The following is a 133,180-nucleotide window of genomic DNA, read 5'->3' as shown; positions in this document are numbered from 1 at the left end:
TTATGCAGGCCAAAAATCTACCAGTTATGAATAGCCGTGCCATCAAGTTTGGATTGGGATTCTATGTACTGGAATTTGTGCAGTGACCGAGAAGTCAATTAATCTTGATCGTGCTTTTTATCTAACGGATGGGAGAAGAGAGAGAAAAATGCATAATTTTTCAGGAAAAGGACAATAAAATCTCACTTAAATATATAAATGATAATTTAATTTTTTAAAATGTTATAATTTTTTTAAAAGTTTTTAGAGACTTTTCTGTCATTAATGAATTTATATAAATTATTAAATTACTCTTGTTGAAAATAAATGATTCACAAATTTTGTTTAAATATTCACAAATTTCCTTTTTATATTCCCAACAATATAATACCAAATAAAAAATTCGTTGTATTGTTGCGAATATAAAAAAAAGTTATAAATATTTAAATAAAACTTATAAATTATTTATTTTTAATAAAGATAATTTGATAATTTATGTAAATTCATTAATTACAAAAAAATTTTAAAAGATTTCAAAAAAATTATTATATTTTGAGATATTAAATTATCATTTTTATAAATAAGAAAAATTTTATTATCATTTTTCCTAATTAATTTCTCAGGTGCGAAACACTCAAACATTAAGATGTTAAAATTTATTTTTTCTTGCCTCTTGGTCGTTCTTTTTTATATATTTCTATTTACAACTTGACAGAGCATCCAGAAATGGGACTGTGGTGAGACAACCAATTTCAATGATAATAATTAAAAAAAATCTAGACTTCGTAGTGATGAATCGAGCAAGCTTGTGTGGGTAAGAAGAACTACAAGTTTCTATGCATGGCTAATTAGGGATCCTATGCCCAAAAAAAAAATCTTAGGGTGGTGACGCTGGGCGTGTCAAGAGGAGATGAAAAATGTGACTACTTGGAAAGTGCATTGTGTTCGGAGAAGGGTGCTACAATGGAGAGCCATTCTTCATAGTGGGAAATCCAATCTAAAGGATGCCGACACAAAGGAAGACAACAGATATGTGCCGATGTCGGTGCATGATGAGATAAGGAAGAGTCAAAGTTCTTGGTGATGGATGAGAAGTCGCTGGAGCTTGATGTCACGGCAGCAACGAGACTATCACAAAATACTCCCTTCACTTAAAAAATGTAAGATATTTTTTAAAAAATAAAATATTTAAAAGTATAAAATATTTTTAATTTTTTAAAATATAATTATAATCTATTTTTTAAAAGTATCTATTTTAATAATAACTTTACAATTATTGTAGAGTGTTTAATAGAAGTAAATATAAAAAGATATGATTAGTTAAAAAGCAAGTAATTATTTTATTGAGAGGTAAAATTTGATTAAAAATATTTTATATTTTTAAATGAAGAAAGTAGATTTTAAAATTTTAATGTTTGCGTGCTTTTCAAATGAGAATAAATTAAGCACCTCTCCTCTTTCCTAGCCTTTAGATAAAAAGCACGGTCAAGATTAACGCACTTCTCAAACACTACACAGATTCCACTGCATTGGATCCAAATCCTACAATAAATCCTCCCGTCATCTCTCTCCTGCTTGTGTTGGTAGATCATCATCCATTAAGAAACTTTAGAAATACAGAAATAGGGATATAAACTTGTTTATTAAAAAAAATTAGTTTGCAAGTTTTTATAATATTTTTCAATTTCAAATTAAGTTCTTGTTCTTTAATTTATTTTAATTCACTTTTTTATCTATTAAATATTAATCCCCCGAATGTTTAAATTAGTAATAAATAATTAATTCTTTCAAACTAAAAATAATTTTAAAGTTTATAAAAAATAAAATTTAATACATTTGCCAAAAAAGGAAAAATCGATGTGATCCAATGTTAAATTTTGCAATTTTATTGTTTTCATGAAAATTTTGTATGTATAAAAATTATTTAAAAGTCATGATTTAATTATATAAATATTGAGTTATGAAAATTGTAATAAAAATATTAAATTTATTGATCTATTTTTAAAAAAAGAATCAAGGAGTTTAATATTCAAGAATTAAGGAATCCAATGGATCAAACTATAAAGATTTGATTGAAGTAAAATAAATTATAAAAAATTAATTTAAAATTGAGAAAAATTATAAAAACTTACTTCCTCTTTTAAAAAATATAAGGTATTTTTAACCGAACCCCATCTCCAATAAAATAGATATTTACTTTTCAACTAACCTTATCTTTCTTTATTTATCTTTATTAAATACTCCCTCCGGTCCTATTTATAAGTCACTTCTACCAACCTCACCAATACCAATACAATAAAAGTATAAAGAATAATTATCAATAAAATTCCAAATTTACCCTTACAAATGAAAAAGGCAAAAGTACAATCAATGAATAAATTATTATTTTCAGAATTTCTCTCTCATGCTTTATCAAGCATGAGACTTTTACAGTGACAGTACAAGACTTTTACAGTGACAGTATGAGGCTTCTGGAGTGACAGTATGAGGCTTCTAGCGGGAATAAAGCCTTTTATAGTGAAAATGAGACATTTACAGTGAAAAATTGAGCCTTCACGCGGGAATGAAAAATTAGAGGCAGTGTTTCACATTTTGAGAAACTTATATCCCACTAAAAGGGAATCAGACAGCATTGAAAACAACAGAAAAGAAAGGCACAAAAACTGTACTTTTCCACCATGGAAAAGTGCTCCTTCTCCTTTGATTTAAATGCTCCAGCCAATGAGGAAGATGGTGGGGACAACAACACCATTTCTTTAGACTTAAATGCTCCTCCCATGTGTGAGAATGTCCACCTGAACAGCAATCAAAATGAAGAGCAACATGTTACAATCAATGAAGGAAATGGTAAGAATCTCTCTCTTTATGAAGCCCATGAATATCCCCATCTTTTGTTATTTCTTCTTTCAATGATCTAAATTATTTATGTTCAGCTGATGAGTTAGAGAACATGATTAAACAAAAACGTACAGTAAAATGGCATTAAATGGCTTCAATGATAAAAATCAACCTTTCTAGCACATGAAAGATAGCTCTCTCCCTACCCACCATCTTCATTTTGTATTGTGCAAAGAAAATTATAATGCATTATTGACTAATAAATTCATAGATTTAATTCAGTTTATAAAATGTGAAGTGATAATATTATATTGACAGAATCGTATAATCTCTCAAGTTCTACATTTTCACCCACAATCTCCAATGACAGTTTTGATAGAAGAAGACAACACTAAAACAACCAATAACACCATATGGTAATACAACACATATATGAAATATGAAGTTGAACACTAGGATGACATAACCATAAGTAGAAATCAAATGATGCTCTAATGTTGTCTCCCTTGTCGCTACTAAAACAATTTAAACATTTCTCAATATCATTTTGAATTGTTAAAGATTTAGAATAATTATCATGATACCAGATGCCAAAAACTTATAGGATTTTTGAAGCATATAAATCAGGCTTAGTCACACTAATCCCATCAATGTCTTTGTTAAAAGCACCAGATGCAGTATCATAGCCTGCTTCAGCGCCACACACAATGGTTGGAGTACCAATGGTGGCAGAAGAATCAATGATAGGTAACTATTTCAATGCAATGACTATTGTTACAGTAGTATGGTCATAAAAGTATTGAACCTTTAACTGCCAAAGCCAACATGAACATATTTTTCAAAATAAATGTGAGGGTAAATTTCCTTGCTCATAGATACAAACTTCTAGATATGAGAACTCTCATGAGCTCTTAAAATACATTAGGGCGAGAGTCTAGCACTTTTGGATTACCAAATAAAACAAAAGCAGCCATTCTCATATGAGAGTGTATATTCTTCAAGAAAAATTGAGTTGAGATAAAGAAAGTAAAAAAATTTGTCACAAGCATAAAAACAAAGTCTTGCCGTGAAACATATGCACATAAAGCTTACGTCTAAACATCACAAATAAAGAAAAATGACATAATAGAGTTATCCAATATTTACCTCAAATTAGGCATGATGCTCATTCCACAGATATCACAGCTATTGAAAAAGAATCAACTAATAATGAAGAAATGTCTCACACTAGTACCATTCATCGTGTTTTAGATTGAAAACCAGGAAAAAATAAATCAATGACCAAGATAAAAAATGTACATGAAGAAATCAAAACCTTACCTTTGCCTCATCTCTGTTGAGATAACTTCATCGGTGACAACAATGGTATCCTCATCTTTGATGGTATCCTCACAGTTTTAAAAGCTCACCCACAGCAACTTGTATAAATTCTCATTTTTTCTGCAAAAAAGGAAAAAAAAAATTTTATTAGATTATATGGTCTATCAAGAAATCTAACATTTGTAAACTTTTGAAACAAAGACAGATATGGGACGCAACACAATTGAATCACCAAGGCAGCCACCATGTAAAAGAAGAAGTTTCTTATCAAATGAAAAACGTGTCTCTATTTACAAGATCTTATTAAACTCAAGCTATCAAGGTAAATTGAACAGTATTACAACAAGAGAGATAGCTTCAGCATATTCAGTTTCAATCAGAGTCATTCAACGCATTTGGCATCAAGTTAAGGAAACAGGGGATGCAAGCTATAGAAAGACAAACAAGTGTGGAAGAAAGGGACCTAACGTGAACATGGAACAAGTCATGGCAATTCCGGTACATTGACGGGCTACTATGGTTGACTTTATGAAAGACAAAGGTTCAAATAAGTACAAGCCAAGCCATTTGAAGAAGGATGTGATGGAAAGAAGGGGTGAATTGCCTAATCAACTCAAGTATGATCCCTACCTAGTCCAAGAAGTGTTAGAACACTTAAAAGAAGTGGATGGATAGCTTAGATTAAGGGGTGAATATTTTTGTGAAGCCTCAATGTTTTGGTCATTAATATTTTGTGTTACAATTTTTCATGTAAATTGCAACACATAATATTAACAGTCAATATTTTATAGTAAATGAAGCAATTTGTGTATGAAGTGGGTAGTTTATAATTTGCCAACAATTTCTATATTGACAATGCATATTGATGCTACATATCAAATTAAAGAAGAAAAAATTCTTTAGGAATTCAAATTAACTCCATAATTACGAAAGAGCTAAATATTCAGCACTGCATATTGACACTGCATATCCATTTGTAATTTCCTAGCTACATGTAATCCCTACCATAACAGAGACGCAAAAGCTTACTAAAAAAAAAGCTTGCTAATTCAAAAACAAAACAAAACAGCTCGCTAATTCAAAACATTTGCCATTAGTTTAAATATCATCATCTATCATTCTAATATAATAGAGATGCAGAAGTGGCTAAAATGTCAATACATTCATCCATTAGACTAACCAAAAAAGAATATCATTGACATGCAACTTTAGCCTAACCAAAATAAACTAAACTATTATGCATCAGAATAAGCTTAAAGTCTGGACTAATTATATAGAACTACAGAAGGCCCAAAAATTCAATGCTAGTCAGAGCATATAATGCAAAGTGTCGTACACAAATCGCTTATGGGCTTTCTCTTCTTCAGTCAGATGCGCATAATCTTCATCTGGAAATGGAAATTTGTTCAGATCGAATGGGTGGACAATCTTCCTCTTTTTTCTTTCTCTTCCCCGGTCAGATGTGCCGTTGCCGTTGCCACTGCTCACTTCTTCACTGTCCTTCATTGCCTCTTCGTTCAAATCAAACGATTGGACTTGCTTTTGCTGCACCACCACAACGTCGGAAAAATCGGAAGACCCAAGCGAAGAATCCTTCGGACCAGGTGCCCACGAAATCTTCCGATTCAGAGACGTCACCTCTCCAGAGAAGTTGACTCGGGGTATATCTTCTTCCCCATCAAGAGAATCGTCAACTGTACAGCCGATTAGCTCATCCCATGACAGATCTTCAAATCCCTTTTTTGTTGAGCTTGAACGGCGAAGATCCATCGACATTTCGAACCACTCCTTTCACGGTGAGTCTGAGGCAGACCACGATGGAAGAGGAAAGATAGAAATGAAATCCGATCGCCGATGAGGCGAGAGCTAACAGGAAGAATGAGAGAAGCGATCGACGGCAGAGACTGAACACGGTGAGAGAGAAGCTCGACTTTAGGAGAAAGAGAGAGTGATCTACAGACACAGGCAGGCGTGAGAAATGTCATACCACTAAGGGTATTTTCAAAACTTCAATCTAAAATGTATAGTCATTATTAATAAGGACACTTTTAGAGAAAAAAATAATTACATCTCAAGAGATTACAAATATATTATATTTTTAAATGCGGAGAGTGTATATTAATCTTTTTAGTAAGAGGAAAAAGAGAAAGAGATAGATATAAATGGGCGTGTTTGTCTTTAAATATATTATTTTTAGATTTGAGAGGGAAGTAAACACCCGAAAACAATTGTATGGAGTTGTTTTCTTCTTTCTTCCTATTCAATAATTTATTCCTTTTCAAATTTTATGTTGACGATTTTTAAGAGCCAGCTTTGTTGAGGAAATTTATTATTGTGGAGTTAACTGGAAATCGATTCACTGAGGTTAAAAAAGTAGGGTTGAATATTGACATCTGTCTATATAAATTCTGAGGCATAAAAATTAAATAAAAATATGCACGTCCCGGATTTATTCTTTATTATATTTTTATTCTTTACAAGTATTTTTTTATTGGAGATTTTAACTTGTTTTAAAAAATTATCAAGATGCAAACTCTCAACTAATTTGGTTAGAAAAGCAACGGGAACATGAAATTGTAGACGGAGGATCACACAAGAACTGGAAGTAGCACAAGTTCATATTTTAAAGGTTGGATGGTTTGAAATTAAATTAATATACTTTAAATATTATATATTAAAAATTATAGTTAAACTGGTAAACTCAAGAAAAATTATTACTAATAAAGTAATAGTCAAAACTTACAAAATCACATTCAGCACCCAGAAGGTCAACATTAAGTTATTATTACCATAAGCTTATGAAAACAAAGGTTTTGAGTATTTTTGTACCTTCCTTTTTTTAATAGACATTAGTCAATTTTAACTACATAAAGATTATTGCACTCATTATGATAAGTTCATAAGTATTCTTGTACCTTTATTCACTTAAGAACAATATTGGATGTTTCCTAAAAAATAAAGTTGCATGATATTTTTGCTCTCCAATCCCTTATAATTTTATAAGATGAGACTTGGGTACAATATATGAGACTCAATTTGAGATGATTTTTTTTTTGAAATTTACATTTACACCAACTTAAATTTCAATTATTGTATTTAATTAAGAAGTCATACAATCCCTTTCTGTAGGATTGCAAGCGCACATGTATTTTATATTTTTATTATATTAGAATAAAAGGGCGTTAAATAAATAAAAAAAGTGAACAAAAAAAAAACTCAGTGATAAATAAGCTAGGCGATGAGAAAACAAAGCTAGCTCACTTGCTCTATAATTCCTCCAAGAATTGAATCGGGAAGAGCAGATATTGTCACTTCTGATGTCTGCAAATTTCTCTTCACATGGAGGATTCGACTAACCAACTTCTCTCCCCTACTGAATGCTTACTTATTCACTACTTGCTTTCGCTAATTTCATTAAAGAACATACGAATTTAAATTCGAGCATTAACATTTTTGCCATCCCATGTGTGCATGGCAATATCAACGAAGTTAGCCTTTAGAGTTCAACCATTTTAGAAAGTTAGAATTTAAAAGATTTATGTAGATAACAATTTTCTGAAATAACAATTTTCTGAAATGGATTAATCATTCACTTTTAGAGACATTCCTTGCTTACAAGAATTTCATTTTTCTACAGGAACAATTTGATTCTCAAATTAGTCAAAATATTACTATTGGACTTCGTTTGTATAAATTATCTTATATTAAGTTTATAGCTGAACTTAGTAAGATACCATGGCTTTTACAATCTTTGCAAGAAGACATAGGTGTCTTAATAGGAATATAGGATAGTTTGGTTTTATTATTCAATTTGAAGTTATTTTCATCAAAAAATATATATATGCACGGGAAATTTCTTTTTTCTGCTCATGCTTTAACTCTTTTTCGTTATACTTCTCGTGACATCAGAAAGGTTTAATTATATAAGTATCAATGACTCACTTTAAAGTTTAAAGTTTAAACACTCCATGATGCCGCAATAGCTTATTTGTTTTTTTTTTCGATTTTCTTCAAAAAATTACTATGGCTTCACTTTATTCTTATATTCTCTTTCAAACAAATCTCAGCAATATATTTAGAATTTCAACCTTGTAATATGTTTTTTCCCCCTTCACAGTTGAATTAGTAGTCGAACTCAAATCTTTAAATGTGTCTTCTTATCAATTAAATAACCCTTTAATTTGAAGCAGCAGTTGTTAATAATTATGTTCAAGTCAACCATCTATTATCTAAAATGAGTTTGCATTTGACACGTTTCAAACACTCCTTTGAATCAAAGTCAATAATCACATCATATATATATTAAAGGAAGGGAATCAATAAATAAATCACATCAACATCGATCGGTTTCAACTTGCTCAATTTCGGGTCTACCCATTTTTAATTTCTCTTTTAGCTGTCGCATGCATGCATTTGCATGGAACTCGTCAGTTTTATCACACAAAGATTGAATTTTTGTAACGATCATTTCCTTCACGTGATCATCCCATATTTTTCATGGTCAAATAATACACCTATTTTTTTGTGAACGATATTAAAAGCCAAACTTCTCACGTTTCTGCTTGAAATTAAACTTCATTATATTATTTCAAATAAAATATGACTTCCACCTTGGTCTTGGAACTTCATTTTATTTATTCGTGTATGACAAATCGGTATATATATATATATATATATTACATAAAAGTAGGATGCCAAACACATATTTGTGTGATTATTGATTTATTTTATTTTCCAAATTGATTATTTGTTTTTTTGGCCACATTGATTATTCGTGTTGTTTTAAAACTAGAGTGACAAACACATCTATGTGGTTTTAAAAATAATATTCCTGATCCTTCGTGTATTCTGTGCAATATTAATGCACGACTGCGAGTTTTCTGCAAATTAATTTTATGTAATCTCCGTATATAATTTTCATGTGATTTTATGCAACTTCTTTTTTTTTTTTTTGGCCAGAGATTTTATGCAACTTTATGTAAACGAGGCTGGTGGTAGATAACGTATATGGAATGCATCTAACGCACACGTTCTATAATGTAAAAACATACTTTCACCAATTTATTTTATTGATCATCTTTTAAAGAATGAAGTGGTTTAATTTATAAGTTATTAGATTGATAATAATATTTTATTTTAAATAAAATGTTTAAATCATCTTTAAAAAGTAAGAGAAAAAGATAAAAAAATAATATTATATTTTTTACTTTTTAAGAGTTATGCTTAAAATTTTATTATTTTTTATTATATTAATATTCATCAGGTTAATAAAAATTATTTATAAATATAACTGGGAAGGAATGCGAGTTCAGTGTGTGAGGGAAAGTGGGAGAGAGAGGGAGAACGCACCAATTGAATACCGGTTGGGTTGTCGATGTGTCCAATCAAATTTTTATTAAAAAAAATGAAGAAGCAAAAACTACAATCTCTATTCAGCAGGCGAAGGGAAAGACCGGGGTTTTTAATTATATTCCTGATTTTTTGAAAAGATTAGATTGTATGTTTTTTAAATAAATTTCGTTGAATATACACGTATTTCTGTTCTATTAATACATTATGCAATTAATTTTATTTTTTATTGAAATCACCGATTTTTTTAAATTGAGTACATTTTAGAAAATAGATAAGTTTATGTATGTGTAACTTCAATAAAAATGTTAAATAAATTTTTATTCTTGGTTCAAACTCGCTCAGAACGGTATGCACATTTAGTGTTCAAACTGTGCTTTAAATAATATTGGTTTTAATAGGAGGATATTTATTAACAATAAAAATGATGAAATTTTATATAATGTAATATTAATATTCTATTCTTGGTTTTTCTGTAAGGATCATAAAAGTCAATAAATAAAACGTATATGATCTTGTGTGGTTGATTAGTTTTCAATATATGAACTATTTAGGACTGGAATTCAATTTGTTCCTCGGTCAACTACGAAGCTAACTACGAAGATGTCATGGAAAATTATCAGTCTGCTAACATTTTTTATTTGTGTTCCTATTTTATTATTTATTGGGTGAAAAAACACATTAGATGCAGAAAAAAGACAACAAGACGAGGAAGACGGAAGAGTAGGTGGCATGCCATTCCACTAACCGATGCCTTGAAAAGAGAAAATCGCACCTAGTGCCCCCAAACTAGAGAAATTTACAATAAGACTCAATACATTTTGAATTTATTTTGCAAACCCAAGAACTTTTGATGCTGTTACGTTTTAGCGAGAAAATATGCCTATACCCTTAATGATGGAGAAAGAGAATAAGCTAGAATTGACAAAGACGGAGATGTGCAGAGAAGGAAAATTATGGCCAGCTCCATGGATTGAAGTTATTTCAGCTTTGATTCTAATGAGACTAACTTGCGAGGTGGATAAAAGTCAAAATGTGTCCATTCTAACTAGTGTTTGCATGCAAAATTTTCTATGTATTATGGTCTGACGTGACTAATGCTGTGGTCATTCATTTTGCTGCCAAAATACGAAAAAGCTGGAGTTAGATGAAGGAGCTTGGCAAGGTAATCTAAACTCTATGGTCTGCACATGCTTGGTGAGGTAAGTTGAAATGACCAATTTAAATGGGATGGTTTTTTTGCATGTCAATTTCTTGCTAAATGTTGACAAGGATTTAGCCTTTTGATTCTTATATAATGCAAAGTAGTTGCATTTAATAGGGGTCTTATATAGAGTAGAATGGTACATGTGCGATGGATTGTTTATTGTACAAAATGCACATGGTGTTCAAATCAGAGATTCTAATATAATTTGATTGTTGATATAATCTGACTTAATTGCTAAACTATAAGGTGAAAATGGAAGTGTTGAATTTGAATATGTGTTACAACATCATGATTGTTGGCTTATTCATATTGGATTTTTGTATGAGAATGGAGGGATCTAAGACTTGTTCAATATGATGAAAATGCCTTATGAAAACATTGGTTTTTGTGTTGTGAAAATAGGAATGTTAACTTATTTTATATTGAATGTTTCGTTATATAAAATAATAGTTGAGTTTCTATATGTGAATATTTTCTTAGATTAATTTGTTCATTTTAGGTTAATACAATAAATGGCAAGTAGTTTTGCAAATAAATTGTTTTTTTCTTCCATTGTGGGGGTTATTTTGTAAGGATTGTTGAGAGTTGTATGAAGTATGAGGGTGAATATGTAATTGCAATGACTATAATAGAAGGAATGATGTATGTAGGGCTTAGATTATTTATATCATTAGAAGTTTCCCATGGAGATAATGAAAGTGACATGAAGATTGCAATTGACATTGATTCAAGCACATCGATAGATTTTATAGATGATGTTGGAGTACAACAATTGCTTAAGTTCAATGACAAAACTAGTCATGTATATATTAGTAGACAGACTGCACCTATAAATGATCCGTAAGAGTAAGTGTGCACATTTTTGTGAATTGAGAAATTCATGAATTATCCAATATCATAAAAATGTCATATCCAAAAACACTGGATTGTGTGATATGAAAATATGAACATTAACTTGTTTATATTTAATGTTAAGATATATAATATAGAGCATTAATTATGTGGCAATAATTTAATAATGCAAGATAGATTATTTACTGGCATTTTCATATGGAATTTTTCTATCTTCACAGTACGGAGATATCGATTTGGAAGATTTTAGCTTACCTTACTCTAGAGAAAGCATGCAACCACTGAAGAAGATAATTTAGCCGTCCAATGCCTTTCTGCCCCTATTCTAGAGATGAATGGATATAGACAAGTAACCCTTATATGTTTTGGATATAGCTACTCTCTTTTTGTATATATTATACATGACATGTGATGTAAAATTTTACGTCAATGCTTATTTTAGTATAAAAGCTAATACTAACATGAAATTATATAGACTAGATGTAATTGTTCTTCTCATTTCAATGAAAAGATATTGTTATTTGTGGAGTTTATGTCATACAACTATTGCAATTGTGTATATGTTTAGGTGTGCCATATAAATAGACATTGTGTTGTTAATTAATAAATGGACCTTATCATATTATATATAAATTTTCTATTGCTCATAAACTTGTAAAACTTATACAAATATTCAACTTAACTATAAGGACCATGTAAAATAAATAGATATTATGTTTTTAATAAGCGAACCCTGTCATATTATATACAGACTTTATGTTATGCATAAAGTAGGAAAACTTGTACATTTCATTGCAAATAATTCTATTTACACTATGCTAAGTGTTCTCCAAACAAATACCATAATATTTGCCATATATCCATTTGTAAAAAAAAAATCAATTCCATATACAAAAAAATAAATTTAAGATAGCAAAGACACAATCCTGGCTAAAGTAATACTAATTACATTCTGATGCTTTATCTTATCATTTTTGTTTTCCTCTGGTTCTTATTGGGATGCTTCACTATTCAAGATAAAATGTCACATCTAGTACTTACTAGTTCTTAGGTCATGTATTTAAGGATGGTAAATAGAGAATGGTCAACATTCAAAGTATTGTTCTAGCTTTTAAGGCATGTAATGACATGAATACTACAATCATCAAAGTCATGCATAAATTATCAAAGTTCATAAATTTATAAGTAAAAATTCTAATATTCATAGGTTTATATTTAGCTATTCGCAAATTAAACTTCTTACAACTTTATATATTCATAACTAAGGTTCAGTGATAGCAAATTCAATTTTTAAAACTATATGTTCACATCTGCACGACTTTAGATTCCAATAATAAAAATTAATTCTTCGTTTTTGTTTCTAACTCCCTATAAATCCAAAGAAATAGAGTATAATTTCACTCTCATCCAATCCTTTATTATTCTTTAAGAATTCTTTCTTAAACTCATGTCATCCCGTACAAAGATATGTCTTTTATGGCTGTTTCTCCTTAACCACTTTATATACCTCCACAAGTTATCAATGCAATTAATGTAGACAATTATTAAATCATGTAAGGTAATTACTCACATTTTGTCAATTGCAAGTTCTTGTATTAATAACAAAAGGTTCACATAGTGACAAGTCCAAGTTTGAATATTTACAAGTAAAAATTTATATACTCACAAGAATATGTTCAAAATTGACAAGTTCATGTTCACAGAGTTCAAACTAGGGAAACAATGATCAAAATAATCCATCTCTTGTGTGAACCTGCAACAAATAAATTAACATGAGAAAATGTCCACATAGAAACCCAATTTTTATTTTTCACAATATAAACAATACAATATTAATGTTTTTACAATACATAATCTAGTGTTTTTGATAGGACATTTTCATAACAATGGTTAGGTCATGAATTTCCTAATATATATATGAACACTCAATATGAACAAGTAAATTATCATAATTTCATAACAAATAATCCACTCTAAAACATCTATTACTAACCTAGTTTAGGAAACAAGTCAGATTATTTCAGCAACCAAGTTAGATTATATTAGCAACCAAATCACACTTAAAGTCTTGAGGACAATTTCACCATTATATATATTTAATACAGTTGGACACTTACATTAACAAGATAACATTCATATTTCTACAACACTACATTATGGTTTTCTCACATCACAAAATCCATTTGGGCTCATAGGTAATTTCAAATCCAAAGAGTTCAACTTTTACCTTATGTAAAATGCAAATAGCATATTCACCATTCTTCACCTAAGAAACCTTAAAAACTCACACAATTTTAATATAACCCTCTCTCTACACACATGTGCAATCTTCAAAATGAAAGAGAGAGAGAGATGGGGAAGTAAGTTTAAATCACTTACCACTTCAGTGCTTGCAACCATATATCCCTGAGTACTAAAGCAAAGTCCTGCCAAGACACTCCTACTTCATCATCTTCACAAATTCTAGGCTGAATAATCCTTTCTCTTGTGATTGAATACAAGGTCTGGGGCAAGAGAAGAAAGAGTAAGGAAGAAGGATGGGGACATGAACACACATGTCCTTGCTTCTGCCACCATAGGCCCCCTTTGTGATCAACACAAAACAGGAAGAGAGAGAAGAGTGAGAAAGAAGAGATTCACACAAACATAAACTAATTATAGGAGGGGCAAATGGATAATCCTACTAAAAAATATAATTGCAAATAAGGTCTTTAAACTCTTAGAATAATTTTATATTCCTTTGGACCTTGTTTGCAAATTTCTTGGTTCTAGGGGCTTTGAATGCAATTCTCCCTTTTAAAAATCAAACCAGGACCACAGTTTTCATTATTTAACTAATTAGACTAGTAGTTAAATCAATAACTTGATAATTTAGAAAAAATAATATTTACACACACACACACGTATATGTAAATAAAACATTAAAAATATTGACAATATCATTCCATGTTTAGAGTTTGTCCAATTATAACATATTAAATTTTAATTTTCTCATTTTTTCATACATACATACAAATATACATATATTATTTACCTTGTTTGTTTTTTTAAGGTAAATGAGTTTTTAATTTTTTCTACAGTTTCATTCATATAATGCCGATATACAAATCATTTGCTCAATATTTTACTATGATAATCTAGCAGTAAGTTGACATTAATATTTTTAAATTGAATAAAAAATTGTATTACTAAATAAGGGTAAAAGGTTTGCTTAAAAAAAAGGTAAAAGGAAAAAAATAGTTCAAAACAATTTAACTATTTTGAATTTTGGGTTTTTACTGAGTTTTCAAAACTTGTTTGGATCACAGCGAGTTGACATAACGAAACTATCAAAATGAGTTAAATGCTTGAACCAAATCACTTTTTTTTAATTGTGTGATGGTTTGACTAGTCTAACCATTTAAGTCCCAAAACATTGCTATTAACTCATAAATGGGCCTCATGACATTTTATATTAGACTATTAGGGAACAAAGGATTTGAAGCTAGTAAATGGTATGAATCTACTCATTCAATGAATATCTTATGCATGTAGTATGACAACAACTATTTGATTTTATCAAATGGCTTGTATAACCAAATTTTAAATTTTTAGGAGGGATAATATATGTAAGAAGTGTTCTAATTGTGAGGGTTGTTTAGAAATTTTTGAAGAAAAATATATCTCAATAATTTTTAAGTATTAATTAAATCTAACGGTTGCAATTAAGAAACTTATTGAATGCATAATCCAAATTTGAAAAAACACCTACCGAAAACCGAAAACCCCTTTTTTAAGGAACAAAAATTCATTATATTGCCAAAATTTGACATTTAGACCTCGGCTCAACTAGCTAGTACGTGGCAATATAGTTAAATGGGTAAATATTGTATAATAAGGGTTTTTTAATGATAAAAAAATTAAGGTTGGGAGGGGGGGGGGATTGTTGATCACGCATATAATGGAAACGATGTGGAAAGGGTATTAAATGATGAAGGATTGGGACCTAGAGGATTTGTTGGTGAAGAACATAATAGCGAGTGCTAATAATGAAGTGTATTGAGTAAAGGCCAAAAATCATAATAACAATGAATAATAAGGGTATTGAGTGTATGTGGTTACAAAGTCCAGATCCTTGGATGAGGGGTCTCTTCTGCGAATACTGCGATTTTGTTAATGACGCGGAAATCATAACCAAGGCAACTAACCGTATGTATGTATATATTTTATAATTTCATCCCCCGGGATTGGTTGCTACGCTATGTCCCTTACGCTTTTTCCTACACGCTAATTTACAACGCAAGTGACACCCGATTACGACTTAATTAATCAATTAATTAGTGAATAATAATCATGCACTGCGTTTGTTTATTGGCAACGCCTTCCCCTTACTCGCCCTCTTGACTCAGTTGATGGGAACTGTTCAGTGTAAGAAAATATTGCACCTGTCCCTCTTAATTCTAAGGTTCAGGTCAGAGACCGTTAGTTTCTCTATTTTTGTTTTTGTTTTTGTTTTTATTTTAAAAAAAAACTTAATGTTGTTTTTATCCGTTTTAACATGAAGATAGCTATGGGACATCGAGCATGCCACGACAAAATTGTGGTACCTGCATGAGATCAAAATTAATTATTAAATACGGTCACATCTCGTTTTCATTGTCCGCAGCGACATGGAATGCTGAACAACTAACATGAGACTGCAATTCAAAGTCCAAAGTTCAAACACTTCAGTGTATACTTCATTACTAGCACTTTTCAATTTTTTTTAAATATAAATAAATGTCATGTCGACTTTTTTATTCTATTGTTTTTAGTATAAAATAAATATTTTAGAATGAGAAAATACAGACACCACTTTTTTTTTTTTTAGTGTGAACATAACATATAGATGTAAAGTTGGTACACATCATGTAATTTATTCAATTCAAATAATAATATCAAACATTGCCAAACTTGCTATTATTTTTTTCTTGCCAGGAGCAACAAATTTCCGTTTAAGATTCCAAGCTGGGTTCAACACCTATTTGATTAGATACATATGGTTAATTAAATCGGACTATTTGCCACTAATCCCTATATATCGTTACATAATACATTTATTCAACAAATAAAGGGTTGGGTTAGCATACGAGATCGAAAGTGACCTTAAAAAGGAAAAAAATGGTTTGGCTAAAAGAAAAGCTTCAAATTTTGATGAAAGAACATCTAAAGACCTTTATGAATATATAATATAAAAATTATTTGAGAATAATTATCAATTTGACTCTTTACAACTTTTATAATTATGTTGATGATATTGACGGTGATATTGATATTGGTAATATTAATTTTAGGTAAAAAATAATACTAATTTTTAAATTTTTATTATTAAATTTAATATTAAATTTTAAAAATTATTATTACTATTAATGAGTCATAAAGAGACATATTTTTTAAATATATATTATGTCAGGATTTGGTAATAACATCATCAATCAAAATAATATTTATTATAGGCTATAAAGTATAAACACGACTTACCTTTAAAAATAAATTTATTTTGTATGATTTTAAAATTTTGAATTTATAAAAAAGTAAAATCACAGGTCCAAAGATGTAATTTTAGGTTGTGAACTTGACAATGTTCTGATTTCTGAAAGAGCGGTCCGGTGTTGGGTGGTCCTGGCTTGAATTGAAACGACACAAATTTCACGTTACGTGACGAAATTCACGTGCCGTATCAAAGGGAAGACCACAGACAGAAGCCGAGACGTCTCTGACCAAAGAAGCTGCCCTGCCCGGATAAAGCCATCTTCGCCACCTCTTCAGTCTTCTTCTACATTCCAAATTATTAATCATTTCTCTCACTTTTCTGCTTTTCTTATTTCTCACGTCCATCCATGTTAATCTTCAATCATATCTCCACCCCCTACACAACAAAACTCTTTTTTCCTTTTTATTTCTTATTTTAATATTGTGACTCTAATTTATTCAAAAGCCCTGTGTTCCTTGTTTGTTGAAGCGGAAAGGCTAAGTAAGCAGCCTCAGCCTGTGATGTCCGTATCTCCCCTCTCAAGTGTCTCTGAGCCATTTCTATACGCAAAACTATCTATTTTCCTCTGTCCTCTGTTCTTGTCTCCCTGAATCTCCTTCAGCGTTTCCGTTCTAGCCAGTTTTACTCTGTATTGTGATACTTTGTCTAGAATCCTCTGTGCCGTGTCCTCTGTTTTCTTGTTCAGTAAACTTTCAGAACGTTTCTTAGTTTTAGCTATTTCCTGTGGTTATCTATATTGTCAAACAAAGTCTTATGTTGTGTCTTCTGGGTTGCTTTTAATACCTCGTCATGTTGCATAAATAATTCTCATAAATTTGGAAGAAGAACCCGAACAAATTTTTCCATTTCTCTTTGTGAAAGAAGGTAGAGAGTTGGGTGGTTTTGGGTTTGAGGCCTGAAGAAATGAAGGAGAAAGCAGATTCCCCTGTTGGGGTTCTTGAGGACTACTTTCGAAGCTCAGAATCCGACACAAGTTCTTCCAAAGAACCCACCGTAGATTCTGAGGCTCAAGATAAGTCAAAATTTGCTTCTAAATGGCGTGGATTTCTGCAACATCTGACGACCAGGTCTAAAAAATCCTCACCTACCACCATGCATCCTCCTCTCAGTGTCCTCAAGCTGTCTAAGAGAATGAGCAGAAGCATGAGAGAGACTATTTTTCCAAGTTCCCGCTTAGGTGCAGATTCGTCTCTCCACAATTCACCATGGAAGATCTTTACACACAGGGAAATTCTACTCGCAACCAGTTCCTTCAGTCAAGGTATGCACTAACGTGTTCTCAAAATTGGCTTCTCTCACTGAGAAATGCTCATCTTATTGCGTCCTTTTTTTTTTTTTTTGCCCCGTTGTAGAAAACCTTATCGGGAAGGGTGGGTATGCTGAAGTTTACAAAGGGTGCTTACCAGATGGTCAGCTGGTGGCTATTAAAAAGCTGACACGTGGAACCCAAGATGAGATTATAAGCGACTTCTTATCAGAACTGGGCATAATGGCGCATGTTAATCATCCCAATACTGCTAAGCTAGTTGGCTACGGCGTTGAAGGAGGCATGCACCTTGTTCTTGAATTCTCTGAAAAAGGAAGCTTAGCTTCAGTACTTCACGGTATGTGCTCAACGATTTTCCTTCCACAAATGACTTTTTTGATCAAAACTTTAAATCTCTCGCTCTCCTGCTTTATTAGGTTCCAAGGAAAATCTGCCATGGTGCATTCGGTATGACATTGCGTTAGGGACGGCCAAGGGTATATTGTATCTCCACGAGGGCTGTCAAAGAAGAATTATCCACAGAGATATAAAGGCGGCAAATATCTTACTGACAGAGGATTACGAGCCGCAGGTTTGATTTTGGCTTTTCTAGTTACGAGTTTAATACTCTAAACAATATAGTAAGGATTAGCTTGAAATGTTATGAAATTTTATTGCAGATATGTGATTATGGGCTAGCAAAATGGCTGCCAGAGAACTGGACTCACCATACCGTTTCAAAATTCGAAGGAACCTTTGGGTTTGTGTTGTGAAGACCTTAATTCGTCAAGTTTAGATGCTTCATATTTCTACCTCTCCTCACCTAATTTTTTATTTTTTATTTAAACTGGAACAGTTATCTTGCTCCTGAGTACTTGCTTCATGGCATAGTAGACGAGAAAACAGATGTATTTGCTTTTGGCGTTCTGCTGTTAGAATTGGTCACTGGTAGGCGAGCCCTTGATTATTCACAACAAAGCCTTGTTTTGTGGGTATGTTTTTACCCTTAAACACACACAAAGAAGCCTTCACAGAAGAACAGGAAAGTGTTATTTAGCGTGCTGCAAATTTTGCAGGCAAAACCATTGTTGAAAAAGAACAGGATTAGGGAGCTGATAGATCCATCACTAGGTGATGCGTTCGATACACGGCAGATGAATCTTGTGCTATTGGTGGCTTCTTTGAGCATACACCAGTCCTCAATTCGCAGACCCTCCATGAGACAGGCATGTTTTGTTCTTGGTTTATGTTTACAAGCCTTGGCATATAAGAAAGTTCACCATTTAAGGAACAGATGTTTGGATTTGTGTTGCAGATTGTGCAGCTTCTGAATGGCAATCTTAGCTGCTTTAAGAGCATGAAGAAGAGTCGGTTGCCATTTTTCCGAAAGCTCTTCCAGGAAGAGCTCCTTGATTCTGAATAGTGCAGAGGAACCAGGAAAGACAGACATCTCATGATCCTTATCTTCCCTTTTAGTTTTTCGTTTTTGGGAAAGAAATCAGACTGCGCTGAAGCAGTTGAAAACTCTGCTCAGTACGTGAAGCACAAGGAAAGCAAGCTTTAGTCTTGCTTCTTGTGAGAAATTTTTGTAGGGTTCAGAGAAAGGATGTTGGAGATATTTCTTTCACCACCTTTTTTTTGAGCCAAACAATGTTTTTTTTTAAAGACTAATCTCACATCATATGTATATAATTAGAATTTTTTTAGAAGAGATCAAATATTGAGTTATTTAATTGAAAAAAAATGCATTCTTTTTTTTGGTTCCTTCTCTGCCCTGCTTTTCTTCATACGTGTAGTTAATATAAAGGTAGAATTGGAAATGATTAAAGAAATTTGGCTTTAGTTGGCCTACAGCAAAAATTAATCTTTGCGCTTGACAGAAAGACAGCCACGAGTGCTTAACGTTTTCATGCTGCGTTTAACAACCTTCTGGATGATGACAGTTAACCGTGGCATGTTATCATGATAGATATTTTATATACATTTATGAATCTGCCTTGTAACTCCAGTTTCTTCCTTCATCCCATCATATTCACTTAGCACATTCCTGATTTTAAAATATCTACATTCAAAAATGTGTGAGGCAAGAAAATAAAAGAACTTTTATCATTCAAATTCTAATAATCACTCTTACTGGTAACGTTTGAATCTTGATTTGATAAAGAACAACAATTTGTGTTGTGTGAAATGTTATTTGAAAGATTTAAAATTTAAAAATACAAAAGAGCTTTAATTACGAATAGTCTGCTTTAAAAAGAGTTAAAGTGGACGAACCGATGAAACCTATTTTATCATTTGTGATAAAAAAAAAAAAAAAAAACTCCAGCATGTCCAGTTGCGGGGAATACATCGTTGGCCCAACGGTTCCAACTTCCAACCTTCAGGCTTTCTAATGGCATTAATGGCTCTTGACAAATACAATTTATAGTCACATATTTTAAAGAGTCCTTGACCGGGCACGAGCATTTCTTATCTTTCTAATTATTCCAAGGGGCATTCCAATAATCTAACTCTAACCACTCAAAATGCTCACTCAATAGTTAAAAAAAAAAAATAACTTTACACTTCCCTTGTTTCAAGTGATCTCACAGTCTCTCAATCAACACAATGTTGTTGTTTTATATTTTGATATTTTTATTATCAGATAATCCAATCACTCTATTATATTTACGTAGATTTTCACTTTGCTTAGTATCTTTTTAGTTTGGATCTTAAAAGAAAAATAATAAAAAGTGTGAGTAACGAAAACAACCACATTATTAAAATGTGAGTGTGTTTAGATCAATGTGAAAAGTCAAACACCTAATATGATTGAGTGCTTAATTATGAATTTTTAATGTCATCTTTTCTTATATTGGTACTAAATAAAACAAAGTTTTGATGTCACAAATAAAGAATAATAATCACTGAAAATAAGAAAGATAACAAATAGGGTGAGGAGTAACTCAAGAATATTATGTTTTAAATCAAAACCTTAAGATTCAATTGCAAGTCAAAACCTTGAAGTTTTATTGCATACAAATGCTTTTTTTTTTTATCAGGGATAATCTTATTTGAAATATGGTTGAGCATATCTTTGATTCAAACTTTAGTTCATTATATTAGAAATGACCAATCCTTTTTACTTGATTTAATCCCATTGATTATAACTTTCTTTATTTACATTCCTTTTGGCTCTTGTCATTTGTGATAGCTTTGGGCATCTAAATATAATTTGTTCACCCATTAAAAGTATTCCAGATAAATAAAATTAATTTAAGCTGAGCATTTAAAGGAACAAAGCTCTTACAGTTATTATTATTTTCTTTCATTGAATTAATCAAAATATTAATTTAATAGTATTTTAATACTATGTTTATCATTAATCAAAATATAATTAATAAATTAATATAAAAATACAACAGTTTTAATTTAATTGTATATTTGCAATTATAGCAGTACTGAAATTTGAATTAAAAATTTTGAGATTTTCCCGGTAGAAAATCAATACAAATGTTTTTGGTTAGTTACAAAATTGAAATTTCAAATAGCGAATGCAGGAGGAGGATCTGTATCTTAGTATCTAGTATCTACGGAGCCCGGTCCGTTGGTCTTATTTTATCCACGATCAAAACAAAACTGGCTGGAGAAAAAAGCGGAGGGAGAGAGGGGAGAAAAATAGAAATTACTGGCGGAGGAGGCTCACAGCAGCAGTGATGGGAGAGAAAGCGAAAGCAATTACAGTAGTAGCAAGCTTTGATATAATCTGAGCACACACAGAGTATTCCCAACTTTCTCATCTGCTTCAGGTCAAACCCAGTTAACAAGCCCGTCTTAACCACCTCCATATCTTGCTTTGATCGTCTCTCAATCGAATGAAATTTCCGTTCTTCTCTGATCGGAAATGTTTCTTGTCGGTGGAAGCGGTGACGCTGCTGGCAGCGCCCATCCTCGAGGTACCAGACCCTCGCGTCAAAATCACTAGTTTTGCCCTTTCGCTTTCGGTGGAAGTTGAGCCCGTGGAATTATCATGAAGAAAGGCAAGGGAAAGAACAACGGCTTGTTGCCCAATTCATTGAGGATTATCTCTTCCTGCCTCAAGACTGTGTCCACGAATGCTAGCACCGTTGCTTCCACTGTACGCTCTGCTGGCGCCTCTGTCGCTTCTTCCATCTCCTCTCCTTCTGAGGATCACAAGGATCAGGTACTTCTCCGTTTTCGGATTTATTATGTTAAGGTCGCTCAAACGAACGGACGAAACTACTTGCTTTATGCCGTGTGGTTCGACATCTAGTGCGCGTTTTTTTTTTTTTTTCGTGGAAACCGAGTGAGCGGGAAATATTGCCTCTTAATTTGAATAAATTCATGTAGTAGTGCTTATTCTATAATTATATTAATACGTTTTGCTTTTGCTTATTCTATAATGATTCTAGTTTTCATTAGGTTAATCACTAGGCACACGAAGGACTTGATCACGATTGTGAGTCTGATATTTTTCTTTCATCACCAAATGTCGCGGAACGAATATCAATCTCCCAATGAATTAGGCCTAATATGACGTATGGATTAGTTTACAACTGAAGATATCAATGACTATTATGCGCTCACTCAAGCTTTTGGCTAATTTAAGCGCATTTAAAAGCTCGCTGAAGTTATTTCTTCCAGTACGCACACATTAGACACTGCCAACATATGATAAGAGATGCACGGTTGAACTTTTTAGTGATTGAATACAAGAACTTTACAGGCCACTCTTCACTTCGAGGGACATATTTTTACCCATGTATTCTACTGCAGGAAAACATTTGTGAGTCTGTTTACTAACTAGCTTAGCAGGAATGTATTCAGAACCGGTGAGCTATCCTAGGGAATAATCATGTTAATTTGAATAACTTCCTTCCAACTTCCTACAAGGTAACAAATAAACTGTACCTAGGTTCCATGTTTATATTTATTTCACACGCTTTAATGTGGTCAGACTTGATAGTTCATATGCACCCAATGAGTTAACTGATTTTAGCTTCAATGTTTGTTTTACTGGCTTTGACTTGGTAAATGGAGTTATTATATACTTTTGTCATCTAGCTCATATGCAGGTTGCGTGAATTTGCTATAATCCTGTCAAGTGCTCTTGTTATGATGGACTTGCTGCTGTCCCAAATTTTACAATTTAAATTATCTGCTCCTGTATCCACTGTCTTTCCCTGTAATACAATTTCTCCTTTACGTTTTTGCCAACAGGTAACATGGGCTGGTTTTGATAGGCTGGAGCTTGAGCAGTCTATCTTTAAGCATGTTCTTTTGCTTGGTTATCTAAATGGATTTCAAGTTCTTGATGTGGAGGATGCCTCTAGCTTTAGTGAACTGGTCTCAAAGCGTGATGGTCCTGTTTCTTTCTTACAGATGCAACCTTTCCCTGTAGGCACTGATGGTCAAGAAGGGTTTAGAAAATCACATCCGATACTGCTGGTTGTTGCTGGTGATGACTCCAGCAGTAATATCCAGAATTGCACCCATTTGGGTGGTTTTGGAAGGGATGGTATTGTCGAGACTCAATCTGGGAACTGTGTCAAATCTGCAACAGCTGTTCGGTTTTACTCCCTGAAGTCTCATAGTTATGTCCATATTCTGAGATTTCGGTCCACAGTCTGTATGATCAGATGCAGTTCTCGCATAGTAGCTGTTGGTCTTGCCACACAAGTATGATGTGGCCTTTTGAAATTATTTAACTTGTTTTGCTGAAAATAAATTAATTACTCACTGTATCACATTTTTATCAAATTAAAGATGATGGGGTTTATTTGACTTAGTTTATTTGTGTTAGATATACTGTGATTGATGTCCTTTCTCTTAACTGGCAGGTTTATTGCTTTGATGCATTGACTCTTGAGAATAAATTTAGCGTGCTCACCTATCCTGTTCCTCAGCTAGCAGGACAAGGAACTGCAAGTGTTAATGTTGGTTATGGTCCACTGGCTGTGGGTCCAAGGTGGTTAGCATATGCTTCTAACAGTCCACTGCCCTTAAATGTAGGCCGCTTGAGCCCACAAAACCTGAGTCCTTCTCCAGGAGCTAGTCCATCAACATCTCCTGGCAGTGGTAGTTTGGTTGCTCGTTATGCAATGGAGTCTGGCAAACATCTGGCTTCTGGAATTATCAAATACTGTCAAGAGCTGCTTCCTGATGGTTCTAGTTCTCCAGTGCCATCAAATTCAGGTTGGAAAGTTGGTAGGGTTGCAGGAATGGATATGGATAATGCAGGAATGGTTAGTATTATTTCATGGTGGTTGAGCTAATTAAAAGCTGGAAATTTATGGGCATTTGATGAGAATTATGATCTTTTACTTGGTTCCTATTGATGATTGCAGGTTGTTGTGAAAGATTTTGTATCCAGAGCCATCATTTCACAGTTTAAGGCACACACTAGTCCTATATCTGCACTATGTTTTGACCCTAGCGGGACTCTTCTTGTCACTGCATCAGTCTATGGGAATAACATCAACATCTTCCGGATAATGCCAACATGCACACGCAAGGGATCAGGTGTTCCAAGCTATGACTGGAGCTCTTCTCATGTGCATCTTTATAAACTTCATCGTGGAATAACATCAGCTGTTAGTATATTGTAGTTTTGATATGTGCATTTGCTTATCAAGTTTGATCTTCTCCTATGACCTGTGTTGACACCCTTCTGATGTGTATATTCTTCATTTGACAGATGATCCAGGATATTTGTTTCAGCCATTTTAGCCAATGGATTGCCATTGTTTCATCCAAGGGGACTTGTCATCTTTTTGTTTTGTCTCCATTTGGAGGTGGTACTGGTTTCCGAATTATTAATTCTCAGGGTGAAGAACCCTCCTTGCTTCCAGTTTTATCACTACCTTGGTGGTCCACATCATATTCCATGTCTGATCAGCAATCTTTGCCTCCTCCAGCACCGGCTGTCCTTTCTGTAGTGTGCCGCATAAAATATAGCAGTTTTGGATGGCTTAATACGGTACATAGTTCTGCTGCTAATGCAACAGGAAAAGTTTTTGTGCCCTCTGGTGCTCTTGCTGCTGTCTTTCATAATTCGTTATCTCACTCACAGAAGCATGTCAATATGAAGTCAAAGTCCCTTGAGCATCTGTTGGTCTACACACCATCTGGTCATGTTGTTCAACATGAACTTCTGCCTTCTGTTGGCCCAGAACCTAGTGATAGTGGTTCAACCCAGTCAGCTTCACTCATGCACATGCAAGATGATGAGTTCAGAGTAAAAGTTGAACCTATTCAGTGGTGGGATGTATGTAGAAGATCAGAATGGCTAGAACGAGGGGATCCTTGCTGCAATACTTTTGATAAACAAGATGGTACTGAGATGGTTCAAGAAAAAACAAGCTCTCCTGATGGTGGTATATTGGATTATTTGGATATAGATGATGGTGCTGGGGAAAGGGTGGTAAAATGTTCTACTGGAAAGGCCCAAGAAAGATCCCAGTGGCATCTATCTAATGCTGAGGTACAAGTAAACTTTGGAAGGCTTCCCATATGGCAAAAGTCTAAGGTATCTATTTTGCAAAAGTTTTGATGCTTGTACAGATTGTTAATTTGGTCAGTTCTGGTTAACAATGTTCCTTATTTTAACAGATTTGCTTCTACACTATGAATTCTTTGAGAACTAGTACTGTTGTTAGTGGAGAGTCTGAAATTGAACAGATATCTTTTAATGAAGTTGAAATAAAAAGGAAGGAGTTGTTGCCTGTTCTTGATCATTTCCACAGCATCAGACCGAGCTGGAATGAGAGGTGATGCCCATATTGTTTATTCATTCCTTGCAGATTCTGCAATGTGGCAAATAGAGTGAATAGGTTAATAAAACTACCCATGACAGCGGCGTATAATTAAAATAACTGCATATTGCTTTCACTTGTTTAGCTACCTTGGGACCACCTAATATTTATCAATATTTTGTATGGGTATATAAATTTTATGTGATTCTGATATTATAAAGGTTGTTGGCCTTGACTACATGCTCCGTGGGTCTCTCCCTTGAGGGAGAGAAATTATCAAGTGTTTCCTCTTTTCCTACATTGAATGTTAGTATCAAAGTGTGCAATGCAATTCTGCATTCAGTCCTTAAGGATAAAATCAGTTTTATCAAATGTTGCAAGGTTTTTAAGGTCACGTGTTTTGAGCATCTGCTGCTCACAATGAGATTTGTTGGTTTGGGTTACCTTAGTCACTTCGATGCAATGTCTTGCACAATGCATATATTATCCACCGATTCTATTTATGTAACATTTTATTGTTTTCTCAGAGGTTTTACTGGGGAAAGATCTTCAAGTTCTTCATCTTCAGTTTCTCATCAGGCAGAAGACAAGACAACTGCTGATGTGACAGTCATTTGTCACTCAAAGCCAGCGTCACTCAGTTCTACTGAAAGCTCTGATGGGGGTAAGATATTATTCGACATAAAGATGCTTAGCCAACTATTTTTAGTTTCATAAATTGTGTGGAGAAAAAGGGAAACAACCATTGAGGGCCTGTCAAGAGACTCAGTGGAAGAATATCGATGCCTGTCACAAATTATTGCATTTTGGTAATGTTTTAGCATTGCTGCATGTAGAAAATCCTTCCCCAATATTATGCAAATCTGTTTTACTTCTAAATCCTGCTCTAAGTATTTTTATAGTTTTTTTATTATCTCATTGTGATGGTGTTGTACTTTTACCTTTAGGTTCATCAAGAAGAACTGAAAATTTTCTTGAACTGGATCAAGTTGCATCTAGTTGTCAGATGTTTAATGAGATCTACTTGGAACGGATGGGGGCAATCATCGTTGAGCCTTCCCTGCAGAACCATATCTTGTCAGAAAATCTGTCTTTCCTTTCTGGAGATTCGAAGCATGTTGATGTGCGTGCTGACCGTAGCATCCAAAGTGGTTTACTATTTCAGGAGAATGGGGTAACACCTGGAACGCAAGATGGTGCAGGTGTTGGGATCGATGATGATTCAATGCCAGTACCAGACCAAGATGCTCCCACTGGAAAGCTTCAGGAGGTGCCATCAATAATGCATGATACAGTAGTGGGTCAATCTTTCCAGGATGACCATTGCAAGACACTGGAGCATCATGGAAGTGACTCATTGACTGAAGTTGGAACCGATGATGTTGATAGCAGCAGCGGCCAACATGAAAGGGAGCAACCAGGGGAGGATGAAGGAGATGGAGAAATGTTTGGTGGCATATTTGCCTTTTCCGAGGAAGGTAAAAACTGGGGCTGCATCTGCAATTGCATGCATTCTATAACTCGTTATGTTGCTTTTACATTAATGGACTAATGAATTTAATCCTATTTTAGGTTGATCTTTACATTTGAGAGTAGTTGTTTATGGCATCAACGAAGTCATCATGCTCGCTCTATTATGATGGAGACTTCAATGAGGAAAATGTAAAAGCAATTTGCATGTTGTGAATAAGAAATGGCATATGGCTGCAATTAAGGTTTATTTGTTGCTCAATTCTGTGTTCTCCCTCCCTCTCTCTCTCTCCCCCCCTGTGTGTGTGTGTCTCACCCTTGTACATTCTGTAGATGGGGATTCAAATATTCATGTTTAGCTGGTTTGGTTGCTATGCTATCAGGTCCGTTTGGAAAGCTGAGTGAATGTATCTTGGGGGTGCATTCCTCAGCAGATCATTCTACCTTAGATTGCCTGTACATAGAAACGGCATGGAGTTCCCTCCACGTTGTGTAAATTTTTTTAAGATACAATTATTATTGAAATTGGCTAGGAGTTGGGGGCAACATGAAGTTGTAAGGGATCAATTATCATTGCCTTCATGGATGCCTTCTTCTCCCTATTATTCATTGCGTTGGTATGCATTTGATTAGATGCTTCAGGCAAAGCGTTGTTTTGTCAGGCAGTCAAGGAATGGAGAGACATAGATTGTAGAATTCACTCCCTCATTACAATTTACAAGTCTTAGGCCATGTTTGGAATTTCGACTAGTGGCAAGAAATATAATAGTCTATTTTGGGGTAAATTTTTTCTTGGTAATTTTTTTTGAAAGATAATATAAAATTGCAAAGGAGGGGCTCTAAGAAAAACCTTTTTTTTGTCGCTCATCCCAAAAATTTTAATTTTTTGTCCCTTCAAATTGGGAGTCTTAGGATGGAGGAACGAGGTGAAATTAAAATCCCCAGACAATACGAGAGGCGACTTGAAAGGAATTATAGTTTGTGTTTTAGCCCTTTTAATGTCTTTTCTCTTTAATTGTATTGGAGTTCAAAATGTGGAACTGGACTTGTATTCTTATTTATCAAAAAACTCTTAAAGCCACTTGAGTGTGTGCGTGTGACTATATTTTCCCCCGTGATGTAACTATTGTAAGGAAAAATAGAATGCACAGGATTGCTATTATCCTCCAACAATTGAAAAAACGTTTCTTTATACATTATAATTAGTTTAAAAAAATAGTTAACCATTTATTATCAGTGAATTATAAAATTTTGATAACTTATATATATATATATATATATATGTTATGTTAAATGAATATTGATTGTTCTGGTGAATCAGTTGCATTTTTCTCTTTTTTAACATATGCTAATTCAATGCGAATACTTTCATTACAGGAATTTAACTTATTAAATTACTTGATTTATATTTAAACAAACAGTACTTCTTCCATTAAGAAAATGTAAGGTATTTTTTTAAGGGTTTGTATATTAAAAAATGTAAGGTATTTTTAATATTTTAAAGTATAATTAATGTGGTTTTTTTTAAGTTTCTATACTAAATCAATAAATTATTTTGTATTTATTTTAAAATAAAATATTTTATTAAATAAGGTAGCCATAAAAAAATAATATTAATTTAAAAATAATTAATTATTTTATTAAAATATAATTTAATTAAAAATACTTTATATTTTGAATTGAGAGAACATTTGATTGCATTTGCGCATGAATTCTGAATGCGGTCCAGTTTCATTTCCTCGACCTATGAGAGAAAGATATAAACAAAAATGTGTACAAATGCAGACATTTCAATTGTTCAGGCAAAGTCTAGTCAACGCCCATCTTAATTGCCGTGGAGGACGTTACTTGCCACGTTTTTCAAACGATCGAGAATTCCACGAACATTACTCTATTCATGAATAGAAACTTACAATCAACGACACCATTAAGGAAATGCAATTAATTATAAATTAAGAGGGTTATGTTAGCCATTCAATGATAATGTTTAAAAAAAAAACAAACTCAAAGCTTTTCTTTCTGCATCAGACAGATCACACATCACCATGAAAATCGAAGCACGTGTCTTTCCACTAGTGAGGTTACCTCTAAACAAGAATAAACATTTTGGAACGACATGGCATAACCCTTCCGGGAAAAAAAAATTTGTTTTTGCAGCAGAAAAACCATATATTAGCATAAGGGTGATCAAAAGTCCCCGCCATATTGAAATGGGTTTGCCCTGACTCAAAAAAAATAAGACATGACTTTTGAGGATGGAACTTAAGATCATCTTTAAGATATCCTATCCTATCTCAATATATATATATATATATATATATATTATTATTTTTATTGTTTATTTGTTTATATTTTTTGTTTAATATTTTTTTTTTACTTTTATAATACTTAACCTCACTATCCAAATGCAAACCTAGATTGCTGCCACTCAAGTAAATCTAATGGGTTTATTTTTAGAGATTATGCCTGGTTGTTGTTGCCAATTATAACTTGAGTTTATAACCCAAATTTTAAATGAGATTATGACTATTCTGAGTTTATGGCTTAATTTAAGTTTATACACTTGTTTCATTTGTATATGATTGTTGTTGCCTATTTCACTAAAACTTAATTCACATTATGAAAAAAAAGGGCCACCACACACACAATTTTGAAAAAACGTTGAAGCAATATGAGATCTTGAAATTGAAATTATAGCTTCATAATCCAAAAATATAAGTAAGATTGATTAAAACAACTATCGAGACATTCTAGTCTAGGACGAGATATGGAATGAAATTTAAATCTCTATCATTTTTTGAAATAAAACACAGGATTAAGGTGTTTCAATTCTGTCCCTTAAACACCCCTCTCAAACACCCCTAATTACCAGTAAATCTGAGCATGTGTATATTTCCACTAGTGACGTAAGCACCAAAAAAGAACAAACATTTTGGAACAACATAAGCCCAAAATTCTAGGTGTCACAAAAGCGTGGAGAGAAGAGAGGATAGGAGAATGAGTAGTTTGACTAGTGGCTGTGGCCAAAAGCCGTTTGCGAGTCGACAAACACATGTGGCTCCCTAGCTGTCTCCTACGACTGGTCCCTCCAGATTTTATTCGATAATGGATCAATTAAACCGACAACTCCACCCAAATCAGTTTTTTGGACCAACAAAATCAATGCTTTACCTATATTACCCTCCTTTTTGTTTAAATTTAGATAAATGATGGTAGTACCTTAAACAGGCATCCTTCTATTAGTATTTTTTTTTTCTTTTCAAAATCTAGACACTAGACGTTCAGGAATCTGTATTTATGTTTTGGTTTTATTGGGTTTGTATACTATTATGTTGTTATCATTTATAAGGTTTCTTGAATGGGAAAAAACAGATGAGGCCTTTTTGTTTTGCAGGTAACGTCTGGTTGCATTAACGGAGAGACATAACCTGAAGCAGTAAGTCTTCAATTACGCGAGGAAATTCGTCATGTCTGGTAGCCCTTCAACCGCCTTTCCCTCTTCCCTCCATTAAATCACTAATCTCAAAAATTAAAAAAAAAAATAAAAAAGGTTCCGCCTTTTAAAGGCAAGAAGGTCTCCTCTTTCTTTACCACGCTCTCACTACTCTATCTATAAATATATATATATATATATATATATAGGGACAGAGAGACAGAGAGAGAAACGGCGTGTCAGCGGTTTTTACCAGCAGGGCAGGCTCGTTTTAGAGAGAGAGGGGGAAGGGGGGGGTTTGTTTCTGTTTAGCCACTCTCGATTTGAAGTCAAAATCCAACCTTTAAACCTTTATTTCTCCTGAGAGGCCATGAGATCTGCCATTCTGCAACGAGAGGGATTGACCATGGATGTTCGTCAGCTGCAGGGGCAGCTGCGCGAACTTCAAGCTTCAATGCATCAGGAGGTCGGTTTCTCTCTTTTCAATTTCTTGTCTTTTCAAGACTATGGTCAACTCTTGTCTTTTCAATAGAATCTCTGTAATCTTCAAGTTCTGCTCTACGTTTCTTCTTCCCTGTGCTCGACGTGAAGATTATATTGACACTGATACACTGTTCTTTTTTCTTTTCCATTCCAAAAATCTCTCTCTGTGTTGAAGGAAAAGATTCGCCGATTTATCTCCATCTGTCATAACTACTTGATTGGAGGATATTTATTTTGCCCTTTGTAATTGTGTGTTTTCAAGAAGCATCTGACCAGAATTCGATTCTTTAACTAGACCTGTAGTATATGATCCTTATTATTATTAATTCAAAAGAATTTCTTGTTAATTTTGGTTTGTTGGGCTTGATTCTGAACGTGGGTGGGTTCTCTTGTTAAATATGAGAAGGGATTCATCGACGATCAGTTCACACAGCTTCAAAGGCTGCAAGATGACAGTAGTCCTGATTTTGTGAAAGAGGTCGTGACGATGTACTTTGATGATTCTGAAAAACTCATTGACAACATGAAAAAGATTCTGTAAGAATTTTCTCTCCTTTCTTCATATAGGATCCACTTTCTGGGACTGCTTTATTCATTCCATGTAAGCAAAATATTGACTGGGTTCTGTTTCACACTTTCAATTATAGAACTCAAGCACCTGTTGATTTCAAACAAGTAGATGCTTATGTTCATCAATACAAGGGAAGTAGTGCCAGGTATACATTTGATTACCTGTTATTTCATTCACAAGAGCTGTATTGTAGTTTTCTTATGCTGGGAAAAGATTCTTTGGTTTTCAACATCAGACCTAACTATTCAATTATAGTGGCGAGCCAGTAATTAGTTCGGTCTGAAAAATGACTCCAAGTGAACAAATAAAAAACGGGTGAAAGACAGGCATAACCAGTCAAAAACCAGCAAACCAACTCAAAACAGGACCAGTGACCAGTTCTCAAAAGAAACCAATTACATATGGTAAAGCTAAGAATATTGGCTCAGGTCTTGTTAGAACCGAAGTCCAAGTCCAAGTACTCTAGTGAGAGAGCACTCGAGCTTTTTATTTTTGTTTTTAACCTCAAGTCTATGATTGTGATACTAATTAATATATATGGCCTTTAACAGTGTTGGAGCTGCAAGGATTAAAAATATCTGTATGAAGTTCAGGAATTGTTGCGAGAATCAGGACCATGAGGGGTGAGTTTGTTAATTATTTGGACTAAGCCTTTTGTTATTGCTTGGACTTCTGGAGATTAAATTCTTTTTGGTCATTGGTTGACAACAAAAGCTGCTTTGTAAGGTGCAGAAGTCACGGATAGTCTATACCTGTAACTTCTGAAACTTCAAGAGCTATTCAGAAAGCATTATGAAGACAAAATATGAAAATTTTCATTGATTTATAGAGTTCTTTACTCCTAACATTTTTCAAATAAAAGGGAGATCTTTACTCTGATTCTATGAGGATGCTGATTTTTAGCTTCAAGATCAAGATGCTATGACTAAAAGTTATGTTTTAACTTTCCTTTTTAATTAGTTTCTCTCCATATTTAGAGATTGGGTTTAGTTGATTGAAGGTAGGCATATTCTCATGTTTCTTTGCTATTAGTGTTGCATTTCAAGAAAAATAATATGATTTTGTATCATTATATTTTTATTCTTTTCTCATGAATTGTTTCCCACCTCTCACAAACAAACTCCAAAGTTTATTTAATCACGGTGATGCTAATCTCATATTTTTTTAGTCTCACCATAACAATTTTTCCCTGGGCCGCCCCTTTTTAGTGGAATTTTCAATGAAATCAATATTAGTCAGTCAAATGTGTTAGGAAAGATCGAATAGCTGGCAATACCCTTCAATAAAAGATTTGCATCCTCTGAAGTTAGAAGCTTATAAAGTCCTTTTGAAGATATAGAAAACAGAGGAAGTAGTTGGAAAAGGAAAAATGGATTCCATACTCTCCATCTGTGTCGCTTTCTTACTTACCTCGAAGACCTTTTAACTCTAGAGGATCCACATTATGCAGTTTCCAGGCTTGTGGTTATTTCAGTTTTGATGTCTCTTAATTTTTGGAAGATATAAATTGGTTGCCGGAGACTCAAGTGAATGTAAATATTCATTAATTTTTCATAAAACTCACTAGGAATCAGCCAATGCACTCAGCTAGTTGATAATTTGTTAATGGCATGCTTCTCCATCAGCACTTGTTTAATTCATATGTACATGTTATTGATCCAGAAGATTCTGTGTTTGTGCTAAAGCTTCAAAAAAAAAAATGTCGGTGCAGGTGTTGGAGATTGTTGCAACAGTTGCAAAATGAATACAATTCGCTAAAGGGCAAGCTTATGTACTTGTTCAGGGTAAGTGTAACTTGTTCAGAGCTCAGAGAAAGAGAGAGAGAGAGAGAGAGAATCTGTAATTGCTACTTTGTTTCTGAACTAATAGTTGATAGCATCGTTCATTGTATTGAATCAATGCAGCTGGAACAAGAGCTCCGTTCTGCTGGTGGTAAAATCCCCTCACTGGAGTAAGATGGAAAGTGAGAATGAGGGCTAAAGACAAAAGCTTTTGGTAGTACAGGTGATTTGTAGGAGTTTTTAAAGTGTTATAAAGTTGATCGACGTGCAGATTCTGAATGACTGTATGGAGGGGATGGTGCTGATGTGAATAAAACCCAAGTGAAACAGGATTATTTATATAGAGGTCCTAATCCTATCCTGTTGTTTACTGTTACCATATATTTCACTCATTGTGTTTATTTGCTTGAATTTTGAACCCTTGCATGAATATTTGATTGAAGCTGAGCATTGGACAATGACATGTTTGTGACTGTTAAAAATTTTAGACTGAACAAAGTTGCTGTATAACTTAAGAAACTAATGACCTAAATAGAGAGGGTCATGGGAATATATTTTTCAAGTTCCTGTATCCCCCGTCAATTTGATCAAAATTTATATGGTGAGGTTATTAATTAATGAGACGTTGTTATGCTGTTGTATGTCCCTCTAGATGCCTCCATTCCATCTATTAATTTTCTGAGAGAGAAAAGAGACGAGCGTCGAGACACATGAAGAAGCAAGAGAGAATTTGGATTTAAAAAAAATATTAGTTTACTACTCTGATTTAATTTTGATTTTTCAACTCTCTTATAGGCTCTCCCCCCACCAGACAACGTTTTTCTCACTCGAGTGCACTCACCCTTTGATGGTCTAAATGAGCAACTGCATGACTTATTTATAGGAGGAGGCTATTGGACAGGAAGGAACATCCCTCTTTCTTGGAAGCTTTTTTTTTTTTTTGGTTGAACTTGGAGACCAAGAAATGCGTTGTCTTGCTCTCCAAGTTAGCAAGTTGTTGTTTATTTTACCATAATAATAATAATAATAATAATAATAATTGGGTCTTGACTTAGTGATGATTTCTAACACCATCTTCCTAGGATCCTGTAAATGCAATCTAGCTCACATCAGAGCAAAATCTGCCCAGAATCAATCTAATCTAGTTAAACCTAAAAATAACAAGTTTCTTCATTTTCTTTTCTTTGTCCGCTGATAGTTCTGTTAAGTGATTGGGCATCTCGTCTATTAAGTGATAGGGGACTTCCTAACATATGTATGTATTTATGCATGTATGTATGTTTCTATATTTTCTTTAGCCTGTTTATAAGTTATTTTCATCATGTTTTATCAAAATAAAAAAAATTATATTTCATTAACTTTATTTAAAATTTAACAAATTTTTATCTTTATGTTTAATAAATATTCTTAAATTTTATTACTAATATTTTAATTCAAAACATTTAATAAGGGCAAAAATATAAAGAGGAGTATTAAAAATTGACAAGCGCTTTATAAATAGGATTAAATTTTTTTCTTCTCTCTGCCCTGTAAATAAAATTAATTTTTTTTTTGCCCTATAATAAGGACTAGAGGAGAGGGAGAGTGTGTGTACATTTTTTTTTTCCTATCTTTTATTCTTCTCTCCTTTGAAACAGTGTGACTGAGTCTCTTTCTTTCTACCCTTCCTTGTTTTTTACCCACTCACTTTTTTTGTTAATAAAACTTTATTTAATCACTTTTAGCGTGCTCTCCTTATATATGGTAAAACTACTGGGAAGTGGCACTCGGCTTTATATAAACTTTGAAAACTCAATAAGAGACACTGCTAGAATAAAAGATAGTTATTAGCTCTAAAGTGAAAATGGGCCGCAAATTATTGATAAGATCAAGCAGAATTATGATTATAGGTATGTGTCATCGTGTGAGGATTCATGGCAGATATTTGGATTTGAAATTCATCATAGATATCCTTCTACTGAGTAATTAAGCTTTCACCAGCCAAATGAACCTTATTTGCTTCATTGATCATATAGATTATTGTACTAGTTGAACATCCTTTGAATCCTATTGTATACATTTATAAACTACAACATTAACATTTATGCATTTGGAATTATATCTCAAATCATGATAAGTATGCAAATAGGGCTTAAAGGATGTTTAACCAATGCAAGACTCTATATGATTAATGATAACATGTAAAATGTGAATTTATATTTAAAATATGTCATTGATATGTATATGCAGTTAATGTAGAATGCAATCAATCAATTATTGTGAGAATCTATCTACAAAGATATTAAACAATATCAAGAGTAAAGGATAAGAATTTCTCAGCTTGCAGTAGAAGATTGGAATTTCTGGTTGAATTTGGCACTGATCCAAGTTTGGCATTGGCGTAGAACAGCACTCGACTCAGTATCAGGCAATTACTGGGGCCCCCATAAATGATGTTTCTTTTTAGTATATATCTGCTCGCACGTTCCCCGCCTACGCCGTGGAAAACACTAAAACTACTTCCTCCAATGTCTCATGTGGGGTCCATTCTTTGCTATTTATTTTTCCTTCTTTCTTTTCTTTTTTTTTATTTATTTTTTTTCCTTCATGCAAAAGGGAGAGAAAATATAAATACATTTTCTATCCAAATTTTATTTTTTTGTCTGACAATTAAATTCAGGGAGAAAAATATATAAAATAAATTAAATAGGTATAAAATATTTATAGATTTAATTCAATATACTTCAAAATCTACCCCTATTTAATTTTAAAAATACGTGCTAACCAAATTTACTGCGTATCCAATTATAATGTTATGGGAAATGCGTATAAATACATGAATGTCTAGGAGCAACAAAATGGGCAAAGAATTTTTGAAGTCAGTATCTCGTCCACGATGCTTATGGTATTCTTTTACCCCAAAATACATCCATCATCTTCTAGTATGAAATCTTTTAATTGGTCCAACATTTGGTTTTTGAACATTCAATCAAGGGTACAAATTTTCTTGTGAAAAATCGCCAGAATCAAGCTCCCAACTTCTGCTAATCTGAAATAGATTAATTTAAAGGAGGGTGGAAGTTTGTCGGTCTTGCTATGATAATTTTGAATCTTTAGAACATCTCTTTGTATCCTGTCCTTTTGCCCGAGCACGTTGGTTTGGTGGCTCTTTGATCATTAGAACTGATTCTCATTTAGATTGGAATTTTAATAAATAGCTAACTTTCTAGTTGAATCAATATCATAATAATGAGATTCTTGTTGTTTGTATATCTAATATACTTCATTTGATCTCTATTATAAGGCACGTTTAACTATTACCCCACCGAAATAAAAAAAAAAGGGGTTGTAAAACTTTCAATTCAATTGGAATGCAATTCAATTGCATGAATGGATTCACCAAGTTAAGACACCGATTGATAACTGTCAAAAATACATTTAAACTATATTTGAGATGTGCTTTTGTCAAATCCAACAAATAATTGGATTTTCAAATATGCTTTTGCCAGATGTAAACTAAAAAACCAAACACTCACTTCATCTTTAGTTACATAGTCTCAGGTAGAGCTGTACAAAAGTTTGGTTATCCTGTCCACCCTGAACAAGTCTCATCCTATCCAGTCCAACAAAAAAATTAATCCAAAAGATTAAAGAGACTAAAAATATCAAACTAACTTCTTGGGATGGACAAGAGAGGAGACCAAACCCTCAGACCACTTGATCCGGTTTAGTCTTATAAAATTATTTTATTATAGTTTAAATTATTTTTAATATATTTAAATAGTTTAAAGCTTGAATATAACATTTTATTCATTCACATTTCATCATTCCATTTATTATAATTTTAATTTATTTTGCTACTAAATTGTTGTTGTAATGTATATTAGATAAGTTGTTGAAGTTTGTTAAATGCTGTTGCTACTATTGCTGTCGAATATATGAATTTAAATTATGCGAATTGTAATTGAAGTTATTATCTTAATTGAGTTTATTATAATGAAATGAATTGTTACCTCTTACATAAGAAAAAAAAATAAAAGAGCCAAATGAGTGTTGGACTTTCTATGAACCAAGTCCGATTTTATTAATTTTTAGGTTACAACTAAATCAATCAAGTTTTAAGTTAGGCCAGATTTCAATTTTATCCAGTCTTTCACACAGCTTTTGTCACTAGGATTATCTCAATATGTAATTCCTGATGCCTACAGTTTCCCTTTAGGTCTTCGAGTGCTAAAAACTTTGTTACAGCATCGAATAGCACCACGGCAATGGCAAGTTTTTGCAAAATAATATGACACAGGTGTCATTCTCTCTCGTTTTATTTCTGTCATTTTCGTACATCAACGGGATAAAAGGAGTTAACAAAATGGGAATAAGGAAGACTTGAGTCATGCGAGGAATGTAGGAGATGTTGGAGAAGATAGCTTCTCTTGAGATGATGGGGTTCCATGGATACATCATTACCAGAATTGTAGGAATCAGGGGACTCACAACTCAAACCCCTAAATTCACATGGAATTAAATTTCTCAAAAAGAAAGGAAGAAATGTCGGAGTAAATGTCATAGTCACACCTCGTAGAACTTGAAAAGGACGAGAGTTGGATGGAAAGGTTGGTGTGGTTGCCTCACATGTGCATCCAATCCTTTAAGAAGAGGAGGGCCCATTTGTGTGGTTTGTGAGTTACTGCCTCGCCTTCTAAGTAATGGCATCCCCATTCTGCATGGATGTCATTTGCTTTCTGCGTGAACTAACTCAAATTACTCATTCTTCTATACATTCATGAATTTGCAGCATCCCATCAACTTAAATGGTGCCTCCCTTGTTTCATATAATGGTTTGTTGTTGCTGTTCTCTTCCCTCTGCCTGCTGTCCTCTGCCTACTTCTTAATTATCCACCTGCCCTCACAACGCTTCCTCCACTGTACACCACTCCCACTGTCTCTCTTTTTTTTTTTTTACTGTGGTAAAGCCTTTTCCACCCAAGATTTTGACAAACCACTCACCGTAGTACTGTACATTCATGATTTGGGAATAATAATGCAATCTTTTACAGAGCTTGTATGCTATATATTCATCCAGTTTTACGTGTGCTGGCTTGTTTCCCTCAAGAGACAAGGAAAAGGGCAGTGAGTATCAGTAGTAGTTACGATGGGTGCTGGATTTTAATGGGAAAACAGGGAACAGATGAAGAAGTAACTTTTTAGTAGGTGTTAGCTTCACTCGTCAGAGGCAATTACTTGTAACAATCATCATAATAACGCAACTATCATCTTCATATCATATCTTATCGATGCTCCTTTCATTAAAGACTCCATTTCATGTCAGGACCATCGGTGCCCATAATTGTTGCGTTTAGCAACTAAGCAGCCTTGTCATTCACATCGCTTTCTTTACTTCTCAGCCACCGTGTCCGTCTGTACGTGCGTGCCCCCATCCCTTTTCCCTTGTGCCAGTGCTGTCGTATCATTTCATCCCTCACACGTGTCGCTTTCGCGTGCCTTCCATTTTACAGCTGCCTCCTCTTTTCGGGTTGGGTTTGTTTTGCTGTGATGAGCACCAAATCTGGACTATTTAAATTTAAAAAATTATTATATATTTTTATTTTTATTTTTATTAAAATAAAATTTTATAAAAATTATAAAATAATTTTGATAATTTTTTATTTTTAATATGATATAAATTTAATTTAGAGGGTTTAATTTAATTTAAAAATTTTACAATTATTATATATTAACTATCTAAATATACTCAGCACAATTCAAATTTAATTTGATGTTAATCTAATTTATGAAGAGTACATCTGAATAGTCAATATATATTATTTATAAAAATTTTAATATTAAATTGAACCTTTTAAATTAAATCTACACCACATTAAAAATAAAAAATTATTCAAATTGTTTTATAATTTTTATATATTTTTAGTTTAATAAGTATAACATATCATAATGTTTTAAATCTGAACCATCAATATCAAAATCTAAATGGTCCAAATTTTATCACAATGATGAGCACCCAAACCCATTCCCCACTTTTCTGTTTCCTGGCCAGACCAATGAAAATTCAAAAAAATATTTAAATAAATCGTGTGTGCCACGTCTTTTATAATCTATCTAATTAACATATTTTAAATAATTTAAGTAAAATTTTTTGTGATATTTTTCAATTTAATTTTATTTTTATAAAAAAATATACATTTAATTTATTACATTTTATTTCTATATTATAATTAATTTATATTTAATATCACTTAAAAAAAATTTGTTACATAGATCACAAATGATCTGGTTTAATTTCTCTAAGAACCCAACGCCCGCGTGTTCTCACCTTCCACACCTCAGCCTCACCTGGTCTTCCACGTAGGCTCGGACAGCCGTTTGACCCGAACCTCAAGGGCTGCGACAATGCAGAGCAAAAGGATATTTGTTTATTAAAATAATGATGATGATAATTGCCTTGCTGATAGCATGACTTCGGCTTCTGGTTGTACTCACCGCATGGTGTGCATAGCATCATCTTCTCTGAGAAGCCAAGAATAAAGAAGGCCCCATTGAAAGCTCGGCTCAGTGCTCCCCTCTCATCATTCGCTTCTCTTCTAAGCCTCTAACTTCTCACCCTCTTCCTCCCTATAAAATCTCTGACTTTCACTGCTTGACGCCATCGCTATTCCTTCAGCCATCATAGACTTCCGCTTTCTCTTCTCACCCTCATTACCGTATTTGCCAACACTTTTAGCTTCGCCTCTCATGGCGCGGCCGAGGGAGCCGGGATGCAGCGTTGTTTCCTTTATTCTGGTTTTCATGTGTTTGGCGCAGATACATTGTCATTTCCGTGTGCTTGCCATGTTGGACCCTCTTGATTTCCTGGCCCTGCAATCGGTTCGCAAGTCTCTCAAGGATATGCCGGGATCGAATTTCTTTGCCTCCTGGGATTTCACTGCCGACCCGTGTAATTTTGCTGGTGTTTACTGTGATTCCGAGAAGGTTGTCGCCCTCAATCTCGGCGACTCCAGAGCTGGTTCTCCTGGTCTGACAGGCAGGCTCGACCCGGCGATCGGCAAGCTCTCTGCTCTTACCGAGTTCACGGTTGTGCCTGGTAGAATATACGGTTCTATGCCTCAGTCATTCTCGAATTTGAAGAACCTCAGATTCCTTGGCGTCAGCCGGAACTTCATCTCCGGCGAGATTCCAGAGCACTTGGGAAGATTGCGCAATCTCAGAACCCTCGATCTCAGCTACAATCAGCTCACAGGACGCATTCCTCCATCCGTCGGAGCCTTGCCGGAGCTAAACAACTTGATCCTCTGCCACAACCACCTCTCCGGGTCAGTCCCCTCGTTTGCCTCACCCACCCTCACTCGACTTGACCTGAAGCACAACTCTCTCACGGGTTCGCTCGCTCCCAATTCTCTCCCTCCCTCACTCCAATACCTCTCTCTGTCCTGGAACAATCTCAGTGGCCCAGTGGATCGGCTCTTGAACCGGATGAACCAATTGAACTACATGGACCTCAGCCTGAACCGGTTCACAGGCATAATTCCGGCTCGCATCTTTTCATTTCCACTTACCAATCTTCAACTAGAAAGGAACCAATTCACCGGTCCTGTACAACCGGTTAATCAAGTCACAATCCCAACCGTGGATCTCAGTCACAATGAGTTTTCGGGTCCGATATCATCCATGCTCTCGACCGTTGAAAACCTATACCTCAACAACAACCGGTTCACGGGTCGGGTTCCGAGCAACTTCGTAGACCAGCTATTGGCCGCCAGAATACAGATACTATATTTGCAGCACAATTATCTGACCGACATTGAGATCAGTCCAACGGCTGAGATTCCTGTGAGCAGCTCGTTGTGTCTTCAGTACAACTGCATGGTCCCGCCTATACAGACGCCATGCCCCTTGAGGTCTGGGAAACAGATAACGAGGCCTACTGCTCAATGCAACCAATGGAGAGGGTAAAGTTGGAAATTCCATGCCACCCACAGGCCACAGCGACGTATCGAGGATTATATATAATCACTTTGGGTGTCTTTTTGTAGTTTTCTTTTGATTCATTTAATTTAATTATGTAATAATGGATGCAGAATGATGAACAAGCGAAGTTAAATGTGAATATGGTAGAAAGTGTAGCCATTTTGTTGAAGGGTTGTAAATCGTTCAAGGGTCCTATATATTACAAATGTAATATGATTCATTAGACTCGTTGCTGTTTTAATTTTGGTGTAAAATTTAGGATTCTACTATATATCGTTGATCATGCTTTTATATGGCTTTGTGAAAGCACGAGGTGCTGCTTTCTGCAAAGCATTCATCTTCCTCAATCATCACCCACTTTGAGGACTCTTTTTGGCTCTGCATTGTGATGAACACAGAATAGGCCTTTTGGAATGACTCTTTCTGGCTGTCTCTGTGTGACAACCTAGCATATGATGATGATGGGACATGAGGCAATGGGGAAAAAAATGAACATAAAAAGGGTGAGATTAGGTAAAGCCTTGGGTAACAAGCAATTACTGTGTGGCACGTGGCATGAATGAATGGTTGTGGTCTGGTTGAAGATGAAGTTCAATAATCTATTACCTCCATCTTCGGTCCTCAATCCTCATCCAAATAAGAGCACTTAAAGTGCTCTGCTCTGCGTTTCTGTCAGCCTTGTTTCCAAATGGAATCCGCGTTTTATTTATTTAGCTATTGTTCTGTGTTTGTGTGTGGCCACTCTTTAACAAGTAACATCCTTAGCTTCCTTACCAGACAGCATGGGCCCAAACAACATGGAAAAGACACTGGAATCTTTGGAAGGTGGTCGTCCTCATAGAAGCAGCCATTGCACGCCATTAATGTCAGAATGTGATACCTTGGTACTTACTTTTCATAAAATAATACTTGCAATGGGCCTATTATCATCAAGCCTGTTCCTTTGCGCACCCCATGAAATTCATGGAATTCCACATTGATGCTTCAGCATATAGTAGCGGGAACTGATATGGGCTCCCCATAATGTGAAGAGTGCACCAATTCTTAATGTAATGGAACACATTAACTTGTTTAAGACTACGTGAGAGTGAATCAACCTCAGTCTCAAACTTATTTACCCTATCAAAATACATGACAAATTTCTGTGGTTAATAACTACTTGCATATGAAGAATGGGAAAATAGAAATTTTCTTGTCGTTTTTTACCAAAGTGGAGTTATCCCAATAATAAACCTGCAGAAGCGCCGATATAGCCAGAAAAATATGATTACAGAATAAGCCTGGCTTTGTCCTTACCTAAATGCAGAAGAGAAATAACAAGATATAAGATAGGACTCTGATCAAAGGGATGCTTCAAATTTTTTTTTTGAGGCGGGTAATCCATCTATCTGTATAAATCTTGCACAAGAATGCCTTGAAATGGCATGCAAAATCACATGGACATCGAAGAATCAGATAGAACATCAGAAATATCTCCTAACTACTCAAGCATGACCTCATAAATGAAATTAGCATCGAGGGACAGAGTCACCTGCATATTCCCTATCAGCAAGGAAACGCATCTCACACCACCACTACTATAATCAAAATTTGTGAGCATCATTTTGTCATTTTGTGTCTGTTGAATATGACTACATAAGCAGCACTTCATTGGAGATGTAGATTAAATTTATATATCAACTCAACAACTCAGAAATGTGAGCTTAATGGCATCTATATTATTTTCTTTGGTCATTTTGCAGCAGCATAGTTAACAATCCTCAACAGTGATCTTCGCGCAGTGAAGACTGTAACTGTGTAAGTAGTCTAATTTATTGCTGGTATCATAATTGAATGGCATTTTGTATATGTCTCAAACTTTGATGGTCTGATATATCTTTACCATTTGATGTGAAATAACCCATGACCATGGCAATCAATAAACGCAATGCCCTCAGAAGTGTCCCATGAGAACCGCCGCTGGACTACTTACAAGATACGGAAATTGTGTAATGAGTTGATAATGACCGAAACGAAGAACCGAAACGACTAACTTAAGTTATTTAACACATTTATCATCATTTGATAGCCATATCTACCATATAAGATTTTGATTAAGCATACATGTTGTCAATTGAGGGGGGGGGGGAATCCACTAGGTACAGTGAGCTCTCATCTACTTGAGATGAACTTATTTGAACCATTACAAGTTGCAATAGTAACAGCTAAAACAAAGTTCTACTGTGGCTTCCTAGGAATAAACCCACTCTTGTTTTCTCTATGGTCTCCCCTCTTTCTTCTCCTGAAGGATGGACCAGCAACCAATAAGAGGAAGAAAAGTAAACCAAAAAAAAAAAAAAAAAGGCTCATGCAGTAGCTAATATTGTTCCTAAATACATAAAAACTATAATAAAAAGATGAAAAACAGTATAGATATTAAATAAAGATAGAATGGAATTTTTTCTCAAGAAAAGGTGGCGTCCAAACTTCTTGTATGATCACAATTTTGTAATTCCATCAAGACATGTATTACTTAATAATTTATATATGTATAGATAAGAATAGGACTGTTGGAGAAGCAGCCATTGTATTCGGTATATATGCAAAGTTCCTCAAACTCTTGGCCACATTCTATGCAAAGACACTGATAGATAAGAATATAAAAAAGAAAAAAAAAACAATATAAGAATAATACACCCCAATATACGTTCGGAGAAAGAAACAACATCGTTAAGGGGTGTAATAAACCAATAAAAGCTTGTAATTAAAGGGGGGAAAATTGAAGTCCAGAACTTCTCATAAACAATTTAACCCAAATGCATACAAAGCAATGCCAATCCAAAACATTAGTATCAATTCAATCTATAGGGATGATGAAAAGCTCATTAGCAGAATTACTAAAATAAAGGGAGAATCTCATTTAGGCTCTCAAGGGGGAGAAAAATACACTTAGAACCCACTGTATTCTAAAATTATTCTGCAAGACAAGGGCCCATTTTGCAAATATGTTTTAAGGAAAAACGACACAATTGCCCTTGGTGAGCAAAAAAAAAAACTTTAAGTTCATTATTAATGGACAATTATTTATTAATATGTAAACTTAAAATTGTGAATTTGTGAACATCTAGATGTAGAAATCTGAATTTGCTGTCATGATACACTTTAGTTTTGAAAATATTCTTTATTTAAAATAGTTTCTGTTTTCAAAAATAGAATATTATAACTTGAAAGAAAAAAATCAAATGTAAAATATTTTTATTTTTAAAAATAGAATATTATAACTTGAAATAAATAATAATAATAATAAACGATGCATTATTACCCACCCCTATAGACGTTTGCAATTCAAATAATTTAGTAGAAATTGATGCTTCTTGCAAACCCATGTCAAGAGGAAGAGATAATTCAACGAGATGAGAGGAAGAAATGTCAGTGTTGAATCTTATATTCAAGGCTACTGAGAACCCGTTGGAGTGAGTTGAGAGAGACAAGGACAGTGGATGGCTAATAAATTTCTTTCCTAAAATCTCTCCGGAGAAAACATTTGGAGAGAAAATACGTGAGTCTCACTCCTCATTTTTCTCTTTGCTTTTCTTTCCTCCTATTTTCCCTCTACATCCAAACAAAAGAAAAATTATCTCCCCTCTCATTTTCTTTTTCACTTTTACTTTTTCCTCCCATCCAAACAGACCATTAATTTCAGATTTAGATACTACAAATTTATATAATCCCTCTAAACTTTATGTTAATCACAGATCTTCTCCTGAATAATCCCTGCTGAAGCGTGCCTTCATATACACAGACACACACAAGATCAAGGTGGTGATATGTGATTGAATTGAAACTGGGGAGTTATATATATTTTAACTAATTTTTAAATATGAAATAAATTTAAATTTTAGCAGTATCGAATCAGTTAATCCTATTTAACAAATTTACATATCTATTCGAACTAAAGTATTCATCATAATATCGATTCTCACCTAAACCATAGAATAATCAAATATACTATGCATAGCTTTTTGGATAAAATTGCAAGTTACGGTTTAGTGCAAATGCGGAAGTCTTCAAGGCACCAGCAATAGATCTCTTCTCACAAGATAACTAGGGCGATAAGCTGACTTCTTTTTAATTTATTGTTTTCGTGTTTTTAAACTCTCCATGATGTTTTTTTTTTTTTTTTTTTTGCTCGGGAAAGACAGACCACAAGTCTGAAGAAAGAAAAAGAAATTACAGAAATTTCATCCCTTTGAGAGTATCACTACTTTCCGATATTCAACCATCTTCAAAACTCTACTTGCAAGGACAAAGCATACATCAATAATTCAAATCAAAGATGCAACAGTAAGGCAAGTGATCACATCGGGTATTTAAAGTTACTTTGAAAGAGAAGAATTAATTGGTGGAAATCCAATGTAATGAGGTTTATTGCTTGGAAAATATAATAGTGAGTCCGTACTTTAGCTATGTTTTATTTTTAGTAATTCCTTTAGTTTTATTTTGTTGTTTATAGTCTCCTTAATTTAATCAATCTACAATGCTTCTTCTCATTGTTTTGAAAATATACATAAAAATCATGAGTTATATATTGATACTGATGTATTTAATTTCACTGTGACCCTACTAACTTCTTAGCTAACATGATAAAAATATGGTTATGTGAAAATAAATTGACTAGCAAGATATGACGTTAAAAAAGGAAGGAAGAAAAAAAAACTGTCTAGTATATTTAGAACAAACAAAATTAGAGAGCATGACAATGAAATTTAAAAAGATGAATTGATGATAATTAAGTCATCGACAAATTTTATTATAAAATAAATTATAAATATCAATTCAAAGAGTTATAAATAAGAATCTAAATTGTAAACTAATTGTTATATTTAGAATTTAAATATCATATTTGTAATTAAAATTTTTAAATTTACAATTAATTTTTTAAAAAAATTATTAGGACTATAATTGTAATTAATTTTTTTCTTTTGGTACTTAATTGTTATACTCCCTTAAAATTGAGAACAGATCAATAAGGGGATCAACAAAATTAAGTATATGCGCCAAAAAATGAACTTTATTGGTGTCATCTCATTGTCCATATATCCATTCTTAAGATAATGGAAACTAAACATAATGAGAGTACAGGAGCTCAAAATAATTAAGCCTATGTCTCTAATAAGCATCCTATGAAAGGCTGGCAACATTTTTAATATTAGGAGTTAACATATTCCCCTTTTTTTAAGAAAAACAAGAAAAAATCACACCTAGGTCCCCCACAACAAATGTAACTCCCACCAAGTCCTACCAAATGGCAAAAATATTTTGCAATCCCTTGGTCCTTGAATAAGTTTACAAGCAAAATGATTCATTTGCTATAATGGAATTAAAATGAAAGAATGAAGGAAAGAGAGGCATTCATGCCATGGAATAGAAGAAATAAGAAAGCAAGGGAAATGGCAGGTTAGGTTTTGGATGGCAAGGTTGTGGCCCTTTAATGGCTTTAAGGGTGTTTGGTGTAATGTTCGCCTTGGCAATATCAATATTCACCACATAATCACAATAAAATAATAATAATTAGGAGTTATAGATTACTCCTAAACTCACAATGAAATATAAAAGAGTTAAAACTAATAATCATTTAAAAATAATTTAAAATATTTGGGATCCTATAAAAAAATTTTAAATAAATAGTTTGAGCTCAAACTTAATTATTTATAAAGATATGGAAAGCATGAAAAAGTTTGAGAAGCAAAACACTTGAAAATAAGGCTAAAAATGTCATTTTTGTGCCTTCTAGCACATGCGCTGCGACATGTGGCATAGAAAAGCCAATTCGGCCTTTGCGCTGTGTGTCGCAGCTTGTGCACAACGTGCCGCAGCACAGTGTCCCTATCATGAGTTGTTATAACAGTTTTTTGAGACAAACTTCGAACGCGCGTCATTTTCGTATTCGATGTCTAATTGGAATGATTCAAATGCCCACATGAAACTTATTCAGTAAGCTAACTAATGGTAAAAGTTTCATTACAATTCAATACTGTATGATAATTTTAAAACTTGGATGCAAAATTCAGTTTTTTAAAATGATTTTCAAGCATCCAAATACTCAAAACTTATACCATTAACCCATTTTAAGGCTTGAATTAAGTCTAATGAACCAATATACGTTTGATTAAGCATTTAAACACACAAAAAATACCAAATACAAAATTTGGCTACTTAATGCCAGTTTCACCAAATATAGCCAAAAATACAAAATCACATTTATATACCATTTGGCTTTTATTGTCACATAATACACCACATATACATTATTACTACATATATACAACATTCCTTACACTTGTATTAGTATTTTAGCTTTTCACTATAAAAATTACCACATATTCACATAATATACAACATTGAGTTAAAAATACTCAATAGTATAGTATAACATAAGTACAACCAATTAAAATATCATGCATACTTAGTTGGCAACTCATGTTATCATCCATTTAAGTTTACTTACACAGATCAAAATAAAACAAGGCATTACAAGTACAAATGGAACTAAATAGCTAATCCTTACTTAAACTCGACGGTGGAACCTGTAAAGTAATAACCATAAAGTGAGATAAAAATTTTAGTAACTAAGATAATCTATAATATCGATTAACATGATAAGTTATAAACAAGTCTTAAAATATGCATAACAAAAACACCATACACAAATCACCATAATTTAAATGCATGATCACTAATCATCCAATCTTCCAATACTCCTAACTAAACTAATGGGATATTTTGCAGAACTAAATCACATGTATGGTCACCAAGCTCACAATCTATGATAAGACTACTTGGCTAAGGTGTCTTAAATTGCTTTTGGACAACAGGTTTCCTCGATTATGAGTAATTGGTGTGTCATTACTCCAACATCGCATCCTACAGATACTAAGGAACATAATCTCTAACTCTGCACCCTACTGGGTACTCAAGAGCATAACTCTCCAACACTGTTCCCTTTTCGGGTACTAAGGAGAAGTATAAGATGCACCTGAAAGTACCATTAATGCCATATGGACTTAATTTTTACTAACTTTACTAAGGTGACCTCCCACCCTCTAACATGTCATATTTCACTACATATCTCCACTTGATCATGCATAACCACTTTTTAAAACAAGCATAATGAATCTTACTCTTACTTCAAAAATCATGAAATTTCACAAATCAATATTCCACACATTTTCTAAAATACTTAACTTTTACAAAATTCATATATGTATATACAACCAATTACACAAAACAACTTGTGAATAACTTATACAAGGTAATAAATAATATAAATTATCTAGTTACCTCAACCTTTTTGTTACTAAAAGGGTTACCCATGATACTAAATATCCTATTATGTTAAAGCAATTTTTTTCACACCACAATCTACAATAATAAGTACTATATATTAATTTTTAATTAACACAAGCACTATTAGCTAGTAATATAATCCCAGTTCTCCCACTTCTCACTCATATTCTCAACAAAGAGACTTGTCAATATTACAATTTGTTCACAATCTAACTTTATCAAAACATTACATTTAATATCTCAACTTATCACACTTCAAAACCCCATAATCAAGATAGGGCTTGATCCAACTTATACCAAACAACAATTAAGCTTCATATTACCACTTATCCATGGTTAAGAAACTTAAATCAAACCTTGATAATCATTTAAAATCTTTAAAACCTAGACTCATAGCTTAATCCATTCAGAGCAAAATTTACCCACTTCACAAATCCAATGAAGATGGGATGTAGAGGTAGAAGAAAAAGGTGGGAAACTTACTTAAGAATTTGAAGGCCCAATTTAGATCGAAAATCCTCCCAAATTGAAGCCCTAGCAGTGCCTAAAATCTTCTTCTTCGAGTTCTAAGCTTTCCACAACCAAAACTGCCTTTTTATATTGATTTTTGAAATTTAGACTTGTCTAACTGTGCCGTGCGTCGCAATAAGCAAAAAGTCACTTTTACTTCCCTTAATTCGATCCAACTTTCATCCTAACTTAATTTAGAGCCAAATATGACCCAATAAGATAATTAGTAACTTGGAAACATGATTAAATTAATTAATCATTTTTAACTAATTTATCCCTTAATTATCAATTTATTCTAGATTTAAAATTTTTGGATGTTATGTTTGGGTCTTTTGGTAACATCTTCACTAGGCCTCTTGTGTTGTTTATCAATAGCCATTTGATGAATAATATCAAAGGGTTCTCATCTTAAATGGATGTATTTGCTTTGGTTCATGACTCTAATGAGGTTTCTTTCTTTTTCTCCCCCTCTCCCACTACCTTTACCCATGCCCACAAAATAGATCATAATTTGGCTTTATTGATGATGCAAATTAAAATGTAACATCTTTATTATATTTAGCCTATGAACCACTTTTAGCATGCTTCCTTAGTCAATTAATTCCACCTATTGTTGTAAAAATTCACTTTTTACTAACTTTTATCATTTCAATACGTGCAAAAGAATCTTAATTTAGTTCTCTTCACTTTTAAGGATTCAATATGTAAAGGGTTATAATTGGATGAGAATAAGAGAGAGATAAGCAACAAAAAAGAGATCTAAGTATTTTTTTTCAAGGCCATGTGCCCCATTGTCACTTCCCTTTTCCCTATTATTATTTCCCTTTCCGTAGAGATAATAATTAGTTTGGAATATTTGTATATTTTATCAATATCTTGTCACATCTAAAACCATACTAGTTGCCAATGCTCTTTGCCCCATTGTCATACCCCCTTACCCAGTTGTTATTTCCTTTTGTCTAATGGTAAATAATGGGTTTGATGTTCACGTGATCACATAGTTACAATTATGGCATAACACTTCCTTGGATAAGGATGGTTATGTGATGACAAAATAATTTCAAGTATGAATGTTTTGTGGACCTTTTGACTCTAACATGAAATCTATATTAATGCAGTGAATAATGTAACTAATCTATTGATGTAGGATGACCTCTGGAAGAAGGTTGAATGCTTGTGATGGCTTGTTAATCATCACAACAATGAGAAGGAACCCATTATCATGTCTATGTTATTAAGATCCAACCATAACAAAGAGAGAAAATAAAATGGCTATCCAAATTCTGCGATCATTTTAGGATATAACTTTTTTGCCCATTATGTGTTTACCTTGTTACAGTGTTATGAACTTTTTGAATTCAATCATTTTTTATAGTTCACTTTGTAGATGCTTATATAAAAGGTGAATATAAGTTTTAATTTCAACCACAATGGTAAGTACATGTTTTTCAACAAAATGTAATTACTAACAAGTGGCCTTTACGTTCTCCCTCCCTCCCCCCCTCATGCACACACACACATAATAAACCAATAGGTGTTAACAACTTTGTTTCATATCAACTATTTACAACTAGATGAAGGGAAATAACAATAGGACAAGAGGGAATGATAATATGGCAAAAGACATTGATGACAGATATAGTTTCAATTGTAACAAGATACTAATAAAATGCATAAGTATTATAGACTAGTTATTTACCCTTAGGCAAAGGAAAATAACAATAAGGAAATGAGGAATGAAAATGGGACAAAATCACATCGACAACTAATATAGTTTTAAGTATGATAAGTATTCATAAAATACAAAAGTGTTTCAAACTAGTTATTTACCATTAGGTAAAGGAAATAACAATGAGGCAAGGGGGAATGATAATGGGGCAAAAGATATTGACAACTGATATAGTTTCAAATGTGATAAGATACTAATTAAATGTATGTGTTACAAACTAGTTATTTACTATTAGGAAAAGGGAAGTAACAATAGCTAAAGGGGGTGACAATGGGTAAAGGAAAATTACCATGACATGTATTGATAGCAAGACAATATTTATTGACAACAAGGCATGGGAAAATTACTACTTCCTATACTAAATTGACAATAAGGTTGACATTAGAATTCACAAGTTCATGCACAAAATATAGTGCAACTTTAAAAGCAACTTCCTTGTTATTACATGATATATTCACAACCCATTCCCAAAAAAAAAAAAATTCCATGGATATTTATACAATATTTTTAAAACTAACAAGATTTAGTGGCTCTAAGAATGTTTGATTTATTATCTTGGCGTTGCTTTCAAATGCATGGATCTCATTCTCTCTCTTGTTCTCACCTAACAATAAACCTCTGCATATTGAATCCCTAAAAGTCAAGAGAAATAAATTAGTATTCTTCTACACATGTTGCAGTGATGAAAGGCAGTAAAAAGTAAACTATCACAACAACAGGTTGAGATAGCAACTAACTAAGGAAGCATGCTAAAAATAGCTTACAGATTGAATATAAAGAAGACATTGTATTTTAGATCTTAAATAAAGTCAAATTATGATATGTTTTGTGGGTGTGGGTTAAGGTAGTGAGAGAGAGGGAAAGAGAGAAACCTTATTAGACTCATGAACAAAAGCAAATATATTAATTTGAGATGAGACCCCTCCAATATTCTTCTTTAAGTGGCTATTGATAAACAATACAAAGACTCACTGAAACTATTACCAAAAGACCCCAAAACATCTAGAGCCATCAAAAACTAATATTAAGAATTGATATGCATGGAAATGGATTGAATATGCCCTTGCTTCAATTCTCCTTCTCAACTTCAGCCTAGCCATTCAAACCTCAACTTATTGTTACCTTAATTTTTTTTTTTCTTGTCCATCACACATGAACGCCTCTCTTTTCTTCATTCTTTCCTATTAATTCAATTAGGATAAATGGATCATCTTGCTTGCAAACATATTCACATATAAGAATCAAAGGAATTTTTTTTTTTTGCCAAAATAAGAATCAAAGGATTACACAATATTTTTGCCACTTGGTGGGGTTTGATAGTAGTTATATTTGTTGTGAGGAATTTAAGCTTGATTTTCTCTTCCTCTTCTTCTTCTTCTTTTTTTTTTTATGAAACCGGCGGGTTTATTTTAGGAAGGATAATATAGAGGTCCTAATGAGACATATTAACTCACATTAAAATTTGGAAATTGAAACATAAGTTATAAATTGTATCGTAATAAAATTTAAAAATTGAATGAACTCATAAATTCTCGAACCTTGAAACTTGATATGAATTAATTTATCCTTTTGAATCTATCTGTCATTGTCCCTCAACCTCTAGCACTCCATCTAACGCTCAAGCCCTCAGTCACTTAACTCGCTGTCTCAGCTACCGCCACGCTCGCTGCCGCTCAACCTCAGCGCCGTGATCGCAGTTGCATCTGATTCCTTTTCCACTCGCCGTTCTCAGCTCCGGTCTTGTGTTCGCGTTCGAAGACCATTCTCACGCTGTTCTTTACTTCTTCGAAAATCCCCAATTTCCAAAGTTCCCTCCCTTCTCAGTGAGTTCTCTCTCCTTCTGTGGTTGAAATCCTTATCCTTAATTTGATTAAAGCTCATCCACCCTCAAGTTGTTGCAGCAATTATTCTTTTCAATAATGGCAATTGTTTTGGTATACAATCCAAGAGCCCTAGTCTAGAAATAACAGTAGAAACTGACCTTGTATAAGCACTGACCATTAAGGTGACAACATTCATATTTGCATCCTCTTTATATGTTGGAGCTTTTATTATTGCTCATTCTTTTTTATTCAAAATCATGGCATTCGACGGGCCAACTCTTCTCTTACTGTTGAAAAAGATCCTCAGAAGACATAAAAGCTTCTGGTTAGTGCTAAATATTATTTAAAGAAATTCTTCTTGATTCATTTAAAATATGGTTGAAGTTATATTTCTGGTTTTCTAATTATAAATGAGTTACACCTTTTTGCTATGTTTTTCAAAACTTTTTGGTTGATGTTCCAGACCGGTTCTGTTAGTAATGTGATGTCTTTGGCTCCTTTGATTTGAGCGGGGAAGTCTTGGCGCCTTGGGTATGTTGAATTTGCTCTTTTTTTTTTTTTTTAGTGTAATGACTGTTTCACTCGTTACTATTCTTTTTCATCTCTGTATTCACCCATATTGCTTGATCCATATTGGAGTTCATGTGAAAAGAATCAACTGATAATGCATTATCTCTTAATGGTACATCTTTCATGTCACAAATTGTTATGGTATTATCTCCCATTTAAGGGGATATTCAGGGTTGCACAGTGTGTATGAGTTGGCCTGTGTGCTCTTTTATGAAAAAGCGTCTATTCAAAATTGATTATTGATTAACCAATATTTTTACACGTGAATCCACAACATATATATGCTAGTCTGCAATGATGATATGCAAGAATTTCCTTTTTGTCTTAACACATGACACATCTCTTATGTGTATAGTGTATGTCTTTTTTTTTTTTTAATCAATTCAGAAAGTTCTTTTCTTGCTCTGAGGATTAGTTTGCTAGTCTTTTAGATTGTATAATTGTGTAATTATACTTTAAATAAACTTCTACTTTGGTTATGCTTCCGTCCAAATTAAAACTTCTACTTGTATTATATATTTATCTTATTACTCTTATTCTTAATATCTAAGATGTTCATACTCATCTCTATTTTCAGGATGAGAAGCTTAATGAACAGTGTGGTGTGGTGGCTCCTTAATTTTCAAGAATTAAAGTTTAAGGTCTATTGACTTGGAGTGTAACTATTTCCAAAGATGATTTTACTTTCTTGTAAAAAAATATTATTTGTTTCCTTTTAATTGATGCCAGCTTGTATCATCGCACTTTACCGTATGTAAAATTTACTATATGTATAAATGATTTTTCAGATTTCTCACAATGTGTGTGAGAATGCTGAAAATTTGTAATTTTTTTTAATTTCAATGTAGCAACCATTGTAGCCTATTAGTGAGTCCGTATAAGATAACGGTGCTTTAACTGCTTTATACCATTGATGATCTTGCTGCGCATAATATTATTGGCCTCAGGACTGAGGAGCATAATCATCCATAGCAATAGCATTATGTTTAATCTCTGTGTCCAGCTTAGACGTATTTCTTTTGAGCAAGTCTTATTCTTGAGGCAGGCAATTGAGTTTTGAAAACAGGGGAAGGAGTTCCAGAGAACTGATGGTAATAGAGAAGCCTGTCTTAATTCTTCAAGCAGCTAAGCTGCTAGTTTGATAGTTTTTGTACTTCTTGGTGAAACAGCTGTCTCCCTTCGGCCAAAGCCCATCTGGATCCAAATCTGAGAAGCCCTTCCCTTGCCATTTGTGGCGGCCAATGCATCTCCCAGAAACCCTAAAATGGTCAGCACTGCCCTCACCAGACGATGAAGCACACATGGAAACTCTCCAACGCAGCCCAAGCAGAGTTGTTCTGCTTCCACAGAACCTCTGCAAAACCAAAACCCCTTATCCCCTTTCCTATCTTCCTCCTAAGCTCTGCAAATTACGTATGCACCACCCAAGTCAATACCTACACTCAATCCTCCGAACATTCCATGCTCCGTGAGATCGTTGGTTTATTCTCCTACAATCCCTATTTCCATAATTGGATAGCCAGAGAGGATTTCAAAAGGGAAGTTATGAACTTGGCATGTAAATTGGTTCGGGTAGCCGATGACCCTAGTGTAGTTCTTAATGTTTTGGAGAAGAATTCTCAGTTTTTGTTTTGGAGGTGTCCTGATGGGACAGCCCTTGTTGATCTTTTGGATGTGATGGAATCATGGTCTCACTTGTCTCTAATGGTATATTTGAATTTCAACAGATGCAGTTGATCTGATTTCATGTCTAATTTGATGGGTAGAATTAGTGTGTCCCACTTTTACTTCGTCTATATCTCTTGAAAGTGTGGACACACACTTGGAGTATTGTATAACATTTGTATGAGAAATACGTGTTTTCACTTGCAAATTCGTGAATGAATGCTCTTCAGCATATTTGGACACTCGAGAAGAGAAACTATAAGTTCTGAGTGGTACGTGACCATGATATGAGGCCTTGTTCGGTTCTTGTTACATGTTTTCAGTTCTGTCCACTAGTACTATTTAGATCCGCAAAATTGACTTGGATATTAGGCGAGATATTAAGGTTTTTTAAGTGTGGCAGGACATTTCAAGTTGGTGATAGGTGACAACTGACAACAACCGTATAGTGGTGTTATTTTAAACCTAATTCAAATAAAAATTTAAAATTCTTCTGCTGACTTTTTCTTCTGTTTATCCGTCTTAACGTTCAGGTTTTATATTGGACCATAAAAGTTTCTTGGCACTTCCATGGCTCCTTCCGAGTACTCTAAGGGTATCAAAGTTGCAGGTAGATCTAGAAATATTGATCTTACAGTTGACCTGTTTAATGAAGCTGCAAACAAGCAAATAAAAACAACAGGTATTTATAATTCGCTGATGGCTGCTCAGATGTTAAATGGTCTTCCTGGGAAATGCCGGTCATTATTTGTGCGGATGAAGATGGTTGAAACTTGTAGCCCTAACGTAATAACCTACAATATTCTTATTTCTGTTTTTGGCCGCTTGATGCTCATAGATCGTATGGAAGCAATATTTGAGGAGCTACATAATTCAGGCCTCTCCCCGAATATAAGCACTTATAATTATTTGATTGCTGGGTATGTTACAGCCTGGAGGTGGGATAGAATGGGAAAAACTTTTCAAGTGCTAAAGTCAAACCCTTTTATACCTGACACTCATACCTGCTGATGATACGTGGGCATGCTAATTCAGGTAATCTGAAGAAGATGGAAGAGACATATCAGTTAGTGAGGGATTATGTCAATGAGAATGAAATTCCTTTGATCAGGTGCATGATGTGTGCATATAGTAAAAGTTCCGAGCCTGATAGAGTGAAGAAGATACAGGAATTACTGGTGTTGATTCTGGAAAAGGAGTACAGGGCATGGCTAAATGTGTTGTTAATTAGGCTTTATGCACAAGAGCACTCCTTAGAGGAGCTGGAGAACTCAATGATGCATTTGAGCACAAAGTCTTAGTAAGAACAAGTGGTATAATGAGATGCATCACTGCGACTTATTTTAGGAAAAACTTAGTGGACAGGTTAGAAAATTTTTTGAGGCGTGCTGAATGTTCCAACTGGAAAATTTGCCTCTCCTTATACCGTTGTAAGATGGTCATGTATGGATCACAAAAGCGCTTTGAGGAAATTGGAAGTGTCCTGAATGAGATGGTAGGTGTCAACTTGAGTTTGACAAAGAAAACATTGTGGATTTTGTATAAAGCTTATGTAAGTTGTGATCAATGGTCCAAGGTTGGGAAAATATTGGGACTCATGTGCAAGCATGGATTTGATTTTCCAGTGAGTGCAGTCCCATGGTAAAAAACATTTTTTGGAGCATTATTGGCGACCCACAGATAGATGAATTAATTGTGTAATGAATATCTTTACATTGGTCTGCTGAATGCATCTGTGCTGCTGGACATCAATACGCAACCCCCTGCAGTATGTTTCGTGATGGGAATACATTTAATGGATATTCGTGCCAATGCTTGAGCAAAGCTCTTCATTGCTTCTAATGTACAACCATCTCTGTGGCATGGGGGTCTTAAACAGTTTATATGTGTGCCTCTTTTCTCGAAGTGTGTCACTTACGAGCTTTTATGAAGGAGCTGCGTTTTTACTTAAACCCCAATTTTTTTTAATGCTCTGGTGCATAATGCTGTGGAGATCGGACGGCTTTGTTTTCTGCCTTGGAAGAAATCTTGTCCCCCGTCTAGTTGTACTTTTTTCATTTAAAAAAAAAAAACTAATTGGTAAACTGAATGTGTTTGCCCATTACTCCCCCTTCTCCAAAACAAAACCAAAAAAAAAAAATGCTGGTTTGACTTGCAGGCATCAATTATTGTGGAGTTGCTGTATAGGTGCAGTCTTTGGCAGATGAAGGGTGTTGCCTCCAGAATCCTAAATCGGATCCCCATTCCACCTAGGCTGATATCGCTTGTCTGCCAATAATTCAATGTTCATAATCATGGAATCCTGTAAAAACTACAATTGGATGAAATAGTGCAGATGTTGCTTCGGTTCAGAGACTATGAAAAGCTTCAAGTTGTGGAACTTTTCAAGAGCATGGATGATGTTTAATAGGTCAACTACATTTGGAACGACCATGATTTGGAGTAGGGATCAACCATAATGATACTAAGTAGCATTGTGGCATCTTTGTAATAGTGCCTGGATGAGAGTTGATCGTTGGTGAATCAAAGCTAGAAAGCATATTAAGCTGCAGTCCAGCTTTAGAGCTGACATCGCTAACTTTTCATCAGTGTGTCTGGCCAAACACACACAAGCATGCGTGAATGGCAAGAGTTTGAGTTGTCTAGGGTCGTATAATTGCCCTTCGTTCAGTATGGGCTCGGGACCCTTTTAATCTCCATTTCATTATGAAACAAGTTAATTCTTTCTAATTTGAGATGGCATTGCTATACTATTGGCAGTTTAATCTTTCAATTAAGAATTCGATAATATGTTCATATATTTCAATCCCAGAACCGACAGTCCAACCCGTTGTGCTCTTGCCCGATGATAGATTAGTCTTGCATTCAATTGTTTGGGAGGGTTGTTTTGAGGGGAAAAAACAAGAAAAGGTTTAAATCATATTTGCTACGTGCTAATCCTACAAGCGTTTGGTTTTCACATTGACTCGCATTAAGCCAATGACAAGTATGCTTTTACACATAAATTTGTCAGATTTCACGAGGGCGGGGTTTAGGAATGAAATTAACAGGCATTTTAAAGTTGTTCTTATAAACATTAAAAAGGATCGAAGGGAAACATGAGCAAGTATTTTGGCGAACATGGATGTCAAAGGCAAAGGCAAACTCTTTCGTGACGTTGAAAAATGAAAGCAGACTAGAACAACCATTTTTAAGCACAGGCCAATATGCATGAAGTTTTACTGAAAATATGTATGAGTTTGGTTCAGAACGCCTTATTTGGTAAAACATAGACGAAACTTCAGGTGGGGCTTCGATCCAATTCTTAGGGGATTTGATTTCATGAATCATGGCGTGCGTGCTGGGAAGCTTGGTTGTTGCTCTTTTGTTGTTTCTTTGGGCCGAGGATATTTATAGTCATTGGGCTGAACAAGGAACTATCAAAATGGGCCCAACCTCAGGCCCACTCGGGTCATTAACTCCTTAAATCCAGTAACATAAGCTGGCGAGTTTTAAGCCATGTATTCTGTGGCAGTTAGAACAATTTTTTTTTTTTTTAATGAGAGCAGTTAAAACAATTTTATTTGTTTTTATCTTATTGTTTCTCATGTGGTTGACAAGGGGCGTGGATTCCCTTATCTGGCCGATAAAATAATTGTTACTTTGAATAAATTGTTTGTGCTGGGGGGGGTTTATTTTTTCACCAGCAAATGTCAAACTAAATTGATGAAGTTATTGTTTCCTTAAATCACATTCTCACCTCCTTTGATTGACATAAATCAGTCAACACTTCATGAATGGTTTCTTTTTCAATATTTTTCAATAATGATTATACATGTTAAGCCGTCCAAATAAAAGTGAATTTGAATCCATATAGGAATTGAATGAAACTAAACTCAATAAATAATATTAAATAAGGTAAAACAATTTATAAATTTGAGCTTTAATTTAAAATTTTAAATCAAGATGTACTGTCCGTTCTATTACTTTTCGTTCATTTGTTCTCTCCTCACATATCAAGCACAAATACGCAGGGAATTGAGATTTGAATTAAGAACGAGAAAAGAGGATGAAAAGAGTCGAGGATAGGCATGAAAGCAAAAGAGGTGAAAAAAAGCACAGCAATGCAGTGCACCGACAAAATAAGAAAAGATGGCCTTTTTATTTTCAAAGGTAACGAGTGGGAGCTACGTTTGTTTGTTTGTTGCCATGTTTTCTTGTGACCACCCTCTTCGTATTTCCTCAACATCCTCTTCCTCGTGCTTCCCTCCGTAATCATACCTACCACCATCCCACTTTTTGTATGTTCTCGTGTTCCTTCCTACAAGCCACAAATTCAGTCACTTCATATGTGGTCATGATATTTTGTATTCATACACTGCTTTGCATCTCCACCATGAACCCATCACACAAAAAGAAATATCACATTGCGTATATATTTTGCTTTCCCATTGTTAAGTTGTTTCCGAATCGATCTGCTTTTAGGAGGCCAAGTGTCACCAACAGTTTGAAAATACAGGCACATCAATGGCTTAATAACTAAGCTATTCAAAGGATAAGGCTTAGCTTCCATTTTCCAAATCACCTACTGTTGACCGCGCGGCTTAAAATAATTCCAGATTCCCGCACCAGATTTTAAAATGCCATAGGATAAGAATATAAACAACTAGAGCAGTGTCCAATATAAAATTCATATACTTGAATATGATTTAACTATTAAGACTTGAAAGAAATAAGCATGAGAAGCTTTCTGAGTTTTAAATGACAAAAAAGTAATATTTAAATTGATCAAGATACTAGTTCAAAAATTAATGATTAAAATTATAAAAATTGTAATTAAATTAATTATAAATAAAGTAATTTATTAAATCAGTCAAGACACTGATTTAAATCAGGTAAGTTAATTCAGATTTTCATAACCTACCCAGAAATAAACAAAGAGGTAAAAGAGTGTTTGAGGGAAGAAGTAAGATATGAAGATAAAGGAACAAAAAGGCATTAATGAGAGGGTGAATGGAAGAATAATGAAATCGAAATGGTGAAAACGCGCAAACAAGAAGCAAGTGACGTAGTTTAATTAATGCTTTTAAAAAAGCAAGTTACTCACTACTGACCAAACAGATGAAGCCTTTCTTTTGTCAATAAAGAGAAGCCCCCATTTATTGACAACGACCTCCCTCTCTGTCGTTTTGCGGAATAATTTCAAGACATAAACAGCTAATTTACTAAGGACACCCCATAATAAGACACGCACAACTGCAGGCATAATCTGCACAAGAAAAGTTGAAGGAAAAATCCCAAAGCTTTTCAGTGTTGCTCGCTGTCAAGGAAAAAATTATGGTTTTCTATGATGCCAGAGGAGCCCAACAAAGTCAATAAAAAGACACCGTTCCATGTCCTTTGTCCCAACCTAGGTGTGCCTACCACGTTTAGTGACCATTTAAATATCACAGTTTTAGACTTCAAAGTAATCTCAAACCTCAGTGTTATAACTGTTTTTTTCCATCTCTTGTTTTGTTTGGACGCTTGTGGGGTTTTGTGGGTTCCTAGAAGTGGTCCCCGAGAATACATCCAAGAGTCGCAACCACTACCAGAAATGGGTTTCCCCTCATCAAAACAAAGCCAAATTCCTGTTTTTGCTGTTTTCCCAGGCTCCAAACACGCCCCTCTACAATAGGGCATTGAGGAGATGACAAGAATTACTCCACTTCGATGTTGAAACTTGAAAGTGAAAGATGGCGAATTCCCATATTGATTCAATCTTTAATCTCCTACCCATCATTCTTCTTTCTCTTGACGTTATTCATGTCTTCTTCTGTTCATGGAGGGCTTTGGCTTTTCTCCCCCACCAGCCCCTTCATTACTCTTTAACAGTTCCCTAACTACGCCCAACAAACGACCTTGTTCCTCTTTACCAACATGTGTATCAACTTTTCGAGGCGACTTGACCTGACCAACGTAATTGCCCAGAGAGAGAGAGGGGGGAACCAGAGAATGAATCAAGTACTTTAACTCCAGTAATGGCTGGTAATGAATAATGCTTCGGACATGACTCATCCCGATGACAATAAGATGTAACATTAGTACAAGGAAAAGGAAAGAGCTGTGTGACAGCCGTGGAGTTGAGACAATTTAATATCGCAGGATACAGTGTAAAACAGTAAGAACAACTGCGTATAATGTTAACAGCTCGATAAAACTACAAGGTAAAGCCATATAAGATACAAGTCCATAATGATAATAATAATAATAATAATATGGGATTTGCTCCACTTTACATTAAGAAATTAGTGCTACGATAGGAACCCCGTTTCCTTAACCCAAAGTGACCGACTACCAAGCTTCATCCTCTATCTTCCTTCAGTGATTATGGTCACTAAGGATGAGCAGGGCAAGCTTGATGAACCCCCCACCTGACTGAACAGAGCTTTCTACTTCAAACTGCTGAAACTACCCTTCAGAGAGACATGGGCAGATAACAGACAAGAGTCCCGGAGTTTCAGAACTCTCAAATTGACCGCCATGGATGTTTACTATAGCAATTTTTATAACTAGTAACTACACACCATATTTATAAAGTAGCAAAGAGAAAAAGATGATACAAAAATAGAACCCATGTGAAGTGTGGCGCTTTTGTTATGTATGGCCTTGTTGTAGCAGGTAAGGTTAAGTGGTGGTTTATTAACTGTCTGAATTGACGAACTTGTTTATCTCCTCCATGAGGCAATAGAAATGATCATTATTTGGCAGGAAGTAGAAACCGATCGTAGCTTCTTTCAGGAAAAGGAGTCTGACATCTTGACCCGAATCCTTGAGACCTTCTACATATGCGAATTGCCAATCTTGGAGAAGGTCCAAACCAGCCACACAAACAAGACTTTTAGGGAACTCGAGTCCCCTGAGACTTTTTCCTCTGGGGCCAAAAGGGTTACACGCAGGGTGGTCTCTATCTTCACCTTCAGGAAGAAAAGCCCTCCAATACCAATCACGGTCTTGCAATCTCACGAAGTACCTCCCATCCAGTCTCTTCTCTGACTCCGTCCTCTTCTCTCCGCCAAACAATGGATGAAGAAGAATGTTACCCAGAATCTCAACATCCTCCTCGGCTGCCCTCTCCGCCACATGATGAACAATGTTGCCTCCAGAACTATCCCCGGCTAGGTACACATGAACCTTGGGATCTGTTCCGCTTTGAAGCCATGTTCTTGATTTCACCCATTTTAGTGCAGCCCAGCCATCTTCGTAGGCGCAGGGGTACCGGTGTTCCGGCGAACGACGGTAGTTCACGGAGACTACAACGGCCTTGCAAATGTTGACCAGGCGGCGGCAGAAAGTGTCGTAAATGGCGCTATTCGCGGAGGAATGAGAGAAGCTTCCGCCATGGAAGAAAATGATGACAGGGACAACCTTGGTGGTACTCAAGGGCTTTTCGAGCTCTATGTAGCCCCACTTAGCCTCGTTATCAGGAGCTGGTTGATAAACTCGATTGAACAGGCCAGTGTTTCGATCGACGTGATCAAAAGAGAATACTCCGTCGACTGGAATTGTGTTGGCAGGGACCTTCCGATCAAGGAACTCGGCAAGCTCGCGGTTCAATGTTCCATCTGCGCGACGAAGAAGATTGTAGGCCAGCTTGAAATTGGAGATGAGAACCCAGGTGTTGAGTGGAACAATACACTACAGCAAAAGCCAAGAATGAAGGTTTTGGTGATTAGAACGTTAATCAGAGATTTATTGAACTGCAGATTGACTATATTGATCAGACGACGATCCAGAAATGTTAATGAGAAAGATAAATGGGAAATTAATGCAGAGAAAGTAAAACAAACGGATGTATCCCTAAAGAAAACTCACAATCACCAAAAGAAAGATCAGAACTTTCAGCTAGCCGCACCAAATGAAACTCGAGTTTTCCAACTTACCGGAACAAGAAACCGTGGCCTACATAGAAGAAATGGAAAGTACAAGGGAAAAAAAAAATTCAAACCGACTCATGAATCATATCATCATCTTATTTAATAAAACCATGAAGAAAAACACCGCCAGCGATCAGAGAGAGACAGACGCATCATCAAGCCCTTGCAATTAAAGTTAAAAGATCAAAACTTTCTCCATAAACTTGAGATCATCAGGACCCGCATCACATAATTAGACAAGGAAAAGATGGGAGTAGAAAAGAAAGAAGCAGGCAAGGGACAAGCTCAACCAGAACATCTTTTTTCTGTCAAAATACCAAAATGTCATGTCCAATGATACAGATAAAAGGAAGGTAGGTACCTTGGATTCATTGAGGTTGAGTTCATTGCCACCAGCCATGTCTGTTTATCTCCCTAAGGACACAGCAGAAGATGAAGGGAAAGCACAGAAGACACCTAGACAACAAGAGCAAGCCAGGCAGGAAGAGGCACCCTTTTATGCCTCCTCATAATAATTATAGGAATTTGAAGACAACGAGAAGACGATGAAAAGGGGATTTAAGCGATGAAATGAGAGGAAGTAGAGGAGTAGGATGTGGGTCTTGTGATGGAAAGCGGGATTTAGGTGACTTGAGAAGAAGAGACACGACTATCTGGACAAAGGGAACAAAAGGAGCTGAGAAAGTTCAACGATTTCAGACACAGAGAGAGAGAGGTGGGGGGGGGGGGGAAGGATGAGAGAGCAAGAAAGTTCACAGGGAGCAGTGCAGGGAGAAACGGACAGAGAGAGGAGAGAAATAGGAAGAGGAGGGTCAAACGCAGAGGAGCGACGGGGATGGATGAACGGAGACGAGGGAGACGACAAAGCAGGCGGCCGAAATAAACTGTTTATGTGGGTCCCGCGCCCCTTATTTATTTCTCAATCCCATGCATATATTATTAAATTATCCTTTCTTCGGAAATTAAAATGTACATTGGCCAAAAATTTTGTATTATCTTAAATTGTAATATATTTTTAAATAAAATTTTATAAAATACATTTAATAATTTTATTTTTTAAAAAATATAAATATAAATTTTTAAAAATATTATTTATTTAATAATCTTAAATTTACTCTTAATTAATATTAAAGAGAGAGAAAGAGTAATATTAAAAAAAATTTATTTAATAAAATCTTAATTTTTTTAAAGTATTTTATATTTTTAAATGATAACTTTTTTAAAAGTGTGTTATAATTTATGACGGAGGGTATATTGATTTATTAATATTTTTAAAATGTAAAATTAATATAAATACATATTTAAATTATAAAAATATTTTAATTTATAATTAATTTTTTTATCATTTATATATATCCTTTTAGTAGAAGCAGTCTTGTTTAAAATACGACTGGATATTAAATGTAAACACTTTTTTTTTAATAAAAATTTATATTTTGATTCATGATATGGAATTTATAATTACTTTTTATAGAAGTAGATTATGTATTTTTAAATTATAAAAATTAACTATATTTTTTATTATTAATAAAATATATTCAAATGATGACTTGCATATATAATAAATTTAGGAAAACTTAAGTAATTTAACTAAAATTATAAACAAAATTATTTACAATTAATTTTTATGTTTACTGGATTTGAAAATTTGAAGTAAACATGTAGTATCATAGTTAAATGATTAGATAATTGATTTCCTCCAAAACATGACACACGTATCTCATTTTGTTTTTTGTTTGGGTGGCGAGAGAGAAAGCGATAAATGACCGGTGACTTGCGACCCGTGTACGAACTACAAAGCTTTTGTGGATGGCTATTGACAAGTCCGTTTTGGCTTCGTTTACAAGATGTGTTTAGGTTTTTCTTTTTTCAAAATTAAAATAGACATTCAGAACCCTTATGTTTGTCGTTACCCTAAAAGATTGCTCATATTATGATACAACATCAACGTCTCTATATTTAAAAAGAAAAAAAAACATCGCTGTCTTTAACTTTGATTTAACTTTTAATAAGTAATTATATACTCACTATTAATGTTAATAACTGAGAAAAAGGATAATGATGAATTTATGAGATTAAAGCATAGTAAGAATGATTGTGATTTGTAATCACGTGCCGATAAAATATTTGTAAAAATATAACACTCTTTCAACACTTTTAAACAAAATCAGACTTAATAATAAAATTTATTAAATATATATTTTATAACCTGTTTTTAAAAAAATAAAAAATTTTAAAAATAATTTTAATTAATATTTTATATTTTAAAGGGAGAGAATATAATGAAAATAATAATATTATAAAATATTGTTAATAAAAAAATTTTTAAAATATTTGATATTTTAATGCGTTTAATTTTTTTAAAATTATTTTATAATTTAAAATAGATGTAATATAGCTTTTGATAGTATGAAAATATAAATGAATGGTTGGAGGGGTCTCACTCTTTCAAGGAATAGTTTCGGCATTGGCTTGAACTCCACCGCCAGGCCATCAAGTGACATCTTCGTTATTTTTATGCTGCTGACATTTGTCAGCTTTCACCCCAATTAAAAACAAGATTAATTACAAGAAATGTGCAAGACATTTTAAAGTAGACAAAAGTTTAAGATTATATTTATCTTTCTAAATTTTAGATTTAAATTTTATTTAAACATTTGAGTACATGTTGATAAAAAAATAGCACAAAACTATTTTCCAACATTTTAAAACTTATGCCCTGCAGCTTAGCCTATCAATTCCAACATTCCCAGCTCCGATTAAATCAGTAAGGTGAGTAGGCAAAAAAAGGTAATATATGAATAGATTAATATGTAATTTGAACATTGAACTATATGTCGAAAAGTGATTTGAATCATATGCCCGTAATTAATACATTTGAATCTTGAACAATTAAAATAAATGCATACTTACCCTTACAGTTAATTTGAAATTTATAGCAGAGACTTTTTAAAAATAGTAGGGAACACATGGTTAAGAATTTAAGCTCGTAGCCACTCAAATTGATGGGCGTCACCGTGTCCTTTATCATAGACTAAGAAAAAGAAATCAACAATTAATCCTTCACCACTTCGGCAACATTCGTGGTCAAAGCCATTGTCTTCCCAACAAGCAAAAACATGAGAAGATTCAAAGCAAGGCCACAAAATAAATTGATCACGAAAATGACAAAGTCAGGGTGGAAATTAAAGGTTTCTTTCAAATACAAGTACCCTGTGTTCATCCATGGGATAGATAAGAAAGCCAAACAATAAGGAGCAATATAGTTGAGTGAAGTGATAGAGTTAAGAGAAATCCTTTTAGAATTCAAAAAAAATCTAGGTTGAAACCAACCGAATAGCCTTGAATGAAACCACTGTTGGAGACAGCAAATGCAGAGGTAAACAGCGAGCTACTAATTGCTCGAGTCATGTCCGGATGAACACTGTCCTTAAGAACTATTCCGGCACACTTGGACGATGGACCGGCAGTCCCCCAGGATTAAACGAGCACTTCCTGCGGCGGAGCAAGGAAACAAAACAGCAGAGACTACGAACAAAAACAGACAAACAGTAGATCAGAGGAGAGGACGAGAACGTTTTTCTATCTGTTCTGTCCGCACCAATGTCTATTTATAGGCTGAGGAATGAGACACAAACGTTGGGTTATAATTACCGGTTAATGCTTCGGTTATGCACACATTAAACAACAAACGTTCATGGATTAATGCTTCAGTTACAGGCCTTAAACAGCAGAAACGTGCACGTCCATTAATCCGAAAACGTTCAGCGTTCAACCTGGAGACGTTTGGCAGGCAAAATATTAACACACAGGATTCGGTTTTCAGAAAACTGCCCAATGCCTCAAGTTCAACTTGAAAACAGCTAAATCAGAGGTTTTTTGGGTAAGCAAAAATAATTATTTATTTAACCATTTTTTGTAAAAATAACCCGGTAAAAGGAACCCAGTGCCTCTTGAACTCGCGCGCAGGAGGGGCGAATCGGCTGATTTCAACTGCGATTGCCCTGAGTTGGCTTGTCTCATATGCGCGAGGCCACTTCTCCTCCAAGCCCATTTTACTAGCCCACTTCATTCCTTAGTATATATTCACTAGGAGATGTCTTCCTTCAGTCAATGTGGGACTTTGACACACACACACTTTTGACACACATACAACAATCCCCCACATGTGTCAAAAGGATCTATATTCATCTGCGTTATTCACACGGAGGATAATCACTTTGAATTTGATGTCTGTCGACTTGAACCAAACCTAGACTAATAAAACTTAGCACACAAAAAAATTAGTGTAACTCTGTTATTGAACCAACAGATCTTGAGCATGTGCTAGAGGTCTTATTAATCGGATTATACCCCCACAGTCTCTGCTGTTAACGACGGTTTTGCACGTTATCGGCCATGCGCTCGCCTGGTTTTAACAAATGCTCTAGAGATTTTGCCACGATCTCATAGGAGCGGCCCCACTCCACATTTGTATAGGTGTTTTCATCAAGTGTATCTGCAATGAATACACCATCCGTAAGGACTATGAAAACATTAAGAGCTTTCGCTCAGCCTCCGTTCAATGCATTCTAGCACTTTCTCAAGCCATAGGAAGGGACAAAATTCAGTGCTAGCAGAACTAACAAGTGACTTGTTCTTACCCATTGAACCTTCTTCATGGGATCTCCAATCACAAAGGTTGGGTTGCCATCACCGTTAATTTCAAATAGGCTTAAGTCCCATTCCCCTCGACATTTCAATAATAAATTTCTTCCCTAGGGGTTTAGTTAACGGATCTGCCAGATTTAACTCTGATCTCACATAATCGATTGAGATGATCCCGTCTTTAAGCAGCTGCCTTATAATATTATGTCTCAATCGAATATGTCTACTTTTACCATTGAAGGTCTTATTTTTAGCCGTTGCTATTGCAGACTGGCTATCACAATGTAAAGACACTAATGGTGTGGGCTTTTCACCTATTGGAATACTTGCTAAGAAGTTTTTCAACCACTCAGCTTCAGTCCCAGCCAGCTCCATTGCAATGAACTCAGAATCCCTTGAGGATTTTGTGTTGATTGCCTGTTTTGCTGACTTCCAGGTTATTGCACCACCACCAAGTGTGAATATATAACCACTAGTGGATTTTATCTCTTCTGAATCCGAAATCCAGTTAGCATCACTGTATCCTTCCAATACAGCGGGAAATCCACTATACAATAGACCATAATTCATGGTACCTCTCAAATATCTCAAAACTCTCACCAGAGCCTCCCAGTGTTTACTGCTTGGACAGTGAGTATATCTACTCAATCTGCCTACAGCATAAGCTATATCAGGCTTAGTAAAGTTCATCAAATGCAACAGACTCCCAATAATCTGTGCATACTCAGATTGAGCAACTGGGTCACCCTTGTGCTTTTTTAATTGCACACTCGAATCATAAGGAGTACTCAAAGGAACATCTTCAAGATGTCCAAACTTTTTGAGAATTTTCTCAACATAATGTTCTTGGGAAAGCAAGATTCCATTTCCGTTCCTTATGATTTTTACACCCAAGATTACCTTGGCTTTACCCATATCTTTCATATCAAAATTTAAAGAAAGAAAATTTTTTATTTCATTAACAACACACATATTAGAGCCAAAAATCAGGATATCATCCACATACAAGCATATAATCACACATTCACTATTCACAAACTTTGTATAAACACATCTTTCTACTTCAACAGTAGAAAATCCACCAGTTGTTAAAACTTGATCAAGTTTCTCATGCCATTGCTTAGGCGCTTGTTTTAAGCCATACAAAGACTTTACAAGTTTATAAACTTTATTTTCTTGCCCAGGAATCACACATCCCTCAGGCTGTACCATGTAAATTTTTTCTTCTAAATCACCATTTAAAAAAGCTGTTTTAACATCCATTTGATAAACAAAAAGTTTGTAAATTGAAGTCAAAGCAATAAGAACTCTTATAGAAGAGATTCTAGTCACAGGAGAAAAAGTGTCAAAATAATCTATATTTTTTTTTTGAGTAAAACCCTTGGCCACAAGCCTTACTTTATACTTATCAATTGAACCGTCTGGAAAATATTTTTTCTTAAAAATCCATTTACACCCAATAGCCTTAGCTCCTTGGGGCAAATCTGATAAAACCCAAGTTTTATTTTTCCTTAAAGAATCAATTTCAATTTCAATTGCTTCTTTCCAATATTTAGCATCAGGAGAAGAAATAGCTTCATAAAAATTTAACGGTTCATCTTGTACTAGATAAGCATAAAAGTCATCTCCAAAACTTGTTTCTTTCCTTTGCCTTTTACTTCTCCTTAAAACCAAATCCTCGTTAAAATTTTGTTCAAACTCTGAATTCTCAACAGGTTTAGAAACATGCTTAATTTTCAAAGGAAAAATATGTTCAAAGAATTCAGCATCCTTAGTTTCTATAATTGTATTTTGGTCTAAAACATCACTTTTTAAAACTAAAAAGCGATACGCTGCACTTTGTTCAGCATACCCAATAAACATATAATCAAAAGTTTTAGAGCCAATTTTCCTCTTTTTAGGATCAGGCAATAAAACTTTTGCAAGGCACCCCCACACTTTCAAATATTTTAAGTTTGGAGTAAACTCTTTCCATAACTCATAAGGTGTTTTCTTCATTTTTTTATGAGGTATCCTAGTTTGTAAAAAACATGCAAACAAAATAGCTTCTCCCCACAAGTTATCAGGGGCAGAAGAACTCACAAGCAAAGCATTCATCATTTCTTTTAATGTTCTATTTTTTCTTTTTGCAACACCATTAGACTTGGGAGAATAAGGAGGTGTTACCTCATGTATAATTCCTTCTTTTTCACAAAAATCATTTAACAAAACATATTCTCCTCCTCTATCCGATCTAACCCTTTTAATTCTTTCGTTTAACTGATTCTCAACCTCTGCTTTATATAACAGAAATTTTTCAAAAGCCTCATCTTTGTTTCTTAACAAGTATACTTTAGTATATCTTGAAAAATCATCAATAAAAGTGATATAATATTTTTTACCACCTCTAGTCATAGTTTGTTTTAAGTCACTTAAATCTGTATGAATTAAAGATAGTAATTCAGATTCTCTTTGACTAGAAAAATGAGGTTTTTTACTTTGTTTAGTTTCTGCACATACTTCACATTTTCCAAAATCTCTATTTTTAATTTCAGAAAGTAGTCCAAGTTGTCGCATCCTATTTATATAACCTTTACTAGCGTGACCTAGTCTAACATGCCACAAATCAAAGGAATCAACCATATAAACAGACATATACTCAGAAGATTCAGTCTTATTCATTTCATCAACATTTAGAACAAACAGTCCCTAATTACAATACCCTTTACCTACAAACACATTATTTTTTGTCATTACAATCTTGTCAGATTCAAATGACACTTTAACCCCAGCTGTCCCTAAAAGAGAAACTAACACTAAGTTAGCTATAACTTCAGGCACATGCAGAACATCATTCAGAGCCAGAGTCTTTCCTGATGTGAGCTTTAAGATCACTTTTCCTTTTCCTTAAACTTTAGCAGTTCGGGAATCAGCAAAGTAAACATGGTCTTCCCTTTCCTTTACAGGATTATAGGTGGTAAACATCTCTTGGCTTGCACATATGTGCCTGGTAGCCCCGGAGTCTATCACCCATTTCTTCACATCAAAAATCAAGAGAGCTTGTGACACCACTGCAGCAATGATGTCATCATCACTGTCACCATCTCGTTGTACCAAATTTACATTTGGCTTTCGAGGCTTATCACGGTTTGCTCTCTTCCTACACTGTGCTGCATAGTGTCCTGGTTTACCACAGACAAAACAGTCTCCTTTCTTTTTGAAAGAGGGGTTAGAAGCATTGGGTTTGTAATCAGTTTTCCTATTCTTCTTGTCTTTAGTTTTAGAATCATACCTCTTGTTGTGAGGCTTTGTCTCCACCAGGTTGGCTTTGGATGTCATTTCTCTGGTTCGAGCTGCACGTATTGCCCTTGCGGTTGGTATCTTTGATGATGATGTGAGTGATCAAGTCAGTCAAGGACAGCTGCTTCTGCTTGTGTTTCAACTGCTGTTTGTAGTTAGACCATGATTCTGGCAGCTTCTCAATCAGTATCCCAGCAACAAACTCGTCTGGAAGGTTGATGTTTTTAGCACGAAGCTCCTCCAGCAGCTTATGATATTCGTTGATTTGCTCCTTGACATCCTTGTTTTCGGTCATCTCCTATTTGTAGTAGTTGCCCACAACGAATTTTTGTTTGCCGGCATCCTCAGCAGTGTACTTTGTCACCAAGGACTCCCATATCTTACAAGCTTCCTTGTAGACACAGTAGACATCGAACAGATCATTAGATAAAGTGCTAATGATAATGTGTCGGCATACCTTGTTTGCATGAGTCCATGCAACTCTCTGGGCTTGATCAGTATCAGCAGGAGGCTCGGATTGAGCAAGAGCAGTGGCCACACCATGCATGTCAAGAACAGTGAAGACACGTTCCTGCCAGCGTTTGAAGTTCTGGCCATCAAAGACTTCTATCGTTGATATGTCAGGGAATGGCCTTGGCAGGGGAACGGTAACAGCAGCAGGGACGAATTGACCTCCAGCCGAACCACTAAGCACACCTTCGGGAGTGACATTCTCAGCACCGTCAGTCGCCATTGGATTGAATAGTTCTTAAGAATATTGGAGACAGCAAATGCAAAGGTGAACAGCGAGCTACTAATTGCTCGAGTCGTGTCCGGATGAACACTGTCCTTAAGAACTATTCCGGCACACCTGGACGGTGGACCGGCAGTCCCCCAGGATTAAACGAGCACTTCCTACGGTGGAGCAAGGAAACAGAACAACGGAGACTACGAACAAAAACAGACGAACAGAAGATCAGAGGAGAGGACGAGAATGTTTTTCTATCTGTTCTGTCCGCACCAATGTCTATTTATAGGCTGAGGAATGAGACACAAACGTTGGGTTATAATTACCGGTTAATGCTTCGGTTATACACACATTAAACAACAAACGTTCATGGATTAATGCTTCAGTTACACGCCTTAAACAGCAGAAACGTGCACGTCCATTAATCCGAAAATGTTCAGCATTCAACCTGGAGATGTTTGGCAGGCAAAATATTAACGCACAGGATTCAGTTTCCAGAAAACTGCCCAACGCCTCAAGTTTAACTTGAAAACAGCTAAATCAGAGGTTTTTCGGGTAAGCAAAAATAATTATTTATTTAACCATTTTTTGTAAAAATAACCCGGTAAAAGGAACCCAGTGCCTCTTGAACTCGCACGCAGGGGGGGCGAATCGGCTGATTTCAACTGCGATTGCCCTGAGTTAGCCTGTCTCATATGCGCGAGGCCACTTCTCCTCTAAGCCCATTTTACTAGCCCACTTCATTCCTTAGTATATATTCACTAGGAGATGTCTTCCTTTAGTCAATGTGAGACTTTGACACACACACACTTTTGACACACATACAACAACCACTAAAAGTTGCAGAGTCACACCCCATGCCTGGAATTTTACTTCACCATAAGATGCAATCGCAACACCCATAGAAATTGACACCATATTAGCCAAGGTTGCGCTGTTAAAACTCTCCTTCTTGAACAGAGTCCTAATCGAATAAATAGCAACAAGCACAAGGGCTTTGAGCATTTAAATGAAAGAAACAAAGTAGTAAGCATGAGTACAATTAGAGAACTAGAGAGAAAGAGAGTATGGAGCACCAGTAGGTACAGCGAATTTGATGTAAAGCTCCCATAACATTGAAATAGGCTCGACGAGCTTGAAGATAAGAGCAAGGAGGTAAGCAAGGGAGGAGTGGAAAGCTATGTGGATCATAGTGAAGGAAATCAAGCAAGGCCAATTGTGCATCTTGCGGTCAATGATGTACTTTTCCTGAACAATGATGATGAAACTGAGGAAGATCCATATGGCGACATAGGTGTATGATAGAATGACTCTCTTCATAATGCCTTCAAACACATGCATAGTTGCTAGATTTGAATATGAAGCTTAACAACCCCAATCCTCGAGATGGAAAGTCTAATGGATCTAAATAGAAGGAGGAGAAGAGAGGGATCTGAATTTGAATGAATAAATGAAGGGATGTGTTAGATGCAAAAATTGAAGTTCAAAGGTTTGGGTTTCAATTGATAGAGAAAATAAATAGAGAAGGTGGGCGAATGAAGAATGTGGGTCCCACTACTTTTAAAAAATAGCAGCTGTTAATTTCAAATTAACAATAAAAATAATGAAACACTTACTTTAATTGTTCAAGATTTAAAATGTATCAATTATGAGTTTACAATTTTTTTAATCAATACAGGTTTAAAATTCAAATTACCTTTGAATTTATAATTAATGATTCAAGTTACATGGATTAATCAAAACTTTCTCACACTTGATTGACTTTCTTTTTATGTCATGATTTAGACATGCACGTTGTGCTCCATAATAGAAAGCACACACCTTGCAACCTTCACCATTAAGAGCAGAATTGAGAACTTGCGTCCTCCAAGTGGCAGATATCATTAGACCAAGAGGCTTATTGAATATTTAAAAAAGCTATTTTATAATTATAATAAATCACTATGAATTATATGGCTTATAGTTGAGATTCAATATAATTAATACACGAAGTGCGGTGTCATGTTTCTCTGTTTTTCTAATCCCCCCTCTCCACATGATAAGACCATAAAGATGTCAAGGGTGCCCTTAAACCACAAGGTCATTGGTGCAATCTCTTGTTTGGGAGTAAATATAATAAGTCATGTAATTTCGAGGTTGTCCCTGAATAAATTTATCCACGTTATTTACATGTATAATAATATTATTAAGAGTAATTTAGTCATTAGAAAATTCATTTTCATGCCCTTTTATTTTTTTAATTTTAAATTAAATTTATTCTAAAGTTATATAATATTTGATTGAAAATATATACTTCTTTATTTTATTTGCAAAGAATGAAAAAAAATAATTTTTAGAAGTTAACATATTTAATCGATTAAACTATAAGTGGTAGATTGAAAACAAATAAATTATAAAAATTCAATTTAAAATTGATGAAAATTAAAAGGACTCAAAAATTAAATTCGCCTTTAGTTAATTGCTATTATATATTTTATATTCCTATCATTTTTTCAATCTATTGCACACGATAATGTAAAAATATTCATATCTTATTTAACCCATTTTAAACGAGATATTAAATATTCTCATTCTCATTTCTGTATAAATCGTTCTGATACATACCAAATGAATGAATTATATGTTCCAGTGCACGATAGCATTTCATTTAAACAAAGCATGTTTATATATATATATATATATATTGAATTCTTAATGTTTTTGAAACAAAAAAGTAAAAGAAGATAAAGATTGATTACTATACATGAAGAAAAGAACAAGAAAGGTAACGCGGTGGAAGGCTAGAAGCAGTTTAAAAAAAAAAAAGGTAAAGAAAAAAAGTTGGGGGGTGGCAGTGGACAAAGAGTTTCCTGCGTGCGGCCGACGCCAAGACACGTAGTGACAATAAGCCCTGCCGCTTTCCTCTGCACGCATTTTCTTGAATTTACAGCAATGCCCTCAACTGGCAAATCAAATTACCAGCGACGGCGACACATACCTTGTCTGGTAGCGAGTAGGGCGTGATGTCACCGGGTTTCTAGGTTTTTTTTTTTTTTTCCTTGATTTTCATTTAAAATTCATGTCGTTAGGGCTGAGGCGGAGGGCTCTGTCGTATTAAGGATCATAAGGGGTGTGGGGAGAGATCAACAAGTGGCACCAGTGTGGGTCCCGCGGCGTGGAGGGCGAGTTTCGATACGATGAACGTGATGAGGATGTAGAAGAAGGCGTCGTGAGTGGGTGGAGGAGCGTGCCTCTTGCCACGTGTCATGGGAGCTTTCCTTTTATGTTGTTGTGATTTGATTGATTGGATTTTTCTCGTCACGTTTGAGTGGTGGGACCCCTTTCTCCCCACCTTTGTTCTCCTTCGCTCCGTGGAAAGCCCTGAGCCCCAAACCAGCGGAGGACACATACTAGATATTAGGACTCACCGCACCAGGTCGTGACCCGCTCATCCACTCCCCCCCCTCCTTTTTGGCCCTTTCTAAAGAATGATTTCGAACAGAACCTACATCTTAATCTTTTGTTGTTGTATGGGCCCTAGGCTTGCTGGAAGGGGCCCAACTAGATTAAAAGGGGAATAAGGTGATTTGATTAGTTGGATTTGGTTGATGAACTTAAATTGGAGGGACGCCATTACTTGGGTTCAGTTAATAAAACAAGAGCAACTATTTGTGAGAGTCTCGCGCGAGACGAGGATAGGACGTTAATTGGGTTAAACTTGTGAGCACCTTGGGACGGAGTAAAGCTGCTGAATTTGAAGATTGCAGGGAACTTCATGTCTAGGGTGATTCCATCAAGGTTGTGAGGCTTATTCGATGCAACTTTCCACCTAATCACGCTTGACAACATTAAAGATCTCACCTGCATAACTGGTTTGTCAACTTTTCCCACGTGTTCAATAGAAGCTGACAAGTCGCAAGTTGATAATTGGCTTGTTTGCCAAGCTCACTGCACTCAGCCATTTACCTTGAATAAATGACTTTTGATATTCCCTCGTGGAATGTAATAATCTCGTAGAATTCAATTGAGCATTAAAAAAAAAAAGGAAATGCTGGGATTATGTGGGCGAAAATAGATGAAGCGTGGGGAGGCGTATTATGCAAGAGGTAGAATCTCAGTATAGATAGAAAGTTTATTTCAAACCAATCGGAGGATAGAAATAATTTGTAAAGGGTGAGAACTCATAATTTTTTATTTCACAAAAAACAATATAACTACCAAGACATTTTGATGCCTGTTGGATGATAATGGATGAGTTTTTTTATATTACACACCTTTTATAAATTAGTATTTATTGAAAGATTATAAAAAATATTCACTTAGTATTTTTGGTTTTTTAATTAATTTTTAATTTTTGGGGTTGTGGCATGGGTAAAAAAGGTGGGGGATGTCGTAATTAAATGGGCATGCCGCGTCCTAATGGAGAAGGGCGGCTATACGAGCACCACGCGTTCACATGGTCCCTCAACGATGATGCCAAAGCCAAACCTTGCATTTTGTACGTTGTCTGTTGACTTCACTTGCCTCTCAGTATTATAATAACAATAATAATATTGTTGTTGTTGTGTTTAATATAATATAAATGTATTCAATTTAAAACTTATTATCAAATAAAAGTTATATATTTATAATTATTAAAAAATATGTAAATTTTCAATTTTTGTTCTCTTATATTAATAACTATGTTAATTTTTTGTACAAAGGAGTCAAATTGAAAGTTAAAAGGTTAAAGAAAAAAAAATTTATTGGCACTTTTTCTTCAAAAGTATATGACATTTTAAACTTATGGATAAAAATGCTCTATTTTTAAAACTTTTAAAAGTAAAAGTATTCCAAAAATAGTTTAGAAAGCCAGGCTTTTTAGGGCCTTTTGCCATTTAATTGAAAATAAAAACTAAAAAAATTAAAACTTGTTTTATATTCAACATAGGAGACTAGAGTGGATAATCAAATTTTGTGTCAACCTGAATAAATCCAAAAAGTTTTAGGGGTGTGCTTATAATTGTTTTTTATTTTAAACTCATTTTAGCCACCTAAATAAACCTAAATAAATTCAAGCTAATCTAGACTGGAATGAGCTTAGCTTTAATATCCAATTCCTTTTTTATTATTAATAAAAATTAACATTCACTTAGCATTCATAAACTTTTTCCTAAACTTTGAGTTTAAACATTTCACACTCCTTAATGAAGCTTCAATATTCTGATAATTACTTGCTTTGAATATTTTTAAAAAATATCAAGAAAAAATAAAAACGAGATGTCATTTAATATGCTTTCGTATTTAGTCTTTCAATAGTTGGTCTTCCTTTAACAGGGACAGGAAAAAAAAAACTACACCATAATATTATGTTGCTTGAAAATTTTTATTCTTTTAAAATAAAAAGTGAAATTGACTAAAAAAAATAAAATAAAATAATATTTAATAATCTAATTTTTATGTTAGTTCTAACACTCAGGGTGTTAGAATTGGATTTGATTATATGGGGTTCTTTACGTTGGAGAATTTCAACTTGACCCAAATAAATCCAACGCAGCGGGTTGAAATCAATGGAGAATGGGCTTTGGTGTTAATGACGTGGGAGGCAGCGGCACCGTGGAGGAGGTTTATGGCGTTATGCGCGTTTGGTCAACAAGCAGGCAAGAGGTTTGGACTCTTGTGCCCGTTCTGTCACCCCACTTTACTACCTTCCTTTAAAATGCAGTATTAGGATTAGGTTATATGTATATTGTTTCAGCGCACTCCGCTGCAGGTTGGTGAATCCTGACCCCTTATCATTATGAATTATGAGCTCCTCAGCGGAATCGATTCTGTTATCCCCGCCCCGCCTCATCCAATTTTAGTTTTTCAATTTTTATTCTTCCTAAATTTTTTGTTATTCATAATTTTATCTTTATCATCCATAATTCAGCCACAAAAAATATCAATAACTGTTAAAACATTGCTCGCGTGCTAGATTGGACGAATACTGATACATGTATCTGATACAATATATATTCAATACATCAATACTTTCATTTTTTGAAATATAAAATACGATATTGATCGCTCTCACAAGTATAGAAGGTCACAGCAATATTCTATTCAAAGTATTTTAAATGTTGAACTCATAGAAAAATTACATGTTTATTATTTAAATGATTAATAGTTTGACCTTCAGGTCCTATGACCTATCTTTTAATATAAAAAATGATTAATAGTTTGAAAAAATAAATAAAATAGATAATTTGATGAAACTATAATAAAAATAAAACAATGATAATGAAAACACAATTACTTGAAGTATTAAGATTTAAAATTTACCCTATAAGTTGCTAAGTTTTACTCTTTTAGTTGAATCTTTAATCAATTATAGTGATGATTATTCCTAAAATATTCTAATATTCTTTCAAATTATTAGTCCATTTTTAATTAGTATTGAATTTGTTCCTACGATACTCAAGCAACTAATTAAACCGTGAAATTATAGTTTAAATCACCACAAGTTTCTAAAACTATCTCTAACCTAATTATTTATGTTTATTTCTATATATCTAAATTCTTTTTTCACCTCCTAGTCCATCAAGATTACCCATAGATTTGATTAAACGATGGTCAGTTATTAAATTAATATAAAGAACAAGAGAAATAAATATAATTGAAAAAAGTAAAAATATTCATAAATATAAATACAAAGAATCAAAATAAAAAGAGTAAAAAACTAGCTCCTCAATTGAGTTACATCCCTACCTTAACTGAATAATTTAAAAATACATAATAAAATTAAATAACACCGTTCTAAAATCTTCAATCATGAAACATGATTAAAAAAAAATTAAAGAGTAGAAAAGAAATAATTATGATTTATAAAATTCCTCATTGATCTCACTTTCAGCTTTCAAAATGCTTCTATTAGCTTTAAATATCTCAAAAAAATTCTTGAGATATTCAAATATCTAAAATTAATTAGATGTATTTTTTAATCCTCGTTATCAAAATAAAATATATTTAATTTAACTAGTCTTTAATTGATTGGATCTTTATTTTTATCATAAAAAATTATATTGTTTGTGTTTTCTCTTTGATTTGTTATCTATGAATATTTTCTTTATCAAATTTTTTGATTTGATTTTCCTAAATCATTATATGCATCTCTTGTATAGTATTTTCTTCATCAGAATTTTCAATCCAATTTGCCTAGATCACCATTTTTATCGTAAAGTTTTTCCCCTCTCTCCCTCTCTATTACTCCCATATATTTCGAAGAGGACATTAGACATTGAAGAGAAAACTTCATTACTAATCTGCGATGCCACATCATTGACATATGATTGTATATTAATGATAAACAAATTAGTAGGTTTTCGCTGATATGACTTACATATTAGTGATATATAATAGTATCGTAGATTAATATAACTAAACAATCAAACGTAAACGTATTTATAATTGATATATAGTTGTATATCAATGATGTAGTATTGTAGATCAGTAATACAAAAAACACACAATAATTTGCCCAAAACAAATCAAACATAGTCTATAAAAAAAAATTTAGACTTGTAGCTTATCGTAGAAAATCAAATGTTTAAACTAATAAAATAAAAGATTATGAATCTGTAGCTCTGTTTCCCTGCTAGCGTGCTCTTTTCTATCGATGTATCTTGCCTCGTATTTGTCTCTTGCCATGTGACGATGGCTCACTCACATTGCTGCTATCTCGCATTCATCTTTTTCGCATCAAGTTCCATCTTCTCTCTCGCATTTGTCTCTTCATTCAAGAGATTTCTTGCATTTTGAATCTCTTGATATTTGAAAAAAAAAAGATATTAAAAAGGGCAATTTTATAAATTAATTATAATCTAGATATTAAAAAGTTATTTTTGAAATTTAAAAAAGGATAAGTTATTTCTTTTATTTGGTCTTATAATATGGGTTATCTATGCAAAAGCCCCTATATATATTTATAAAAAATATTAAAAATAAAAGTTAAATTTAGAAAAATATTCAAATTGGCATATGGGTTATCTATGCAAAAGCCCCTATAATTTGAAGTATTCATGTTTCATATCTCGTGTGGTTCCAACTTAGCTTTACATGGTTCAAAAAATTTGTGAAAATTTTCAGCAGCCCCCTAACCTAACTTAATTTCAATGAATTTTTTAAAATTCTAAAATTCACTGTGCACTTGGAGGAATGAAATGAAATTAATGACCTGACTCAAATGTTTTTTATTATCTGTGATGATATAAACAGCTGATGTATTAAATATGAACAAGTGATATATAAAAAATTAACAACTAACATAGATAAAATTTACAACTTTTTTATTAGTATAACATCACTATAAATATAAACAAGTGAAGGTAAATGCATGAATAACTTATTTAAAGAAAATGAACAATTCTTGTTATTACACACACTCATAAATAATAAAAAAAGAAGACATGAAAATTTACTTTATCATAAAATAAAGAGGAAAAGGTCCATGGAGGGATGGGTCAATCATCTGGACTTCTATTATTTGCATTTTTCCATCTCACTGTAGCTAAGTTATGAGGCATTCTGGCAATTCTCATTGTGTAATAAATCCAGTGCCACTTCTTGTTGTTATTGTTGTTGTACAGTTGATGATTTTGAAGACAATCATGTTCGAGATACAGGCAAGCGTTGAATGTGCTACCTCTCCGATTAGCAAATCAAGAACGACTTTGATAAGCAGCAAAATAATATCAATCACAAGTTGGTCATTCCAACCATTTAAAGAATCACTCACGTTACATAGTTAACTTTTTTTTTTTATTGAGGAAAAAATTCCTGGCCAAATTATATAACAAGAGGTGGTTCACTAACTTGAGCACGTTTTTTTAATCAAGTTTGATCCCTCGATTTTTGTATTGGAGATAGGTAAGAAAGTAACAACTCAGGAATGATTGTCATGTCAAGTGGAACCATTTGCGGATGCTTTAACTTCGTGAAGCAACTCTCAATCTTGAATGTAATGGAAACACGATGTCATGAATTCCCCATGTTTTCCTTATGCCTCGGCCATTATTATATCCCAACACTCAAGATCAAGACCATGACCACACATTGCTAACTTTCATCCCCCCCGACCAGAACACCATAAATTCATCAATGGGCTCAGCCTCGATTTCATCTGTTCTCATGTTCTGAATTGAGGGAGGACTGAATCTCTTCAAGAGTTTTTCCCTTTGTTTTTGGAACCACCTTGATCACGAACAATATAGCCATAGTGCAGAATCCTGAATAAACATAGAAGGTACCTGAAAGAAAGACCATGTTATTTTATTTCTGTTTCCTCTAATTTCATGTGAAGAAGTGTAGATTGTAGATTCCCCTGCAGGACTCCATTCCATTAAAAGCTGAAACTGTAGGAGACGGCCCAAGCACTGAACCAATGCATAAGGTTGACCAAACCTCCTGCTGCTCCCTTTGTGTTGATGGCAAATATATGAAGCAATGCCATATCCTCCAGTGACTATGTCTTATCCCTTTAAGCATTAAGTAGAGGGAATATTATGCCAAGAGAGAATGATAACGGACCTCAGACATTATAACCCATGGAATCTCTCTCATTCCAATAGATCTGACGCATTATGCAAAAATGATGATGAGAATATATAACACTTGAGCTCACAAAAGTGTGTCAATATGAGGGGAATGGGATTGAGATAATGTATGTGTGTATGTTACTAGTACTCCAGCAAGAACAAGTATTGGAACCAGTCCTTGTAACATGCCATCGTTCTGTGTAAAAGGCTTAAATCAGATTATCCCAAGTGAGAGGCTCCAAAATCAAAAAATTAGTTTCACACGCGTGAGTTGTGGCAAACCATTATTTTTCTTGATGTTTAAGAAATTGATGTAATCACTAAAAAGAAAGATGTTCCTGCTGGGAAGTACCCCACGAATGTGCCTATAGCAGATACCTGAAATACAATATGAACAAGATTTCTAATTGTACACAAGTTTAGGGGGATAGGACACCGTGTAAATCTACACTTACTAGAAGAAGGGGTTTCCTGCCACAATTATCCATCAAGACAGCACCTAATGCTGTTACGGGAACCTGCAAGAAATCCTCTTTATCTCTTAGACTACTTTGATTCCGTTTGCGATTGTCAAAAAGAAAAGTACAAAATATAGAAGGATTATCAAGCCTGAATACAGCCAAATGCTATTACTCCGAGCTTGCCAGAAGTGAAACCTAGGTGGACATTTGAAGCAAACTTATTATCATAGACAATTGCAGGAAGTAGAAGCTGTTTTAGTCTCATTTATCCTTGTACCTATTCTGTTGAAATAGAAGTTTCAGTGGATTGGTAAACAGTTTTAATCATATTATATGGTGCTTATAATAACAGCATGCAAGTATCTTCTTTGGAGTAAATCCGACATTCCAACTTTTGGCATGCACGTCAGGGTTTGCAGATACTCCTGCCCAGAAATTAAGCCACCAGTTCTTGCTTTTACGTAAATATCATACTTGGCTCAAGCAACTATTTCACATAGAAGGTGAAAGACAAAACCTGGATCGTCAGCATCATCTCCTCGAAGCTTTCTTAATGTATTTGTGAACTCTTTTTAATGTCCAGCCTTTGCCTGAAAGTTGTGGTTAAGGTAACGTTATAATTTGCTTCGGCAGAAATAAAATTTCTGGTTGAATATGGCTACTACTAGCCACCTGAGCGAGTTTGGAATAAAAATAAAGGCCTAGGAGCAGTAGAGAGGGGACAATGCCTTCACAAATATTAGCTAATTAGTTTATTTGAATTTTTTAAGGGGGAAAGATTGGTTGCACTCATTCACTATATATATCATGTACCAGTAAGAGGCAGTGCTTGCCATGTTACTACAGTCCCTAGCATGAGAGAAAAATATAATCGTTAAGTTCTTTATGGTCAAATAATCTGCCTGGAGTAGTAGAATTTCATACCTGATTCAATGTAGCCAGGCCACCTCAGAGTTCTTTTGGTGCTATTTCAGCAAAATGTATAGGCATCTAACAATATTAGGATTAACATTTTTGAGAACACATACATGAGAAATAAAGAAAGATATAAAGCAAGAAATTTTGTCATCCATAACAAACCACAAAAGAGAGAACTCCAATGCCGTATCCCGTGAAGAACCTCCCAATACAAAGCAATGAAGACCCCTAATATCAAATAAACAAGTAATTTTTTAAACTACATTGGTTAATTAATTGGCATTAAACTTAGGGTTTCACAAGTTTTTGGAAGTGAAAAAAAGCTCCACACCTTTGAAAAGTATATTGCAACCCAACCAGCAAAACTCATTGCCTGCTTGAGTCAAAAATATCATCTGGGATTGAAGCGCCTGGATACAAAAACTCGAATATTGTCAGCTTCAATGCCACTTGCTTGAGTTAACCCACCAATTCTTTTGCAGTCAATTTAGAGTCTTCAGCTTCAATTTTTTCTTACCCCTTTCTTTTTGTCATGAGTCTTACATCGAGGAGCTTTACAAGAGGTGTGAGGTTTCTATGTGTGAGGGGGTTCGAAAGGGAGAGCTCATTCCAAAAACCAGCTTATTGGGTGAAAAAACCCCTCACACGTATAAAAATCACACTTCTTGTAAGGCTTTTTGATATGGGACTCGCGACAATTTCCAACCACATTGGCCTGCCATATGTCTGCTTGTGTTGGCACCGATTACTGCACCGACAGTAACCAATGAGCCAAATAATGACAACAACATATGAAACAATAACAGAACAGCATTACGTTTAAGAAGAATGTGTGCCTGACTATAATTGATTTATTGGTTTATCAGCTTGTACTTGAAGGTGGTTGGACTTGGCTAAACTGAAGAGCATAGTTTGAATTCATAATCAAAATGGCTGGAAAGGATGAAAGTGACTCACGCAAAAACCAAATTCATATGAACCAACAATTACTAAAAAGAGTGCTTATGAAAACACATGCTAGAGATTCTTCGCCCCTGATATTCCCGTGAGAGGAGTTTTGGCCTTTGATCGATCTTTTCTCTATAAGTGGTTCTCCTAACTCAGCCCTGCTTCTATTTTGCATTGCTTCTACGTCATGGTTCATTGCCATGACTGATATAACTCAGACGAAATGAAAGAACGATAGCTTTGGATGACAAAGGCAAGCTATGGGATCGGCTTGGTTTTCTCAAACCTCATCGCTCATTGTGTGTTTTAAGCTTTTTGTCACGTGCACTTTTCGTATAAATGACAAATCTTGAGATGAAACCAGAGCTAAGGGAGCTCCCATGTTCAAGTGGCACATAAGAAGTTTAATATCCTGTTTGGTGCTCGGTGTCTTAAGGTAACAAAAGACAAAACTAAGTTGATGAGGATTTGATCCAAGTTTTAAGGAATAAACTTAAACAAAAATTTCTATATATTAAAAAATAAAAAGACTAGTGAAACTGACACATGTCTACTGAGTTTCATGTCATTCATTATATTTAAAAATTGTACCCTGATGGATCATTAAGTAGACTATGACGAATATGCTGTGTAGGCAAGTAAGGGTTGTCAAATAATTAGCACTTGGGATCAAGATTCAAAATAAGATGCCTCATTTTCATAGGGTAAAACATTGTACCAATCAGAAAATTGGATTTGTGGATCCTTCTCTTCAATTTGGATTTAGGAAATAGAAGAATAAAAAAACAATATATCAAAATTTTTAAAGCATACACAAGATCCGCCTAATTATCGAATAGAAAATCATGTTTTGTAGGGCCAACTTAAAAAGATGGCGACGTGAATAATTTAAGGATTAAAGTAATACAAATAAATTTATAAATAATATAATTTTTAATAAATTATACATATACATATCTATATATTATTTCAAGTTTCTTTTGTTTTTTTCCCCCAAAAAGATATGACCGGTGACACAATTTATTTATTTATTTTAGTTGCCTAAAGTATCTCTACAGCTGAAAGTTGTGAGATTATTTTTCAAAAAAATTGAGTGCCATTTAAAAGATTATTCTCTTACGAGTAATATTTTTCATACACAAATTTAAAAATCAAATTCTGAAATGATGATAGGAGACTTAGTTTAGATTGGGGCATACTGGTAATTGGGATTGCATGATTTTAAGTAGGCAAAGCCAATAGGCCCATTGAGGAAGCTCAGTCAACTGAGAAGAGAAGCTTAAAACGGCTCTTGTTTTTGGGCCTTGGAATGCGACCCATTAAAAACATTTTGAGAATTGGGAATTTGTTTCCCGCCTCAAAGCGCAAACTCAAAACTTAAAAATCAATTAGTCTGCCACGCTGGCGATCCACGAGCACCCTTGCTCAGCTAATCACTGGGTAGCTCAGTCTCTATATAAAGCCAAGCCACTTGCTCGTACTCACAAGTCCCCATCATTTTCGTCACCAGTTCATATTTCTCTGCAAATTCAAATCTGTCATTTCCGCCATGAGTTCCGAGGCTACGGTAACGACGGCTAAGGGTGGCAGGGGCAAACCTAAGGCCAAATCGGTGTCTAAGTCTCATAAAGCCGGCCTTCAGTTTCCCGTCGGCCGCGTCGCCCGTTATCTTAAGATTGGTCGCTACGCTCAGCGCGTAGGATCTGGATCCCCTGTGTATCTCTCTGCCGTTCTTGAGTACCTCGCGGCTGAGGTTTGTAATTTTATGCCTCCTTCGTTTGCCAATGGTTTTATATTACTAGTATTTTATTCAATTTTGTATTTGTTTATAATCATTTGCTGTATCTAGGTTCTGGAACTGGCTGGGAATGCTGCCAGGGATAACAAGAAGAGCAGGATTATACCTAGGCACATTCAACTTGCTGTGAGAAACGATGAGGAATTGAGCAAGCTGCTAGGTTCTGTCACTATTGTAAGTGGGGGTGTGCTGCCGAAAATCCATCCCAATTTATTGCCCAAGAAGAATCTAAAAGACAAACCTGAAGTTGGCTCTGCGAGTCAGGAGTTTTAGACGCGATCCACAGCTTAGCTAGTTATCTATCAAAAGTTTGAAGTAAATTATCTTTTGCTTCTTTCTTCTCAACTGATAAGTAGGGTGTAGTGGCGTCTTTGTATATCCATATTTTCCAAATTAAAGAAATTTAATTTGTTCTGGTCAATGCATTTGTCTTGAATTTGCCGAAACGCAAATCGACATCGTTGATGGACTCGATATTCTTGCTTTTTATTTTTTGTCTATAAAATCTCGAGATCATCGGCTTTGAGGGAACTCTGCAAAGTTACTAATAACGTTTGTTCAGGGTCTCCTGTTTGGCGGAAAGGGCTTTTATTTTGTTCCAAAGGAAATGGAAATATAATTTCTATTAACATTCAAATCAAGGTGGTCCGAGTAATTTAAATTGTGGAGAGTGATAAACAGAATGAGTGATCACAAAATGCTTTGGCCAGGACTGATGGTATAAAGTTGGCTTAAATATATGTCGTCAAACGTTACTGTCATCGTTATTGTTAATTGGGGTATGATTAAGGTTCGCGCGAATAAGCTTTCTAATTTCTTTCGGCCTGTATTGAGAAAATAGAAAAGGAAATAAAAAGAATATGACATAAAAATTTCAAAAGTATCAATCAATTTAAATCAGATGCGTGAGGTGCTTTGCCTTGATCTTGCGTTGGTTCTAGTCTGCGGCATTCCACGATGGCAATCCGAGCCGCTTAATTGTAACCAATCAGATACTGCCATTTGTTGCAGAGTTTTGCACAATTTGTGTATTGGTCCTCTCGGCTTTAAATCTCGGAGCGCTTAACCGAGAGGGGAGAAGTCCAGACAGAGGAACACTCCGACGGAAACGAAACCGAATAGTGCCTTCATTCTCTGATTGCTAAACCCTAGTTTGACTCTTCGAAGGCCGTCTGCGCGACGATGAGTTCCACGGGATCAGCCAAAGGTGGAAGGGGTAAGCCCAAATCCTCTAAGTCTGTTTCTAGGTCTCAGAAGGCTGGTCTTCAGTTTCCCGTTGGCCGCATCGCCCGATTTCTTAAGGCCGGTAAGTACGCCGAGCGTGTTGGTGCCGGTGCTCCCGTCTATCTCGCTGCCGTATTGGAATATCTTGCCGCTGAGGTCAGTCTCCGGTCTCCCGTGCGATCTTCGATTTGTGTTATCCCATTATTGTCTGTTTGTTCGTCACGATATTTTATGTTTAGTTCTTCAAATAGATTTGATGTATTCGCATTGGATAAGTGACGACTCCATTCCGTCCAATGCAATACAGTTGTTCTGTTTTTTTGGTTTTTCCGTGAGATTCCCTGAATCCACATGCTGCTAGCTTCGTTTTTATAGAAGGGAGTTCCGAAATCTCATGCTCGGGGAATCGGGGGGTTAATCGAGAACGAAATTTTTTTAAACAATATATAAGTTTGCGAGTATGGATTTGATTTCTTGGTTTTGACTACTGAGGTAAATTACGTGGTATCATTTCTATTAAGTCCGCGGGAAACAATGCAAACAAAGCAAGACATGAATTATGATACTAAGCTATCAATTCTCATCTTGTCATTGACAGTCTATAGTATAATTTGCTTTGTCTTTTTAAGTTTTTCAGTGAAGAACTGGCTTTGGTTTGAATATTCTGGTTCAATGGCATTCGTGTTTAGAGATTGTTAATGAAGCCAAGACGGAGAAGCAGTGAGAAGGATTTTTTGTTGATTTTCTCAGTTAGGGGACTCGCATCGCATTGTCATAATGTCATCTAATCTTCAATCGTTTCTCGATATATGCATACTTTTAAGTTTAATCTATGGGAGGATTTTCCCCCATGGCAATCATGCTGATGGATGGTGTGAATTCATTATTTGTTGCATGTGCTGTTGTGTTACAGGTTCTTGAGCTTGCTGGCAACGCTGCTAGAGATAACAAGAAGAATCGCATTGTTCCAAGGCATATTCAGCTTGCAGTCCGTAATGATGAGGAGTTAAGTAAGCTCTTGGGATCCGTCACTATTGCTAATGGTGGTGTTTTGCCAAATATCCATCAAAATCTCTTGCCCAAGTCGATGGGGAAAGGAAAAGGCAATATTGGATCAGCATCCCAAGAATTCTAAGCTTCCACCACCCCGGAGTTACAGACTTGAAAGTCTGAGCTTGTTACGATGGAATCTGTTTGGCTGCATTTTACATTTTTTTATGTGATAAGAACATATTTTACATGAATCCTTTGCTCCCTTTTCATCAAAGAATACATAGCTTTTACAGTTGGGATCAGTAAAAGAGAGAAAAATATGATGTTCAACGTCTTGGGAGGTTTTGTTTCAATTGTAATCCATATGATCAGTGGAATGATATGCACCTTTTTGCCAACTTAAAGATGTCTTCACCGCTGTCGCTTTCAAGACGAGTTAAGCTTTGGAGAACCAGGCAAATTTTCGCGTTTTAAGCAATGGATAAAATTCTGTGAAGAGTTATGGTGAATGTTTTGAAGCTACAATCTGGTTGCTGCTGCTGGAGCAGTAGAAAAAGCAAATGCTGAAATCTGAATATAGGATGGCTATCGCTGTGGAAATATTTGGCACATTCTTCGTGTTCATTCCATCGAGCTAGTGAGGATCGTTGTGGGGTTATGGCTTTGGTTCCTGAGGCCGAGTCCCCATAATTATGCGAACTGTTGGATGTCATCTTAGCAAAAAAATTGAAAATTGATTTCTCAACTCATGGCTCCTGCGGTCTGTGCCAATCATCAGTAACCGCCACCCTATTTTTAAGTTGTTGCGACTGAGCAATGGCTTTCCGCCACTATATCAATGCTAGAATAATTTTGCGGAAATTGAGATGAAAATAAAAATGAACACAAATTTTAGCAGATTAATTTTATGAATTTATTTCTGATATACTCCAGGAAGAATTGAAAATGGTGTTCTCTTTCTATGTTGAGTTAGAGAAATGAATGAGACAAGGATGGATTAAAAAAAAAAAAGCAAATGACTGTAATGTTTTTAAAATATTCAATTATATATAGTTTTAAGTATTAACTTTATAATTAATCGCCATGAAATTTGTGAGATGCGGTGCAGCCTCTATTATGTGTCTAGTAAATTGAGATAAACCAGGGGATGATGTGTGGCTAGGGGATGTAGCTTAAATGGTAGAGCTCTCGCTTAAAGTGCTTGGGAGAGGTACAGGTTCGATTTCCCTGAACTTCGGCGTTCAAGTATAGTATGAACCTGGCCCCTAATCTAGCACCACATTTTGACTGCCATGTAGAAGAGCATTGCCTGTAGAGCACATATCAATTGTATCACATATTAGATGCAACTAATTCTAATGAATGACAAATGTTAGGAATCATTGTGCTGTGCTGTGCTGTGCCTGATGAATATCTATATTGTTTTACGTTCATCTAATCTAAAATTGTTTTCCCTTTATTCTGCTAGGTTGGGTATTTTTGAGTTGCAGCACGTCATCATGGTGTTGAAAACGCCTCCAAACTTTTTGGAAAATCACTCATATTGTCATTCCTTTATCTTGCTCATTTTTGAGTGACACAAAATCATTTTCCTTCGATTGATTTGCAGACAAAAACTCATTTATCGGTCATCCTCTGAAGCTTTCCCTCCCATTCCAGGCTTTTTTTTTTTCTTACCAAAGGGGGAATAATTTCATCCATGAAAATGGAAGTACAGAAGAGAAAAAGTCACAAGTCACAGTGGCAAAGACCTATAGAACAAAATACAAATCAAAATAAAGCATTAACCAATGCCCTCCCTATAATTGTTGGTCATGGGACGCAAAAAATTACTTCTATCAGGTTACTGAATCATGCAAGTGGTAACATAATAGAGGGAGTGGGGGTTGAGTAAGACAACCAAGATGGTCGACACCCTTTAAGAAAATTTCCATTGGAGTCCCGGCATATAACACCAATGCCTGCTTTGTGCTAATTGGTTGAGAAAGATCCATCAAAATTTATCTTGACACTACCTTGAGCAAGAGAACTCCACTTTACATTGTGGGGAAAGGGGGGGGGAGTTAGGTGCAATTTCCTTGTAATTAGCAGTCCAAAATTCTCTAATAGCAGCGCAGTGTCAATAATGACCTTACTAGGATTGATCTCAATAGTAGAAAATACAAAAGACTGATATGGTATTCTAAATATTCCAACATAGACAATCAATATAAGCCTTGCCAAAGTTATCTAGTGAACTATCATCAAGAAAAAAGCACAACACCAAGATTTAAAAGATGTAATACACAAAGAATCTATAATATGGATAAAAGGACAACCAAACCAAACTTCTCAAACACATCCACAACGTAATAGAAAATGCTCAACAGTTTCATGAGTATGCTTGCACATAGGACAAAGTGGGTTAAGAGAGCACTTGCAGGTATACAAGGCATCTTTTGTTGCAAGAGACTAATTCAAAGGTCTCTGCATAAATTGCTTAACCTTTGGGTGGATCTTAATTTGCCAAACGCATTTCCAAAAGGATTTAGGCAACAAAAAAGGTGAGCTTGGGTTTCTTGAGATTGTAGAATTTGACCTATAGTATTCCAATCGATATCCAAATTTAAGAATATATTCTCCATTTTTTTCCCCTTATCCAAGCAAAAGACACTCGTGCAAAAAAGGTGTTTAACAACCTACTTTCTCAACATTGATTCACAAGCAAATAATGTTGAAAATAAACTCAGTGATATTTTTGTCATTAAGGGCATGACTATTAAACTTCTAACAGCAGGCTAAAACATATTCGCTGTTGTTTATCGATTGAACAACAATTTCTTGCTATTGAGAGTATATTTTTAAATGATTTTAATTAAAAATTATGACTTTTAACCGTGGGTGACTTATATTCGCTTTCAAAAGCTATTACTGAATTAAAAAATCAAAATTGTTTATTATCAATTTGGTGGCAACCATTGTTGATAGTTGAAATCAGTTAAATGGATGAATTGATGTTATATGTCTTTTTAAACTTAAAATCCTAAAAATAAGCATTGTCATTGTCTTCTTCATGCTAAGAGCACTCACAGCACTATCTTTGTCCTCTTCACCAAGAGCCCTATTCGTCATCCTCTTCACCGAAAGTGTAGATTCTCTCTTACTTAACCCTATTTAACTCCATCATTAAGGTAATCAAGGGATTAACCCTCAAAGGATTACCAAAGTTGTAAGATTTTATAAAAGAGAAGAATTCTCAAATCATTTACAATGAGATTTCAAAATTCAATTTTTAATTTCTAACATACACTTAAAATATTCAAAATAGAGTTTGAAAATAATACGGAAGCTTGAAAAATAAAAAGGACCCATAACAATGAGTTTCAAAACTTAAAAATATGTTTTGTGCAGAAAATGTAACATGTGCCATGGCTTAAGACATATATGTCGTGGCTCACACACCTTTGCGCCATGCGTCGTAGCACATTACACGAATTTGACAAATATTAGTTGTTAAAATGACAACATAGGGAGTGAACTTCAAACGCATCTCAAATCTTCGTCCGACGTTCGATTAAGGTGATTTCACTGTCTACACGGAGCTTTCTCCTAACTCTAGCTAATGGCATAGGTTTCACACTCAAATTTATTTTTTTACAAAAAGTTGGATGCTAAAATCCGTTTTACCACTTTTTCACCAAAATTTCACAATCATGGTGTCTCAACTCAACCTCAAGTGCCAAAAGCCTATATCAACTATCTAACCACACTTAATAAACTCTAGCAGACCCGTGCAACTCACCAGAGACAACTAAAAACACATATTTCTCAAAATCACCCAATTTTCACAAAATACAAGGGGGAGGAAAATTATGCATAAAGCCATCATTTTTATTTCAAATAATTCAAAATACACATATTTCTACTTGCATAAATACTTTAGCTCTATGCATGAGTTCACAACCAAAACTCTTTAACTCAGGGTACTAAGTTGCACACTATATTAATGCAAGTAGTATAAAATAATGACATGTGATTTTAGTTAGCAATTATACAACATTAACACCAAAAATTAAGTAAAGAGGCATGAAAGCAAGATTTTTCACCCCAATCTTATGCCTCAAAACGTTTTTTTTTATACTGGATCTGATAAGCTAGGCTCTGAAAATGTTGAGAATTGAGGAGTGAGTACAATCACTCAGTAACCAAGTTTTACCTAATCTACATAATTACATATCAATTGAAACAGATACAAGTAGGCAAACACATACCATCTCAACACATATGATAAATTTGGCCGCAATTCACAATACCAACAATCATGTGATTAGGCCCAAGTCACATATTCATATCCATAAAATGCCAATGCACATTTTAGGGTCGCAATAATACTAACCATGTGCCCCTAACACTTACCAGACCACAATACTAACAACTATATGGCCGGATTTAAATGCATGATCAAATGCCAACCTTATACCCTCATGTTATCTTCGACATGAAATCGATGGCTATCATATGGCAACATCCTTCATGGACTAACCCAACCTTTCATTTGTGAGGAGCTACCGGGTCAAGGGTTAACTCGCTCACTTGTGTAATTCAGTTTTTTCAAATATTAACAATCATGGGGTGTCGTACCTCTAATTTAGCTCCTTATAAATCGGTGGAGACTAGTTAGATTCGAGTTCCTCATAAAATAAGTGGGATAGTACCTAATCAAATATGAGACACGAGCTAACTCTTAATTCCAACGGTCAGTGCTAAGGCACGTTTTCTATTCTAACGGTCGTTGTTAGTATCACGTGGATTTAAATCAATCTATTTCTCTCCCTAGGCGAATTTCTATCAATGATCATGTTATATACATTTTACACACTATGCAATTATGATAATTAATGTCATTGATACAATCATCTCATCATATCAATCATATAAAACTCTTTTTCACCATTATACACCATATTTCTATTAACACATACTCACATAATCTCAATCACCATCATTATTCACATATATATGAACACACATAGCATTTTCACAATGTCACATCATCAAATATGTCAAATTTGCATCAAGGGTTCAAAATATAAATCATAATTCAAATCAACCCATTTTCAATCAATAACCAATTAATATTCAACTATATAAAGTTAGGTTTTCTCTTGTTACCTCAAACCTTTGAGAGGTTAAAGGTTTACCCCTCACACAAAACACTTCCTAAGCTTTACACAAGCTTAAATGGTACCACAATGATTCACACTATAAACATAATACAAGGATATCATCATTATCTCATTTTGTGAGTTTTCCAACATTAATCTCCATACACTCTATTATATCATAAATTTTGCTACCCATCATATTCAATGGTTCACTTAGTTCCATTAGTTTACATTACTACCATTGAGTCATTAAACCATCATTAATGAGCCTCAAACACCTCCAACAACCATATTAATTGCAATTTTTGAACATTAATGGTTCTATCCAACAAACTCTTGGTAAAATCATCAAAGTAGGGTTTATCTACCACAAACAACTCCTATTACATTTATTTTATCTAATAGAATCGGACCCATAACTCCCATAGATTAAAAATCACCATTAATGCTTAAACCCTAATTTAAATCTCTATAAATGAGGGAGAGAAAGGAAGAAGAGGGCATAGATTGCTTACCTTGGGTGTTTGGGAGTTTAAAATTACCTTTAAGGGTCCTAATGTGCGTGCTTTAGTAGAGCTCAAACGTGTTCTTCATCTTCTTCCTCTCCTCTCTTCCGAATTTTTAAACAGACATGAAATTGATTAATCATATTTTTGGCCGTGCGTTGTGGCACACGTTGCCTTCCACCGTAATGCTTGGTGCAAAGAGGCCCATTGCCTTTAAATCTGCCTTTGTGCGCCATGGTGGATTGACCATAGGTTGCGACATGTGGCATAAAAGGCATTCTTTCACTTTTTCTTCCTCTTTCCATGTTCAGGTGGTCTGCCATCAATCCGGACTCACTTTTAAGGCTAAAATCATAATAAATTACATCAATTAGGCCCCTTTAGCCACATACGTCATTAATTTATTAATCACACTCATTAGGTTAATAAATCACACTTAATTTTTTTGAATGTTACAGAGAGCACTCACAGCTACTGTCTTCACCTTCTTCATTTTCATATCTCCATTCCCTACTTCAGTTGTGCCACTCATTTAGGTCGTTGTTGAAATGCTTTAAAGATCATGCCCTAGCTCGCACATCTAGTTCCTCTTGACAATCTCATGCACTATCACTTCTTCCTAAGCTCATGTCAGTGTTGAAGATTGTGCTCCCTTTTCACTGCTCCTCCCAGCTACATAACTCTGGCATATGAGATTATGGGTTCTCTCTTTTGAAGAAGGCAAGAGATTATCACATATTTGTAGAAGGCTCACCAAGCACTAAGTAATCCTCTATATTATTTTGTAATTTATTACTTGGCTTTAACTTCTGTGGTCATACTTTCTTTTTGGTTCCTCGACTTTCTTTGTCACTTCAGTTTTGATTGTCATCATACTACAATAGGATGGAGAAATTGAGGCTTTGCAAGACTCTTTTGCCTTTTTGAAATAAGATTTTGTGGAGGTATGTTCCTAACTAGACTAAAAATGCCTTAGTTTTGAAACTAAACCTTCATCCCCTTATCCTTGTTTTAAAGTTGTGCATTGATAATTCTTTGAAATATTTTTTGGTAATAGGGTCCCTAGTTTAATCTTGATGCCATGCATGTTCTTTACAATAAGTTTTTGATGTCATGCATATGTCATTTTTGTTTGAAAAAGGGTTTTGTAATGAATAAGGAGATCAAAAAGAGAGTAGAAGCCATTAAAATAAAGTTAGGGTCAAATAAAGGAGAAAAGAACATATCACCCTCAGCTTATACAACATCTTTGATGGCTTTGGTAAAAGATGTAAATGGAAGTAGGGCCCCCAATTCCTAGAATCTCTTTAATAGATAATAGACAATCAGCTTCCAGACGGATGCTTAGGGATGCTCATATATTTTTGGCTTATGATAGGCTTATTTGCACCTTATCTTCTGTTATTGCGTTAACACACTACAACATTCATCCTAAAAAAGTTGAGAAATGTAGTTGAATGATCAATATTCATATATATATATATATATATTGGATTCATGCATATTAAAAGCTTGAGAAATTTATATTCAAATGTTTCATTTGTATATAATTGTTTTATACATATAGGGCTTAAATTCTTTGAGGAGAATGTAAATAGACTGGAAATAGAAAACAGAGAGCACATGACATGTGGGTTTGAAGTGATTCTACTAACACTTCTTCATTTGGCATAAAGTCTGAAAATTGATCTGCCTGGTGACTTCCCTACCCTCAAAGGAATACCGACAAGGAGAGATGCTAAGCTCAAAAGGTACACAACACAGCTATTATTATGCTTTTTAAATTATAATAAAAAGATTCAAGGTAGCTAGGATTTGAGACTTCTTCATATAGTCCATCGATCATGCTTTCTCTAGATTAAAGAAAGTGTTGGTAGCGTGTAAAATCACCTGACATTAATTTATGGTTTTAAACTTATATATATATATGATACTGATGGGGGTGTTGCATAGTGCACCGTCAACATTGTTGCATAACTTGGAAGCAATACCATGCATGCCCCACTTCTATTTACCATTGAAAATAGCCATGCTAGGATGTAATAATTATAATTTTAACATTAAATTACATATTAATGAGAAAGATTGAATGACAAGCAGTAGAATAAATTATCAAAAATAGAGTTAATGCATTCCTCTGAATCTTAAATGTGGATGCATGCTAATTGTTGTTGGAGGCATGTTTCCAAATTATTAATTAAGATCATAGTAATTATGCCTCTATGCCTATTATTTTCTTATAATTTTTTCCGCTGTTGGATAGACCATAAAAAAGGCAACTAACAACATATTCCTAATATCATAATCTAATAGAAAAGGCTAAAAGCAAAACTTTTAATATCAATGATTCATGAAAGGACATGCTTTCAATGGTTCAATTGACACTTGGTCCTGAACGATGAACGGCGAGCTGCTTGAGTTGTACCCAAAACGACACCATCCTTAAAAACTATTTCGACATACCAGGACAATGAACCGACAGTTCCTTAGGATTAAACAAGCACTTCCTGCGAAGAAAGGAACCAGAACAGTAAAAACTAAAAACGAACTCAGATGAACAAAACAACAGAAGCCAGAGGGAAGAGAGAATTGCCCGAAAACTCAAGAGGCTGGTGAGTTGCTCTATCCGCAACCATGGCTATATATAGCTTGAAGATGGAGACATGAACATTGGCTCATAATCACCGAATTAAAGCTTTGATTACACTCTCATAAATCACGTTTAAACACCATTAATCTGGAGACATTGGCAAACACATGCATTTAAGACATTAACTCACAAAATTAATTTTCAGAAGTGGTTTAATGCCTAAAAAACTGTCAAGACTTCAAATTCAAATTTAAAACAGCAAAACTTTAGGTTTTTCCGATAAGCTAAAGATAATTATTTTTGTAAAAATAATTCGATAAAAGGAACCCAATATCTCTTGAACTCACACACCGGGGGGAGGGTGAATCGACTGATTTCAACTACGATTGTCTTAAGTTGGCTTGTCTCATGTGCGCGAGCCTACTTCTCCTCCAAGCCCATTTTACTAGCCTACTTCATTCCTTAATATTTATACACTATGAGAGTTCTTCATTTAGGCAATATGGGACTTTTAACACACACACACTTTTGACATACATACAACAGTTTTTAATCTCAGTACTAGTTTCCTAACTGAAATCAGATGGACCTTGGTTATGAATTGGTACTTATCTGTCTTGATTTGGATTTGGTGGAAGTTAGTCTTTGCCTAATTGGTATAAATATTGCCTACTTATAATTTCATTTATATATATATATATATATATTAAATCCTACAAAAATGTGGATTGGGATCATTCCTTTTCCTCAATCATATTCTCTGCATGATACTAAATACTAATATCTCTTAATCTTTTTTAGTTTTTTGTTTCACACTTGTAGTTTTGAGAACTTGGATTGTTTACAAGCACTTGAGAGTGTGAGTATTTTGAAATGGGTTAGAATTCATAATCTTGAGTTTTCTTTCTTTTCCCTCTAAGATTATATATATATTTTTAATTTTTTTAAAATAATTGACTCTAATATTTATCAATATTTGAAATAATTATTTTATATTAGTGACAGACTCGTAGGCAACCAGCAAAGTCTAGTTTGTGCGGCATGTATGTGATGAAGCACATGCTCAACATCATCAATTGAGTTTGTGCATTGATGTTGAGCATGCCATCACATACATATGCACAAACTAAATTCTAAACAATCGAGTGCATGACTTGTATAGAATATTTTAATTTGAAAAAATGGAGGGAATAATTAAAATAGATATTTAAAAAAAACAAGGCTTTCAACTGCAATTGTTACGAGAATCGCTGTTGAAAGTGCCACTATTTTTTGAACAAACAAAACAATTGACAACTTTCAATAACAGTTTATGGAACTGTTGTTGGAAGTTTTTTACAACAGCAGTTGAACAACTGTTTAACATCCCTTATAACAACAATAATTCTATAATTGTTATTGATTCTATTTTTTTTTTTAACTTGTTAAAAAGCTGTCTTGTAATAGTAAGAGTCAAGAGCATCGTTAGAGGGGATGTGGATCTTACTTATATTTGAAATGGTTTCAAAGGTCATACAATGGACAATTGAAGACAGGTTCCAGCTCCCGTTATGGATTGCATGAGCAACAAACATATTTTCATGAAGTATTACACCATCTTGTTTAACAGCTTTACCACTAGGTAAGCCGAGGATCCACTGTGTCTTTCCAAGCATTGATGCACAAAGTGCTACTCAATTTGCACCATATACCTTTTAGTAACAATTCATGGCCAGTGAGCAAGCTACTCCAAGCCCATGAAGGGAAATATATAGCTTTTAGGACTGCTATTCCCGTTTGATCACCATTCCCTTGCCAATATATGCCCATGGAAACCGGAAACGTCATCAAAAAAAAATTAGAAAACGCCTTAATAATATGAATAAAGAAAATCCGAATGTATCTGTATTATTACATTTACAATTACTGTTATACTTTACTTAATTAACAACAGTTACAAAAATTTGGATTTTCAAATACATTTATTTAAGTTTAAATTTAAATTATTTTAAAAAGTCGTCATAAGTAATTGACATTCAAAAAAATAACTAAAATTGAAATATATAAATATATTATTTATTTTAATTTTTAATCCTAAAATATATAAATTACAAAGTCAACTTCGGATTCTAAAGATTATTAAAAATATTTCACCAAAAAAGAGATTATTCAAAAACTACATCATTTATTATCTATTAAAAATTTAATTAGAAACTTTAAATATCAACGAATAATTATTAATTACAATATTTAATTTTCAACTACCAGTTTGAAAAATTAACAATTGCACGGTTAATTTGTTATTGTTATATCAGATGTTTGGAATATAAACAAAATTCAATGGAGAGTTCAATGTTAAGCAGTAAATTTGCTATAGATTACACTGCAATTACCATTTATATAAGAATTTGTGTCTGTCGGACAGATTCATAAAAAATCTACGCTCTTATTGTATGTGTTGGATTTATACAAATACATTTTTATCTTTAATTATCCCCTTTTATTTTGCATTTCCAATATTTTGTAGCCATGGGATCAATCGAACGCTTAATTTCAGCACACTTTCTGAGATACTGCACTGGACGCGCCGGAGGGGACCTCATTACGAATAGAATAATTGTTTTGTGTATATATAAGTTCTCTGGTCTGCTCCGAACCTTTATTGTTTCTTCCCTAAACCCTAAACCACCTCACAGCTCAACTGTGCCTTCAATGGCGGAACCACATCCCTCGAAGGCATTCCCCGTGAAACCCAAGTTGAAATCGAAACCCAGAACCCCGAAGCAAACCCCTGAATCCAAATACTGGTCCTCCTTCAAGACCCATCAAATCCCCGGCCTCATCTCCGTTCGTTCACTCTCCTTCTCGCCCTCTCTCGCTCATCCCTTCGCCGTCGCTCACTCTGCCCACCTATCAATCTACAGCTCCGAAACCTTTTCTGTCACCTCCACGATCTCCTTCTTCAAAGATACTGTTACCTGCGCCTCCTTCCGCTCCGACGGCCGCCTCATCGCCGCCTCTGAGTCATCTGGTCGTATCCAAGTATTCGACCTCAATTCTCGAGGCCCGCTTCGTAAACTAGAGTCTCACTCTCGCCCCGTTCGTTTCGTTCAGTTCCCATTGCTCGATAGGTTCCATTTGATTTCCGGTGGGGATGACGCCCTGGTGAAGTACTGGGATGTGGCGGGTGAAACACCGATATCAGAATTACGGGGTCACAAGGATTATGTCAGGTGCGGTGACTCTTCCCCTGTTAATTTGGACACGTTTGTTACCGGTTCTTATGATCATACCGTGAAGCTATGGGATATGAGGGTTGCAGATAGGAGGCCAATGCTGGAAGTGAACCATCGGAAGCCGGTGGAGGATGTCATTTTCTTGCCATCAGGGGGTGTAATTGCGACGGCGGGTGGGAATTCAGTGAAGTTGTGGGATTTGCTTAGCGGTGGGAAGCTTTTGTTCTCAATGGAGAGTCATAACAAGACTGTCACTTCCATTTGTGTGGGTAGAATTGGGAGAGATGCAGGGGACGAATCAGAGCAATCTAGGATTCTGAGTGTGGGACTGGATGGGTACATGAAAGTGTTTGATTATGCCAACATGAGAGTGACCCATTCCATGAGGTTCCCTGCACCTCTTGTCTCAGCTGCTTTTTCGCCAGATTCTTCCACGCGGGTCATTGGGTCGTCGAATGGGATTGTATTTGCTGGGAAGAGGAAGACAAAGGAAAAGGAAAAGGAGGAAAGTGAGTCAAGGCTGTTTTGGAGGATAGCGCCGGTGGAGCAACCAAAGAGGAAAGTACTGAGGCCTTCATACTATCGATATTTCCAGAGAGGGCAAGGAGAGAAACCATCAGAGGGAGATTACTTGGTTATGAAGCCAAAAAGGGCGAAATTGACAGAGCATGATAAGTTGTTGAAGAAATTTAGGCACAGGGAAGCTCTGGTATCTGTGTTAGGCAGTAAAAATCCTGAGAATGTGGTGGCCGTGATGGAGGAATTGGTTGCTAGGAGGAAACTGGTGACTTGCATTACAAACTTGGATGTGGGGGAGCTGGAGTTACTGATGATGTTCTTGCAAAAGTATTGTACGGTGCCAAGGTATTCAAGTTTGCTATTCAAAGTGACAAAGAGGGTTATTCAAATGCGGGCTGATGATATCAGGGCTTCTGTCTCCTTCAAGAGTCATATCAGAAATCTCAAGCGATCTGTTGAGGAGGAGCTCCGAATTCAACGGTCATTGCTGCAGATACAAGGTATTATAACTCCTTTATTAAATAGTGCTGGAAGACGGTGAAACTTTCTTACGAGGTTTTGTTGAATTCTTCTCGTGATCGTCTTGTGCAATTTAACAAATGCAGTTTTGGCCAATTGAGAACTTACACCAGCAATTTTAACTGGGGAACGTTGGAATTATTATTAATGCTGTCAACTCACCATATATATATATATATATATATAATGGGTGAATGCTTTTGAACCCCCTTTCTGTGTGGTGTGGTTATATAGAATATGCATATTGCTGGAAGTTTGTTTTCGTGAGATATAATCTTTTGCTAGATTTTTTCTTGTGTTTTTTGGGAGGTATTCGGATTGGGATCCGCAATCAGTGTCATCACTTGCGCCTCTTGGTGGTCGTGGCCTTTCATTTCATTTTCAAATGATCTCTGCTCTTCTTCTCTTCCTCTTCTTTTGATAATAATGATATCTGCTCTTTATTTTAAATTGATTTTTTAATATTTTTAATATTATATTTGTGAAAATTAAAATTTATAAAAATTATAAAAAATTTAATATTAAATCCCTTGATATATCTAGACAGTCTATTTCTACAAATTATAAAAATTTTAGAATGGAATTGGATTTTCTAGACTACATTTATACTGTTCAGAATACAACTGAACAGTTAATTTCTAGAGATATAAAGAAATTAGTATTAAATTGGATTGTTTAAATTAAACAATCCAATTTATGGAGCTCATCCTTTAACAAGTGATGGGCAGATTTACTAATGTTTGTTTATATTTTTATTTTAATAAATATAAATTTCAAATAAGAAAGTTTAAGTCTGATCTATTCAGATCTCCTCAAGGACGATGGGTATAATGGAGCTCATCCTTTAACAAGTACAAAGACAGATTTAATATTAAAATTGTTTATAATTTTTATAAATTTTCATTTTTACAAATATAACATTAAAAACATTTAAAAATCAATTTAAAATGAATGGTGGAGATTATTTAGACATGAAATGAAAGGCCACGATCACCCAAGCTCCAAATGCGAATCCATTCAGGTTACGTTCGTAGCTTAAAGCTTTTCCAGCCTTTCAATAGCTGATTGTAATATTTATTTTACTATCATCACGACCGCTAAATCATTCACGAATCATTCCTCGGCTGCATTGAGGCTGCTAGTTCACAGGGATAGGAACAAAAATCCAAATAAGAAATCTGACAGCAAACTATGATACATTTCAATTTAGTTCGGAGAGATATTTTAGTTTCTTACATTGCAAAATTATCATCTTGCTCGCTTATGTTTAGATTTCATTTCAATTTGGTTCCTTAAAGTAATTTTGGTATCATGTGTTTTAATTTTCCATTTGTTCACTTTACCAAGAACAACTGATTCCAAACCCACATTTTATAATAGCAAGTCTTATTTCAATGCAGGATCGGCACATTTTGTAAACGACACAAAATTTCAATCTCTTTTACTAAATGTAAAATGATTTTATCTCAATGGTTATAAAAATCTGTTCCCAACGTAGACCAGACTCCAAACGCACTAAATATGATACATAAAGTCTTAAGTTGTGTAACAGTATTCAATTTCTTATTTTATGGGCCTAAGTGCCTAACACACCATGTCCCAGGAATGGAGTGTTTATGAGAGGGAGATATGTCCTCGGCGGTGGGCTTTTTCTCAATACGATTTATAATATAAAATATTTTTTATAGTTAAAATGAATAAAATTTTTTAAATTTTAAAATAATTGTATTATGAATCCTTTCACTGTTTAAAGTTAACTCCTTTAATTTTTAATTTTATTTTTGCAAAATCATCTATTTTTAATTAATTTTATTATTGATAAAGTTTGTCATGTCAAATTAATAAAACATATATACACATAGCTAATTTTTGTTAATTATTTTAACTCAATTAAAAAAAAGAGAAAATTTTCATTTTCAACAGTTATGCTCTCATTTGTTTTTTGAAAGTTGAGTGACATTATTTCAATTATTTACTATTATCATAATTTAAGAAAAATTAATATATTATTATTTTTCTATCAATTTAAATAGCTTTTTATATTAAATAAATAGAAAGTTAAAATTAATAAAAATTATATAAATAAAAATTTATTTTTTAATATAAAGTAAACTATGCACCGTTAATGAAAAAAAAAGATAAAACTAATACAAAAATAAATATTTAAAAAATAATATAATTTTTATACATTTATTATTTATTTACATAAATTGTCAATTAAACTTTAATGTAGCTTCCCTACGACAAACTTTGTTAATAACACAAGAAAATAATAATAATAAGATAAGATGTTATAAAAAAAATAAGATTAAATGGTTAAAGGTAAAATATTATTTGTACTTGCGTTGAAATTAAAAAAGATTTCGTGCATTTTAACATTTTTTTAATTGAGCATTGGTAGAGACACCTCCCAGTGAAAATTCAAACTTCATTCATGGCGTTATAAGAGACTAAATCTCTGCTAAATCCAACTCTTAATAGTTTATAAGATAAAATATTGATAGTTAATAAAAATTTTAATCTTTAAAAAAAAATTACACCTTTTTAATTATTCCCATTAAATTAAATAACCTTTTTAAATGCTTTAAATAATGACAATTAAAATTTAAAATATTATTTTTAAAAGAGAGAATAATGAATAAAAGAAAAGCATAGCTGGAAAAAATAAATTTTCCCAACACCTCACATTTCAAACCGGCTTCTAAAATAAACCTTACCAACGGAGTAATCTCTAATCTTACCAATAACTGATGTCGGAAGCGCTTTTTCCCACTTGAACAACCCATGGAATCCGAGAAATACAGGTATTTATTTCCCAGAAAAACAAAAATCTTCGTATAGAAACAACCAGGCTTTCTTCCCCGGGGAAATAAAAGAAAATAATACAAAAAAGGAGAGGCAAAATAAGAGATAAAAGGATATATGGACATAACATACAAACCTATTATAATATAATGCACTCAACATGTACCCATTGATTGCAGCACTAGTTGGACGCTCCTGCACAATGCAAGACAGTAGTCTGTATCAGCTAGAGCGGGGAGCATGGTTCTGATTTAAAAAACACAAATAAGGGGCAAATTTGAAGAAAAAGGCCCATTTACCAAAGCTACAATACGATCGAGTATCTAAATGTGCCAAGTGCATTATTTACAATTTAAAATGCAACACAACAAAAAAAATACCTTAACAAAAGATTATAATCCTAACTAACTGCTTAAATTGGTAAAATTCTAACAAAATAAAATAAAACATAATTAAGATAAAATAAGCTAAATTGCATAAGTGTTGGAACATGCGCAAATAATCCCAACATTTAAAACCTATACACCTTTTAAATTTTATTTTTTGTGCATATAATCCGCATAAATTTAGTTTTACATGCAGATCACCCACTAAATTTGAAGTCAAGTGCAAATAAATAATTTGTCATGTTGCTTTTTATTAATAAAAGAATGGACAAATTAGCAAAAAAGTTATATGCATGCATTTGTTTAGTCAGATTCATTATCAAATTTTGAGGGTTAGGAATATTATACACAACTGAGTAAATAAAATAAAAATCACTAAAATTTCAAATTATAACTGATTTGTTAAAATATTAATTTGTTGCTAATTATACATAACTGAGCAAATAAAATAAAAATCACTAGAATATTTGTAAATAAATAAAGGTAAACTATGCAGAAAATTTGAAAACAAATTCATAATATGATAAAGGCACTTGATTTTGTTTTTACGTGATATGATTTTTATTTTCCAAATAATTATTATTTCTTTTCCATATCCATTAAGTCTAGCAGAGGTTAAAAAATTGTCATCACAAGTTACCAATAAAATTCCGGCTCTCACCACCGCAAATTGACCCTATTTGAAACCTAAAGTGGCAAAAACTAAAACAATAAATTGCCTTAGCTGTTTAGAAAGAAAGAAAGAAAAATCCACTTAAAGACATCCAAAGATATTTTCATTCCAACTGGGCAATATGGGAAAACGTTGAGCGTCTCATACCTGAAGTTCTAGAAGCAGATATTTTATCCGTAGCATTACTGGAACTACCAGTTCTAGTCTGGCCTTTGTTTTCTTCCCTAGAAGCTCCCAACGACCTCAACTTTGACGATGACCTAATTGAATGTATCAAAGGAGCATCTTCATCCTCCTCCTCCTGCTTCCCTTCATCTTGTGCGTCTTGTTCAGACGCACTAATTGATTCTTCATCATCACTTGAACTGTGCTCTTCAAAAAGTTTCTTTCCTGATATATTAGGCCTCTTGCGTGGACGACCCCTGCGCCTTACAGCAGTCCCTTCTTTCTCATCTGTGGACAACTTAATTTGTTAGTCCTGTCATGACATTCAGGCTCTCTATCCAAAGTCTTATGATATACTCCCTCCAGTTTTATTTATAAGACACCTTCTAAAAGTAATTTTTGATCCACAATTTAGAACACCTTGCAATAATTAAACCATTTTTTCAACTTTATCCATTCTTGATTAATGTGAAGTTATTTAATGTAATTGCATTATCATTTAAAATCAAAGGTAAAAATGAAAGTACATCTCACTTTTTTATGATATTAACGAAAAAACTATTTTTCTTGAGATACGTGAAACAGTTAAATGTGTCCTATAATAAGGACTGGAGGGAGTAGCTCTTAGCAGAAAAACGGTGAAGGCAGACAAAACTGCTGCCTCTGAGTTGACCTGACCCTAATTCGAGAATATAAACCCCAACAAAGGCATTTGAAACTACAGTGAAGGAGAATGATGCTAGTTTTTTAAATTTACATACCTTGAAATCCCTCATTCTTCGCATACTTTTCACGTAAGCAATCAATAAATGTGTTGTAGGGACGCCAGCCACTGGGATCTTCATCAGTATTAACATTTTCAGTACGTCTTTGAACATCCTTCATGCTATTCAAAGAAAGGCATCAAAAGGAGTCATATTTCAGGTATATGCACCAAGGATTCTAAAACGAAAATAAGAAATAAAATCTTACATATCTAGTACGTCTGGTGCAGGGAGTTTCGCCACAAAGGGAAGTACCCCAACTTCCAGAAAAGCTAACTGTTTTGGAGCATCTACAAAAGCATAATCAGTACCATCCCTTACAATTTTGAGAATGTCTGACCTATGCTTGTTTCTTGCAGCTCCCACAAATGTTCCAGATAGCTGAGCAGCCAAATCTTTGCACCCCGTGAAAGATTTGCTATCTGAAGCAATCTTCTCATTTCTAGAGAGCTCCAAGACATGCCTATGGTAGGCCTAGCACCAAAATACATCAATACGATAGTTAGAATATAAGAGGAAAATATAACTTGGTGATCTTGGGGTAAATCAGCAATGAAAAGACAGGTCCTCATTCAACAACAACCACCATTATTTCACCAAGTGGGGTTCCCTACATGAATTGCACGACATTTTAGTTCTTTATTAGCAACCAAATCTTTGAAATTTTTCATTATGCCATTGTGCATGATGCCATAGGCCCTCATTCTGTGAGAAATTTTTCGTAAGTATTTCAAATGCACAAGTCCAACAGGTCTTGTTGTACTGGATCAACTTCGAGTTGAACATCTCATCACTGAGCTAAACTTCTCAGAGAATGCCTTTAAATCTATATAATGGTTAAACCATCGTATAGATTTAAAGGTATTCTCATCATGCCAATGCATGACATGTCTTTTGATGTTCTGCCTCATGGTGATGGTATAGATAGAGAAATGAAGCAGAACATGAAGGCACACTGGAATTTATCCATTCAGTGTTGAACAAAAGCACAGATACAAGGAAAATGGGGAGAGGAACACGATAATGGGAAATTCATCCACTGGACATAGGGAAGGAAGACGAATAACAGAGACCTCTACAGAATATAACAAGTTTTCAAGAAAAATGCGCAGCAACCAAGGAAAGATCAATTAATCACTTTCTTTGTCACAAGTCATACCTTTTTAACTGCTTCTAGAAAAATGCCTGCCAGGCTATCATCTTTTTTTTTCAGAACTGTGATAAGATGTTTTACAATCTCAGCCACACTTGTCCCATGCATAACATAATGAGAAATAATCTCTGAAGCAAGATACTCCTGCAAATCAAACAGCCAAACTTGCAATGAAATTGTATGCTTTCCAGTACTTCACATTCTCAACACGTTTCTGCCAACATGAACTCACTTCATAAATTTAAAAGGGGAAAAATCACCTTCGGAACAACATCATTGGCAATCAACTTTGCAGCAGCAATCATAACAGCATCTCTATTTGTCTCCTCAACATACTCCCTGTTCATATATTCATCTTCTGTCTCATCTAGAAACGATATGCCAGAAAAATGAATTCCAAGCATTAGTGGCGAGATGCTCACACAGGATATCTGTGTATCCTCACTCATCAAGAACATTTAGCTATTATTACTATTAACTCTTAGATTGAATACTCAGAATGAAAAGTTCATAATAGAGACATAGACTACATGAAACTTGTCAAAATATATTTAAATTTTGAGAAACAGATGGGTCTATGCATTATTAGCTTTAACATCTTGCTGGTGGAAGTTTGGAGTAACCTGAAGTATTGAGTTGCTGTTGACAAAGTTCCCAGAACTTCTGAAGAACATCTGCACTGGTTGATATCCTAATCTTTCCAGCTTTGTCTTGGCAAAATTCTCTCTTCGAAATAAGAACCATGTTTCAGCAAGTATACAGCATACCTGCCAACAACACATTTTATCAGGACAAATCCGTGGTTCATGCCATACAATATATTAATGCTAGAGGTAGATAAAGGAAAAGAAACTAACACCAAAATGCTCTTACCCTGCAGATTAGTTCACTTGCATGTTTATTCCCCTCTTTGTAGTCAGTAGCTGAGTTAAGAAAGTAGCCAAGTTCATCCAACAGGGTATTGCGCTTTGATAGAAGAGAAGACAAAGATGCTTCTGAAATGGTTTCTTTACTTATGCTAGAATGCAGACCCCAGGCCAGGTGCATATACAAGTTCAGAAGCAGGAAACCAATAACCTGGAAATATAACCAGCAAGGAATCGTCAAACACAGAATGGCATGTAAGATATAATGCCCAATTCAAGAAATCATGTACACACCTCATCCTCCAAGTTTCTAAAGTTACGAAGTACCATGAGAATGTCTTCATACAGACTTTCCAAAGGCACAGATCTCGATAGTTGGAGTTCATACAACCTCTTCAAATTTACAAGAAGAGAATATTCATCACCACCATCCTGCAATCAGTATGTGTTTAATTTCTCCAATCTCTGTATTTTCTGTCTCCTATGAGATCCACAAGTTAAAAAGGGGGAAAAACAGTCCATTGAAATATACCATGACTTCTTTAATTGCAGACCTAAGTTTTGCAATGAGTTCATCCTCAAGTTCCTTCAACTTATTACGGGCAAAATCTTGCAGTTCCCCTTGACTTTCTGCTGAACAAAAATTAATTGCCTTCACACAAGATCTCAATGGCTCCTTGTCACCATGTTTAAAAAATGCTTCTTCCACAAGCTGAAGGACATTTTTGAAGTTCTGAAAAGCAAGAACTATCAGTTTCTTGAAAACAATGTGAACAATCTGTAATTGTCGGGAATAACATTTAATCCACCTGTTCCTGCCTCTTCAGGGAATAAAGCTCAAGGTTCATATGCAAAACAATCTCAATGAGTGATGGAACTTTTGCTTTGTCTGAAATGAACTTCTGCAAGAGCAGTGGATAACCTTCATCATGGCAACAGTTATATCTCGTCTATTATTTTCAAATATTTCCTGTCATTGGTTAGATGGAAAGAGATTAGCCTCAGTAGGAAGACAAGAACAGAACAAAAATTACTCTCAGAAATGTTACTAGCGAAGTGGCTAGTAAACAAAGCTGGTACACAAATGCCTGAAGAAACAAGATATTTATACTTTGCAAATAAAATTAAGAAGGCCACACACTTTCTTAAGAAACGCCAAGTATTTTAATACTATTTAGGATTAGAATAACATTAAAAAATTTCCTGAAAAAAATCAAGAACTGGCACTCAAGTAGGCACAAACTTTTTGGGCTTTGTTATAATATGGCTTTCTATTATCAGTAGCAGGAACAATCCTCTCTCCAACAGCCTTTTTAACAGACGCACAAAGGAGTCGCACTAGATTTGTTGCATCACCATCAGTGAGCTCCATTGAGGGGTTTTCATCTAGAAGCATAGATACAATGCACTTCCAATCCTGAAAGAAAGATATCAAACATGATCAGGCAACTGCCAAAACATTACTAGTAATCAATACAAATAAATAATATATTCAGCACTGAAAATCTTTTCCAGAGCTGTCGTTTGGCACAATATGCCAACTACAAGGTATAAACTCAACATTCAAGCTTAGAGGTAGAATACTATGTGTAAAAAGAAAGAGAGAACAAATTTGAATCTATCACCCAGAAGTCTGCTTCACTGGTATCAGGGAAAAATAATAGCCTTCAGTGTACATATCAACCTTGTTCGGTAGAAAAGTATTCTTGTGATGATTGCATACCATGGTTAGAAGGTAAAGGATGAGGTCATGGGCTTTAACACACCCTTGAGCATTCAGCTAAAAATTTGAAATGAAATTAAGAACGGAAAATTATGCATTCAAAAATTTTATAATGAGTTTTCAAATGAAATAAATAAATTTTCTAGCTACTGACTTCAAATTGACATATAACCAAGTGTGCTTGCTAGATAAAAAAATGGGAAATTTGAAAAGGAAAAAAGAAAGAATTTATGTATCAAAAGTCTATACATCCATTGTGTTCCAATATCTTGCCAATACACCTGAATTTTAACATCCTTCCTAATTTCCCTCCTGTGCTTCAGGCAACACCCTAGTTCTGGAAAACATAAATCCAGAGATACAAAAACAGACAGCCAGAAAAAAAAAAAAGCTTTGGTTAACGGGTAGTCGATAGGACCCAAGATAGGTAGAGAAAAATAAGAAAGATAAATCTCTATTAACATATGAAATCAGATTTTAAGTTCATAATATTAATAAGAAAACATAGAACTGATAGAAGAAAATAAAAGAATAAATCTATCAAGATAATATAAAACAAGAATCTTGTTCTATACTTTTCTCAATAGCCACGATTAGGAGAACCTCTAAAGAGCCAAAAATCTCAAAAGTTTGTTTTATTCATGATATGCTAACTTTTGAGTTGTTAAACATATTTATAATAATAATATAATCCAAAATTACTAGATAAAATCTAGATAACTATATAATTAAATAAAAACTAAATAAAATCTCCTAGAATCTATATCTAGATAAAATACAAAATAAAATCCAAAGAACTAAATATATGAATAAAATCTAAATGGCTAGATATCTAGATATCTAAATATAATCTAGATAACTAAATATTTAAATAAAATCTAAACAATACTATTACATAGCAAGTATCTAAATAAATTAAAAATGATATCTATTCCCCTCAAATCACCCATTATCTCGGGATTCTATCAGAAGCTACCACTTCTGCCACACATAGAAAGTAATATTCAGATGGTAATATAGGCATACCTTTATAGCCTTCATATATTCCCAAACATCGTCAATGACATAAATACTCAAGATAGGATCTTGTGGGAATTCTTCCAGAATTCTTAACATCCTTTTGAGATGGACCTCAGAAGAACTAACACTTTCACCTAGAGAACATACTATCCGGATCACAAGTTTGCCATATTCAAAATAAAGATATCCAGCTTAAAGTGAAAAAGCTAGAGAACAGCCTTGAGACCTTTAGTACCTGATTGGGTGCTATTAAATTTTTGAGCAATTAAGTGATCATACACTAACGCTCCAATAGCATTCCTGATTTCCGGGGGATCATCAATCAACAAATCATACAAAGGACCCAAGTCATCTTCAGGAAGAAGTTGATGCCTGCAAGAAACCGATAGGCCAAATAACAATATACAACATGTTACATAACCCTTCATTAGTGAACAAGAAGTATATCACCAGAAAATGTTTTAATAGCAGACCTTAAAAGTTGTTTAACAAGTCCTATGGCACAAACGGCCACAGAAACGTCAATGTCATCAGCAAGTTCAATCATCCTTCCTGAAAATCTTTCAGTAAATAAACCAAGGGTTGGCACATTATCATCCACCTCATAAAGATTTTGAAGTGCAGTTATAGAAGCCTTTCTTACTCCCGCATTCTGCATAATGGAGAATGAGAGAACCAGAGAAAATGGCAAAACATCAAAAAAAAAAAAAAGAGGCAAGTAGGTTGTGATATACAAGCAATTATAAATTCACATGGTTATTAATTTAAAATTTGCTCATTACTTTGTCATTCAATGTCCATCCAAGATACTTCAAGTACAAATCTTGCAAGAACAGTGATGGGTATGATAGAATCCATACACCCAGTGACTCTATGCATGAAATTCTAATAGTTGGATCAATATCTCTGTAGCGATGCACAAACAAACTGCAAAAGAATATTATATGGATGTATTAGAGACACTGATCAACAACCATGCTATAGCTTATTTTCCTTTAAAGATAATTTGTTTCTTCAGTTCAGCAATCCCTACCCAGTAAATATTTTGCGCATCATCTCTTCCAACATTGTTATTTTCTCATGTGTAGTCGAAAATCTTTTATTTAGTGATTCTACCCGAGGCCCCTCAGCTCTTTTCTTTTTTTCAGCATCCAGCTGTCTACGAGTAGTCTCTCTCTGAGCACCAAGCATTTTAGCAACAGTTATGTATGATGTAACCAATTGAAGACCCATCAATGAAGCAACCTGACGATAAACTCTTGGAGGGGTGCTGCATATATACAATGGCCTATAAGTAATTATATATGTATAATAAAATTCAACAAGCTTTAACAATCATATACTAACCATGACAGTGCAATAATATAGTCCATGCATTTGTCAAACAAAACCTGATCAAATAACGGCCCATGTTGGCATTCACGGACCAAAGTATCCCAAAATGATACAAGATTCTCTTTGAAGTTCTTAACTTCCTTCTTTTTTGAATTTTGATAATCTTCAATTTCACCCTAGAATTTCACAAGAGTTAAGGCATGAGCTTTAGAGTCTGAACTTAAAATAGTATGCAGAGGAGTATGCAAGAATCAGTGGAAATGATCAGCACATACCCTTTTAGCACAGTTGACAAGAGTAACCACAACATCATCTACATCAGTCTCATCCAGAAGATCTCCTTTGTTATAATACTTGGCACCACATGCCTAAAAAGTTTGATCATTTCATCAATCTGAAATACCTTGTAAAATAAAATGGAAGTATTCTTTATTTGAAGAAGTACTAAATTTCCCAGGATTCTTTGGAGTTGGATTCATACATCTATGAAATTTTTAACATGAGCAAATGCTTAAAAAAATTTTAACCACCTCAAACAGCATTGTCAAGAGTTCAACCATCGCAGATTTTGGATCCTGTTCATAGCGTTCAACCCAATTTTTAACTGCATGAGGAATGAGCTTGCCATATCCTTTGACAACCTCTGCAAAAAAATCATACAAGAAAATTAACCTCAGCCTCAGTCCAGTTATGACAAAAGGCCAACTAAAAACCTGATCAAAGTCATTCTAAGGGAGAGAGGCCTCACTCAAGGATTGAGTTACAAAATTATCCTCAAAAAAAATCCCCACAAATCATGGTGCGGTTCACCTCACATGTTATTAACGAACAGAAAAGTGCATACTCTGAACTGATGCATCCCATATACATGAGTTTGAATGACCCATTCATCAGGTATGAGAAAGAATAGAAAAACTCTCATTAAAGTGCATACTCTGAATGACGCATGCGTTTAAAAATTACCATTTCCGACCAGGCCATTTGATGCCAACAAGCTATAGCCTAAGTAACAAAACTAGGCCTGATTCCAAGAGTAAAGTAAGAAGGATGTGAGAAGTAAACCCGCGACATAAACACTCACGAGCCAGTGAGAGAGATAACCAAAATGATTAAAATGAAAGTGATATGAACAGGAGAGTATAAGCTGCCAGGCCCATCACATTGTTGGTCTAACAGTAACTTGTCACAAATCGCATCGAACTTCTACATTGTCTCCAACACTATAAATCTGATCAACACGGATAATGAACATTAAAAAAGAAAGCCCCAAGTGTTTACCAATCAAGCTCTGATCAATGTTTTCGGGCGCCATCCCAGAAGTTCCATCCGTAGGACGACCTCGCTTAGCTTTTGGAGGAATTTCGTCGAAATCGTCTGGTGAACTCTCCCTGTCCACTTGCTCGCTAGTATCGCTGATCTTAGCACGGTTATCGCCATCCCCGTCCTTTTCCTGGTGGAGTTGTTTCCCAGTGTTTTGACCCTGAGCTCTACTCCTCTTCTGCTTAATTCGAACAGCGGAAAGTCAAATTACAACCAGTATGAGCATGTAAAGAGAAGAGAGGGACAAAGACGAAAATGAAAACTCACGGAACGACGAGTTGATGCTTCAGAGGGTGCAGCTGAACCTTCCATGACCTAATGTCGCGGAAACGAGAAATTTAGCGGGAATTTCACGGGCACACTGAGCGCGAGTATTCAGAGACAAGTTTTTTCAAAGGACATGCTTGCCCTAATACCTGGATTTTGCAGAACACGAACAAACGGGGACGGGCAGAAGGCTAAACACTTCCAAGCCAATACTCCGAATAAGAATTCTCCCGCCAAATGATCATATTTACCGTCGGCCCAGTCTTTATTTTTCCTTCTTCGTTTTTAACAGAGAATCATATACAATTGTGTAAGGTTAAGTTAAATTACAGGAAGAATCACGTTCAAATACGATTCAAGCAAATTATTTACATAACAAATTTCATTCTAAAAAGCGTAAGTTACGTTCTCATTTTAATAGTCATCTATTTTATATTTTTTTATTTATAAATAATTAGTAAAGAACCCGTGCATTTATAATATAATTTTTATAAATAAATTTAAAAAAATAATTTATAATATATATTTTATTTATATATATCATTTAATATATAATGAGATTGTGTAGTTATAATAATTAATATTAAATATATATATATATATATCAAAGTAAAACAAATGATAAAAACTAAATGCATATTGTGTAAATGGATATAATGAAAAATATATTAAAAATATATATAATTATTTATATCAAATTATCGAAGACATTTCTATAAATAATATTAAAAGTTATATCTCTGGAACAATCATTCTCGTCAAGAATTAATATTTTTAAAGTCTCCATACTTTGAACATGAGAAACAACGACATATAATTAATTGTTGGTGAAGTATGATGAGATTTGCACAAACCAATATGACATGAGATCTAGTCTTATTTTTATTAATGAGCATTGCAAAGGTTAACATAATGAGAAACTTCTTCCTTTTTATAGTAAATGAAGAGTTGACAATCTTAAATTAGATAGATACATATCAATATATGATATATATACTTTCGTCCTTATAATTGATCCATATATTTCTCATGCTTCAATAACATGTTTTCTAACTCATGTAACTATAAAACAAATATCATTACAGAACTCTATAAATTTATCAATGTTTTGATTTGCATTAAAATAATTGGACCACTCACTTTAAGCTTTATTTTATAATTCAGGATGCTTGACATTGTAATTTAATTTAGAAAATCTATATAGTGCAAGTCATTAATTATCCTCATCATTTTTAATGACACTATCAAAGCTTAAGTATACAACTCTTTTTTCAAGGAGTAGGACCAACACGTAGTTATTTGCTTTTTCAACAACAGCCAACATAGGAGCTAATGTAGCCCTATCTTTAAAATATGAAGAATTATAAATATTGGTAAGTAAATCCAAAAAAGTCGAATCAACAATAGACTTTATTGAATTATCTAAATCATTCATTAACAAATCAGTTAGGATCTTAATATCCATAAATTCTTCATTACCTTAAATAACAGTTCTATTACCAAATGAGATAATCCAATTAGTAAAATTCATAAAAGTACTAATAGATGCTCTATTATTTGTTGCTAGTAGTCTTGTCTTTATTGTTAGTGCAAGGAGTTGACAATTGTCCCAAAATAAAGAGTTAATGGTTGTAAAAATAATGTCTTCTCTTAACCCACTTAGAATAACAGAAAGGCTAAATTTGCCTTAAGTCTTCATTAAGCATGGCAACTTTTTCTTCAAAAGGAGGATCACCAGCTAATGGTTACTTAACTTTAGAATATCCTTTAAACATTTGTCAAGAATTTCAAGACAAAACATGTGTGTCATTAGAGCCTCATATCATCTAATCAATAACTTATAAACTAATAATTTAGTTAGGTTACTCCCCCGTTTCATGCTACATACAGTGTCTTCAATCACATAAAGATAAAAAAAACATTTGAGTGAGTTGCTTATCTTCTTAGGTGTATTAGAGAAGCTATCTTGCTTAATGTTATATTGAAAACTATTTTATCTGTAGATCATAATAAAGCATAAAGTGTCTACCAAACATACATTTTCTTAGTACCACCATATCCATATAAGGAACAAAAACATTTCCTTTTTCAAATTCAATGGCATTAATAATTTTATCATAAATCTTCTTTTTAAAAAAGTTAGGCTTTGATGCAACCTTATCACTTCATCATATATAATGCAACCTTATCACAATTTAGTTTACTTCTTATTAATTTATTTTCACTTGCATTCAAATGTGACATGTTAGGTAAAAATATAAGCTCGTAATCTTTAAGTTTTGTTATTAGATTGTAGTATTTTCTTAATTTTAATTAAAGCTAATAAGATAAGTTGAGCCAGTGAGTCTAACCCTGCCAAAGAATGACGCAGTGGGTTGTATAGTTTAGAGCTCAATTAGATGTTAGCTAGTTTTTGTAACATCTCGATTTTTATATAATAAAGAAATTGTGAAATTTAGGTTTTGAGGATAAAAAAAATGATAATAATAGGAATTTATATTATTTGAGGTTATTTAGAAATAATACTATGGTTAGATATTTAATTATAAATTAAAAACTTAGGTTTAAAATTATATAAGAAATATTTTGTTAAGATATAATTTTAAGATTTAAAAAAAATTAATGTTTGTGCGTGAGTTAAAAAAAAATAAAAGAAAGTAAAAAAAGGAGGGGGTTTAGTCCCACATCGGTTAGATGTGAGAATGAAAGGCACCTCCTCATGTATAAAAAGAGGAGGTACATTGTGGAGGAAGCATGAAAATTTTTTGTTGCAATTTGTGAAAATTGCAATTAAGGGCCCAAGATGCAATTTGTGAAAATTGCAAGTAATAGCCTAAAGGTTTGAATAATTAAATTCAAACCTATAGTTTTTTTAATATAATTGTGGGACCACAATTCCATTTTTATATTATTTTTCTCTCTTCCTCTCACGTTGCTCGGCGTTTTCTCGCAAGGGGGATTATTTTCTTTTTCTTCAGGTATGTTCCAACTTTTATTTAGATTAGAATTTAAAAAAAATATTTATTATTTTTTAAATAATATTAGCTTTCTAGTGATATGATTATTTTATAGAATAGAGTAAATATTTTGATTAAGATTTTTCTATAGGATACTTAATCTGATGATATGATGGATTAAAAATATAGGTTAAAGCTCTTAGGGATATAATAAATATTATAGAATATTTTCTTGAGGTTGAAACTCATGTTTAAGAAATTTTAAGTTAAAATCTAGATCTATATGGTTGAATTTATGTGAAATTTGAGATGTAGGGTGGAGCTATGATTATTAAATATTTATTTAAATATGAATAGATATTTTTGAGGTTATAGAAAAGTAATTTGAGGCTTCGAGATAATTCTAAAATTTTTAATTTATTTTTAAACGAATTTTTAGAATATAGATGGATGAAATTGTGATACTAGAAGTAATTTGAGGCTTAAAAATAGTTTATTAGGGTACGAGAATTTTAGAAAAGAATTTTAAAAGTTAAATGAGGCATAAATCTTAAATTAGTGTCAATATGGATTTTAAATCTAAGACTTTCTAACTCTTTAATTTAGAGTTATTTATTAATTTCAATGTAAAATTAATATATAGTATTGTGAAATAATTATGTAGATTATATTGACAAAGATAGTGGTGAAAGAAGAGTTGTGAAGGGGAATTTGTTATTCAAGACACAAAGTAACCATTATTAATGTGTTGTGATGAGTGTGTTTGTGAATGGTTATGTGTTGTTTTGTTGTTTGAAAAAATTATGTATATACTTGTTTGAAATTATTGTCAAGTGGGTTAAAAATTTATTTTTGGATATCGTGATGAGATATTATTGTTTGGATATATTTCTGTTTGGATATTTGAATGATGCATGACTTGTCAGGGTATTTTAATGTATGGTGTTAATGGAAATTTCTGTTCGGTTAATTATTACCACGTGGTAAGCCCTCATTGGACCCAACGAGTCGCGTGTCGCTTGGTTCAACTCACCTTTGGCCGGATGATTTGGCGTCCGAGCATGGCGAAAGGAGGATATAAAGTGTAGTCGTGCAAATTAAATACTTGTTCGGTTTGTTTGAAAATATTGTTCGGTTAAATGTTTTGTGTGCCCACTTAGCAATCACATGATTAGTTACAACCGCATGCATCATTACATATTAATTTTTGATTACTGGGACTTTTAAGTCTCATTCCTCATGGTTAATATTTTACAGGAGCGAGTCCAGCCGAGAAAGCACCAGAGGTGTAACTATTGTGTATGAGACACCATCTTTTACGTTGCCTCTTATTTTAGATTATACAATGTATCTTGTGCCAACTTATGACATATCTTCTTTGTGAAGCATGTAAACTCTAATCATTTTTATTAAAAGTATTTATATGACTAAGAGGATTATGTCTGTCCCTTTGATTTATGATCTGATTTGAATATCATGCCATGAGGATTATGTTGTTCCTCATGGTTTTAATTACCTTTTTGGATATTTTAAGACTTGTGTTTTGTCTTGGATGTATCATGGTAAGAAAATTTTCTACCATGTTAATGGTTTTAATAATTTGTGAAAAATCAGTTTATATTTTTGAGGGTGTTACAGTTTTCGCTAGCACCATTTAACTAAACCTGTTAACCCATAAGCTAACTTGCTTATAATTTTCACTTTAAATTTTTAATTGTTTAATTATCCATTCCTTTCTCTTCTAATCTTCTTCACTTTATTCAACATCTAATTAGAGTAGTCTTTCTTGTTTAATTAGTATAATATATAGCTAGAGTGAAATATATAGAGTAGCTAATAACATTTATTTCAATTAGAGTAAAATACGACCATATGATCATCTCCCTTCCATTTTGCTAAAATTACATGGACCTCCCTTTTATTTTTAAAATTCACTCTTTAGTCTAATTTTTAGTCCTGATAGTAATATTCAAGTAAAAATTTTAAAATACTTTAATTTTTTTAATTTTAATTATATTAAAAAACCTAAGTATTAATTTTCTCTTATAATGTTTTTGTCTATGCTCTCCCTCCTTCAATTTAAGGAACTTTAAATAATCAAATGTAAAAATTTTAAAATAATTAATTTTAAAAATTTGTGATTAGATTAATAAAATTTAAATAAAAATAAGCATAAATTATACTAACTAATTTATTCTCATTATATATTACTTTCCTATTTTTCTTCAAGTTTCTTGTATATGAGTGTTTAAAATATTATTTTACATAACTCGTGCATTTACATTTTAAAAAATTATTAAATACATAAGTTTGCAAAACTGAAAAGTTTAAAATATGAATAAAATGTTAAGAAATATATATGCATTAAAATTTTTTAGATATATTGAATGATTGTTAGATAACATATATATATATATATATAAGATATTTTTATTTAATATATGACTTAATAATTAACTAATAGGTAGGTGAATGGAAATGAAATTTTAAAATAGAAATGAGGTTTGTGTTTTAAAAATATTAATTTTAGTCAAGGTTTGTGTATGTTTAAAAAATGAAAAAGATGTATATTTAATTAAAATAAATTATAAAAGAAGCAAATTTATTTTACTCTTTTAATTATTATAATATATATGTGGATGAAAATTCAAATTAAAATTAACAATCCTTTTGAAATTTTAATTTATCTAGTTTAAATTTTAAAATTAAACTTAAAGCCTTTTATATTAAGAACTTAGAGTCTTTTTACTATTAATTACATTATATTAGTAGTATAAAATAGCTATATTGACCGATATTATTAATTTATCCTATTCTAATTATGGCATTATCAATATTTTAAGTACTTCTCTGAGTTAAGATTAATTTGATGGAATCATTTTACCAAAAGTATGTTTTAGAGATAATTTTTTGCATATTTAATTGGTCAATATTTTTTACACTTTTAACTTATTTATATTACATAGTTAGATTTTAAATTTCAATATTTATTAATTAAATAAAATGATTGGTTAAGTAAAAATATCGTTGAATTAATTAATACTATTTTTAATAAAAAATATAAATAAAATTATTTAATTAAAAAATATGAGTGTATTTTTAAATTTGAAACTTCACACAATAAATAATCAATATCTTACCCTTTCAATAATATTTGATTTTATGAAAGTTCATCAAATTTTAATATTTCATGGTAATTTGAGTTTTAAAGATTTAAATATAGATGAAGATATGGATAAAAATAATTTATATTTTTAGAATATATACTGTAACTATTCTTTTTATTTTGATAAATATTTAAAAATTGAGTTCAAACATATCTACAAAACCAACAATCAAATTTAACTTTTAAAATATAAAATTACTGAAGGAATACTAAAATAAAATCTTACTTTTATAAATTAGTCATGCAAAATTAGACTCGGGAATGTTACAAAATTAATAAAGTGTTAAATAATAAATTTGCCCCGTAAACTTATTTTTTGTAATGTTTTTCTCTAATTTTTGAAGACAGTGTAATATCACCCATACAATTAACAAATGATAACTTAACTCATTAGTTGGCCCAAAAATTATTAAAAAGGACCATAAAAATTACAAAAAAGATACCAAAATATTCCCTTGATCATTATGTGTATTTTTTGCTCTTTGTCTATATTTTTGGATCTTTTTTCATAATTTTTCATTCAATTAATGTTTAAAGTTAACTTTTATTAACATTTGGGTTAACATTATCCTTTAACTCTTAATCAAATATGTAAGTGTAAAAAAAAAATAGTAAACAACATCACTTATTTATAATTGGTATAATATCTAAATGAGAAAAAAATTTGATTTGAATTTGACAATCTTATTTAAACTATAAATATTTAGAACTATATTGGCTAAATTTTTAAAATTTAAGTAAACTATTTTGAGATCTACAAAGTTATATTAAATATTGTCAACCATATAATTTTTTAACTTGAATAAATATTAAAAAGAATATTCATTTTTAAATTCAAAATCTTTTTTCTAGCCGACCCATTTATAATTTACTATATATTATAATTTTTTTAGATAGAGTATTTATTATTTGATTTGAAAAAAGGGATAGACACAATTTAAGGAGGATGCACAAAATGACATGTGACATTTACTTGTATACAAATTAAAATATTCATTGCTTGGTCAATTTAATAACTTTCTCATAACCTTTCACTAAAATATTTTATATGGGGAGAATTATAAATAGGTTCCACATAAGAAAATTAATTACTTCAAGATCTATGGATAACTGAACTAAACTGCATTGACAACATAGTCAATTGTCAATGCAGTTTAGTTCAGTTGTCAATGGACCTTGCAGTAATTAATTCTCTTGTGTGAGACTTCAACATCATTCTCCCTTTTATATATGATATCAGTATAAATAATTAAAATAATAATATAAAATTTGAATTATATTTATTATAAATAATTATTATGAGCAATTTTAAATTTTAAAATTTGAAATAGAATTCATCTTTAAAACTCAAGTCAATATATCTTTGATTATTTAAAATAAGACACTAATTCATCAATATAAAAATTTAAAATCAGATTGTAAAGTAAATTTAACTATATAAATATATATTTTACACACACACACACAAAACATGACCACTGTTTTAGTTTATTTATAAATATTTAAAAATTTTGTCCAAACTTATTTACAAACTAACAGCAAAATCTAACTTTTCAAGCATCAAATTACATATAAAATGCACAAAAAGTTATTAATAAGAGTTAGTCCGATTCTTATAAGCATAGCTTTTAAGGATTCAAGTCTATAAATTTAATTTTTTTATAAATAAGTATTTTTTTAAGCCTAACTTTTATTGATAAGATTTAGGACGAAGCTTGAAAGCTTGGATAGTTTTTTAAAAATTAAAAATTTTAATTATACTAATACATATATAGATTATAAAGTACCTTAATTAAATATCTAAAAGATAATAATAACCTTTGATGTATAATCAAAATAATACAAACGCTAGAATATAATATAAACTATACAAGTCCAAATTTCTATCATTAAAAATGTAAATATAATGTTAAAATATTTTGATAGAAATTTATTTTTGACTAAAAGTTTTAATATGATTTAAAATTAATTAATTGTAACTTATTATATATTCAAAATTTTACTGAAATACTTTTTTATTTTTATATGAATGATAAAATTGCATCCAAAAACTAGTCTTGGTCTCTTTTCTTGGTTAAAAAAGCATATATTATTGCATCCTTAAAATAAAAAAATTAAATAAAAAATGATCGATATATCTAATAAACATAAATAAATTTCATTATTAAAATATATCATAATACAATAATTTTAAAAAATAAAAATGTAATTTTAAAAAAAAATAAATAAAATAAAAAAAAATTGAAAATACATTGGAAAAGCACGATTAAAAAAAATTAAATTATATTTATAAAATTTATGATGAAAAATAAAATTTAAAATACTATATTATAATATCAAGAAGAACATAATTAAAATTTGCTAAAAAAATCTTAGTTGATTAGAATTAAAACTTAGATTGAAAAAATAATTTTAATATTTATATTTATACTTAATACAATTATATAATATATTTTTTTATTTTATTAAAAATCCTAATTTATTGATTGTATATGGTAAATAACTAATTAAATGAGAGAAAATGTTATAAATCTTAAGATATTATATAATTATCTCATAATAAAATAATAATTTGAATTTCAAATTGATAAATCTATATATTTTATTTGTTTATTTTTAAGTTGGACTAGTCAAAATATAACCAAAATTTAATTTTATTATTGTATGAAAATATAAAATAATCTACTTACTCCATTTAAATTGTTCAATTTTAATTTCAAATAGATAAATCTAACTAAAATAAAATAAAAATATATCAAAAAGATAAATTATTTCAAACCTAATTTCATACTCTAAACCTATCAAACAAATAGGTCCAAAAGATTAAATAATTCTTTCAAACCTATTTATTTTATTTGATAGGCGAGTTGTACATATAAAATAAATACTTTATTATTTTCAAAAAAAATTCAACAAATTTAAATACATGCTAACTAAGTAATTATCATTTGCTGTCTTTTTATTTGCAAGTTCTAGAATATTAACAAAATTAAACTCAAAATAATAGATGGAACCTGTTTGAAGATGCAACTTAATGTTGGTAGAGAATAAGAAAGCTAATTTTATAAGGATAATATGTTGTCCTATATGATCGGAAATACTAAGAGGCCTTAAATTTTAAAATTTCATATATTTTAAAGCGATGCAACATATCTTCAAAATGTTACACTGAAGGCTTTCAAATGATTGCAGAGATCTAATCACCCTATAGCAATATTGTCCTATAGATAGAATAAGTATTATATATTGGATGTAATTAATGTGATTCAAATTTTAAAAAAGAAATACAAAAGACATAAACACTTACTCCAATATTCTTGAAAACTAATTCAACATTGAACGATGCTCATTTAGGAGGGGAAATTAAGAGGTGATTTAATTAAAAAAATTAAAATGATATATATTAAATATTTATTTTTTTTGAGTGTAGATATTAAAGGAATTTTAATTCTACCAGACTTAATATATGAATTTAACATAATGAGACTCTAATTATTGATATATGAAATTAACAGTTCAAACAACTAGTTGCAAAATTCAAATTATATAAATATAGAAAAAATTAATACATGAATTTCACATTATGAGACCCAAATAGTTAAATATATTAATATCTATACTTTATCATATTTATATTTTTTGAAATTCATGAGGATAGATTTAAATAGTAAAAAACATATTCTTTTTCTAAATATTTAAACAGATGTATATTAATTTAAATTTGGATCCTAATATATAGCCGTATATATGTACTCGAAATTATGAATCCATATTTTCATCATATATTTAAGTTAGATAGAGTTATTAAATAGATAAATATTAATTAGCAGTTTAAAGAAAATTTAAAGAATACTAAGTAAAACAATGGAAATTGTATTGATTTTTAATTCTAATGTCAAATCCGAAGGATTCCCTTCTAAATCATGCATAAAAAAATATTGATATTTAATGTTAATAGATAGATATTAATTTACTAAGTTATACATTAAAAAAATATTGAGCCTAAATTTTTGCCATATATTTAGATTGGACAGAGTTATTAAATAGATAGATATTAATTTAAACTTAAACATGCCCACATTTGAATTTTAAATAGATAAAAATAAATTTTTATATACATATAACAATTAATAATTCATCCTACACCTAACTCCAAACCTAAATAATATATTTTATATTTCTCAAAAAATAATAAAACATCCCGAACATAACCCCAGGCCTGACTCTGGAGCACATAATCACACGAAAGGCATCCCAAAGTGCGGAATTATAGCAAACCTAAAAATGAACACGTGACATTCTCTCATAACCTTAAACCCTACTTTTATATATATAATATGATTTTTTTAGGTAGAGTTTGAATGTGCTCTAAATTATATGTTGGTCAAAACAGGGACATGGGTGTTTCGCCGAAAGCCCAAAAAATAGCGATTCGGTGAATTAATAATACACAAGCAGTCTTTCATCAAAGAAGAATAATATGCAAAAAATCAAATAACATCTAATTATTTCATTTAAATGCTTGATTTCAGGTCATGCGTGGTAATGTTTAGTGGATTGCTGGTTTTAAAGCAGATACTATAGTTTTAACCCCTGGCCATTGCTGAACTCATTGGTAAGGTATCATAGTATCATTCATGAATTATAGCCATAATGGTAATGAAAGTAATATAACTTGCAAGTTCGCACGGATTGCGTGGAAGTTTTGAATCTAGTCACTTGACAGGAAAACAAATTACTCTACTCATTTTTGGTTTGTGATCTCTCTTGATTAATAGTTCAGTTTTTCATTAAAAAGAATCATGCGTGATGTTGTTTGGTCTTTGCGGCAAAAGCCTAAATCGAACGAAATATGCAATTACATAGTAATATCCAATTTCTATTTTTAATCAACTAACATGGGTCCCTACATGAGCATGAAACAAGGTTACACTGTTATTGGCTGATGAATACTATATTTAAATAATTTTTTATATTAAACAGATATATATTTATCTATATCCAGGAAATATAGACTAAATTTTTAAAAATTTAAAAATATGCTTATTCACATTGTATATAAAGAACTTATTATTAACATATAAGATGTTTATTATTAATATACAAAGTATTTATTATTAAAAATTTAAAAATTTATAAAGAATTTATCATTAATATATAATAATATATCATTGATAAATATAATAAATTGAATATAATGCAAATGCAAAATATATTAAATATTGAGTTATTTTTTTATTTTGGTCACATGATATAACTGTATCTACAAAAATCTCTTTCTTTAGTTTAAATTACAAAAATGCTTGATTTTAATTATTAAATTAATTAATACATAATAATACCGATGAGATAACTTTTAAACATGTAAGCTTACTTTTTGTTGGCAAATATAAGCTTACTAATTATTTTCAATTCTTTTTTTGCCAGATATTCTTAATTCAACTAACGGGGCAAGAATTAGGAAATTGTTGACGATATAATAAAATAAGGAGCTACCATTAAAAAGCCGAAGTACTAGTAATCGTAATCGTAATCGTAATCTTCCTCTTCCTCTTCGGTATCCCAATCCCGATAGGCAAGAGTTCTTTTCTTTTTGGCCGGCTTTCCTAGAGGAACAAGGATTTCACTATTCCAGACCCGAAACCTTCACCTTCCCCTACTTAAATTCTACTCCAACTCAAATACTCTTTCTTCTACAACTCAGTATTCTATATAAATCTTTTGTTCCTCGATCCCACTCCCACAAATTTTCTGACGGTGGCCAAGGTTTTCCAATAATCCCAGATTCTTCACCATGATGCTCAGAATTCGAAGTCGCGATGGCCTGGAGCGAGTTTCTGTTGATAACCCGCATGTCACTGTGGCCCAACTCCGATCTATAATCCAATCCCAGCTTCAAATTCCTACACACAATCAAACTCTCTCGACCAACCAAAACCTCCTGCTTGCTAAGACTCATGAAGATCTTCTCCGATTTACTGATATGTCTAACCCCGATACCCCTCTCTCTGCTCTCAATATCTCTCATGGGTCTATCGTATTTCTGGCCTACGAGGGTGAACGTAGGGTTGCTGGGCCAGCGTTCAGCCCCGCCGGCTCCTTCGGCCGCAAGATGACCATGGATGATCTAATCGCCAAGCAAATGCGAGTTGGACGACAGGAAAACCCGCATTGCGAGTTGGTTTCCTTCGATCGGGATTGTGCCAACGCGTTTCAGCATTATGTGAATGAGACCCTAGCTTTTGCAGTGAAAAGAGGGGGGTTCATGTACGGTACCGTCTCAGAGGAGGGTAAGGTTGAAGTGGATTTCATATATGAGCCACCCCAGCAAGGTTCGGAAGATAATTTATTGTTATTCAGAGACCCCGATGAAGAGAAGTTAGTAGAAGCTATTGCGGTAGGTTTGGGGATGAGGAAAGTAGGGTTTATATTCACGCAGACCATCAGTCAGGATAAAAAAGATTACACTTTGTCGAACAGGGAGGTTCTTCAGGCTGCAGAGTTACACGCAGAGAATGGCTTGAAGGAGTGGGTGACGGCTGTAGTGAAGCTGGAGGTGAACGAGGATGCTGGTGCGGATGTTCACTTTGAAGCCTTTCAGATGAGTGATACGTGTATTAAATTGTTCAAAGAAGGGTGGTTTGAAACAGAAATCGGTAACGATGACGATCCCAAGCTGTCAAAGATGAAGAAAGATGTAGTTGTCGGAGTTAAAGATACTAGAGAGGTTGATAATGACTTCTTTTTGGTGGTGGTAAAGATCTCTGATCATCAGGTATGTGATCACTCTTGCGCGGTTTCTTTTACACCTTTTTTTATTAGCTGTTTACAATGGGAATGGATTATGAAATATTTGTAGTTGTTGTATTTATTATATTCTGCCCCTGTGGTGGAGTTTTTTCTTTATTAGGTATTAAAAAAAATTCCAATCTCAACAAACTTGTTTTGGCTTGAAGCTGTGAACTCTATCTGAATGACTTTGTGGAATAGATGAAAATACTCAGAACTATGGCAGCAAGGAACAAACCAATGCCTAACCAGGCTTAATGTTGCATGCTGCCCAATTTGAAAACACACACAAAATAACGAAGAAGAACATCCAAAAATATTGAAATATGCTAGTCTAATAATGCACCTGGCAGTATCGTGGAGGGAGGATACCCATCAAATTCAGTTTGTAAAAAAATTACTGTGCATATAGCTCTGCTCTGAACATATCTTGTAATGAGATTAGTGCTATAGCAAGCTTATAGGGTAGTGTTCTCAGAATTTTTAAATTATTCATAGTGAAGTTGATGATTATATGTTTGAGGCTCATGTTCTGTAGCTTTGAACTTGTGAGGCCTATGAAGGTGCAGAAATTATAAAATGTAGACATGCTTCCTAGTTAAGGCTTGTTGTTGTTGTTGTTGTTGTATGCTTCCTAGTTCATGAGTCTCTATAGTCTTTCCTGTTGAAGAAACCAGCTGAAGGCTGTGACCTTTTAGTGGCATAACTAAGACAATTGGAGGTTTGGTCTTACATCCATATTTGAGTTCCAATTGCTATAAATCACAATAGGGGCTTGCATTGTAGAATATTTGGTCTGGGCTAAGAAGCTGATCTTTTTTTGGTAGTCCCTGAGAGCAGCATTAGCTTGATTTGTAGCCAGGCCTATTACTGAATTCTTGGTCTTTTTTTTTTTGTTTGAAGAACCATGTCAAATCCCCTAACCAATGCACTGAAAAAAAAGGTGTACCCTTGGTTTGACATTCATTTTATATTTAAGGGAAAATATAGTTGAATAGTTTTTCTTTGCTTGACATCGGATATGAACTGAGGTTATATTTAGCTTAATTTAGATCTTAGTTCTTATGTAGTTCCCTCTGGTTTTCAGCTGATTGCATCTTTAAAGGGTTGTGTCTCTTCAGAATTTACAGAGATCGAGTAGCTTTTCCGAATGTTTGATTTCCCTTGTTTCCTGTTTTGCTTCCTGGCTCTTCTTCTTCTTTAAAAATTTGTAGTGTAAGAGGATATATCATACTCCAACCGTGTACTTTTCTACTTTCTTGAAAAAGAACTTTTTCCATGCATGTTTGTGTGTTTGTTCTCTTTTGCGTGTCATTCAAGAATGATTGTGGCTTGTTGGTGGGGGGGGGGGGGAACGTGTTTTGCGGTTAATGGGTTGACCATCCAAAATCAGGAAAGAATATTTTTTTGACTCAAACAGAGAAGCATGTCACTTATGCTGGCTTTAACAAAATCAATCAGAGAGCTGTTGATAACTCGATCTGAAAATAGTTAGATTTTGATTAGTGAGATGTTGCAACTTTTAGTCTTTTCAAATTTATCTCTATTGTCAATCTGGTCTCTTAAATTTAATTTCTATTACTTTATTCTCTCAAATTTATTTTGATTATCAATTTGGTCCTTGTTGTTAGAAAAAGAAGTTACACTATTAAAATTTATTGACTTAGATAATAGAATATTGATGACAACCATGTAGACTAATGAAAAGGGGTATAATTATTTAGGTAGAAAAAATGAATCTGAAATTTTTTAAAAAACAAGAGAACAAAACACATTGTAAGGAATTATATTGATAAAAATTAAACTCATTTGCAAGATAACTTGTTTTCATTTAGTTATATATATGTGTGTGTCAAATCATCAATATACTTTTTTATGTTAGATTATCTTGAAAATCAATTTGTGTTTTAGAACTTAAAAGATTGACATGATAATTTAAGGAAATATAAAGGATCAAATTAATAAAAAGTAAACTTAAAAGACCAAATTAATAATTGAGATAGACTCGAGGGATTAAAAGTTTCATTATCCGTTAATTAATTGATGTATTAACCTGGGAATGTGGTTTACCAAGTGAATACTTGTACTGGATGTGGATGTAATGTTTCTGCAAGCTTCTACTACTTGACATGTCAATATGTATCATAGAAGCCATTGTACTCTATCCTTCTATCACAGCTTGCCAATGTAATTGCTATTGAACTTATGAAAGCGTTGTTTCCTCGAATACAGGGTCCTCTTTCATCAACATTTCCCGTTGAGAACCGGAACACTCAAGTTGCGATGAAGGCGCTGAAGAATCATCTTGACCGTACAAAAAATCTTCCATTTGTGAAGAGAATATCTGATTTTCATCTTCTCCTTGTCCTAGCAAGGGTTTTAGACCTGGCTGCCGATGTTCCGGCGTTGACGGAATGTGTGCAGACACAGAGTGCTGTCCCGGAAGGTTACCAGATCCTGATTGAGTCCATGGCCAATGCGGCCTGATGTTGTGTGGATTTAGGTTTCAGGTCCTCGCTGTTAGTTGCATTGCAATGCTATTTATAGCATCCGAGCCCCTTCCTGCCTCGACTGTTTTGAGTTATACAATGGGATGTGTGCTCTTTACTTGTACATTAGTTCATTTAATCATCATATTATAAAAGCTGGTGAAAGCTTTGGATTTCTCTTAGCTGGAAGTGAATTCTTATTCTGGTTCATCTGTTTCAGTGTTTGAAATCAATTGGAGACGACTATTTGGTTTCTCTTCACTGAAATGCGGACAGTAATTTAACGATGTTTTACTTCTTTGTGAGCATATACGGTCGTCTCTCTCGTGAGGCTTCTTAATTGGAAACGTTGTGAAGCATTTTAGTGCGTCATTTTGTTGTCGTGGAATGGTGGAGTTGAATATATTTCTATAGGTCATTTACAAATTTACAGCTCCACAAGTAACGGGAGTTCCATACTTTCCAAAAATGCATGAGATAATCTTTTCTTCATCTCGTTATTTCTTTGGTTCCTGGTTGGATTACGCATGATCCTGCTTCAGTACCGGATCTTTCATAATCCATTATCATCTATTATATATAGAGAGGTTTTTGTAAATATAATTCATATTATATAATCAAAATCAAAAAATAGCTCAACATTTATCATATTTTGAATTATGATCAGTTTATTATATTTATTAGTAATAAATAATTATAAGCATAAAATAAGACATAAAAATATTTTAATCTAAGATATCAAAAAATAAAATAAAATATTTCAAAATTTTAAAAATAAAAAATTTATAATTGCAACTTGGAAATAATTTAAATAGATTCCACCTGTTGGAAATGGAAAATCCGGGCCAATGTGCAAAGGATATGAAATACATATTTAATCTTTCTTTTGATTAAAAATTAAAATATCTGGAATATTTAAAAATAAATATTTATATCCGCGAAAATAAAGGTTACTTATTTCAGGGTTAAAAATATTTATTTATTTTAATAATATAATTTAAAATATTCTATTAAAATATTTTTAAATAAATTGTAAGAATGTAATTTATAATTTGTTAAATGAACATATTTTCAAGGTTGTGATTGTGAATTTTAAGCCTCCAAGATTGCTGGCAAAGAAAAGCCTTGAAGATATTTTATTTTTAATTATTAGATTAATCAATACATAATAGTAGTAAATATAAATATAAATTAGACTTTTTTCTTTGTCAATATAAATTAGACATAGTAAAAGACAAAAGATACGCTTTCATCGTTGGCTTGTTATGAACAAACATATAACGGATCAAGGTGTGAATGTGAGTATTTTCTTCTGTTAATGTATTTAAATATTATTTGACTGATTACGATTGTTGATTTGAAATTTTACAGTTTCTTATCATACTTAAGTTGACTGTAACATTAATTACTTGATTATAATTATTATAAATTGAGCTTGTATTTCATTGATATTCTATTCTTACAAGGTAGAAAAACTAAACATCTGCAATTAAAAAAAAAAAAAAGGTTGCTTCAGGCTTCGAACAATTTCCATACCTCCCTTCTCATGTACGGGGAAAAAAATTGACATTCTTTGCTGCAATAATACCGACTGATTATTTCTGTTCTTACTAGATTTTCTATTTCATAGATTTATCGTGCATTGGACTCCCGTCTCATATCTGGAATAGTTTTTGTTGCAATTTTTTTTTGGATTCCCAAAATGGTCAAAAATCAGTGCACTAGGCTAAATGGGATATCCTTTGCAGTAATTCTGATATTGGGGGTCTTGATTGGAATAGTCAATTATTCATTACTTGCAAAACAAGTCTGGAGGGTTATCTCTTCTCCTCAGATTTCTCTACTAGGCCGTACTCTCAGAGTCAAATATGTTAATACTGGATCCAAACGCTTGCTTCACCCTCGTTCCAATGCCTATTGGATGTGGAAAGGTATTTTCAGATCCAAAGATATTCTTCTTAATAATCTTTCTTAAAAGGTTGGTGATGGTCAATCCATCCCCCTCAACTACGCCTTATGGTGGCTCATACTTGCAAACAAGAGAAGCCTGGTCAATAATAACAAGACAGTTAGCAATCTTATTTCGCACAATTTTCTCTTTTGAAATCATCAAAAAGTATTCAATCTTTATGACAAAGATCAGGCCACCTCCATTCTCAATGCTCCTTTTTCCTTTTTCAATGATCAAGATTGCCTTCCATGAAAACTTAATCCTAATGTAGAATACTCTGTTAAACAATCCTTTTAAGGCTTTAAACACCCCCCATCTGTTGTGTGTGCGTCAAAAGTTCCATATTATCTAAATGAAGAACTTTTCTAGTGTATAAATACTAAGGAATGAAGTGGGTTAGTAATATAAGCTTAGAGAAAAAGTAGGTTTGTGCGCATGAGATAGGCCAACTCAGAGTAATTGCAATTGAAATCAATTGATTCACCTCCTGCACACGAGTTCAAGAGGCATTGAGTTCTTTTTACTGGATTATTTTTACAAAATAAATAAATAATTATTTTTAGCTTAAACTACTTTTGAAAATTGATTTTGTGAGTTAATTTCTCAAATGCCCTTGTCTGCCAACGGCTTCAGATTAATGGTATTTTATATGTGTGTAATCAAAGCCTTAATCTGGTGATTATGAACTAACGTTCATGTTTTCATCTTCGGGCTATATATAGCCATGGGTGCGAACAGATTAACTCACCAGCCTCTTGAGCTTTTTGGGCAATTCTCTCCTCCCTCTAGCTTCTGCTGTGTTGTTCATTTGGGTTCATTTTAGCTCTACTATTCGGGTACCTTGCTTTTACAGGAAGTGCTTGTTTAATTTTAGAGAACTGCCAGTTTATCATCCCGATATGCGGAAATATTTTTTAAAGATAGTGTCCTTTTGAACACGACTCAAGCAACTCGTGATTCACGTCCCTACCGCCAATACCATCTGGATCCATACTCCTTCAATCTCAATTGAAAACATCTTTGGAAGCTTCGCTTACCTTCTGAGTATATCATGTTCACATGGAAACTCACTCACAAATGCATTCTTGCTGGTGACATCCAGAATCTTCATCACTTGTCGAATAGCAATTGTTGTGTCTTTGGATGTGACTCATTGGAATACATTGCTCACATTTTCATCCTTTGATCTTTCGCAAGAGCTGTTTGGTTTGGTGCTCTTTCTCTCAAAATGGATTGCATTAACTAGGCTGATATTTCTCAATGGCCTGTTTCCATGTTATCTACTACTTTAGTTTATCATCAAATGTTAAATCTCATCATCATCACTGTCCACACAATATGGTCTAAGAGAAATGGAATCATTCACTCTATATCAAAAACCGCTTCCATTGCCATTTCACTAAACACAATTAATACCATCCACTGCATTCATAACTACATCCTCCCACTTCAATCATGACTCCCAGAACCATAACACCAGCCTCACTAACCAACTCTAATTGGAGCTTGCAAGTTTTCAAAAGAAAGCAGAAACAACAAACTTGACTCCCCTTCATTGCTTCAATAGAGAGACATCCTTCCAAAAATTTTAAGCCGATCTTTCATTCCAATAACAGAATCCACAATCCAACTCTTGTGGCTCTTAGAATTGTTTTTCCCTGAAAACGTTTCTACAATGGGTTTCCCAACAGCAGAAAGACAAGTTTGTTCATCCAAAGTCATCGAAAGGACCTCATTTGCCTTGAAATTTTTTCAAGAAGCAATCCTCGCTTGGCAATTGAGCGGGACATTTATTATTGTGGTTGTCGTTTCATGAATTTTTTCTTTTCTATTTTATAACCCGGTCAATTTCCTTTTTAGAATTTTCTTGCTTTTCCATTTCATTACACTCTCACTCTTTGATTAATATAATTTTCCTTATCATAAAAAAAACAATTTCCATACTAATCTTCATATTTTTGTCACGGATCCCGCTCCTTAGATAATTTACGCGTCTACCAATTTTTTAAGATCTTCTGAGAATATTCCTGCATGTTTTCGTTGGATAATTTACATGTCTATCAATTTTTCAAGCTATTCTTCTACCCCAGTAATCCACAGTGCTTGTGTATTTGTTTTGTTGTCTATATTGCATTGTAAGTTTGCACATTAAATATATAGCTGAATGGAAAGAGTAGATGAAATGCTGTTGACGGGTGATGGTTTAGTTGGATGTTTTTGGTGGCCAAAGACGAAAATGGAATTGAATAAGAATAGCAACAAAAGATTAAGAGGTCTGCAGAGATGAAAACCCAAGCCCAAACAACAAAATTTTGGCCCAAAAAGGCCCAAGCAACAAAGACCCCGCAAACCCTAAACTTAGCGGAAACAAAATAGCCAAAATCCCACATCCTTTTTTGAAAAAATGTCAATAAAATTCTTTCAAATTATACAAATAATAATCTAATCCCTTAAAATATCACAATTTTATTGAAGTCTTTATGGACATTTTTATCAATAAATTTTAAATTAAAAAAATTATTTTACTCTTATGGATAAGTTATAATTTCTTATTCAATTTTTCTATTTTCAAATAAAAGTCATGATTCTTTAAATAAAAGTCATGAATAAAAAATTTGTTTTTTAATAATAGAAATTACACTTAATAAATTATGATTTCTTATTCAACTGCTGCAATTTATAAAATAAAAATTGTTATTCTTTAAGCAAGAGTTATAATTAGAGTTTATTTTCCAATAACAAAAATTAGACTTGATATGTTATAATTTTTTATTTAACTTTTATGATTTACAGAATAAAAATTATGATTCTTTAAATAAAAATTATGATTGAAGCTTGTTATTTTTAGTAAGAGTAAAATAATTTTTTTATTTTAAAATTTATTAATACAAAGGTCTCTAGGCATTTCATTGAAATTATAATATTTTAAAAAACTAAATAGTTATTTATATAATTCAGAGAGATTTTATTATCACTGTCCCTCTTTTTTTTTTTTTCAAGGGATAGAAATCTATCGTTTACTGTGTATTAAGCTAGCGTGAGATCAAACTAAATTACT

General features: G+C 33.5%; 11 protein-coding genes and 1 long non-coding RNA gene across 15 annotated transcripts; 10 read left to right on the top strand and 2 right to left on the bottom strand.

Annotated features, from left to right (window-relative positions):
* Positions 1–17,388: 17,388 nt before the first annotated feature.
* On the top strand, positions 17,389–20,058 carry LOC129322472 (receptor-like cytosolic serine/threonine-protein kinase RBK2). The gene is made up of 7 exons (XM_054968788.1): positions 17,389–18,318; positions 18,410–18,661; positions 18,741–18,895; positions 18,984–19,063; positions 19,160–19,295; positions 19,380–19,529; positions 19,619–20,058. Exons 1-7 carry the CDS (start codon positions 17,961–17,963, stop codon positions 19,724–19,726), a joined length of 1,239 nt encoding a protein of 412 aa, XP_054824763.1. The 5' UTR covers positions 17,389–17,960; the 3' UTR covers positions 19,727–20,058.
* A 1,853-nt stretch (positions 20,059–21,911) lies between these two features.
* Positions 21,912–28,136, top strand: LOC129317466 (autophagy-related protein 18g-like). Of its 2 annotated transcripts, none has more exons than XM_054961798.1 (9): positions 21,912–22,486; positions 23,686–23,982; positions 24,144–24,548; positions 24,651–24,896; positions 25,001–25,831; positions 25,915–26,072; positions 26,585–26,721; positions 27,005–27,535; positions 27,630–28,136. In XM_054961798.1, exons 1-9 carry the CDS (start codon positions 22,313–22,315, stop codon positions 27,632–27,634), a joined length of 2,784 nt encoding a protein of 927 aa, XP_054817773.1. In that variant the 5' UTR covers positions 21,912–22,312; the 3' UTR covers positions 27,635–28,136. The 2 variants fall into 2 exon arrangements, with proteins under 2 accessions (XP_054817773.1, XP_054817767.1); XM_054961792.1 differs by having other exon boundaries at positions 23,524–23,982.
* Positions 28,137–31,184: 3,048 nt separating this feature from the next.
* On the top strand, positions 31,185–34,849 carry LOC129294704 (histidine-containing phosphotransfer protein 2-like). Of its 2 annotated transcripts, XR_008589432.1 has the most exons (7): positions 31,185–31,426; positions 31,850–31,980; positions 32,091–32,159; positions 32,566–32,637; positions 33,726–33,798; positions 33,919–34,141; positions 34,591–34,849. XR_008589432.1 is itself a non-coding variant. In XM_054933166.1 (6 exons), exons 1-6 carry the CDS (start codon positions 31,331–31,333, stop codon positions 33,967–33,969), a joined length of 492 nt encoding a protein of 163 aa, XP_054789141.1. In that variant the 5' UTR covers positions 31,185–31,330; the 3' UTR covers positions 33,970–34,256. The 2 variants fall into 2 exon arrangements, 1 of the variants encoding a protein (XP_054789141.1); XM_054933166.1 differs by lacking the exon at positions 34,591–34,849 and having other exon boundaries at positions 33,919–34,256.
* A 5,279-nt stretch (positions 34,850–40,128) lies between these two features.
* Positions 40,129–41,995, top strand: LOC129308800 (LRR receptor-like serine/threonine-protein kinase ERL1). The gene has a single exon (XM_054950184.1). The coding sequence runs from the start codon at positions 40,522–40,524 to the stop codon at positions 41,737–41,739; it is 1,218 nt and encodes a 405-aa protein (XP_054806159.1). The 5' UTR covers positions 40,129–40,521; the 3' UTR covers positions 41,740–41,995.
* A 10,896-nt stretch (positions 41,996–52,891) lies between these two features.
* Positions 52,892–55,454, top strand: LOC129310514 (uncharacterized). The gene is made up of 3 exons (XR_008593129.1): positions 52,892–53,142; positions 54,290–54,803; positions 54,882–55,454. It is a non-coding gene; the product is annotated as an uncharacterized LOC129310514 (long non-coding RNA).
* A 493-nt stretch (positions 55,455–55,947) lies between these two features.
* LOC129301861 (pentatricopeptide repeat-containing protein At2g30780) lies at positions 55,948–57,225 on the top strand. The gene is given in 3 exon segments (XM_054940477.1): positions 55,948–56,368; positions 56,371–56,646; positions 56,649–57,225. Coding segments are annotated over 3 exon segments (1,071 nt in total). The 3' UTR covers positions 57,023–57,225.
* Positions 57,226–61,573: 4,348 nt separating this feature from the next.
* LOC129289266 (gibberellin receptor GID1B-like) lies at positions 61,574–64,024 on the bottom strand. The gene is made up of 2 exons (XM_054926048.1): positions 63,634–64,024; positions 61,574–63,033 (listed from the first exon to the last, which is right to left on the bottom strand). Exons 1-2 carry the CDS (start codon positions 63,670–63,672, stop codon positions 62,038–62,040), a joined length of 1,035 nt encoding a protein of 344 aa, XP_054782023.1. The 5' UTR covers positions 63,673–64,024; the 3' UTR covers positions 61,574–62,037.
* A 21,251-nt stretch (positions 64,025–85,275) lies between these two features.
* LOC129289196 (histone H2AX-like) lies at positions 85,276–86,004 on the top strand. The gene is made up of 2 exons (XM_054926002.1): positions 85,276–85,538; positions 85,635–86,004. Exons 1-2 carry the CDS (start codon positions 85,335–85,337, stop codon positions 85,854–85,856), a joined length of 426 nt encoding a protein of 141 aa, XP_054781977.1. The 5' UTR covers positions 85,276–85,334; the 3' UTR covers positions 85,857–86,004.
* Positions 86,005–86,560: 556 nt separating this feature from the next.
* LOC129321270 (histone H2AX-like) lies at positions 86,561–88,198 on the top strand. The gene is made up of 2 exons (XM_054966991.1): positions 86,561–86,963; positions 87,721–88,198. The coding sequence occupies exons 1-2, from the start codon at positions 86,766–86,768 to the stop codon at positions 87,940–87,942; spliced, it is 420 nt and encodes a 139-aa protein (XP_054822966.1). The 5' UTR covers positions 86,561–86,765; the 3' UTR covers positions 87,943–88,198.
* Positions 88,199–98,675: 10,477 nt separating this feature from the next.
* On the top strand, positions 98,676–100,437 carry LOC129304224 (protein SLOW WALKER 1). 2 transcript variants are annotated; one of them, XM_054943921.1, is made up of 2 exons: positions 98,676–100,274; positions 100,380–100,437. In XM_054943921.1, exons 1-2 carry the CDS (start codon positions 98,732–98,734, stop codon positions 100,391–100,393), a joined length of 1,557 nt encoding a protein of 518 aa, XP_054799896.1. In that variant the 5' UTR covers positions 98,676–98,731; the 3' UTR covers positions 100,394–100,437. The 2 variants fall into 2 exon arrangements, with proteins under 2 accessions (XP_054799896.1, XP_054799892.1); XM_054943917.1 differs by having other exon boundaries at positions 98,677–100,437.
* Positions 100,438–103,041: 2,604 nt separating this feature from the next.
* On the bottom strand, positions 103,042–112,989 carry LOC129288971 (sister-chromatid cohesion protein 3). Its single transcript, XM_054925803.1, is given in 24 exon segments — positions 103,042–103,344; positions 104,305–104,610; positions 105,084–105,208; positions 105,295–105,560; positions 106,246–106,383; positions 106,500–106,606; positions 106,863–106,907; positions 106,910–107,006; positions 107,113–107,316; positions 107,400–107,537; positions 107,638–107,838; positions 107,915–108,027; positions 108,030–108,075; positions 108,349–108,522; positions 109,855–109,982; positions 110,084–110,220; positions 110,322–110,500; positions 110,631–110,775; positions 110,882–111,118; positions 111,196–111,359; positions 111,459–111,551; positions 111,714–111,826; positions 112,462–112,681; positions 112,771–112,989. Coding segments are annotated over 24 exon segments (3,441 nt in total). The 5' UTR covers positions 112,816–112,989; the 3' UTR covers positions 103,042–103,324.
* Positions 112,990–124,434: 11,445 nt separating this feature from the next.
* LOC129295954 (NPL4-like protein 1) lies at positions 124,435–128,353 on the top strand. Its single transcript, XM_054934552.1, has 2 exons — positions 124,435–125,668; positions 127,915–128,353. Exons 1-2 carry the CDS (start codon positions 124,688–124,690, stop codon positions 128,167–128,169), a joined length of 1,236 nt encoding a protein of 411 aa, XP_054790527.1. The 5' UTR covers positions 124,435–124,687; the 3' UTR covers positions 128,170–128,353.
* The last annotated feature ends 4,827 nt before the right edge of the window (positions 128,354–133,180 follow it).

The sequence above is a fragment of the Prosopis cineraria genome, unplaced genomic scaffold (assembly GCF_029017545.1).
Source record: "Prosopis cineraria cultivar Desert tree isolate PC_DT_omini unplaced genomic scaffold, ASM2901754v1 PC1, whole genome shotgun sequence".
NCBI classification, from domain to species: Eukaryota; Viridiplantae; Streptophyta; class Magnoliopsida; order Fabales; family Fabaceae; genus Prosopis; species Prosopis cineraria.
Note: the sequence above shows the minus strand (reverse complement) of the source record. Positions and strands in the feature narration are given on the sequence as shown.

What these genes read in the sequence shown, in the direction of transcription:
- LOC129322472 (XM_054968788.1), top strand. Translation starts at nt 17,961, where the DNA reads ATGAAGGAGAAAGCAGATTCCCCTGTTGGGGTTCTTGAGGACTACTTT. An exon ending in AACCAGTTCCTTCAGTCAAG is followed by an intron (nt 18,319 to 18,409) that starts GTATGCACTAAC and finishes GCCCCGTTGTAG; the next exon opens with AAAACCTTATCGGGAAGGGT. An exon ending in GCAGACCCTCCATGAGACAG is followed by an intron (nt 19,530 to 19,618) that starts GCATGTTTTGTT and finishes TTTGTGTTGCAG; the next exon opens with ATTGTGCAGCTTCTGAATGG.
- LOC129317466 (XM_054961792.1), top strand. Translation starts at nt 22,313, where the DNA reads ATGAAGAAAGGCAAGGGAAAGAACAACGGCTTGTTGCCCAATTCATTG. An exon ending in CTGTTGGTCTTGCCACACAA is followed by an intron (nt 23,983 to 24,143) that starts GTATGATGTGGC and finishes CTTAACTGGCAG; the next exon opens with GTTTATTGCTTTGATGCATT. An exon ending in CCATATGGCAAAAGTCTAAG is followed by an intron (nt 25,832 to 25,914) that starts GTATCTATTTTG and finishes TTATTTTAACAG; the next exon opens with ATTTGCTTCTACACTATGAA.
- LOC129294704 (XM_054933166.1), top strand. Translation starts at nt 31,331, where the DNA reads ATGAGATCTGCCATTCTGCAACGAGAGGGATTGACCATGGATGTTCGT. An exon ending in AAGCTTCAATGCATCAGGAG is followed by an intron (nt 31,427 to 31,849) that starts GTCGGTTTCTCT and finishes AAATATGAGAAG; the next exon opens with GGATTCATCGACGATCAGTT. An exon ending in GAGAATCAGGACCATGAGGG is followed by an intron (nt 32,638 to 33,725) that starts GTGAGTTTGTTA and finishes ATGTCGGTGCAG; the next exon opens with GTGTTGGAGATTGTTGCAAC.
- LOC129308800 (XM_054950184.1), top strand. Translation starts at nt 40,522, where the DNA reads ATGGCGCGGCCGAGGGAGCCGGGATGCAGCGTTGTTTCCTTTATTCTG.
- LOC129289266 (XM_054926048.1), bottom strand. Translation starts at nt 63,672, where the DNA reads ATGGCTGGTGGCAATGAACTCAACCTCAATGAATCCAAG. An exon ending in TCAACCTCAATGAATCCAAG is followed by an intron (nt 63,034 to 63,633) that starts GTACCTACCTTC and finishes CTTTTGCTGTAG; the next exon opens with TGTATTGTTCCACTCAACAC.
- LOC129289196 (XM_054926002.1), top strand. Translation starts at nt 85,335, where the DNA reads ATGAGTTCCGAGGCTACGGTAACGACGGCTAAGGGTGGCAGGGGCAAA. An exon ending in TTGAGTACCTCGCGGCTGAG is followed by an intron (nt 85,539 to 85,634) that starts GTTTGTAATTTT and finishes TGCTGTATCTAG; the next exon opens with GTTCTGGAACTGGCTGGGAA.
- LOC129321270 (XM_054966991.1), top strand. Translation starts at nt 86,766, where the DNA reads ATGAGTTCCACGGGATCAGCCAAAGGTGGAAGGGGTAAGCCCAAATCC. An exon ending in TGGAATATCTTGCCGCTGAG is followed by an intron (nt 86,964 to 87,720) that starts GTCAGTCTCCGG and finishes GTTGTGTTACAG; the next exon opens with GTTCTTGAGCTTGCTGGCAA.
- LOC129304224 (XM_054943917.1), top strand. Translation starts at nt 98,732, where the DNA reads ATGGCGGAACCACATCCCTCGAAGGCATTCCCCGTGAAACCCAAGTTG.
- LOC129295954 (XM_054934552.1), top strand. Translation starts at nt 124,688, where the DNA reads ATGATGCTCAGAATTCGAAGTCGCGATGGCCTGGAGCGAGTTTCTGTT. An exon ending in TAAAGATCTCTGATCATCAG is followed by an intron (nt 125,669 to 127,914) that starts GTATGTGATCAC and finishes CCTCGAATACAG; the next exon opens with GGTCCTCTTTCATCAACATT.